This window comes from Crocuta crocuta, unplaced genomic scaffold (genome assembly GCF_008692635.1).
Source record: "Crocuta crocuta isolate KB4526 unplaced genomic scaffold, BGI_CrCroc_1.0 scaffold56, whole genome shotgun sequence".
Taxonomy (NCBI): Eukaryota; Metazoa; Chordata; class Mammalia; order Carnivora; family Hyaenidae; genus Crocuta; species Crocuta crocuta.
In genome coordinates, this window is record NW_027531334.1 from 514,580 (window position 1) to 658,758 (window position 144,179).

Sequence of the window (144,179 nt, forward strand, 5' to 3'; positions counted from 1 at the left end):
TCCCAGCAAAATTGTAGGCTTCTTAAGAGTAAAGGTTTTTAGCAATGTGAAGTTTACACTTCCAATATTTCATGTGAGGTTTTGTCAAAGGTCATCTTCTGGAAGACAAAAACCATGGATTCTACTCCTGACTCTGAAAGTGCTTGCATGACTTGCTGAAGTTTTCATGAATAACAATTGCTAATTTCAGTTGCCCCATCCATAACATAGAGATAATATTCCTCTTTCAGTCCTTACATGGGATTGTGTAATGTTAATGATGGAATACTTCTAAAATGCTTCTTAAATAGTAAAATGCTCTAAAATTAGTTTACTGAACATACCCCCTGATGATTGCCTTTTACTGAATATAATGCTAGACATTCTGTGTTTTGCTGTCTGCATCAGTCAGTATAAGTAAGATTAGGCTGCAGTAATGAACATCCCCAAAACCTGAGTGACTGAAATCAACTAAGGTGTATCCTTAGCTATTTAACTTGTCCCCCTAGTGTGTGGAGGATGGGAGATTTGCTCTTATAGTCACTCAGGGACACAAGCAACAGGCCAAATACCTTCTTGAGTACTCTCAGTTGCAGAGACAGAAAGAAAGAATTTGAGAATCTCACATGGGCTTGCACTTGCTTCTTCCAGGAAGTCACTACTACTTACAACTCAATAGAGAGAGTCAAGAGATAGTCATATGATACACACACAGCCATAAGAAGTATAATCCTAACATGTAGCAGGAAGCCAGAGAGCTCTAGGGAGTTGATGAACGGCAGAAGTGTCCTGGTAGTACTGGGTATTAATGATCCACTGCCTTTGAGTAACTCACAGTGGCGTAATGAAGATGGACAAATAAAAACTGCAGAGTAACTATAAGAAAAGGTGACCTCATGGAGCTAAAGGACATAGGTAGTGGATCAATTCATTTATTCAAGAAACGTTTATTGAACACCTATACTATGCTAGTAAGCAGGGATCCCAAGAACCCAGTTCCTGCCTTCAAGGATCACATGGTCTTGACAAGATAAAGAAAGAGACAAGAAGAGCTCAAATTAAGTGCCACCTTTGTGCCAAGCTCAGGGGTGTATTTGGTCTTCACTACAATTTTACAAAATTGCCAGTGTCCCCATGTTACATGAAACCCAGTCATCTCCAAGGTCCCTGGGTTATGGTGACAGAGTTGGAATTGGAACCAGATCTGTCTATTCCAAAAGCAGTGCTCTTTTACCATGGTATGCAAACTCATTGGTCAGAGAGAGAAAATGTATAAGCAGCAAATTACAGCATGGGAAATATAGCAGCATGAACAGTGTGTTCAGTGTGTACCCTGTGCACCCTGGAGAGGCAACTAAATGCCTGGGGAGTATCTGAAAGGCTTCTCCATGGAGGTGACATTTTAGCTGGGGCTTTTGAAAGATTAGTCAATATTTGCCATGCAGAAATCAATTCCGTCTAAGTAGTAATAAATGGGGCTTAAAGAGGCAAACAGCCAAGTAGTTTATCTAACATCAAATGTCCCCACGATCACACATTTCCATCTTTCTTCCTTGCCACCAGCATCCTTCTAAATTATCAGATTCATAACCCTACAGGCACCCTCCATTTCTCTCTCTTTTTCACCCTTTCCATCCCATTGGCAACCTATCACCAACTTCTGATAAATTCTTCCTTGTGTTATTTCTCAAGAGTGCACTAAATAACCAAATCTCCAAGAGGGTGATTGTCTGGAGGACAGGAACATTTCTTGGTGTAATCACGGATCTCCTATCTGCTTATGTTGCTGAAATAGTCATGTTTCCTCATCGTCAGCAGAGCTGAAGTCAATGTCGTGGGAACAGAGCAAAGCCGTTTTTCTCACCCAGCTTCAGCAAGCGCCAGTTTAGCTCTGCCTGGTGCTGGCGAAGGAAGAAGGAAAAGTGAAATGTGATTGTTTCTGAAAGTGTAAGCTAGAGCTGGAATAATATTTAAGGGAACCCTACTTGAGCATTTCCTTGCGGGTGTTTCCCTCTTTTGGCTCCTTACAAAAATGTAACAGAAGATTTTTCTGTTTTTTTTTTTGGTTTTGTTTTGTTTTGTTTTTAGAAAATTCCATTTTCATTTGCTAAATGACCCAATTTAATATAGAAGAGATGGAGAAAGAATAAGTAAAGAATATTAATATATATTTTGAAGACTCTGGGCTTATATTCTACTCAATCTTTTATTTTAATGTTTTTAAAATTTATTTTTGAGAGAGGGAGACAGAGTGTGAGCAGGGGAGGGGCAGAGAGAGACACACACACAGAATCCAAAGCAGGCTCCAGGCTCTGAGCCGTCAGCACAGAGCCTGACATGGGGCTTGAACTCACAAACTGTGAGATTATGAACTGAGCCAAAGTCAGATACTTAACCAACTGAGCCACCCAGGTGCTCCTGTTCTACTCATTCCCTTAACTATTCTACCTTGTTATACCAAATCAGAACATGTTCTTTTATATTTCCCAGCCTTCAGCATTATAAATTTTATCAACAGAAGAAAATCTTGCTATTCTTTCTTTTACTCATGATGAAGTATGGACTAAAGACCAAACAATTAGAAATTATCTGGAAATTTAGTCAATGATGCATTATTTACTGTGCTAATACTTTGTATGAGTTGAAAATCTCTTCAGAAAGGGCTTACTATGTTAGGATTTAGCCAGCAGGAGGCCAAAGATGTGGAGGGAAGTGACGTTCTGTAGGCAGCATTATACCTACTTAAATTTTCAAAGCAATTTCATTTTAACTGAGTTATAAAGTAGTTATAATAAAGCTGAAAGATGGCCTCTAAACTGTGTTGGAGATGTTTGAGAAGATTCTCCAACATGTAATTCAGAAGAGTCTTAAGTAAGGGGAGGAATATTATTGGTTCTGAATCTACATAGCTAATGAGGAAGAAAGGTCCTCTTTTATTTTTAAAAGATTTATGGAGAAACTAAGGATTGGGGATCCTTGAGTAGTAGGACAGTAATAGTCTGGAGGTAGACAATTTGGCAGGAACATTGTATATGTTTCCTGAGTCTTAAAATGTGGGTTTTTCATATGTTAATATTTCTAAAATGAGATTCATCTTCAATGATGTATATACCTAGTGTGATAAAGTTTATTTTATTATTATTTTTCTAAGGGAAACAATTGTTTAGAACTATTTTATTAGCCATTTGTATGAAATGTCTGTTCAAATCTTTTGGCCAGTGTTTAATTGAATCACAAATATATATATCATATTACATATATGTACACATATATACATATATATATTTACTGTTGAGTTGTAAGAACTTTTTCATATATTCTGAGTACAGTCCTTTATCAGATTATATTAGTGTATATCCAGAATATATCAAAGAATTCTTACAACTCAGTAGTAAGCATATGCACATGAAATATATAAAAATATGTATAATGTATAAAAAACTTTCTCACAATCTGTAGCTTGTGAATTAATTTCCTTTATGCTGTCTTTCAAAGATCAGATGTTTTGATGGCATTCATTTATTGATTTTTTTCTTTTATAAATCATGCTTTTGTATCCTATATAAGAAATCTTTACCTATCTTATGATTACAAAGATTTTCTCCTATATTTTTAGGCATATTATAGTTTTGGTTTTAAATTTAAGTCTATGATGCAGTTTGAATTAAATTTTATGTATAATTGCATGTAAGAGTTGAGGTTTATTTTATTCTATACAGATATCCATTGGTCTAGTGCCCTTTTTTGAAACAACTATCCTTTCCCCATTGAAGGACCTTGGCTTTTTGTCAAAACTCAATTGAACGTATAACCATGGATCTATTTCTGAACTCTCTATTCTTTTCCTTTGAGATGTGGCAACACCATACTGCCTTTATTACTGTAGCTTTATAGTAAACTTTAAAATCAGATAGTACGAGCCAGTTCTTTTTCAAAACCATATTGCCTATTTTAGGTCCTTTGCCTTTCCAAATAAATTTTAAAATCAGCTTGCCAATTTTTCCTTAAAAATGTTTGCTGGAATTTTGATCATTAATCATCTGTGAAAGGCAAAAAAATGCACAACAAGATACTTCTACATATCCACTAAAATGGCTAAAATTATAAAGACTGACAACATCTGGTGCTGGTGAGGGAGGGCTTGGAACAAATGGAACTCTGCTGTGTTGCTGATTAGAATGAAAAATGGTATAACCACTTTAGAAAACAGGTCATCAGCTTCTCAAGAAATGAAATATCCTCTTGTTATGTGACCCAGCCATTTTACTCTTAGGTATTTCCTCAAGAGAAATAAAAGCATATGTTAACACAAAGATCTGTACATAAATGTTAATAGCAGTTTAATTTAATATTAATAGCCTCAAAAGAAAACAACCCAAATGTCCAACAACAGGTGAGTGGATAAACAAGTAATACTGTGTCCATACAGTAGAATAATATTCAGCAACAGAAAAGCCTGAACTACTGGTACATCTGGTACATTAAACAGTGTAGATGAATTTTTAAAAGATGCTGCTTGAAAGAAGCCAGACATCAGGTAATTCAGTTTATATGAAAATCTAGAAAATATCATTCAAATATATAGTGATAGAAGGAAGATCCACTGGTGGTGGGGAGTTGGGGTAAGGTTGGTAATAGCCTGGGAAAATACAAAAAAAGGAACCTTTTGGGGAATAATGGAAACATTCTATATATTGTGATGAAGGTTACACAAGTGTATGCATTTTTAAAAGCCTATTGAACAGCACAGTTAAAATATGTGCATTTAATTATATGTATATTATACATCAATAAAATTGATTATGGGATGCCTAGGTGGTTAAGTCACTTAAGCATCTGATTCTCAATTTTGGTCAGGAGCCCTGAGTAGAGCTCCATGCTGGGCATTGAGTCTGCTTAAGATACTCTCTCTCTCTGTTTCTCTCTCAATCTAAATAAATAAAATTTATTCTATAGTTAATAAAGTGGATTCCTACTTCCTTCTTGAAACCCTCTTCTTTCTCAAGAATTTTATACTTTTATGGTCTTTCTCCTGCCTCTCTGGTTGCTGCCTCTTAGTTTCCTTTATTGGTTCCTATCTATGGGTGCCCTGGGGCTTGATCCTCAGCCTTTCTCTCTCTTTCTCTCAGAAATTCTCTCTATAACATTTAACTTTAATAGCTCCAGCTTAGCTCTTTCTTCTTTGTTAGAGACTCGGAAATGCATCTTCCTACATGACATCTCTAATTAAATGTATCATAGGCACTTCAAAATTAACATGCGAGTTACACTGATTTACTTTCAGACTTTTTTCTCCCTCACTCTTTGCTTTCCCAGAAAATGAATTAAATGGTACTATTGTATGCCCAGTCGCTCATGACAAAAGTTTGAGAAATACCTCCCTTTTCCTCACTCTCCAGATAGTCTATCAGCAAGTTTTGTTGAATCAACATTTCACCATGTCATTTATATTAGTCACTGTTCTCCAGCGAAATATTGATTGATTGATTATAAAAAATTGGCTCTCATGATTGTGGAGGCTGACCAGTCCAAAATCTGCAGGGTGGGCTGGGAGCCTAAAGACTCCAAATTGTCCATATTCTAGTTGGAGTCTGAAAGCTATCAGGCTGGAGAACCAGGAACAGTCAATTTTCCAGTCTGAGTCCAGTCTGCCTACTGGAGAATTCTCTCTTACTTGGGGATTGTTCATGATTTTAGACCTTCACTTAATGGATGAGGCCCAGCCATGTTATTCAAATCAATCTGCTTTACTCAAAGTCTTCCAATTTATGTGTTAAACTAATCTGAAAATACCCTCACAGAAACTGTAGAATAATGTCTGATCAATTATCTGGACACCATGGCCCAGCCAAGCTGACCAATTAAATTAACCACCATACCATATTAAGCTTCTCCACTCCCTCGCCAACATTTTCCCTGACCCGGCCATCATTATTTCTCACTGGTTTCCCACTTGCATCCTTTTTTTGCCCTCAATCCTGACTTTACAGAAAATCAGAGTTTCCTTTATATAAGATATATCAAATCACATTGACTCCCTTGCTTAAAGTTCTTAAATGGCTTCACATTCTACATATGGAACAATCTCCTTATCAAGACTACAGTGATTTAACAACATGGCCCTTCTACCTGACAGTCTCAAGCTATCCCACTTTCCCTTGCTTGCCACCTTGCAGCCACTCTACTCATTCCTTTGTTGGAACACAGCCAGCTCTTCTTACCCACTGGGCTTGAACTTGCTGTTTCTGCTGCCTCATCTTCTCCTCCCTTCTTCCCACAGCCTCCTTCTCCTCAACTCTTTACCCAGTGTTTCTGCTCATTCCTCATCATCTCCCATTGAAACAGTAACGTTAGCCTCCTGACCATTCTTCATCTTTACAACTTCTTTGTACTCTGCAGTATTGCCAGTTTTCTTTTTAAACCACAAATCCAGTCTCTAAACTGGAAAACAGTGTGGAAGTTCCTCAAAAAGTTAACAATAGAACTTCCCTATGACCCAGCAATAGCACTGCTAGGAATTTACCCAAGGGATACAGAAATGCTGATGCATAGGGGCACATGTACCCCAATGTTCATAGCAACACTCTCCACAATAGCTAAAACATGGAAAGAGCCTAAGTGTCCATCAACGGATGAATGGATCAAGAAGATGTGGTTNTAAAAAGAAAAAAACATTAAAAATTTAAAAAAATTAAAAAAAAGACTAAGCATTACCCCCTACCAAAAAAATAATAAAATAAAATAAAAATCAGAGATGAAAGAAGAAGCCCCAAAGCAAGATGATTTATTTGCTTTTTGGTAAACTTGGTTCTGTTTTGTAACCTTTGAAACATGGATTTTATGAGTGATAGTATTAAAATTTATACTCCCTCTAAAAAACAAAATCCAGTCTCTAGAATTTCTGTAATATAAGACTCTTAACCTTTTTTGTGCCCTAGATCCTTTGGCAATTGACTAAGCATAGGCACCCATTATTCTTCTCAGAATGTTGTCTGGAAATAATAATATAATATTTTGCTAGCTACATTCATAACTGAATGCTTGTTTCCTCCCAAAATGCTCATGCTGAAGCCTTAACCCTCAATGTTATGGTATTAGGAGGGGTAGGGGGATGAGAAGCAAGTAGATTTCAATTTGGGCATGAAGGTGGATCCCATGGTAGGATCGGGGCCCTCATTAGAATAGGAAGTGACAGCAGAGCTCCTTCTCTCATTGTTATGTGAGGACACCAAGAAGGCGGCCACCTATAAGCAAGGAAGAGAGCCCTCACTAAGAATCAAACAATCTGCTCTCATCTTGGACTTCTCAACCTCTGGATCTAAGAGAAATAAATGTTGTTTTTGAAGCCACACAGTCTATAGTATTTCATTATAGCAGTCCAAGCAGACTAAGACCGAAGGAGACACTATGTTTTACATAATAATTAGTCAAAATAAAGATTTATTTTATTTTTCACCTAAGCTTACAAACCCATTCAATTCTATCCCAGATGGATTCTAACAGTTGAGTCCTTATATACCATCGTTTATACAATAGAGTCCAAACTCCTGAGTTAGTTTTCTAAACTCTTTACAACTATCTCCAACACTTTTCACAGCCTTTTCTGTGTACAAAAGCCATGCATCCCTTTGTACTCTACTGTTACAGATGTGCAGACTTCTTTCCATTTCCAATCATTTCAAGTGTTCTTGTATGTTTAGGTCTGTAAAAGTGGTCTCTCTGTGTAGGATTTCTTTCTCCTACTTCTTCGTTCAAAAAACTTCCACATTACTAAAGACTAAGTGTCTCTAATTTCTCCCCCTCCTCAAGGAAACCTTCCCTATTTTCTGCACAGTTTGGATACACCTCTATCTGGTTCTCACAGAACTATTCCTCTACAGCAGTCATTGCAAAAATCCACTGGCCTTGTTTTATGTTAGCACCCTTTAATTTTATGGATGGTGTCTTAGTTCTTGTGTTATCTCCTGTGCTTTGGGCAGTACAAGTGTTTAACACATTTCTGTGGAATCAACTGATGATGCCTTGAACCTGGGGTAGCTTCTAGGTTCCTGTGAAATGGCCAGAAAACAAAGACTGAGCATGGATAAATAGAAGAAATGATCCCATGTGAATTGCCCTGGTGATAGCTTTAAAGTAGCAGATGAGGACTTGCTTAATAGTATGCAACTTGACATAGTAGCTCCAACTTGAGCCTCACAAAGACTATTTGAAGAAAAGGTAAGCCAAAGGGGAAAAGAAAGAAACCTGACTTTGTCTGTTCAAAAATACAATAGGGGTGTCTGGGTGGCTCAGTCAGCTAAGCATCCAACTCTTGGTTTCAGCTCAGGTCATTAATTCACAGTTCATAATTAAAGCCCTGCATTGGACTCTGCACTGACATTGCTCCAGATTCTCTCTGTCTCCCTCCCTCTCTGCCCCCTCTCTTGCTCATGCTCTCTCTCTCTCTCTCAAAATAAATGAATAAATTAAAAAATATATTCACTAAAACCCCTTCCAGGGTGTTGGCTAATCATCCCTGTTTTAGGTGATACCCTAGCAAAATGAGCTCTTCTTATGTCCTAATACCTTCAGGAAAGTTCCAGGATAGACACTAGTGACAATTACTTCTATGTTATAGCTGTTAAGGTGAGATCCCTGTTTTTGTTTTATTTTTTGTTTTTAATTTTTTATTTCTTGTCTCACTTTCTGCATCTTATCAAATTACCATATACATGTATATATATACATGTATGTATATAAATATATATATACACATACAATAATTATACATTATTATATATACATACATACTAACACATATGCAGCATTTTCTACTCTAGGCGACAAAACCATACTAATTTTTATTTCATTCAACACCCACTCTATTGTAGCATAACAGTAATATACCCAGAGTAAATATTTTTAAATATTTGTTCAACATAGTTTGCCAATAGCAAAGGATTCATGTTCATTAAGATGTATAATTACTTGCATACCATATGCTGTTCTGATATAAATTAAGGTTTGATATTTGAGAGAGACACCTATGATTCCAAGATTAGATCACACTCGATATCCTGTTCTTCTAAGCATATAATATGCTTTATGACTTTCACTCAGAGTTTGGGGATGGGAAAAGTGTCATTGGCATCACAACCCACAACCCCACTTCCAACCTTCCAACCTTATATTTTCCTCCTCTGTAGATATAATGGTGTTATCTCTCAGTATTTTTAGTTTATGCATTAAATCTTGAAAATATGTGATCAACATGTGTGGAAACACAGGGGATATGTTATATACATTGGATAGCAAATCACTGTGCTTATGCCACAGATGTGAAAATGTCCAGGGACCAAGAAACCAGGACCATTAGGGTGGAAGCATCACCCAGGGGCTTAGTTATGTGTAGGAGGTTACTGGGGTTGGGGCAAGCATGGAGGGGCTGATATATCAGGAATATTTTAAGTTTTACATGGCAGAAATACAACTCAAACTTGCTTAAGCAATGAAAGGTATTGATGAAAGAGAATTGAAAAGTCCAAGAATAGTACTTGTTTCAAGCATTGTTGGAACTAGGTGACCAGACAATGTTACCAGGACTTGGTCTCCATTTCTTGGGCAGGCTCTTTCCACATGGTGAGCAAACAGCCATTATGAAGGAAAATGCCAAGGAATGACCTGGTTAAGTCACTTGCTGGTGCCTAAGCTAATTGCCAAAGCCAGGGCATATATTGGACTGACTGGCCAGGCCTGGTTCTTCTTACATCTAGTCTCTGTTGAGGAGGAGAGGAAAAGATTCAGAGTCAGCGGTATTCAAATTAAATGGCATAGATTCAACATAAGAAAGAGGTAGTCTATTACCAGTGGACTGTGAAAAGATGCAGTGAACAGATGTCCATTGCTAAGTAACATTGTGAGAAAGTAGTTCATGGATGAATGCTATAGTTAGGAGAAACTAGTTTTAAAAGTGAGAAGGTCAAAAAGTAGGTGCTAAATTCAAGGAGCAAATAAAAGACTTAAGTAAAATTTGTGGTTGCAGTTGTGAGAGGGATTCACTCACTTGTTGTTGTGATAGAAAATACTGAGTCAGCTAGTAATGCAAGGCTTTGGTGAGAAGATGCTTTTTGAGAAAAGACCTAAAGGTATCTAGGAGAAGAGCATTACAGGCAGAGGGAAGAGCATGTGCAAAGGTGACAATGAAGTAACTGAGGGCCAACATGCAGTTAGGTGTGGAGCAAGCAGAGACAATGAGGAGGCCATGGCTGGAATCTCTCAGCCATCATTTAGTGACTCAATCACAACTAGTGGAATTCATAAGACCATTGCTGCCCCAAGTTCATCAACAGGTGTGATACGTGACAGTGCTGAATTCTCCCTCTTCTTGGACAGGAATCAGTGTTGTAACTTGGAGCTACTATGGGTAGTTTACAAAGCCAAAGGAAGGGGAAAGGAGGTAGCCATCAACAGGCATGAATCAAAGTCCATTCATTCATTTATTCCTTCATCCATTCATGCATTCTTGAAGCATTTACTTGATAGCCACTTGCTATTTTCAGACACTCAGGTAACCAGAGCACAAAACTGAGTAGGACAAAACTCCCACGGCTAACTGGTTTGCTGTCTGGCAGGAGTCATCTACGAAGACAGGGTGGGCTACACTGGCAGCAGGAGTGGGGAGGAGGGCAGGATTCATAGGTCTAGGCTAGTAGGAGGTCAGAAAGTCAGCAAGGGCAACACTGTTGGTGACCTTGCATGCAAAGGCAGAGGCTGCCTACCCTCTGGGGGTGTGGGAGATGATTTTTGCGGCCACTGAGGCCAGCACACAGGCACTGCCTCCCTCTGGCTGCCGCTTGGCGTTCCCCCTTGTTTATGAATCACTCCAAGGTCTCCAGACTCTTTCTTGCTTCCACTTACTAAAGGTGGAGGAGGAGGGCTATGGAGGGTAGAAAAATTAAGACAGTTGGACACCAAATGTCTCCTTTTGTTCCTGTCCTGCATCTTCTTTTCCCAAAATGATGGGAAAGAAATTTTTAAAAAGCATAATTCTAACTCTCATGCTTAAAAAATTCCAAGCAAGAGAGATACCTTCTTTTTTACTCCTAAGTATAAAATGAAATATTCATCTTCTTATCTATAGTTTAAACATAAATTTGCAGTCGCGAGTGCTTGGTTCTCCTAACGCTTAGTGACCATTAGCTCTAGGTTATAAGAAGACCTGGTTGATTAGCTTTTTCATGAACAGGAGCATTGAAGTGACCAAAGTAGTTTCATGGCTGTAGGCTTCCCCGGCAAAGGGGAAGTATGTGAGAAGTAGTGAAAGCCCAGGGGGCATCACAAATTGGTGGTTTGATTGGGCAGGCCAGTATTATCCTTCAATACTCCTTAGTTTATTTTCAGAGTGTTTAGGTGGGGCATGAATTTTTCTGTTTGCCGTATCACTGACTCTGTTCGATCACTCCCTATTGTCTATATCCCCATGTTTCGCCATCTCTACCTTCTCTTGAAAGCAAGGAAACATCTTAGCGTAATTCTATTAATTTCCTAGGAATATTAGACATTTAATTCTGAAGTCCTCATGGGCCCACATGCTCTCAAGCCTTATAGTCCCTGGGTATCACGAAAAGCCCATATAGTGACAGTTGCCAGTCATCAGAAAATGTCTGTCTAGAAAATTTCCAATTCTAGCATTCCCTTTGAGAACCTCAGGGACAGGATTAGGGTGGGACCAGTGAGGTGCTTGCCTCAAGGGTGAAATTTAAGGTCACATAAAAAAAATCAGTAATTGAGACAAATGATATATATATATTTAAGTTTATTTATTTTTGAAAGAAAGAGACAAAGCGCAAGTAGGGGAGGGGCAGAGAGAGAGTGAGAGAGAGAGAATCCCAAGCAGGCTCCAAGCTGTCCATGCAGAGCACAACGTGCAGCTGGATTTCACAAACTGTGAGATCATGACCGGAGCCTAAATCAAGAGTCAGATGCTTAACTGACTGAACCACCCAGGTGTTCCAAGATAAATAATAATGCAATATTTGCAAAATCAAAATTAATGCAAAAATATCTGTGATAAACCAAAGATCAAAATTTCAAATAAAGACAGGTTTCTGTTTGTATGTTTGCAACTCTACATTACTGCACAATAACATCAGTCCTATTCAATCATCCTTCGTTCCCTGGCCCAACAAACAAAGCAACCCATGGCCACCAGCAGGCAGGTTCATGATGGGTGACAAGGGTGTGCCAATAGCTTGGGCAACCAACATGAGTTTTCTATAGACTCATGTTTTTGATTGTAGACCTTTCATTAACTTTCCCACTTGGATCATGATATAAGATAATGTTTTAAAAAGTGTATATGCATAAAACTGCACATTTTCCCCCTTTAGCTCAGGCTTCAGCAAGGCATAGGGAGGCAATTTTATTTTTTCTTTAAGTTTATTTATTCATTTTGTGAGAGAGTATGTAGAAGGGGCAAAGAGAGAGGGAGAGAGAAAGAATCCCAAGTAGGCTCCTCACTGTCAGCACAGAGCCTGATGTGGGGCTTGAACTCACCAACCATGAGACCATGAACTGAGCCAAAACCAAGAGTCAAATGCTTAACCAGTGAGCCACCCAGCCTCCCCTAGGAAAGCAATTTTAAATCTGTCTATAATTTAGCAGTCTGTATGAAAATGTCCGTCTTATGTGGAGCGGTTTACAAAATATATACAGCATGAGCCCATTTTAAATACCTACCTATATATTGATAGAGATGTAGATAACTAGATAAGCAGATGGTCTACAGAAAGAGAGGAAGGCAGATAAACAGGCAGACAAACTATATAAAGCTATCTCTCTCTGTTTAAATGCTCAATTGTGTGTGGCAAACTGTGGATTATTTTTATCTTCCTTTTCTTATTTATATTGTTTACCTCTCTACAGTGAACCTGCGTTATTTGGGTAATTAAACAATAAAATTATTTTAAGATTCTTTTGACAACCCCACGTGCTTTCATAGCCTGATCACATGTGATAACGATGTTAACCAGAGACGTTTTCCTTGGTATGGAAGCATCTCCCTTCATGAAAAATATACTTATTAAGGTGCCATCTGCAACACTAAATATGCTGTAATTATGAACAATAACACATACCTGTAAAAAAACAAATCAGGTAGCCAGTCTGCTGGAAAATGTACATTCGAAATGTGTTTGCCACTTTAACAGAATTCTCCAAGAGCATTTACTAACTCATCGTTCTCATAGCTATAACCTTGCCCTCATTCCTGATGACTACAAATTTGTTTCCAGGAAAAACAGGATGAAACTGCAATTACACATGCGCAAATAGGTAACTGAAAGAGGTAGTGGGTGTGGATGCCAGCCTTACATACATGATAGGCAGGCATGAGTTTTAATCCCCTAGGAAAAAAAGTTACATGAACTGTTGTTGTTGTTGTTGTTGTTGTTTTTAAGTAAAGAACGTCCACATTTCTAATGCTTATTAGCTAGCTTTTAGCTAGAAGGGCCACCAATCATTAAATTATTTTTATAGGCCACTTAGCAGAAGCTGTGTTTCCATGACAACAGACAATGTATGCAAAGGTTAAAAAAAAAGTTAATGGGATTTGTGGTGATCTCAGTAATGCTCCATGGAAATCACTCATTAATTTGATTTTCCTATTTCTCAGGCTTCCATGCCAACTGCAGAACTGGATTTTCTGGTGCTGACTGACGCTGGAAATAATGCATTTCTGAGACCTCCACTGTGCCTTTTTCCCGAGAAGTTGAGAAAGAGTTTGATAATTCCTCCCTGATCTCTTGATGAGCTGAATAGAGGCAGGGACCTCTGTGAAAGACCCCGATAAGACCTCACACTGACTAAGGCAAGTGAAGGTTTTGGTCAGAGCAGCAGGCACAAGTTTATCTTTATTTTCTTCTGGAACCTACATTAGCATGTTTGCTCATAATGAAATGTTTTCTGAGAAAAAGAGAAATCAGCCTACTTTCCAAGTTTCTGAACTGAGTCACTGGATGGATGATGGTGGAAAAGACTGAAGGATGAGCAGTGTAAGCAGAATGATAGGAATTGTATCACGTCATGACTGAACATTTTAGACCAGAATAATACAACTCAGTCAAAAGACTAGTTCATGCAGACATGGCAATAGTTTTGCTATCAAGAGAATATCAGGAATAGTGCCCAGAAGACGATTTTATTACCATTTGAAAGATTCACCCGTTGATGTTGAGGCCTTTTTTACTTGTCCTCAGTGTAGTTTTTATTATTTTTTAACAAAAATATAAGAGAACAAATTTACACCTTAATTTATTTCCTTTTCCTTAAGTTTAAATCCTTGAGGGATAGAGCATCTCATGAGTTCTGTGGCCAATGGCTTTAGCAGGAAGATTGCTTTGGAATTTGGCACGAACCATGTCACTGTTTCCATGAGCAGGAGTTACTTTCCCCCAGATGACTCTTGTTTTGTTCAGTTTGCCACCAGGTGTCGCTGTGTTGTTCTTGGCTTCGTACACAGAGGCACATCTCCTGCCTCAGTAGAATTCAGTTTCATCTGCAGCATAAACATCTTCAATTTTAAGAACTGTGTGCCAGAGACCCTGTATATGGCCAACAATAATGGCCTTGGACCACAGCCTTCCAAACATATTTGTCATTTTAGGAGTCCTGTTCCCAGCAGATATCCACAGATTCCAAAATGGTGGCGAGAAAGACCAACCTAGTTTGAATTTTTATTAAAGTACTCCAGATGTAGGTGTTTTAAGGGTTTCTGCTCTTTTTTTAATCCTTATTTATTTTTGAGAGAGAGAACGAGTTGGAGAAGGGCAGAGAGAGAGAAAGAGAGAGAGAGAGTGAGAGAGAAAGAGAGAGAGAGAGAGAGAGAGAGAATTCCAAGCAGGCTCCGTGCTCTCATCATGGGACTCGAACTCATGAACCATAAGATCATGACCTGAACTGAAATCAAGAGTGGTCTGCTTAACTGGCTGAGCCACCCAGGTGCCCCCAGATGTAGATATGTTAGAATCAACAAATTATGTTGCTTTCTGAACAGAATTTAAAATCTATTTGTTTCTGTATCTTGAATGATCTATACTTCCTAGTAGTATATTGATTTTGTGTTTGCTGTGTATAAGTTAGAGTCACATTTGTTTTGTATCAATGTTAGGCTACAATTGTCTTTAGTATGTCTTTTAGGATTATTATGAGCTTCTCTAATGTGTTCTTCCCCACCTTAAAAATTCTATTAAGGAGCCAAGAGTTTATAAAGCATATAAAAACAGATATTCACATGTACAAAAACCAGAATCCCAACTTTGACAAAAACACGAAGACCACTAAACAGTATATATTAATGTAGACTTACAATGCTATTGTTTTCAGTGTGACCATGAATTCAATGGGAGAATTTTAAAATTATAACAGCATATATAATTTAAAATTATTATAACATAAGAACGGTTTCAGGAGTAGAATTTAGTGATCTATCACTTACATATAACACCCAATGCTCATCCCAGCAAGTGCCCTCCTTAATGCCCATTGCCTGTTTAGCCCATCCCCCACCCAACACTCCTCCAGTAACCCTCAATTTGTTCTCTGTATTTAGGAGTTTCCTATGGTTTGCTTCTGTGCTAAGTTACAAAGATGTTACTTTGAGGTATAGATTTGGGAGGTAAGTAAAGGCATTTATCCTACCAACCCCGCCCCCCCAAACTTTAAAAGAATGCCTAAACAATATACTGCCAATATGGCTCCAACCCATGAATGACCTTTTTCATCATCTTATCCCATACCTGTTGAGATCTTAATCAGATTATGGTTAAGTCCCAGATACTTGCTCCAAAGTCTTCTGTGGAAATCACATCAATTCAGAATGAAGTAAAAACTCTTAAATTGTTTGGCTATGTTAATGATGCTTCCTGACCTATTTCTGTGTGGCTGCTTCTCCCAATGAAAATTTCACTCAGTATCAGTGACAAGGAAAGACCCTTTGATTCAGTAAGGACTCATCCCTGTGTAACATCAGCTCTTTTCAAAATATTAAATAGGCACCAGCTGCACACAGAGCTGAGTAGAGTTACTAAGGTATAAGTTGTTCCTTCTCAGATCACTTATGTCCATGATCTTAATTATCATGGAGGCTTTGACACATTTTCTTTTCCTTGCTAGGGAATTCTATGTGCAGATGAGTGTTGGAAGCTGAAGGGCATCCACTGGCCATGATTGTCTATGGTGGGGACTCAGGATCAGGGCAAAGTATGATTTGTTAGGAATTTGCACCAGGATTGATTTAGGAAATTTAGAAGAAAAAAAGAAAAGAATCAAACACTTCAAGATTTAGGAACACTGTTGTTTCTCATTGGAACTGTTTACCTTCTAATAGAGGGTATTTAGAAAATGGGAACTAGAAGGAAATTTGAAAAGGATGGGTGTGCTAAATGTACAACTTTTAAAAATATAGTATCGCCATTGCAGGAACAATGATTATATACAATCAAGAATCTGATAACTGACTTGTATGGGGATATGTCCAATAGAAATATTAACTTATTAAAGCTGAAAAAGATAGAATGTACTGTATCAATATTTGGATTAAAATAAGTCATCTAAACAAAAGCCAGGGGCTTCTAAGAGTTATGTATCTCTCTATAATATTTAACTTAGTAAAACCTAGAATAACCTTCCATTAGATACTTCTTCAGAGTCATGAAAATATTCCAAGGTGATGTGAATAAAGGCAAGTCTTAGCGCTTGCTATGAGTTGAATTATGCCCCTCCTCTTCAAATGCATATGTGACCTTATTTGGAGACAGGCTCTTGACAGAGTTAATAAAATTAAGATGAGGTCATTATGGGGTCAAATTCAGTCTTTTACAAAAAGGGGAAATTTGGGGGTGCCTCAGTGGCTCGGTCAGTTAAATGTCTGACTAAGGCTCAGGTCGTGATCTCTTGGTTTGTGAGCATGAGTCCCACATTGAGCCCTGTGCAGACAGCAAGGAAAACCACTTGAGATTCTCTCTCCCTCTCTTTCTGCCTTTCTCCAACTCATGCTTTCTCTCTCTCTCTGCAAATAAATAAACTGTTTAAAAAAGGCAGGGGAGGGGAGGGAATTTGGACATAGAGATATCCACAGGTGATACAAAGAGACACAGGGAGAAGATGGTCATTTATATACTGAGGAGAGAGGATTGAAACAGATCCTTCCCCCCAGCCCTCAGAAGGAACCCACTCTGCCAACACCTTGATTTTGGACTTCTAGCCTCCAAAATGGTGAGAAAATAAATGTAGGTTGGTTGGGCTACCCAGGTTGTGGTACTTTGCTATAATGCCTTAGCAAGTGAATACAGTGCCCAACAATCCCATCAAGTACCAAAGCAATTGGTCCTGACTAGAGGCTCAGGCTTCATCCTTCTTTTCCTGATTAGGGTCACTGATGTCAGACTGGGAAGCCAGAAAGAAGATGAAATGTGAGACGGCAATATGTCAAATCAACTAATGAGCTGGTGGAAAAGAAACACAGAGCCACTGGAGTTTGATTACTCTCATGATTTATTAATATTCAGATTGAAAAAGGAGCCTTAGAGCCGCAAGTTACGCTAATTGGCACATTTGCTTTATTTATTTATTTATTTATTTATTTTATTTATTTTCAAAACAAACTGGGTTTTTGATTTTTTTCCTTTTTGTTCATTCCATCACATTAAAAGGAGGAAAAGAAAAATGGTTTTGAATTCACTCGATATTTTGGACTCCTCAGATGAACGGAACATTGCACACACACTTGGAACAGAGAGAGATAGAGAGGAAAGTGGACTCCCACAGGGCCACACGCACCAGATCAAAAAACTTGGATACAGTGCAAGAATTTCCCGAAATGATTGGATCATCATTACCAAAAACTCGCCATAACAACACCAAGAAACAAAAAATGTTTAAGCCACACTGTTTGACTTGGGATCTTTCCTGCTTTTTTTTTTTTTAAATGTTTGCCACACAGAGAGAAAGAGGGCTATTGGGTAGGAGAGGACAGACTCACGGACGTGAGCAGGACAGGAAGGGGAACTTCAGAGTGGAGTTGAGAAGAGGGGTGGGGAGAGACAGGGGTCAGGAGAGGGGAGAGTGGGGACGTGGAAAGCCATTTCTTAAAGTTCAGGCATGTTCTTGGTCCGCCTCACGTTCTTCTCCTTTACCCTCATCCTGCCGGGCACTTTCCTTAGGTTTGGTTTCATCTACAGCTTCTGAGGAAGAAAACAAGGGTAGGGGGTGGGGGGAGAGGGAGAGAAAGGGGTTAGTATTTTGTCTCATCTGTTCATATGATAGTGCAATGCATTTCTCCTTTTCATACCGTTTCATAAAAGATTTAAGATAAAATGAGATTATTGTTATCTCAGTAATGTAACTTCCAAGTTCAGAAGAGTTTACTTCCAGGAGGTTTTTCAGTGACATGTATGGAAGAGTTCAGGAACAAAGCTACGATATTGGGGGAAGGAGCTACTAAACAGAAATTACCATGATTTTTAATCTCTCAGTCTCGCAATCGAGATATCCATACACAGGCTCTCAAATAAGGAATTGACAACAAGCTTGTATCTCTTTTCCATTCATGACAAACTGATTGTGACAGATACTTTCTGTGGATCATTGAACAGCCATTCCAACTCTCTTACCTCTTCTTTGTGGTGTTATAAACACTGGAAAGTAAAATAATTGAATTCCAGATCCTCTTGAAGTTAGAGGTATCCACGTAACACAGTGATGGCAAATCAGATAGAGACAGAATTCCCTGGGGAGGACCCCAGAGGAGGTCTTTGCCCTTTACTTTCTGTTATCCCTGATAACTGAGACATCAAACAATACCCCAGGAGGATAGAAGCTATCTTGCGACCACAAAGGCAAAAACTCTACACTAATGATGGTGGAGCAGAAAGACAGGAAAAAAACTATCACTGAGTGACCTATCAGTCCCAGACACCTTTAGCTCAGACTTTTTCTTATTATGTGAGACAAATAACTAAACTTTACACTAAACCATTATAGTAATTTTTAGTTACCTGTAGTCAAGAACACTCCAACTGAATATACTTATCCATAAGGCAATGTGCTTTGTCTAACATGGAAGACTACGTCTTTTTAAAGGATAGTTTCTTCCTCAGGAAGTAGGCAAATTTTCTAACTCTTCTTCTGCCTGGTTTCCTGATAGAACTCAGTCAATTGCTTTCATGGGACAGATGGTTCACTAATATGCCAGCTACTGGAAAGAGAATTCCTTTGCCCTGAAATCACCCATACTGCTAATCTAAACTTCTTGTGTTGGGTGTCCCCTAGGCTACACCCAGGTTCAATAATTTGCTAGAAGGACTCATGAGACTCAGTATATAGTCCTATTCATAGCTATAATTTGCTACAGTGAAAGGATACAAAACAAAATCATCAAAGGGAAAAGTTGTATGGGGCGAAGTTTGGAGGAAGCCACTCACAACCTTCCAAGGGTCATTTACCTATAGAGTCATGCAGAATGTGATTAATTCCTCCAGCAATAAACTGCAACACGTATGAGAGGTCAGCCACTAAGGAAGCTCATCTGAGCTCCCAAGTCCAGAGTTCCTACTGGGGGCTAGTCATGTAGGCACCCTCTACCTGGCATGTACCAAATCCAGACTCCCAGAAGGAAAACGGATGTCCAGCATAAACCACATTGTTTGCAACAAGTGTTTACGCACAGTAAAGACTCTTAGTTAGGAAATGGTGAGCCCCTTCTCAAAATCCAAGTTCCTAGATGCCAGCCAAGGATCAACTCTACAAGCATCTTTTCTAAGAAATGAGAGATGTTGAGACTAAAGAAATCCAGGCCTTTTAGGAGATCATTAGAAGAGTTCATATAAATATATGCTTCTTTCAAATTAGTCAGCTCTATATTTATATTCAGATGAAGTTCAACATCTACATCCAAATAAGACAACCGCTGAAAATATATTTTTGGAATTCTTTCTTTGGAACAACCATCTGATAATATTCTTTTAAATCTGTCAGTAGCAGAAAATGTTTATCTCCTTGAAAATAGATTTGAGTTTTAGGATCAAATGAGGCTGGACTGGTAAATAAGGTGGCAGCTATGATGGTTAATTTTAATATTACAATGGTTAATTTTTGAGCAAAATGTTTAAGTCTGATTTATTTTGAGGATTTGTAGCTATCAGTTATTTCCAAAACATAATTATTACTTATTTTGTAGTAAGACTACATACTATTACTCATAAAGACATTTTAAGACTCTAGTCTTCTAAAGTGACTATTATTAACTCTTCAAGAATTGGGATACCAATCATATTTTTCAGGAAGAAGTTTTGTATAAAACTAACTCAATTCTGATCATTGGAGTACTCTGTGTACCAGCATTGTCCCTCATGGATTATACAGAACTCTGGTGCACTAATGAATCAGCTAATTTTCTTTCTTCTTATAAATTTTTTCTAACTTTATTTTTTTGAGAGACAGAATGTGAGCAGGGGAGGGGCAGAAAGAGAAGGAGTCACAAAATTGAAAGCAGGCTCCAGGCTCTGAGCTGTCAGCACAGAGCCCGATGCAGGACTCAAATCCATGAATCGTGAGATCATGACCCGAGCTGAAGTCGGATGCTTCACCGACTTAGCAACCCAGCCGCCCCAGAATCAGCTAATTTTCTGCCAGAAGAAAGCTTTCAGATTTATTTAAGTGAGGTTTATTTTTTTATAGTAATCTGGAATTCTCTCAGAGAATTTACTTAGTTCCCTAGCCTTACTCAAACCTTTGGATACTACAGGTATCCCCAAGGTGGTTTACTATCCTTATCACTCAGGAAACAGGGAATTTAGTGCCTTTTTCAAACTGCAAAAGAAACAGAACATTGATTTAAATTGGCCTGAAGCATATAGAAGGTTCAGTTGTAGGTGCAAAACAAGACTTTCAGCCTTTCTTCCTAAAAATAAAAAAATTGGGAGCTATGTGGCAGATTTGAGGAGAGACTGGGGGACTTATGAGAAAAGGTGGAAACAGAATGTCTGTTGATGGAAAAAGGGAAGAACATTCCAAAACGGAAAACAAAAGAACAAAGATTCAGGTAATTCTGAGAAGTAGCCACACTTTCTGTCTTCTGTCAGAGTGGAATCAAGTTAAATCCTCCCAAATTCCTGTACTTTCTCTTGTCACCCTTTGCCTGGGCCTGGGAAAAATGATGTAAATGGCACACATCTGTTTATTGTGGCAGGAAGTGGCGCTGTCCACTTCTTATTAAGAGAGCTTCAATATCTGCATATTTTTTCCTTTAAAGGCTTCAAAGTATTTGAAATATAATTATTTAGTCATTTATTTGTTCAATAAGTTGTTGCTGAACACCTGCAATGGGCTGAACATTTTTCTAGATATTAAGAAGAGGTGAAAAAAACGCAAATATTCTTGCTCTCATTTAAGCCTTTCACAGACAATGAAATCCATAATCATCGAATATCAGCAGAGAGGGGCCTCAACGACCATCCAGTCACTAGACACAACTCTTCAAGGGTTAACAACATTATTTTTTTTTTTAATTATTTTTGCTCAACTCTGAACCCCCTGTGTCTGGCATAGAACCTAGTGCAGGGAAGACCCTCAATAAACATTTGTTGAATGAAAGAATGGGGGGACATCTTCACTTTATAGATGAAGAAATGAAAGTCCAGACATTTCCCTAAATCATCCGGTTTTCTCATGACCCAGCCAGGACTAGAACATAGAACTTCTCCTGGTCTCAGTTTTCCCATTACAGCAGGTGGTCAAACTTGACCAGAGGAGGTCAAGATCAAATCAGTTTTATTCCACACTAGAAACAAGTAGCTAGCATTCACAGGCTTTTCGTGACTTAAAAACCTTCTCAGATTAAAAACAAATTGTTGGCTCCAACATTTAAAATAAAAACCATAAAATTAAAGCTCATGAAGTTCAATTAGTTGGCTACAAAAGGGAACATGTCAGTCAACTAGCTGGAACTCAACCCAACTGAATACATACAATTATCTATACATTATATTTCACATGAGATGAGAGTATTTTTTTTACAAATAGTTTATTGTCAGGTTGGTTTCCATATAACACCCAGTGCTCATCCCCACAAGTGCCCAAGATGAGAGTATTTTTAAAATTTTATTTACTCAATATTACTGAATAATGAACAAAGGGGTCATCTCTGTGTTAGACGTAGGGATGACTAACTGGTAGAAATAATATGGGTTAAGTCAGTGGATTCCGTGACATTTTTATAGGCCACCAGGAAATTATGGGGAGGAAAAAATATGGAGGAAGGAAACAATGTAAAGTAAGAATCTTCCACAACCACAAAAGAAGAACAAGAACTCATAATGCTATCTATTTTTAAAGCATACACAAAAACAGAAACAAGCAAACAAAAATAAACCCTCGTGCAAGTGAAGGAAACAGTGATCAGATGTGAAGCACATGCCTGCTCTAGCCAGATCCACGTTGGAAGGGAGAGTGTGTATGAGTTTGTGAAAAGTTTTAACCTAAGACAAAGGGGAAGTTTTTGGAAACAGAATCCAAGTTAGTAGAAATGAGTCCATTTGAGTGTGAATGCCAGAGAGAACTTCTGAATATTGCTAACTTGTTTCTTCTCTTTCCGATGTCAATTCTAGACAAGTCACTGTAGTTAATAAGTGATGTTGACCATACACTTGTATATCTACAATTTCTTCCCCATTCTACTCAGCAGCCTCACTACCTGGAAAGAATCACAAATGACAACTTTCCTGACCCTTTGTATAAAGTGTTTAGCTATAGCTAACATAGTTGAGCCCTTACTACATGCTCACAACAGCTCTACATGTACTTGGTTCTTTTCATTTAATCCCTATGGCTCTTCAATCAGTCCGTTTTACAGTTGGGGAAGCTGAGGTACAGTGAGATGAAGTTAACTTATCTAGGCTGTACTGTTAGTAAATGGCAGCAGTGAATTTCAACCTAGGACAGAGACATCTAGGCAGCTTCTATTTTAGACTGCTCTTCCTGCCCTTATCTTTGCCCAAGAACAATGGGTAGGCTCAGAGTGGGAACCAGAGCAGGGGGTCCACAGGTACCTAGGCGTGCAGCCTACACAGTCCAAAAACTGGTCTTAATACAAGCAGCTAAGAATGGTGGGAAGAATCTTGATTAGTCTTGAACAATATGAAATCTGGTCTTGGCACTCTCTGGCACTAATTACATAATTATAAATGCTAGAGACAAGTTAATATGTAATCTTTAGTATTTTGTGCAAAAACTTTGATCACCATGGTGAGTGTCAGAGATAAATGAATGGTGGAGGCCAGCTGGTCACTCCAATTATCATGATCCAATTAGGGTAAATAATCACATTCCCCATCTAGAGGATCAACCTCCCTCTGAGACAGTTATTGCTTACGAAGAGGCAAAGAGGCAGTGGAAGCTAAAGACTGAATGAGATTTTCAGTACCAAGTGACACAGAACGAGTGGAAGTAAATGGACCCAGAAGTGGCAAATGAGGAAAGCCTGGAGTTGTTGATGTGATTGTTGAAAGCCAGCAAGTTAAAGAGTAGGAAATGCTTTTTCTTTTTCAGTTTAGCTCTGAATAGCACTTTTGCTCATATTAAGCATGGAAACCTAATATTATGGTTAAGACATTACAGGAAAGGCAAAATTAAATAAGTCACAAGTTATGCATGTATCAGGTGACCAGTGAACTTATTCTCATTAACAGTCATTACTATTCGATACCTAGTAATGGATTCTCCGCCCAAATCATACCTCACCAAGGGAAAGCAACCCCACAAATCCAGTTTTATTATGAGGTATAATGTATCCTCCCAAATTAAAAAAAACAAAAACAAATGCAAAGATTGATGATGCATTTTAGTAGTTTGGTCTAAGGGGAAGGGAGTTTTTTAAAAAATGAAAGTGGGCAGTGTTTTATAATTATATATATTAAACATTTAAATTCTCAAAAACTACATTTAGTCACTTTGAACAGGTGACGTTAGCTTCTGGTAAAGACCTGTAAAATTCTCTGGCACTAGCATTTTAGCCCTGACAAAATCATTACTTCTTTCAGACCCAAACACCCCTTAGAAATGACCATGTTCATTAGGAGTCTCCATGAATTTTATCATTTCTGTGTTAACTTAAAAAGAAAGCTAACATCACATACAGTAAAGTCATGTATTCTTAATGTTCTAAAGTTAAAAACACTAAAAAAGGTAAGAAAAATGTGCGGCTCATTTATTCATTTATTTATTCAGTGAAAGGTCCTGAGCCTCACTAGGTGCGTTCTACATGTTTCAAATATAGCAGTGGTGCTATAGCAATGAAAACACCAAGTAAGATAAGGATCTCTAACTTCCTGGAAATTATACACCAGTTAATCACTAGCATATTTATTTGGCAGTATACTGTCTGTTGGAGAAGGAGTGTTTAAGGAAGAAGTGGTAGCTGGACAAGAAGCTCTCAACCCAAAGGGGCATAATTTCCCCTGTATTTGCAAAGTTCAGTATCTTTAATAAGTTTCGAAATACGGAAAATGCTGATAACTTCCACATTCTCGATCCACAGCCATCATTCCTCAGGAAGATCAAGACCACATTAAAACAGCAATAAAGGGGCGCCTGGGTGGCTTAAGTGGTTGTACATCTGACTTCAGCTCAGGTCATGATCTCAGGGTTCATGAGTTTGACCCCTGCATCAGGCTCTTTGCTCTTAGCTTAGAGCCCGCTTCAGACCCTCTGTCTCCCTCCCTCTCTCTGCCCCTCCTCCCACTTCTCTCTCTCAAAAATAAACATTTTTAAAAAATCAGCAATAAAGATGGAAGTCATTTCTTTATGTATTTCAAATAGTGTGGTGGTAGCCTTAAAAGAGTAAGGGGACTCAGGTGGATGATCTCACAGTGGCCCTCAAAAGATGCATGCAAATTGGCTCTCTGATCCTTGCGGAAATAGTCTAGAAGCAGCTCTCGACTTTATGCATCCCATTCATTTCCTCGAAAGGGTGAGAAGAGAGCACGTCTGCACATCCTGTCGGGGAGCAGACACCAGGAGCATATGCGGCAGCGGCTGCTCACGAGCTTGGTCAGGCAGCTCGCCGCAGTGCTGCCGGAGGGATGGCGGTGTTCCCAGCTGCTATCGCCTACCCTGGGCTCTAATGGCCCTGTTTACTGGCTCCAGTCCAGGCCCCTCCACAGCCCTCCATTACTGAAATTAGGTTGAGTGGATTTCCGAGTAAAACATTATCTCTTGGGACCTGCCCAGCTCTCCCCAGCCTTGTCAACATTGATTAAATAGAAGCTGCTATCATCCTGGGGCCATGCCCACAATTACTCTACCAATCACTCCCGGCTGGGGTGTTTGCTTTCCCTTTTTATTTTCACTTTTCTTGAATATTAAACATTATCACCTCAAAGCCTCGAAGGAAAGTAATAAAAAACATTCTGAAGCTAACTCACACATATCCATTTGTTGCTTACATGGTCATCTGCTTGAGCTGTGTGCCAGATGTCAATCTGGAGCCTGGATCGTGGCTTTTGGTGGTCACTGGGATACACATTTTTTACCTCCACTCTTTTAAACCCTTGTTTTACATTTTAAGTTCCTTTCAAAGCACCAAGCCAGTATATACCATTTTCATGTCAGCAGAATGATGCAAATATTACCTATGCCCCCACCTCTTGCTTTCTGAGCCTTTGAAAGAGAGGATAATTCTATTGCTTATAACACTATTCACCTGAGGATTTCAAAGAGTAACAAGCAAAAATTTAACCAAGAAAACTCAAAGGCAGCATGATGGTGGGCACCCAATGATATATGAAACATACATACACGTGTTTACTTTTCTTTAAAGTTTAGGCCTGAGACCAAGTTGATTTGTATTCCAGCCTTGAATATTGCACCAATTGGTCATATGATCTCAGAGAACTTATTTTTCCTTTCTATAAAATCTATTTTAAAAATCTATTAAAAATATGAATATATTATGATATATATTTTGACTGTCTATATTGTATTTTGATTATATATTACCTATTTTGATTGATATATAATATAAATAATGACTATTCCACCTTATTGCGGGTTGTTTGGAGGTTGAAAGAAGATATCTGAAAGGACTTTATAAAATTCAAAGTGCAGAATGAAGTACATTGATGCTTTAATCCAACCTGTGAGATTTGGGTAAAAAACATCCATCAAGTTTAACATTCTTATCCCAGGAAGATGAAAACCATTTCCCAAAAGAAAAAAAAGGAAAAAATAGAACTTCTTTCCTAGTAAGTGATTAAAAGGACTTCTCCACTAGAATATTCTGATCAGAAAATAAAGATACAGTGACTTATGAATTAAATAGCTATTCAGTCAGAATTTGGGAAAGAATCTAGGATCTCTAACATTTAGAACAAAAGTCAGTGTTTTCTGGTCTCTCTCTCTCTTTCTCCCTTCCTTCTTTCCTTCCTTCATTTCTTTCCTTCTTTCTTTCTTTTCTGAAAGAGAAATGACCCAGAGAGTTTTGTTTTGAAAAAAATTAAAACAAAACTCAAAGAATGTACAAGTTGACCAGTCTTGGAGATTTCTTAAATAATCTCAGTAGAAAATGTCTGCCAAACCATCAAAAATTAGTGTTCTATCCTTTGCCCCCATTAGAAACATGCAGAAAGATTTTAAAAATTGCAATTTATGTGTTTTCCATAGTGGCCCTAAGTCATTTTGGGGACACTAAGGTATAAATAAATAAAATTAAAGTGTTAATATTTCTTACATTAAAAATTAAAGTGTTAACATTCTCACTATGAATAAGTCAACTTTTAAAGGTTAAAACTGAAAACAAAAATTGGAGGATTTTTACTTTAGCATAATAGTCAAGTAGATTCACCCCCTCGTTCTTCCCCTCAGCTAAACTACATGCCAAACTGGCAGTGGCATCTGGAGAACTAGTGAGACGCTGCTTTCTGTTAGACGGCAGGACGAATGGAAGATGGGGAATCAGCACAATCATGGCTCTTAGGACCCTGAGAAACCTGGAGAAAGGCCGCAATGGGGATAGAAAAGTGATGTTGTTGTGATATTGAGTGTTGCTAGTGGTGATGATCAGAAACAGTTCAGCCTAGAAATTTGTGTTTTTCCCCTTTTTTGTGGAAATGTATATTTTCTTAATAGTTCAAAATTCCATCTGATAGGAGTTCAACTCTGCAATGCCCTTTTCACCTGACAGGATCTCAGGTGAGGAGAATCCTTGCTGAGAGGAAGGCTTAGCTGCCTGTCTCTAGCCTTTATAAACTCAATTGTCTTAGAGGCCACGAACATAATAACATTAATGTGAAACATCTGGCCATAGATAAAACCAGCAGTAGGGTCAAAAGGCATTCAAAAATGTTAAAACACTCTCACTGGAAAAATAAAAGGGGGCAGGGTGTCTGGAGGAAGACTCTTTAGCTGTATCGAGAAGATACATTTGTGGGCTCTGATTTCAAAATGGAAGAGGTTCCCTTTATTCAGAATAAAAGTCATATTCATCTTTAAGAAACAATTTCAAATCAAGAGCCCTAAATAATAGTACTGCTTTTTCCATTTTGCTACTTTTATATTACAGATCTTCCCCAACTTACAATGGGGTTATGTCCCAGAAACCCCATTGCAGTTTGAAAGTCTCCTAAGTCAAAAAATGCATGTAATACATCTAACCTACTGAACATCATACATTAGCCTGGCCTATCTAAAACGTGCTCGGAACACTTAAATTAGTCTGCCGTTGGGCAAAATCATCTCACACAAAGTCTATTCTATAATAAAGCTGTTGGATATCTCATGCAATTTATTGGATGCTGTCCTGAAAATGAAATACAGAATGGCCGTGTGAATAGAGATGGCAGAATGGTCCTAAGGGTATCTGTTGTTCACGTTTGTGATCGCCTGGCCGACTGGGAGCTTCAGCTCTCTGTCACTGCCCAGCATCGTGAGAGAGGATCCTACCACATACTGCTAGCCCAAGGAAAGATCAAACTTCAAAGTATGGTTTCTACTGAGCGCGTATCGTTTTCACACCATTATAAAGGCAAAAAATCTAAGCCAAATCAGCATTAAAGTCAGGCACCATCTGTATTCATATTTCAAGACTTTTTTAGTGAATGAAGTAAAAAAGAAGTAATGTCTATTTCAGATTTCATAAATGGCCTACCAAAGCAAAAAGAAGTAGGAAAAAAATTAGTTCACAATATTGCCTCTCCTTTTGCTTGTCATTCACGTTTTCACTGCATCTCTACATCTCTACTTATCCCTTCCGGATACCCTATGCTCCGGGTCTCACATGCTGTGGGTACCTGCTCATGTTCCCTTTGCCATCTTCCAGCCATTGGAGGTGTTGGCAGCCAATGGCTCATTTCTGCCCCTTGGGTGGGGATGTAACTTGTGAATTACCTCAACCAGAAGTACCTGAAAGGTGATACATTGTCTGCCCCGCAAGACTCCAGTGCCCTCATTTTTGGGCAAAACCGTGTATCGGTGGTGCAGTTCGTACTTCAGGGCTCTCTGTGGGATCAAGTTGAGACTTCACTTTTCTAGAACCCACATCTTGGACTGTCTTCTTCCCCTGGTCTGTCCTTTCTCATCCCTTACAGATTTCTACCCACAAAGTATTTACATAATAGTTCTATCCCAGGCTCAGATTTTACAGAATGGGACTACAATTATTCCTTTAACCAAAAACTAAGGACTGAGTTGGGAGGCAGGCCAATCAGTTACCTTAGTCAAAGTGTGTAGCAAACCTTCGTGGTCTGAATCATTTGGGTTTGCTGCTTAATTGTCTCATGCAGTAGCTCAAATGTTGTTTCCATACCTCCAAAGCTATCCTAGGCATAATTAGTCAGTTCTTTCTCTTTGTTTATATGGAAATTATATCTCTTGCATTATACATCAGTTTGTGGTATCCTTTTGAGTCTTCTTGACTATGAACTAACTTTTCCAAGGAAAAGGATCCATTTGCTAGAATTCAAACTTCACAAAGGCAGAGATTTGTTGTTGGTGGTGGTGGTCTACCTTGTATTAAAACCATGCTCTGACAATTATAAACAACGTAAGTAATAAAACATTTCCCTCCATCAGGGACCCAGCCACCCACACCAATCTTGGTATGCCACTGCTTGTAGGTTTTAGCATATAGGCTAATTTCTCAAAAAAGTAGCTTGATCCTTTAGACCAGTTCCTCCATCATGATCCTCAGACAGAGATTATTTTAAATTTATTTTGCTCACTAATAAATCCCAAATGCCTAGAAAAGTGCCTGGCAAATATTAATATTTCTATTCATATTTGTTTATTTACTTTCATGTATCAATCCATTTATATTCACCCCAACTCCTAGTATCATGCTTATCACAAGATGGGCATTTAATATTTGTAAGGGAAAATCCTAAAAATGCTTTGTGAATGTAGATAAAACCTTAATTACCTCAAGCAGAAAAACTGTGTACCTGTAATGTTTGAATAGCAGAAGTTTGTCTGAATTTCAAAATGTTGGATAATAAAAAGGAACCTCAACAGTATTCTGGCTCAGAGCCATAGAAGGCATTATGCCATCACCTTTTTTTTTGGCTAATTTGAATTTTATGTCTATCTTCTAAGTTTATAACAAATTACTCAGATTAAAAAAACCAAATGTACAAAACAGATATGTACTAAAAGCAAAACTATTTTTAGATGGCGTGGAGTAGTGAATAAGAAAGCTGGTTCTAGAGCCAGACTACTTGCATTTAAATTCTATCTCTGACACTTACCATGACTTTGAGTGTGTTACTTAACCTCTTACTGCTTCATTTTCCTTATCTGTAATTGATGGTAGTATTGTTACCCACCTTATGGGGTGGTTATAAGATTTAAGTATGTTAATTATTTAAGGTATTTAATAATGAATGGCTTATTTCAGTAAGTGCTCAGTAAGTGTTGGCTATTAGTATTAGTAACTGAATGGGAACTAATATTGGCTTAATGTTTACTATTAAGTAAACATTGAACTTAATGTTTAGTATTTGTCAACCTTCAGATAAAGGTATTAATATGCATCTTCCTTGTTTTTTCTATTAATTCATCAGTAGAAATGATAATAATAATAAGAATATTTCATAGATTTGTAAAGAGCACTAAATGAGAGGAAACAAAACCTAACTCCCTGCCACTATCTTGCTTGCCTAGGTGTCTAACAAATGACACATTCATACTTATCCAATCGTAATGCACAGCCCCCTGTCCTTTTTTTCAATATCCTAAGAAAGAGAGAAAAATCTGAAGTTTTTTGCTTATAAAGTGGAAAAAAATATCATTCTTTGAAAAATGGCCTTGAAGCCAAAGGCCAAAGTCCAGAAATGATTACATTAGCAAAGATGATAACTGGCCAAACCTAAGGGGCATGATTCTATGATGTAGGATGCAAAAATCAAGGCTCCTAAACAGTAATATTTCAAAAGGCAGGAACTACTCTAATATTGCATCTACTTAAGAACAGAACAATCTCCTCTATTTTATACCCAAAGAATAGCAGCCAATTGGTTTCAAAAGGAAATAACCTTATCTTCAGCCTTAGCTCAATTTGATTCCATAAATATTATAGCAAAAATGTACCACACCGAATGAACAAGAACTAAGTCACCCCCATCCCCAGGTGTGTAGTAAATCTTGCATCCAGTAGGCAAGTTATAGAGAGGATGGCAATTCTCCAGGCATAAGACATCATATCTGGGGCGCCTGGGTAGCTCATTTGGTTAAGTACTGGACTCTTGATTTCAGCTCAAGTCATGATCTTTCAGTCGTGAGATCAAGCGCCATGTCAGGCTCCATGCTGACAGCACAGAACCTACTTGGGATTTTTCTCTCCCTCTCTCTGCTCATCCCTGCCCCCCCCCCACTCTCTCTCTCTCTCTCTCTCCCTCAAAATAAATAAATAAACTTTTAAAAAAGGCATCATGTCCAATTTTAAGAAAAATTCCCTTATTTGATAATCACCAAATCCGAGACTTGAAAGAGACCTAAGACTTCTCATTCTTTAACCTTAAGGAAAATGAGTAGATACAATGAGATTTTTCAACATCATTATAAGAAAGATCTTTTCACTTCCAAGAAGCCTTGCTGTTATCTGAGGACAGAGGATGTGTTGGGGGAGAAGTCCTTGGGGCTGTGTAGAGGACTGCTCTGATGGCTTATTTTCATTACCTGTGCACAGCACTCTCATTTCTGGGCCTTCTGAAGGAAGGAATTCCTACCGTAAAGATGGAGTAGGAAGGACTGTTCTCTTTTAAAAATCCCAGGCAGAGAAATATCATACTTTTTCGAATCTTGTTAATATTGTTAAGTTAGCATTTCCCCCCCTAAAGCTTACCTATAATTTCTCCTGCTGCATTTGGAGGAAGTTAATAATTTTCAAAAAAAAATCAGACCTCAAGTATTTTGATATTAATTACTGAGGTCCATATTTAGGAGATGGGAAAAATTAAACAGGCTTGTTATGTTTGTTGGTCATTTTTCATTAAGACTACTTTTTAGCTTTCCTTTTACAGTTTTCCAATTTCATTCAAACAGGCTGCTTAGGCATTGTACCAGCCTTTTCAGGTTTGTTTTTCCTTTGGTGTTTGTATTGCAGTCACCCTAGGTCCCATTTAGTGATCAGTTACAAAAGTGTAATAATTTGTGTTGCTCAAACCCTAAGAAATCTAAAGAACAATCTTCTAGGCTATACTGGTTTTCATTTAAAAATTCAGCTAACCAGGGTGCCTGGGTGGCTCAATGGATTAAGTGTCCAACTTTGGCTCAGGTAATGATCTCACGGTTTGTGATGCCGAGCCCTCCGTTGGGCTCTCTGCTTTAAGTGCAGAGCCCACTTCAGATCCTGTTTCCCTCTCTCTGTGTCCCTTCATCTCTCTCTCTCAAAAATAAGTAAACAAAAAAAGAAAGGAAGGAAGGAAGGAAGGAAGGAAGAATTTAAACTAATCATCTGTAATGTTTTAATATAGATTCAGTTAATATGACTATTACAAAGATTATATTTTCAACATTTGTCTTTAAAGACAGAAACAGGAGCACCTGGGTGGCTCAGTCACTTAAGCATTGGACTTAGGCTCAGGTCATGATCTTATCTTGCACTTCATGGGTTCAAGCCCCATGTCAGGCTCTGTGCTGACAGCTCAGAGCATGGAGCCTGCTTCAGATTCTGTCTCTCCTCTCTCTGTCCCTCCCCCAGTCATGCTCTGTCTCTCTCTCTCAAAAATAAATAAACATTGAAAATTTTTTAATAAAAAAAGGCAAAAAGAGATCCTAGGTTATCAAATCCCAAGATCTGATATTTGAGTAAAAGATTTGATTAACTGACTCCAGGATTAAAATACAGAAACAAAAATTAGACACAATTGTAAGAGTCACTCCAATAATGACTATGGCTGCCTAAAAATTTTTCCTACTTGTGAATATCTATTGCTTAGGTAACATTCAGATTTTTAAATAAAAGCACTACATTTATGAGTCATTTTCAGCTTGTGCCTTGCCATGACTTGTTATGCTATGTTTGAGTGGTACTTGACTATTATTTATCTTTGTTGTTTAATTTTCCCTTATGGCTCTATCTATAGAGCACAAAGAAAACTAAAGATGTGGCAGTTGTCTTGCTAATTTTATCAGTGCAAATGTATAAATCACATGAGTCAGGACAAAAATACAAAATCTGTATATATTGTCATAGAGTTGGCTTATGACTGTAAAATTACAGCAGGGTGGAAGCTGAATTAGAGATTATCGGATCTCAGCCCCTCATTCCCTCCCACAAAACTGAGGATAGAGAGTTTCCATGACTTGCCCAAAGTCACACAGCTAATTCAGATCCTCCTGGAGTGCCTGGATGGCTCACACAGTTGAATCTTTGACTCTCGGTTTTGGCTCAGATCATGATCCCAGGGTGTTGAGATGGATCCAAGTGCCAGGAGATCAGTCCTGTGTTGGCCTCTGCTCTGACAGCGTAGAGCCTGCTTGGGATTCCCTCTCCCCCTCCCTCTCTCTCTCAAAATAAATAAATAAACTTAACAACAACAACAAAAGAATTTGGAGCCTCCCATAATACCTCTCACAGCCTTTGGGGTTGAGTGAATTCTACTGCTTGATTTTAACTTGCATATCTTCCCAGTGGTCCTAAATGCACTGTATGATCTATTTCTTTCCCTCATCCTTTCCCCCTTTACTCTAACTTCCCTCCTCCACTCCTTCCCTCCCCCTCATTCTTTCTTTCCTTTGTGCAATGAAAGGTAAACTCAACATAATTTTGCTTTAAGGGCTACCAGGAATACTTTTAGATACTCTGTATGTTTTCAGAACCAGGCTAAGGATTATTGTTATATCAAACTTCAATACATTGTACACAGATTGTGAGGGGTGAAGCAGATATTCTATGCAGAGAGGGGAAAAATGAGGACCTCTAAAATTAGTAACTTGGACTGAAAAGCTATCATCAATTAGGGTAGGCTTCATAAACCAAATGACTAGTTATCAGGTAATGAAAGTCCAGAATTGTTAGTTATTACAAATGCTGTCATATCTAGGAATCTGTAAAAGACCATTACTATGTCCTGAAGAAGAGAAAATGAAAATGCTCATTGCCCCATCGACCACTCCTTCACTTCCCAATGGAAACAGAGTGTTAAAAAACCTACTGAGAAGGTTTAACTCAATTTTGAAATTAATTTAAAAAATATTATCGTAACAAGAAAACCCTACAAAAGGTGTTTGTGTTATATGCTGGCACGTGGATAAATAAATGCAATCCCCGTCTCTTACTGGGACAATTCATTTTGCACTCATTGTGTGTTTTGGCTTCCTGGGGCCTGTCAAATTATGGCACTGCCTTTGAGTGAAAAATTGCTCTAAAAATCAATAGCACTCGCTGGAACACAACCAGAACTCTATCGAAAAAGTAGTATTTGTATTTGTACTGATTTTTCTCTATTTAGTCAAAGAGGTGAAAGTTCTTTACTTCGTGGCAAAGAAGGTAATAGCTTTGGCTCTTTGAGGACATTGAGACAATAAGCAATTAAAGAATAAAGATTCACAGTGAGTCTACAGCTTGCCTGGGATAGAACTATAGAATCATGTATGTTCAGCTTATTATATAATACTCCCATTTGAAAGATCATCTCACTGAAGGCTTTCTCTCTTTTCTGCATCCAGTGTCTTTCTCCAATAAACCCATTTTCCAAGGCACACTTTATGTCTAAAATCTATATTCTACTATCTTCCTACTTTTAAAACCCTATTTATTTGAAAGTAACCAAACTATATACATTCAGAAACCTTAGAGTAGAAAGGGGTTTTGGAGACCCTCCAGCAATGCCGCAGCTTAAAGACTGGACTCCCCTAGAACACTCCTAGCAGACGGACAGCCTCTGCTTCAATGGGCCATTCCAATTTTCACAGTAACTTATTCCTAATATTTAGGTAAAATCTACCTCTTCTAAGCTTTCATGGAGACTTTTCTAGAATAACATGGGACAAAATATAGCCTAAATATACTTTCCTTTGTGCAAGACAATCCCCAAATACAAAGGTAACAGCCTCTTTCTTCAAGAAGTTTACAAATCTGTCCTTTACTTCTTCAAACTGCATGAAAAGCTAAGTTGTTGTTACGCTATCGTTTCTTCACTTCATCTTTTATTTCTCTATAAGCTGACTTTAACTTGACCATTTTCTAACAGTACTCTCCTCAAATTCATGAAAAAAAAAATCCAAATGGTAAGGCCTTTTGTCATTTACCTTTGTTCTTGATCTTTTTTGACAACTTCTTTTGACACTGTTGAGCTTTATGCTCCAGAATACAGTGTCATTTAAGGAATTTCTCCAACCTTTTGTTTCCTAAAGTCTCTGCACCTTTTTGTGCTCCAGAAAAATGTCATACTGCAAAGCACTCTTCTCCACCTGATTTGCTATCCACTCTTTCTCGTGATTCCCAGAAGACTTGCAGGTGATTCCTTGCTTACCTGTGGCAAGGTCAAACCTGGTTCTTTCCCCCCTTTGCCTGCACCTGTTGACAAAGCCAGACACTGACCCTCTGAATTTCCCATTCTTCGTCTCATAATTGAGTAGCTGAGATTACAATTGTTTATCCCTTTGAAACAAGCTAGACACAGAGATAAACAAATCTTGTTCAACTAACTGATTCCACATCTTCCACTGGCTACACAACAACCCCACATGTAAGTTGGCCACTCTTCCCATGAATCTAAGAAAAAACCCCCTTACGAAGACATGATCTTGCAAGCTGGGGGTCTCTATTGCAATAGCTTGAATAAAATAATCTCCTTAATTGTTGGTGCATTTTTGTTTCTTAAAATACTCTTTTTTCCCCTAACTTTAATGGGGACTGTATACTGGATTTATTTCTGCTGTTTCCCAGATTTTCTTTGCCATTATGGGTCTAGTTTTTATTCCCTGTCCCCTAATGTGACTATAATTCAAGATTCAGTTCTACATTTTTTGTAGGCCCTGCAACAAAAAATGCATCTTCTCTAATGACTTCAGTCCTGACCTCATAGCCAGGTAACCACCCAATTTATATCATCACTGTCTTATTGTTAATCCTTATCATCATTGTAACCATATTACTTTCCTTATCACAAAACTTTAATGACTCCTGGCCTCATACACATTAAATTCCAATTTCTATTGCCAAATATTTCTCTATATCCTTGACTCTACTCCTGGCTCCAATCCTATATCTCAGTCTATACTGGACATCATACAATCACTATCACTACAAATATAACCAGGTCGGCCTTAGCATTCCTTAAAATCCTCTCTCTCCATATGTACCTATTTATGTCTGTTCATCCTTCTTTCTTAACAATACATCTCTCTGAGACCATGAAGTGGAAAGAAAAAATAAAAATAAGAACTGTATTGATACTTTTGTTGAAATATGTGCCAAACTCAAAGGGAATAGAGACTACTGCCTGGGCATGGAGCCAGTAATAAGCAATTCAAGGGAGTACAGTGAGGGAAAAATAACACAGAATGTAAAGTAAATGGTTAAGGGCAATAGTCAACAAGAGGTCAACAACAGGAGTAGTCAACAAGTGTTGGAGGAGAGACCATGAACAGTTGGAGAAGTCTATTAGCCAGCAACAGGGCCTTCCAATCATAGATCCAAGAACAAGATTCTCATCTCAAAGAGAATGAATGAGAATGAGGCAGTGCCTTAGTATCAGGAAACCAGAATACAAATGAGATGAATGAGACAGGGACTTAGGTAAAGCAAACCAGGAAGAAGTCTAGTCAGTGGAACTGTTCCTAAGTAGGAGATCAATTATTGGTGTTTGGGCAAACTTGACTTGATGCTGAGCTGATTGTGTATAGTGCTCTTTAAATTGACCTGGTCTAGGAATGAGAAGAGTATCGATTCCAGAACCAGCCATAGAATTCAACCTGAAAGACAGATGATGTTAAGTGATATCATTGGTGAGGCCTGGAGGGATATATGGCTGTGCGCCAGGCAGGCTTTTCAGAGGGCAGTGAAGACATTAAAGTCTGAACCAATGTAGTTGTCTCTCAACATATCTTTCTGCTTCCACGGTGGCCTTCTTGAAAGTGTCTTCTCTGTAACTGATAGTGGTAGCTAAAACAGTTCTTTAAAGCCAGCAAATGATAACGTGAAAGGGAGAAGAGATGGTTCCTACCTCAACAAATTCTCTGACATCATGGAGTTTGAAGCAGGGGACATGTCTTTCTTCATGCTTTAATGAGAATGTACTAAATCAATTTTTTTGGTCATAATCTCACTATAAGTTTTCTTAGACATGTTTGATGTTTGCACTCTGTGTGACCCACATGTCTTTGCCATCACGACTGACTCAGGTTACAAAATTTCCAAAAAGTCTTTTAAATCCATTGAGGGGCCTACATCATCTTGTCTTATGTTGAGACCAAAAGAAAGAAAATACTAGGGATAAGAAAAATAAATTAGGAGTTAATTTTGTTTCTTAAGTTGGATTTTTATGAGACCTTAGAAGGAGAACTGTGCTGGGGCACCTGGGTGGCTCAGTCAGCTAAGTGTTGGACTTCAGCTCAGGTCATGATCTCATGGTTCGTGGGTTCGAACCCTGCATCGGGCTCTGTGCTGACAGCTAGCTCAGAGCCTGAAGCCTGTTTTGGATTCTGTGTCTCCCTCTCTCTCTGACCCTCCTCTGCTCATGCTGTGTCTCTCTCTCTCAGAAATAAATAAAAAAACATTAAAAAAAAAAAAAGAAAAACAAGGAGAATTGGTGAACTCATGGGGCTGTAGCAATACATTTGGAGACAAAGATAACATCGAAAATATTCAGAAGAGGGGCACCTGGGTGGCTCAGTCGGTTAAGCGTCCGACTTTGGCGCTGGTCATGATCTCATGGTTTGTGGGTTCGAGCCGTGCGTCCGGCTCTGTGCTGACAGCTAGCTCAGAGCCTGAAGCCTGTTTTGGATTCTGTGTCTCCCTCTCTCTCTGACCCTCCTCTGCTCATGCTGTGTCTCTCTCTCTCAGAAATAAATAAAAAACATTAAAAAATTTTTTAAATAGAAAATATTTAGAAGATATAGGAGAAAATGAGAAAAAGATTTTTAACTGAATTTCACTATAAATTGTAATATAGAAATAAATTTTGTGAATTATCAATACCTTCCAGCCAAGGACTACCAGGAACACATCTGCAGTTAAACAAAGTTGGATCTACTGACATGTTACTCCTAGGGAGAACACAGACAGGGGGACACCATGTGGCACTACAGTAAGACAGGGTTAGAAGACTTATCTGGGCTTGTGTGAGGGGATTTGGAGTAGGATTCAAGGAATCAGAGCTTTGGTCTGAATTGGATGCTAACACGAGACACAGGTTGTTTTATGATTGCTCATCTCAGCAAACATTATCTAGAAAGAGAAATGAGGTGAGTATCAGTATTCACATTAGCCAAGCTAGGGAAATATCTGGCCATTTTATGATTTAGATAATGCCCATAATTAGTGTGCACTCAGACACAATTATGGTGGTCTTGTCTTGGGCATTCACACAAAGTCTGATATTGGTGTCCTAAAGAATTGATTACGTCGACAAGAGAATACCAAGGCCTACCTGTAAGTGCCAGTCCAACTCCTGTCAGAAGCTTCTTTTCTCTTTCTAAGAAGAAATAAGGGGGATTAAATTTGACTTTTCCAGATCTGATGTGTAGCTGTTAAGGCCCTTCCTTGTATTTGCCTCCATCCCACTCCAAAGCTTTCCATCTGGTAATACTTACGGGCATATGGTTCCCTCAAGCATTAGAGAAAGAGAAATTACATTGATCACCCAGAAACAGTGAAAGATTCTACCTCAGTCCAGTGCCATCAGCTGACACTGATCCTGAAATTCTCTTATTGGCTCTTAAAGATGCTTATGGCTCACAGTGGACTAGTGGCACTGGTTTCTAATTTAAAATATTTTAATTAAATAAAACCCTTGGTGAGGAAGAAAGAAAAGCCAGATCGGGATCTGTCACCTCAGTTCTTCTCTCACATTACTGATATGACAAGACAGTAAGTTTGGCTTTTCCACCCTCTCTCTCCTCCCTTCCTTCCTTTAATGGCCTGTCAAAAGGAACTTCCATCCCGTGTTGGCATTAATGCCCGCTGTAAATAAAGAAGAAATGGGAGGAAAGAGGAGGAGGGAAGAAAGGGGTGTGTATGATAGAAACTAGATTTGCAGCTCAATTGCAAGGCATCTCTCAGTGTCTAGACACCAGCTGCCTGGTAACCATGGAAACCCACTAACTTTGGCTGATGGGCTGAGGAGTAACGGCTCTCAGGAGATCCGGTGGGAACATGGTGGTGGGGGTGGAAGAAGGAAGGTGGGAGTAATGGTAGAGAGTGTGAGAGTAGTAGCAGAGAAAGCAAGAGCAAACAAAACTCTCTTTGTGAAAGGACGGCATTAACCTTGTTACTGTTTCTCTCATGTGATTCCACACAAGGCGACAAGGCAGAAATCTGCCATACCCAGCAGGTGTCAGGACACAGGTTGCTAAAGATGAATAGCTGAGCTGGAATGATTATATTCCCATCAACCTCCTGCCACGCCAAAGTACTTCCTCAGTAAACTAAAGCTTTCCACAGTAAACAGACACGATCAACAATTGTCAGTGGAAGTCTCGGAAGTAGGAAATTCCAATCCCCAAGACTGGATGCCACTTTTACAAGCACTCAGCAATGGAGATTGATCACAGCTCTTTATACTTGAAGAGTCCTCCCTTCTTGCTGCTCCTTTTTGCCTTGTTATATGCAAGGGTTGCGCTGCTGTTCAAATAAAGAAGGATCTTGAGGGAATGAGTAAGAAATGAAGAATCACCAGTCTGGGACAAAATCATCAATCATACAAATATATCTTGTTCTTTTCTTCATAAGCAGATTCCTATCATTAGAGGTTTCCAATCTATAGAGTTTAAAGCTTTGCAGTTGTGTGCTGTAATACTGGTCCCATCTACCACACATTCCTTTTGGATTGGGATCTCCCCAACCCCTCTTATCACCTAATTTTGTCCCCAGTCCCACCCCTACCCACATGTCTACATTTCACTTCCTTGACTGAGTGCCACCACATACAAACATACCCCCGGGGACCTCCGGGGTCTTTGCTACTATCGAATAGTCCTTTCTCACCAAAGTTCATCGAAGCTATACAGACTTGATTTTCTTGTCTGCTAGTGTTTTCCTTTACTCAGGCAATCTTATCCACCACAGTTAGAATCTAATAGAAGACCTACTTGTTTTAGTAGAGTTATTGGGTCACAAAACTGTTTTCCAACTTTGCAAAGATAATAGATGATGTGAGAATTAATCCTTGTCACTCTAACTAATCAAAACTAATAGAGATGCCTAAACTATATACATATACGTATACATATACATATACAGTCTGCAGATTTTTATGCAGTGGTTATTCTGAAGAAATCCTCCCAAGTGAAAAAAAAATGCCTCAATCATTATCATATTGAGCTATAATCAACATTAGGCAAATTTAACATACTTGAAAAAGGGCCACTGAGAGGTAAACGCTGACTTAACTATAATTTATGATAAGTAGAACATTTTAATCCACTAGCGACTCTTTATTAGACATGAAAGCTTCCATGGCTTTGATTGGATGATGTCCCATGAGAGAAAGGCAGCTCACTCCTAAGCAAAGGTGTGTTTTTTGCCATCTATCTCCAGTCAGGGCAGAATTCCCAGTGGTTCTGAATTGCTAAAATGGTTCTCTGCTTTTAGAGATGTACTTTGCATGGGGAGATAAAACCAGTTTATTCTCTATGACTTGTGCACCATGTTGGCAGTGACTGAAGCAGTGAGACAGACTTGGAGCTGGTCCTTTGCTGACACTGGCACAGCCTAGTTACAGTCACTGCATAGCTGCCAAGGTCTTCTGGCCAGTAGGAGGGATGACATCATATGTCAGAACTATTTGACCCACCAAGGAACTTGCAGGAACAAAGGAAGATGGGGGAGCATCTGCCCAGGTGGCAGAGAAGTTTCTTTAGTGGCAAGAAGGAGTGATCCAACTGACTAAGAGAGTGATTTGGGATTACCTTTGCCACATAAGTACGCATTGACTATCGGGATTACTCAGCTACTCTGTTCTACTAAGTAGGTATCTTCTTCCTCATTCATTGATCAAACACACTTATTAAGTACACACTACTGCTCCAATTGCTGGGGATACAGTAGTGCACAAAACAATAATGAGACAGATAATCCCCTTTTCTCATGGAGCTTATATTATACAATAAATATATAAGTGAAATGTATAGCATGTCAGGTGGCAGTGAGAGGCAATATAGGGGATGAAGAATAGAGTATGCTGGGATGAGGGTGGGGTGACACTATCAAACAAGGAAAGTCTGAGGAGGTGACATGTGAACAGAAGCCAAGGAAAGCTAGGGAGTAAACTCTATGAGGTCTAGAGGAAGGAGATTTCCAGGCAGAGGGAACAAGAGGTAGCTATGAGCACCTGTAGCTACTGGCGATGGGGCAAGGGCATTACTATTGCCAGAATAGAGCAAGAAAGGGAGAGTAAAAGAAGAGGGAATCTGAGCAGTGGACCTAGGGGGATGTTAATTGTCAAGCGCTTTGAGGCCACTTTAGGGCAGTGGCTTTTGTTGAAGCCAGATGGGTGTTAGAGAAATTGAGATGAGCTCACTTTCTAGATGTATCCTGAACATGGAGCCAACAAGGTTTGCCGACAGACTTAATGTCATTAAAAAAAAAAAAATCAGGGATAATTCCAAGATATATGACCTGAGTCTCAGGAAAAGATGGGCCTGCCATTTCTTGAGATGGGGAAGACTCGAGAAGGAGCAGGTTCAGGGAGAAAAGGCAAGTGTTTGGTTTTCAAAAATGTTTAGTTTGAGGTCTATTAGATATTCAAGTGGAGATGGAGAGTAAGCAGTTATCTGAAGTGGGGACAGAGATCTGGGCTGCAAATAGAATACTGGGATTTATCAGATTCTAGACAATATTTACAGCCATACACCAGGAGAGATGACCAAAGGACTAAATGTGAATGGAGAAGAGGTCCAAGACTGAGCTGTGGGGTACTCGAACAAAGGAAGGCAAAGGAAACTGGAAGGGAATAGACAACGTGTTAGAAAAATCAGGAAGAGGTAATATGCTAGAAGATCAGTGACAAATGAAGTACTCATTTCAAAGGGTAGAAAGTGATCAACTGTCAAATGCTTTTGGTAAGCCAAAGATGGGGCCTTAGAGTTGACCACTGGATTCTAGCAAAGTAGACGTCATTTGTGACTTTGGCAAAAGTTGTTTCAGTGGAGGGTAGGAGGGTAGGTGTGATTGTTGTGTATTCAAGAGATTAAGAAGAAACTTGTAGACAGTCAGTATAGACAACTCTGGTTAAGAAAACAGACTCAATGCCTAGATAGCCTCTGGTAACTACCACTTCCCAACCAATCTATGCCTTGATTTCTCTATTTATAAACTGGGGATACAGTACCTGCCTCATAGGGTTGCTGTAAAGTGTATGAGACATATATAAAATGCATAGATGTTATGCTAAGTATTGACTAACAGTCCTATGTCACTTCTCGCAGTTCTCAATAAGATAGAGTCCTTGTTCGATCATCAGTTCTGGAGACTAAAATCATAACAATTGTTGCTTGAGCAGCTATGAGGGAAACTGCTCACCCTGATCTACTCATAGTGCTTTATGACAGATTTGGATCCAACTACCTCAAGGAATGTCATATTTCATATGTGTCAAATATTTCATATGTGTCATAAACACAGGGTAACGTTCTGGTGTAGTAGAAACAGTTTAATAAAAAACACAGTAATCTAATATTCTTTAACTCTGGAAGATCCTCCAATATATTTTTTTCTGATCACATTAAGCTTCAGTGGCGATTCTCATAAAGTACTTCGAAATATATAAAACTCAAAACTGTTAAGGCATTGATATGTCTATGCTACAAAACAGCTCATCTGGCATTCTGTCAAATAGACATCTTTATCAACTAACACTTCTGCATTATAATAAAAATTGACATTTGTATAATGATCCTGAAGCATTTTATGACTATGATTACTATACTTCTAATGTTGTGTGTATTTTATTATGTCCCAAACCTTTCCCAACTGAAAATCCAATTATGACTCAGATGGCAATTATTAATCAAAACATTTGATTAATCAGAATGTTCCATTCCCCAATCACATTGGAGAACACAGAATTTACTATAAATGTGTTGTTCCTTTTCTATCTTGAGGACACCCAAGTTTAATAATAAGGGGAGAATAAAAGTAATTGTATAGAGGGAGCAGAAATGAGACCCTGATGTACTGACACTCACTAGCCATGTGGTCTGAGATAGGCTGTTTAAGCTCTCTTACTTCCATAAAAGGGACAGTGATACCACTCATCATAGGGTCACAGAGAGCCTGGTACAAAACACGTAAATGTAATCTATATTGTTACTGCTATCACTATTATTGTTCCTATTACAGTTGTTCTGTGGTGAGGGCCTAATAAGCAAGCATCAGACCAAAGACTGAGTAATTCAAAGCTATCAAATATGCATTAGGTGCAAATATGCATTGGCTTCACATGTTAATTAAGGCTTGAATTAATATTAGAAATATAGAGTCACCATTGTCTTTGTGAGGAAGCCTCAATTAATTATAGGAGCTCAATAAACATACGGGGCATGTGATATATTCATATGGATTTACTCCAGATGGATGGCTTTCTGGGTGGGGCTGGAAAAAAACTCTCCACTTTGATTTCTGGACTGCCTGCAATAGCAGCCTCAGCCACTCAAGGTTTCAGGGATGCTCACACAGCCTCCTGACTGACTGCACCCCACCCCCAAGTGACAGGGGGACAAATGGCTGCTGCCTCACTACACATCTCCCCTTCCCATAGCCTCCACCCTCCTGCCAGCCTACCAGGCACGTGCCAGCAATGAGCTGCCTGCCTCACTGGGATCCTCAGCTCCATTAATAAGCCCTGCAAGGCTGATAATTGGGGATTTGTGGAGCCTGCAGTCTTTCAATAGCCAGGTTGTTATGGAAACCAGAGGCAGACCTCCATGTCCATGCTATTGATCCTAAATAAAATAAAATAAAAGTGGAGTGTTATAAATGACCATTTCAATCCACTCCCCCAATCATTTTATTTTAGAAGTTCACCTTCAATTTGCACACGTGAGAATTCACAACTCTTCTCTCTTTTGCTTTCCTTCTCAGCACTCCTCCACCCCTTTCTTAATTACAACTGAATGTGTTTTCACCTCTAGCGAAAAATCAGCTGAACAGGGTACTACAGGAACACCAGAGACGACACTCTAAATTTAATTTAACACCTTGGCATTAATTCTGATTATTTGAGTCAAGAAATCAATGATGAATATCAATGTGCTTTACCCACCGTTAAAAAAACAAAACAAAACAAAAAAACAATAATTGAACAGGATTAAAAAAATGGCCTTAGAGTTTCTCACTGGTCTCTCAGGAGGTATTGTTCTGTAGCAAGATGGCCACCACCCACAATGAGTCATGGTATTGTGTGCAATCAAAGGAGAGTCCAGCTCTCAAACTGTCAAGGAAAAGGGGAGAGTTTTCTTGGTCTACTTTTAAAAATAAGCTGACAACCTCCTTACAATAAAAATCCGATTACTGCTTTTGGTTAATGAATTCAGGCATGATGTCAGAACATACCTGACTAGGATGGCTGTAAAGGACATTAAATGGATCCAGCCTGGAGGCTGCCTTGGGCTCAGAAACAGGGACTCAGTCTACACTTGGAAGACCAGTACACCATTGTTTCCTGCTGAACTTCCCATCTCTGCCCAGCAGAGGGCACCAGTGTAATTCTGTTCCCAGACTTGGAGCCTGGGTGGAATGCTAAGTCAGAAATTACTCTCCAGGAAGAAATGACTCCAGGCAAGTGACAGAGCAAGGCAATCAGTGGGGTTGGTACAGTCTTTTGTGCCTGGGTCCTACTTTTAAGCTGTCCTGCATGAATTTTTATTTTTCAGTCCTTCTGAAATGATTAAACACTCAGACTAAATACTGTTCATTTAACCTGCTTTAAGAAATAAACTAAAATTATTACTAGTCTTTAAAGTGAATTAGTAAGTGTAGATTCTGCTTTGTGTATAAATTTTGTAGAGAAACATCAGAGTCATTCTTGGAGAAAAATAATAAGACAGAACCTCCAACCACTCTCTATGCACCCTCCATTCATTTGCACTGTCAAGTCCTTTTACCACTTCAAGGTTTTTAATAAGCAGGTCCAGCATATCTACCTTCTCCACATGGACACAAACTACTAGGGCCAGTATTCTTACCAATACTCCATAGTGATGTTCATTTCTTTCCTTTGGATCCTACTCACCATCCTGACCTCTGAATCCCTTCTCATCAATTATAGACTGCAGCTTGCAAGCAGACACACTGTTCTTTACTGGTCCTGGGTTTCTTTTTTCTTTAAAGATCCTTACCTTTTTTCTCAACCAGATGGTAACTTTCTTGACAGTGCTATTCACTTGTATACATTTACATCCCCCATCATGCCTAGTGTGGTATGGAAATTATACATATTAAAAATAAAAATTTTTATTTTCTTATGTATGCTTAGTTGGTTAAGCATCCAACTTCAGCTCAGGTCATGACCTCATGGTTTGTGAGTTCAAGCCCCATGTCGGGCTCTGTGCTGACAGCTCAGAGCCTGAAGCCTGCTTCAGATTCTGTGTCTCCCTCTCTCTCTGCCTCTCCCCCATTTGTGCTCTCTCTCTCTCTCTCAAAAATAAATAAACATTAAAAATTTTTTTAATAATATAAAAATAAAAATTAATTGAATGACAGGGAATTTCAGTTGTTGGGAAATCTGTGTTTATTGCCTCTTTTCTGATACTCATTGTGTGGCCGTGGGCAGACCATGCAACCTGAATCCCTTAGCACGTTTCATCTTTCATTAAAACACACATCTACACAACCTCTCCCAGAGATTGTTTGAATAGAGTGGATCTTAATGTTTTTGTGAGATGGTCCCAGTTGAGTATCTGATGAAAGACAAGGACATAAGAATGTCATCCATATATGCACATAATATAACCTCTTGCAAATGATTTCACTGGATTAAAAGACCCTCATGAAGCCCACTCACTTCCCAGGTCTAGGTGACTTTTAAGTTTCCTTTTAGGTCTAAGAATTACTATAAGACTGAAATCCAAGATGTCACAGTTTATAGCCGGTTATCTACCTAGAAAGAGTATATTAGCGGTTTCCCTTAAGGGACCCCAACAGTTTCTACTGAATCCCTAGATAGCAGTTTCCGAGGGACCAATTACATAGAGCCTAAATTAATCCTAACATCACTACCTGTGCCCTTGGCTGACTTCCAGGCTCAATCATTGCTGATAATGTAAGGACTCGGTAATCTTGCTAAGCTACAAGGTAGACCAAATAATCTCGGACTCCCAGAAGAGACTGCAGATCATTATATGTCTCTCTTGCTGGCCATAAACCATGTCCTATTTGCCCATTAATTTCCTTTATAAAATCAGAAGTGTAATGCCATGTGAAAGTTTTCTGATAGTTTTAGCTGAAAGGAACCGAAACAATGGTGATTTTCCATTAGATTACTATGTGTTCGATAAAATACCATAATAGGAACGTAGATTACTATGTGTTCGATAAAATACCGTAATAGACAATTTACATGTGATCTAGTTGATGTTAACAACCACCAAGTTCAGCAAAGAAGATATTATATTATTATGGAGATGACAAAACTGATGTGGAGCTAGTGACATAAAATGAGTTAGAGACCAGGCCTTTCATTCAAGTACAAGTTCAATTCTAACACCTGTGACTTTCCCTTGCAATGCCAAGTCTCTAAGGAAGAGAGTTAGCTAAATCCATGGCTGTTGCAATTCTCTGTCTACTGTTGCAGTATCTATGAAGCAATACATTTATTGTAGTACTTTATACTCTTTGAGATCATTTATTTCAGGTTGCCAAAAAAAAAAAAAAAGATTTTATTTGCTGGATGAAAGAACCTCTTCCACTGTTTTACCTATGGACAGATGACAGACAGTCCTTGCTTCTGCCATTGCCAATGTGAAGATCTGCCCAGGGGATCTCCATAAGGGGAGAGGGGGGCATGAAAACTATTTATTTCAGATGATCAGAAGACAGAGAAGGCAAAATGATGTTTACTGAGGACCTATACTGTACCAGGTTCTTTAAATATGTTACATTACTAAATCCTCATAGCAACTGTTTGAGGGTAGCATTATCTCCATCTTATGAATGAAGAGATTGGGGATTCAACAAATCATGAAAGCACATCATGAGAAACTGGAAATGAATCCAGGACTCAATGTTGTTTGCCTATGTGGTATTTTACATAAAAAATCTTTCTGAAACATGCCTTGGAATCCATAATGGGTTAGTATGAAAACAGCCATCCACTTGACCTTGTGGAGTAATGAAGCTCTCAACTCCTCTTTCCTTCTCCTGCCTGGAAGCACGCAGAGGCAGCGTTTCTTGGTGGCAGAGTCTGCACTGGCTGGGGACGGACTCTGCCGTAGAAGGGCTCTAACAATAGCGAGCCCAGGCTGGGTGGGGGTGGGTTCTCCTTGGGGAGCTGGCCCCATCTGCCACTTAGGTCCGCTCAGAGACAGAAAATCCATTTGCTAGGGAGCTCTTTAGGCCTGTTATTTGTAAAGTCAAGAATACAGAGAGCTAGAGATGGAAGACACCTTCAAAACCATATCCTTTTATCGGATAGGAAGGTAAATGTGGCCTGCCTACTCCAGCGAGCAGGTTCACCCCATTACTACAAACTTCTTTTCATATTTGAACCAATTTCCATTCTGAGACAAACACCCTCATCTAGATGCAGTGTCTGGGTGACCGGGTGATATTCAGAAGTAGGTCATCAAAAGGAGGTTCCTGATTTATAAAGCCTAAACCAGTTGGCCTATAGGCAATACAACTGGACTCTTGCCTTAAAAATTCTTAACCTTCATTGTGGGCTTTCAAATTTGAAAACTCAAATGATTTTCCCCTTTCTCAAGCTATTTATGAAGAGAAACCTCTCCATAGGTGAAATTCGTGTTATTAGTCCATCAGTGATGTCCATCAAGGGTTATCTCTGTGCCAGGCTCCATCCTGAGTACTGGGGCTATAGTGTTGAAAAATGCCAAGTCCCTCTTTCGAGGAATGGGAAGTCTAGAGAGAGTTAGATAAATAACTCATTTTAGATAGATAAATACACATATTAGGCATTGAAAGTGATAGGGAGAGAACAAATTGGGAAACATGGTAGAATTGACAGGGGTGGCCAGGGTGGTGCTGCTCTGTTCAAATGGTCAGAGAAGTCTTCTCTGAGCCAGGGATATCTAAACGGAGACTTAAGTGCTAAGAGACAGCTATGGAAGCTCAAAGGAGAAAGCAAGTGCGAAGTCCCTGACACAGGAACAAGCAGTGTGTTCCAGAGACATTAAAAATGTAGTGTGGCTAAAGAAGGGCAGAGTAGAAAGACCTCAGATCAGAGAGATAAGTGGAAGTCAAATCATACAGGGCTTTGTAGGCCATGGTAATCCTTTCTTTAGATTTCATTCTAAAGGTATGCACTGGAAAGCTTTAGATAGGGTATTTATGTGGATAGGTCTACATTTGTAGCTTTGTATGAGTGGTTTTCAGAGTAATCTATTAGAAATTATAAGAAGAAATCGAAGCCCTTCAAACCCTAAGCCTAAGATTATCATGCCATGATTGGATCTACCCCTTTTATCCAGGTGGGTTATTCACATTGTGATTTTAATCATTCAAGTGACATTTAGGATGTTAATCTCTGGAGTAAAATAAGAACTGGCCCTGCTACCCATGGGTGTTTTCCATTTCAGGCATCTTTTTAGACAGAGGCACAGACAGTTATTATTCACTAGGGCTGAGAAGTGGAAAAAAGAAGGATGGCAGATTGTTGTAGAATTTTTGAGACAGACTTTGGGCTTAGCTTTCTACAAATCTTTTTTTTTTTTTTTTTGTAGGCATTTCAAAACTACATATATGGAGTTCCTTAAGTGGTATCTCATGAGAGGGAATGTTTTGTTTGTAAAATTATGTTGAAAATTGAAGAACTAAAAAAATAGTATAACATTATTAGTCTGTTTTCTTAAACAAGATCCAGAAGCTACAGATAAAGTAATTTTACTTAGCCTTGGTTAGTAACCCTGGGTGAGTCACCTAACTTCCATTTGTTTACAATTTGCAATATGAGCACATTCTTACAGAATTTGAACAATCTCAACAACTCCTATTTGAATCTGAACAATTAGAATCTGAGCAATTCCCATAATATATCTGGGAAGATCATCCGTTGGTAAAATAAACAATTCAGGCTACAGGTAGAGCGGATGCCTGAATGAAAAGAGGAGTTCTGATTATGCTCAGCTGAATTTGAATCATTCCAAAACTCAAAGACTTTTGAAATTGGCCTTAAGTATAGAATGGTAATTTTCAGTTATTATTAGTTAGAATGTCAAAATTCTACCAAAATCCAGAAACGGTTAGTGGAGGGAAAGGGGATTATGGGATAGTGGAGGACCCAGGTCTTTGTGCCAGCCTGCAAAACAACCCAATTTCCAGAAAACCATTTCTGAGGTGCTACTCCATGGGATTTCAGGGCTCTAAAGGCGCAACACAATTCAAAATTCACCAATTTAAGGCTTTAAAACAAAGTTTTGGAAAATAAATTCTCCTTGAGTTTCTTATTTTTAAAATAAGTTTTCTTCTTGGGGTTTTTATTTATAAAATACGTTTTGCATGACGTCAATACTGTTTGGAATCAAAATAAAACAGGAAATTGTTTAATGTACCCAACACCATGCTGAGAGGTTACTCAGACCAATTCTATCTGTGCCTAAACAATTGGGCTATAAAATAGGGGGTAGTGGGGGGGGGGAGTTATGCTGACCTTCTAAATAATACACATAATATACTACTTAATCAATATGGCTCCAGTTATCCATACTTTTAGAGATCAGCTGCCATGAGTGAGACAGACAGTTTTGGACCTGACATTGACCATTTTGCTGACCATGTGTAGAAAGCTGGTAAGAGAGAAATTTCTTCATGTATTTTTTAAAATATTTTATTTATTTTTGAGAGAGAGAGACAGCATGAATAGGGGAGGATCAGAGAGAAAGGGAGACACAGAATATGAAGACAGTCTCCAGGCTCGAGCTGTCAGCACAGAACCCAGTGCGGGGCTCGAACCCACGAACCGTGAGATCATGACCCAAGCTGAAGTCCGACGTTCAACTGACTGAGCCACCCAGGCGCCCCTCTTCATGTATTTTTCAAACTTACACTTCAGAGCCCAGAGAAGGTCTATTTAGAGGGAAGAATAGAAGCAGAGTAAAAGGAGCCCTGGGTCTCTCCAGCCATCTCCATTTCCCCCTGTGATTGTCAACCAGCTCAACTCTGTGTGTGGGTTTCCTACAGATATATTTGAAAATCATTTGAACAATTGATACCCTGGCTAAAAATTTTGAAAACATCTTCAGTGATTACTCGCTAATCTGATCCTGCCTTCTGTGACTTCACTGTTTCACAAAGCTCTGCCTAGAATTAAAAGCATCATGCTCACTAAAAAAGGAGAGGAAAGAGGCAAGCCTTCCTCTCCATTAATAGCTGGAAATGTCAGCAATGGTCACAACTTAATTCAAACCCTGATTTCACCCCTGAAAAGATAAAAAAGCCTCTCAATTCATTAAAAAGATGCAGCTCAGATCACACTTTTGAAGACAACTATTTTTCTAGTTGTATAGCAGGTACAATTCCAAATTTTACCATTTTCCTTAACCTTTGATAAGTGTATAATGCATAACAGAAATCCCTGCAAATGTTAAAACTGGTTCTCAAGGCATATGTGTATGTGATATATATATATATATATATGCATTACTATATATTTTTGTGAGTGTTATAAACAGATATTTATGTGCTTCTATACTGACACATTGTCTGGGAGCTGATAACTACTGTCCCCATATTTTAGAGTCACCAAAAGTCAAGTTTATTAAATTATTAGAATATACTGATTTGGGGTATGATGGAGCTGGCTCACACTGGCTACTGAGAGTAAGTTGTTAGCATAACTGCCCATTTGTATGTTTTAGTGACAAAACACTGGTAGCCTGAAATCAGCTACGATGGGGATATTTATACCATAGAAGTCGGCAAATACTACAAATTGAGGCTTTTTGAATTTGGGTTTTTGGTTTTGTTTTGTTTTGGGGAGCCAGTTGACCAGCATATCACTGCAGGTATCGGATAGAGCCATCAGTCACGAATGATTTATGTTTTGGGTTTGTTTGGTTTTATGTGTTTGTTTTTTACACTGTAACATATATCCATGCACAATTCTCAGGAAACTCAGATGGCAACAGCCAAGTGAGTAAAATGCAGACAGAGAGTGAGCAGGAGAAAGATTATTCTATAATACCTGAAAATTTAAGAAATGCTCATTCTAACTCATATATCAAACTAATCCTATGATGGTGACTTCTGATGTGATAGACATGCACCCCGAGTTCCAGATTGATTTGAACATGAAAACCTATTTCTTCATTTATTGTGTGGTACTGTTGCAAAAGCCTGCTCTATCAGGATGTTAGGGAAGTAGAGAAGGGTTTCCCTCACAGCAGTTCAAAAGCAATGTGTAATCTGACAACTGCACGAACCTTATATCCAGACTGCTCAGCGCAGCCCCAAACAGTGTTACATATTAAAGTTCTACCTTTCTGCTGGGGTGAAAAACATGCATAAATAGCAAATCAAAAAGTGACAAGATTTTGCTTCATTTTTACCTTCTGCTTTTCTGGCAGAAAGAGGAAACTGACGTGTATTTTCTAACAGAAGCCAGGTTCTGCTCTCCACCTAGCATAGTTAAGCCCTCCATGTTCAAGGGAAGGAAGGAGGGAAACAAACATCTTCCACTGCTGCTTTTCTTTTGAAAACAATCTGATTACACCAGTGGGGAAATTCTACAAACTCATGGCTAAACTTTGGGCTTTCTCAGCCCTTTCACCTGGACTAGAGGCAGTTGCATAGAGTGGGGCCCTGCCTTTCTTTTTATCAAATACACGAGAGTTGCTTCAAGTCTGAGTTTATATGTGAGGAAAACTCTATTTAGACTTCCACTCCAACATCCCTCATGGTCTATAGCCTGAATGGCTCACAAGCTATACATAAATTATGTGTATAGCACCGTGGGGAAGGAAAAGAAGCAACAGGAGTGTGGAAGCCTGTCTTCTGGTCTCTGTCCCAACACTGTTGGTTTGGAAACATATTAACAATTCGTCCTGTTGTGGGGGCACAGCATGTTCAGGAGACTTAACACCCTGTGAAGATTACTTAAACATGTCAGATGAGGAAAAGGAGCCAAGGAACCTGGCAGATCATTCCTTCTCTAGGTGTACCTGTCACACACTGGCACGAGACCCACACAGGTCACTCATGGGGCTGGAATGAAATTAATCACCTGCTTTCAGAACAGAGCCGCTTTGGTTTCCTCTAGTTCTCAATATGCTTCCGAACAAATGCAAAATGCTCACTCTGGCGTCTGAACAGTTTGAAACCTAGCTACCTCCGGGATGACGTATGCCTCTGAGTAACAACGAAATTTGCAGCGAGCTCTGTATTCAGCTTCCAAAATAGCAAGAAAGGTTGACAGCAGCACAGCTTTCTGCATAAGCAAGTGTCTGCCTCCCCTTTGTCACTTAGAATCTGCATAGAGGTTGGGATGTGTCACAACATGGGGACTGTCGAGCTATTTTAGAAACAGTGGTGACCCTGAGATCCTCTGTCCAACACTATTGTTCTAGAAAGGGTAAACTCACTCACAAAGAATGCAAGGAATTTGCCTGCCCGCAGTGTTAAGGGTAGAATCCAGTCTCTTAGGGCAGGTTAGGACTTTCTCTACTGTAATAACATGGTTCACTCATTCTTAGCTCATTCATCAGGTACCTACTGGCTGCCTTCTATTTCCCAATCATTGTTACAGGTGTCAGGGACCCAACAATAAACAAAACATATCATGGAGCTCCTTTTCCCACTAAGGATTAATCTTCAATAGCTGCTGATGAATTATGAGTTGGATTAAGTTATTGTAATTTTTGGGTGGATTTGGATAAAAGATAGTTTGTTGAGTTTTTTAAATAAAAAATACCCCTTTTTCAGTAGATACATCTTGTCCTTCAAGACTCAGCAGAGGTAACCTCTACACCAAGAAGTTTTCCTGGACTATTTCCCTCTATTTAGCCTACACAGAAGTTTAATTTTCACACTAAATGTCATCATAGATAGCCTTAGGCCTGACACCCAGCTCTCCTTATCTCTCCGTACATTCCAATAACACAATCGGCAGAGGACGCAGCGATGCTCTCCACACATATCTTCGGAGAGACAGGTGTCCCTGGAGCCATCCATCCATCCCCTCCCCTCAGTTCTGACTTCTTGATGACCTTTAGGGTGAAAACACATGTATGCTGTTTATTATTTTTCCAGATTTTCTCTGACAGCCTGAGGTCACTGGCAGGCCTTTCCCTACATGTCGGATCTGTGTGTGTGTGTGTGTGTGCGTGCTCACATACACACATGTGCTAGTGCATTGGCAGAAGGCTATGCTACAGGCATAGGTATAATACTTAAGCATATCTTAGTTAGATCTTGTACCTTTTCATACCCCAAAGAAGATTCTGGCAGGGCTATAAAAACGTTCATCTCCACTCTATCTGAGAAATACACACATTTGCCATGCACCAGCAAGAAAGGATCACTTTAGGTGAATGGTTTCTGGTTTCTATTACAAAATCTAAAATAGTCTACTAACTAATACTGGAAAAATATAAAAACAAAAAGCTAGCCTCAGGACTTACTTGACTATATAGATGCTTCAGGAAAGAACATTAATATTATACATGACCTATAAGAAAAGGCACCTAGTCTTCCTAGGGTACATTTTCCCCTTGAAGATATTAAAAATGGTAGTCTATATTCCAAATAGAATAGTATGAGATGATCAAACTGGAACGTTTTATCTTCTACATTCCCATAATTTGTGACTTGAAGATTGAAAATTCATGTGAGAATTGCTAAGTAATCACAACTTATGCATCATCTAAACCATTTTATTCTTAGAATGTATGATAGCCCAATTCTAAAGACTTAGGCCTGTGAGCTAATTTCACTAATGGTCTAAGATCCAATTACTGTGACTGTAGAATACATAAAAGAATTGGAGGAAAGTTAAATTAGGCCTATCCATATGTTTAGTTCTTATGTTTTAGTGACACTCTACTGACAAAAATTTTTAAATGCTTATCAACCCAATTGCCTGTCAGATGTAGTCATTGCTCTACACAGGAATCCAAGACTTTATATACTCTTGAAGCTGTTTTAATTATTTTAATAAATAAGATGGGTATAAAAATAAACAATGAAGAAAAATAAATTTCTAAGAAGAAAATGAAACTGTTGAATGCAAATTATGGCCACAATAGCTGTAGATTTTCATCTCAGAGACAGGGTCAGCAGGCGTATAAGCAAGAGTCTAACCATATCAGAAAACATCATCATCAACACTTCATTTTCAACCTCAAGTATAAGATGGGTCAGAAAATTTCACTGAGTTTGTTTTGCAGTTTCCTGGGCCTCCAATATAATCATAAACTTTCTTAGAACTGACTCTTCCTGGATGCTTTGCCCCTATTTCTAAACCTGTTTATTACTGCTCTGTCCCCTAAACCCACTTTGCTAATAGTTTAGAAAATTCAAGCATAGTTGAATAAGAGGCCATGTGCCCACATTTCAAAGATTCCTCTTTAGTCTATCATTGCATACTTGCCTTTTAGAACTAGAAGGCAGAGAAGACCTAGTTGAGCAACACTTACTTTGTGGGTGTTGGAACTAAGCCCAAAGGGTAGAAGTGCTGGCCTGGAATCACAGCAGGACCTGAACACGAATTCAGGTCTCTTGATTTTAGATGGTGTTTAGTCTGTTATGCTGAAAATACAGAGCATTGCTGCCGGATACTTCCTATAAGATATTAGATCTATTAAAAACATGGATTCTATTCATCATCCTTGTGAAAACAATTTATGAACAATTCTTTTAAATAAGCCCAGATAGAAATTAATGGCTTAGGGAGCCAAGCTTTATTGCTGTGAGATCAGTAACTGGCTAAAGCTATTTAAAAGAAGGCAGAGATTCAAATTTTCTTGATTATAAGAATTGATCTGAGGTTCAGCACCTGAATCAGTCATTTTATTATGACACAAAATTCACCCAGGACTAAGAGGGCTGGCAAAATTATGAGTCCTTTCAAAGCTTTCCCTTTATGCATGCTGCAAAACACATTATTTTGGGGGATCTTTAAGGGCTCAAGTCCTGTAGCTTGAAGGAGCACCATTGGCTTCCTTCTTCCCTTCCTTTTATGTCTGGTTACAGAAAGCCACCCATTCTTTATTTAATGAAGCTATGATTGTGTGAAGAAAGTAAGAGTAATGACCACTCCATGCTTTCTAGTCCATTAGACTGAGTGCTCTGCTCTCTCTCCATGTTTAGCCAAATGGACTGACTGTGTAAGCCTTAGGGATTTTAGTTATGCCTCCACCTCTTTTGAATCCTTCTGGGAATCTGTGTGCATGGGTATATGTGCAGACAAAAAGAGAAAATATATTTGATGAACATACATTAACATCTGAAAATATTCTGTATTTTAAGAAATACTGTTTCAGGGCACCTGAGTGGTTCAGTTGGTTAGGCATCCGACCTCGGCTCAGGTCATGATCTCACAGTTCGTGGGTTTGAGCCCTGTGTCGGACTCTGTGCTGACAGCTCGGAGCCTGGAGCCTGTCTTCAGATTCTGTGTCTCCCTCTCTCTCTGACACTCCCTTGTTCACACTGTCTCTCTCTCTCTTTCAAAAAAAATTAAAAAAAAGAAATACTGTTTCATTTTCAGCTACAAATATAGTTTTACCACTTTAAAATTAGCAGTTACTTACACGCCTTTCTGATTATTAGCTTTGTTTATGAGGCAATAGTAGTTATTTAATATGAGCTATGAAAGAATAGGTAAAAGGCTTTGCGGTGTTTCTTGACTCTAACACATCTCTTGTCTTTTGTCAGCTTACATTTATTTAAATGGAGAGAGTGATGGTTCTTCAATCTGTCCTCTCCATTAAGTTCTTTATATTAATTCAGTTATAAATATAAAGGTATTAGGGTCTTTCAGAAATGTACTTGCCAAAAGGGAGGAAAAAGATATAAATGAGAATTTTAAAAGACACTAATTTTGATAAGCCAAATTCAGGGTAAGGACCACCTAGAATACATGAATTACTTTCACCTGTTTGAGATCTGAAACTTGCACTTTCCCATGTTCAGCTCTCCCAGTGTATAAAATAGGGTTAGTGGCACTTCTGTCAAGAACAGTCAATTTTGACTGATCTTTATAGCTCTCTTGGGCCTAATAAAACAGTACCCGAAGGATTTTCACACTAGGAACCCAAGATTCAGAACTAGTTTACTATTCCCAATAATCTGGGGATGATGGGACTGTGAGGGAATTATGATCAGGGAGTATGGTTAATTACTGGTTATTCATCTGGAAGAGTAATCACTCGTGATTCTTAGACAAGAGTCTACAGGTCCAATTATACAAATGAAAAGGTGGTTCTTAGATATCCTCCTCATCTTCGTTTCTTTCAGAATAATACCTGTAGGGGTTTCAGGGTTCAGTACATGACCTCTGTAATCAGGGCATCAGGGCTCAGCCCCTGGTTCAGCCACTTGCTGGCTGTTGACAACCATCAGGTGCTTCGATCTCTCTGAACTTCAGATTCCTTATCTGTAAAAGTATTTACACCAGAGTGTTTTTGATGACTAAATGGGATAATCCCCAGACAGCACTCAGCATATGGTCAGACATTTGATAAATTCTCATTAAGTGCTATCCATTACAAAAACTATGTATTTTAAACGTCAAAGAGGGGCACCTGGGTGGCTCAGTCGGTTAAGCGTCCGACTTTGGCTCAGGTCATGATCTCACGGTTCATGAGTTCGAGCCCCGTGTTGGGCTCTGTGCTGACAGCCAGCTCGGAGCCTGGAGCCTGCTTCAGATTCTGTGTCTCCCTCTCTCTCTGACCCTCCCCTGCTCACGCTCTCTCTCTCTCTCTCTCTCTCTCAGAAATAAATAAAACATTAAAAAAAATTAAAAAAGAAACCAATCTCAAAGAAAACTTAAAAACCAACTCTCCTAGCCCCACCTTTTAAAGATGAGTCAACTAAAGCCTGGAGAAAAGCAATGGCTCGCCTAAAATCTCACAGCTGGTCAGTAAAAACATTGAAATAGAACCGTGGTGTCTTTATTCGAGTTCAGCGTTCTTTCCTCTGCATTATCTTTCTGGGCACACAGGTCATAGGATGGCCCAGGAAAGTCCTGGTTGGTATTGCCCAACAATAATGAGAACGTGGTTGCAACTGCTAAGCAAAAGAGAAAATGTAGGAAGTGAGATTCAAGAGCACCTTAAAAGAGATGTAAAGAACTCCGGGGCTAAAATTAAGGTGAGGATTTAGAGTTCTATCAGTTTGATCCCAGGTTTGCCACTGAATGTGTCTGTGGGCAGAATATGCATTTTCTTTGCCTCTACCTTGCCTCTATTCTCAGAACATAAAAGCAGAAAGGAAAATATTATCGAATGCCAGTGGATTGTTGTAAAGAAAAGCCAATAAAAATGATTACTCTAGCAGTATAAAAATGCTCCATAAAAACTTAATAATCAACAGTTTTAAGCAGGATGTCACTGAGTATCTGACGGAGTGCCCACGTTTTATAGACAACATTTATGGGTTTCACAACCCAAATTTTCACTGTTTATGAATTGTACATAAATTTGGGATGTGGTTGAAACCACATCTCAAATCAAAACTGCTTATGAGGCACCCTGCCAAATAAGTGTAAATATCCTTGGGAAATCTCACATCTAACACAAGAGCTTGGTGGACGAGGATCTGTCCTTTGGAGAGCTAAAAATATTATGGATGGTTACACGGGGACTTAGGAAAATTTTGTTTGAGGGAACATAAAGAATTGCCCAAAATCCAGAAACACAGGCTGGGTATTTCATTTTCTTACACTTAATTATGATTCCAGAAACTATAACTTTTGCATCCATTATTCTTGCTAACTAACAGTTTGGCAATAGAGACACACATTATATAAAAACTTTTTCTTATCATGTTTTAAACTGCATGAAACACTGTCTCATTTGTATTTTGCTCTGCAGTGCCTTGCTGTACCTTTGGCATACTCCATACCTCTTGCAGAATTAAATGGGGTCGATATTACTACTGTGATTGTTTTCAACACCACTCTCTGAGTTTTATCCCATACCCACTCGCTACTGGATGAGTATACCTTAAGATCAGTGCCCGTATCTTACTCGTTTTTGTAATCCGAATGACACATACAGTAAAAAGTTAATGTAAGTGAACGAAAAAAAAAAAAAGAAGGAAGGAAGAAAGGGAAAGAGGAAGAGAGGGAAGGAGGAAGGAAGGAAGAAAGGGAAAGAGGAAGAGAGGGAAGGAGGAAGGAAGAAAGAAAGGGAAAGAGGAAGAGAGGGAAGGAGGAAGGAAGCAAAAAAGGGAAGAAAAGAGGTAGTTAATTTTTCTGTTCAGACAATAACAAATAAAACTCCCCTGTTTCCAAGATCATTATTGATAATCTCAGATAGAAAGAGGTATGAGATTATGAAAATAAAATACAGCCAAGTTCAACATAAAGAAAACTTCGGGTAACTCAGAGTTACATCTGCTGGTAGTATCAGTCAAGTACCCTGTGGCAACTACCTAGTCAAGCTCTCTGATTCCCAGCCACTTGGATGTGTTACTTTGGTAGTAGTGTTGCATCACTGCATTTGGCCACATAGAAATTCTGGAGTCCTCTACTGGGGAAAGTCAATACAATTATCATGGAGAAGAGACACAGCAAAATTCCTTCACTGAGAGCCCAATGAACACAGTGTAACATTGTTCATCAAGAGATACCAAAGACATTATCACTAAAGGCAGCTTGAAAGTTCTCGTCTCATGGCTAAAGGGGAGCAGGGTCCTAGATATGCCTAAACACTCCTCCTCCTATAAAAAAAAATTCATCATTAGAAAGGCACTGAAGTCTCTTGGTCATATGCATATCAAGAGATAGGCAGGTAGAGGGGCAAAGCAGAGAGAGAGGGAGATACAGCTGGGGGATTTAAAAAAAGAAAAAGAAAACAAAAACTAACTCCAAAGATTAATGTAAAGGGCATCCACCTGTAATAAACCCATAAAGAATAAAAGAAGTGAAATAACATATTTATAATTTACAAAGCATTTCCGTTTGTATTAAAGCAGTGATGAGATTTAGTCCAAGTTGTTTGACTCTCTTGCTGACAGAAATGATTGTCCTGAATTCTCTCAAGTGATTTGTTATGCCCTGAACCCCACTCCACCCTCTCTGCTTGTCTCTCTATACCCATCCAGACAGCCGTAGAATCCTACAGCAACTCAGGGTAGCCATCTATCTCCAGACAGTAGAGCTCAATTGGAAATACTGTTATTTTAACCTGGACTGGAATGAAATCCAATGGGAGATAGAAGAAAACACGGTACAGGGCTCCTGGGAATTTGGGCCGGCTATGCTGTGATAGATTTCTCTGTCACCTCTAGTTTCTGTGATTCCTGAAATTCATCATACCTGGGTAATTTGCGCTGTCACAGACAGCAGGCAAGGCTAATAGACACATCAGTTGGGATAGAAACTACAGGCAGCATTTCAGAATGTAACCAACATGACTATACCTACCCCAAACTCAGAAACAATGTAAAATAAAATGTCTTTTGTGATTATTTTCAAGTACTTCACCCACAGTTTCAATTACCTTTCAATGTACATTTCAAACTCAGACTAATGGAGACATTTTTCAGTTATAATCTGTAAAATTTAGGACAGAACACAATTTCCATTTGCTTACAAAAACCCAACACATTTTTAATCAAATTAAGTGAAAAGACTAAGCCAGTTTGCAGGAGGAATGAGTGAGTGAAGAAATTATTATCTACAAATTAAATCTAGTCAATTTCATTCATTCATCCATCACTAGACATTACTGAGCACGTGCTACATAAAATACTTCATTAATTCATTTGGAATCACCATAATTTGCAAAATAATGAAACTGAATTTCGTTAAAAATTTTAGACTTCTATTGATTCAAGCAGTCCCTCTTTCTATTAATCCAAATCATGAGCACAAACCTAAAATTATATCGCGACTTTATTTATTCTCACATTAGAAATCTCAAAAAAATACAACTTTAGCATCGTTAAATATTTAGTTTCTAAAATCATGATTAATTTTTAAATTTATGAAAATAATATAATAATCTGTCATATACAAAGTGATTTCCAGCCATCATATGGAAGCTAAAGAAAAATTAGTTAACTCTCTTAATTATAGAGAACAAACTGACGGTTATCAGAGAAGAGGTAGGTGGGGAGACGGGTGTAATAGGTGATGGAGATTAAGAAATGTAACAAAAGGCCATAGACCAGGTGGCTTACAAACAACAGACTTATTATTGTTCGTAATCACCGTGATGAGCACCAGGTAGCACCAGGTAATGTATGGAATTTCTGATCACTATGTTGTACACCTGAAACTACTATAACACTATATGTCAACTAACTGGAATTACAATAAAAAACAAAATGAAACAAAACAACAACAACAAAAAAAAAACAACCGAAAAAGTAGTTAACGAGGTTTGTTCTGATGAGTAAAATAAAATCAAAACCCCATTCTTCATCTTGTGCCTTACCTTTTCTAGGGAAATATCCCCATCTTCTTAACCACAAGGTCTGACCCCTGGGGCTGATATGTAGTTAGAATAAAGATTTAAAATGAGTCACTGGTAAAAAGAGGTGTGTGATTTGTCTGGAGCTAGAGAATGCTAATAACAATAATAATTAATATAGTCTGGCTTCTTACAGAATTTGGGGGGTAAGATGAAAGAAGTAGACTTGAAAACATTTAAAATAATCATCTGCCATTCTGTAATATCTAATATAGTATCTAAAATGAATATCAAAGCGAATGTCCCATGATTACTTTCTCAATATAATGGTCAGGTGCCAAAACATTTCCCAGACAACCCCTATGGAGTAGGTGCTTTCTCAAGGGCACAATGTGGTCCAGTCCAAAGGAGGGTCCTTGGACACATCATGAGTTAAGTTCACAAAATTTGAAAGAAGTAAACCCAAACTTTTAAACTGGCACAGAAGCAACTTTACCTTTAAAATCTTTGAGGCTGAAAGATATTCATGGGTCATATTAGACTAGAGAAAAATCTTGGAGACTGTTGACCTGCTTCACATTACAGATGGTTAAGGTGAGGCATGGGTCTAGTCTCTAGAGGTGAAGTTCTTTTAAATCGATCTTGGTCTGGGAATGCTCTTTCCCAATTCTGCACAGACTCTTTGGGCCATAACAGTGAAAACAGTCCAGCTTTCAAGTAAGATGCTCCAAACCGAAGAGAATCTAGTTCCTTTTTATAATCATAGTCGACCCTCTATGTATGCATATGGTAGAAAGTAGCATCTTCAATAATAAAATGATAATTTATGTTTGACTTCACAGCATGTTCTATATTTGGGGTTTTTATTTTGTTTTTGGCAACATCAACAGACATTTTCCTAATTAGTTTGACCCTGATTCAATGTTACAATTAACATTCTCTGAGCGTACACACACATACACACACTACTCACCAATTGATGGTGGGGAGAATGCCCAGAAACATACTGTGGGATAGGCAAAGGTGGTCTGAGATTATGTTTTTGCTGCCAGCAATTCACAAACTAGATCATCTGGACCAATAGGGAGTTGGCTGTATTTATAACCAGGCACTTCCTAGAGCCAAATAATCATATTAGCTAATTCCCATCTATAAAATATATGTAGCCTCAGTAATTACTTATTAAATTTAAGTGTATCCAGCACACAGAATCCTTTTTTGGTAAAATCAGGATTACCTAGTTTTACTATTGATGTCAATGCAGTTAACAAGATAATTGGCAGCTCTCTCTAGTACTGGCGGCTACACAGACCTGCCTGAGTTCTCTCGCAGGCTTGGAGATATGTGAGTGGCCAGACTTAGCTCTTAGCCCTGCCACTTTGGAGAATTAAGCACAGCTTCTCTTTATTTGTTGAAAAACCTTCTAGACTTTTCTCCTCTGCCTCAATGACCCCAGTGGCCTGGCGTTTCCGGGAGGCCCCTCTGGCCCACCCACCCCTGGCGTGGGACCCTCGCAATTGCTCACCTATCTTCTCCTCGGCTTGGCTGCTCTCCACAGCATCCGTTGGAGGCTGGGCTGTTGCCTTGGCAGCAGCATCCTCTGCAGCAGGGGTGGTGGCAGCAGCAGCAGCAGTGACAGCAGCAGGCACGTCGGCTTGTTTAGGCTCCTCCTTGGCTGGGGCGTCTTCGGCCTTGGAGGACGGCGAGTTGTCAGTGGAAGCTTTAGTGGCACTTTCTGTCTCAGCAGAGCCGGCCTTCTCCTCTGAAGGGGCAGGAGCCTGGGGGGCTGCCTGCTCTGTGGCAGCATCAGCGGCGCCCTCCCCCTTCTTCTCCTCGGAAGGAGTTTCTCCTGCCTTGCCGGTTTCCTCAGGCTTGGCAGGGGCCCCGTCAGTGGGAGTGGGACCTTCTCCCTCCTTCTTCTCCACGCCATCAGCAGCAGGGGCTTCGTCCTTCTCGTTCCCTTCAGCCTCAGCAGCTTGGGCGTCACCCTTCTTCTCTCCTTTGAGCTTTTTCCTTGTTATGTGTCCACGGAAGCTAGCCTGAATTTTGGTCGCGGCCTTATGAGCTTTATCTTCTGGTTTGATGCCATCTTGTTCGATCTTTTGGTCCTCATCATTTTTTTCAACCTTTGTGGAGAAAAAAGGGGTTAAGAAAAAAACAGAAGAGATGGAGTGATGCTCTTCTCCCTCAAATTACAGCAGTCAACAAATATTCATCAAATGATTTATTTTCTCTCAGGCTCCATAGTTGTAGTAAAGAAATCAGTAATACCCTGGAAATTCATATCAAGCCTTCTCCTCTCCATGATGGAGAATTAAGTAGAGAACACATTATCTGATGGGAAAACTAATGTCCTTTTGGCCTTCCAGAGTCACTGGCCTTATTTTATATGTATTTCTTTCCCCAGCTCAATGTCTCTCCATTACAAACTTAAACCAGCTTTTTAAAAGATGTCCCTTGATAATTCAAATTACATTCATCCTAGGTTTTCATCAAAGAGCTGTGAAAGACAGTGGTTTTTCAGGGTGCTGGAAAGGGGACTCTGTGAAAAATGTGATGGCTTAAAAAAATAATCATGAAAAAGTCTATTTGTGTCCCCAAGATTTGAAGTCCAGTCAGGAAACTCGCAGGACTAAGGCCAAGAGTATGATAAAGGTTTAGACAACAAATCCATCAGGGTTTAGTGCAAAATGCAGATGAGTTTCAGGACTTTGAGAGATTTGTTCAGAATCTGAACTTAGAATGCTGGTCACAAAATGATGTCTACTTTGACCTCTTTGTGGTCTCATATCAGTAATCAACAAGAGACCTTCAATATTCGAATACAGAAAATGGCCATTTTTTTAGTGAAAAACAAACAAACAAAAAAGAATGGAAAACACTGTTTCCACTTTTGAAAGAGTAGTATATACTCACTAAATCACAATTTCTTATTCCCAAAGCAATTTAACCCTAAAATCAGTTTTCTATTATCACTAATGGAGTCATCCTGGTATGGAAGGCAAGAGACTAGAACACAAATTTTCTTACCATTTGGTTTTAACGTTTATAGAAAAACATATGGTGCAAATAACTTTTTCCATAAGGAAATTAAATCAGAAGATAGGCAGAAAAGGTATAGTCATGAAAAGAAATGCATAAGCAAGTACACAAAATTCTATATAGCTCCATTGCTCACCATGGTGCCCTCATATGGTTACTTATAGTCTCCATTCATTTCTTCAACTTTTGAACATTTAAGTTTTGTTCGCTTTTGTGAACACTGTTCTAGGCAATGGGGTAATACAACAGTGAACAATGCAGCAAATTTCCTTCAAAAGACTGATAATAGAAGAGTGCTTATCATGCACCAGGTCCTATGGTTGGCGTCAGTCATGACTTTGGCCTGATCTTGACCTCCACTCCAGTTTAGGAGGTAAGCCACAGCAGGCCAATGCAAGAGTTGTTCTATCTGTCATACCAGCTCTGACCCAGTGACCCAGATTTGCTAATCATAATGTAGGTCTATTTGACATTTGTTGGACAGGCATATGGGCCTGTGGCTATATAGATTCATCAACATGCTGGTGGATATACAAAGGTAGTTTTCACAATTAGCTACATAGAAGAGTAAAAGCAGGACTGACAATTTTCCAGGAAAAAATTTTAAGACAAGTTTTTCTTCTTCCTCTGTTAACTGTGCATGTATCCACATAGAGAACGAAGGAGTAGATGAAAAGCACTTGGGAGAGGCCATTCTGCTCCCTCTTCCCAATGCCATTCTGTGACACTGTTCAGTTCTTTGATGCACTACCACCTTCCCTCCATCCTGCTGCTCTTGATAACTCCTACTGGGATGCACACAGCACAATCTGGGGCACGGGAGCAGCTGTCCCTGCCAGGAACGCTCTGCTCAGAGATGGAAGCATAACCCTGTTAAATTAACAGTTGTGAATGGAGCACAGAGCCAAGATGTTGTTAATTTATTTTACTCTATCTTGAGTTTTCTGAATGAGGCACAGTCTTATATGATAAGACATCTGTACTTGGGCATTGATGCCAAGTGATTCTTTAATACAAATACCTGCTTCTTGTGAAAGTAGACAAACCAATTATTTCAGAGTGGGCAGGTGTGCAGAAAAGACCCTCTGGTGGCTCAAAAAAGCTACAATTTTAGAATCCCCTTTTCTCTTTAAGAACACAAAGCAAGGGGCGCCTGTGTGGCTTAGTCGGTTAAGCATCCGACTTCGGCACAGGTCATGATCTCGCAGTTCGTGGGTTCGAGCCCCGCGTCGGGCTCTGTGCTGACTGCCAGCTCAGAGCCTGGAGCCTGTTTCAGTCTGTGACTCCCTCTCTCTCTGACCCTCCCCTGCTCATGCTGTCTCTCTCTCTCTCTCCTAGAAATAAATAAAACATTAAAAAAAAAAAAGAACACAAAGCAAAAGGGATGAAACTTTTAAAAAGCTGGAAAACATAAAAAGAAGAAAGCTGAGACTCTGCATGCTATAAAGAAACTTTACATGGATAAAGCAAGAGCTCCTCTTGATTCTTCCCCCCATGCCACCCATCTCTCTTTCTCCCTGTTTCTCTCTCTCTTTCTCTTCCAATTTTTTAGATTATCTGCCACTTTAACTTTGCAAATGATCAGGGCTTAAGTTTCTGTACATAGTATCTATGTTAAAATATCTATTTAGAAGGGCTCAGACTGGGCTTGAGTGCCAAGATTGCGGAACCAGCCTTATCTGAACAATCCAGGAGTATAAGGCACACAAGAGAAGAAGGGGTAGGTAGGAAGGGAGAGAATCATGGAAGACCAAAGTTAGGGGAGAGAGGTGAAGGCAATTTTGTAAGAGCTGGGCAACCAAATAGGCAAGGTATACCTAAAGAGATAATCAAAATATTCCATGGGCATGCAGCACGTTCTGGAGAAACCGCTGGACCACTTAACAGCATTAGAAATTTAGGGAAACTGGATTTAGTGGGTTGAAAAAAGACAACTAATATATGTTTCAGACAGTCAGAGGGGAAGAGACAGAGACAGAGATGGAAGGAGAGCGGAATGAAGGAGAAGGGAGGCAGGAAGGGAGGCGAGGGAAGAAACGAGCCTAAAATAAGGTCAGACTTAAATGATTGAATAGAAACATCAGAAGACAAAAATATTTTAAGTAAAAATTGGGTCTTATGCTAGACAGTGCTGGATTATGAATGTGCATGTCTTCTTTCTGTACCTTTAATTGATTCTATTAATATGGCTTAAACTACAGGTTGTTTTCTGGTAAAATTCCTTTCACAGTACTAGAGGTAACTGGGGTAGGAGTGCATTTTGTTGAGAGAAAGGCAAGAAAGAGTAGGACATTTCCCAAGACTGGCTGGAGGGTAACCCAATGTGTCAGGCCACAGAGACCTTTTCCCAACTGGAATAGAAGAACTTACCCAAGACAAAGGCCATTTGAGCCCAGAGAAACCACAGATCACTCAGTAAAAGCAGCACAGCTCCTTCCGTTTCTAAATATGTCCCTGAGAAGTTAAGTGACTTGCCTAAATTTATAGAGTAAGTTAGTGGCCCACATTATATTTGAACTCAGGTCCTCTTTCCTTCCACCCAACCCCAAGTCTGATTTTATTGCATTAGTGACCTGCAACATCTTAGCCTTTCTTGTGGCAGATAATCCATCAAGCATCATGTAAACATTGTCATTCATTTATTCATTTAACAATACTGGGTGCCTATGCTGTTCACTGTGGACACACTAGTGAATAGGTAGTACTGTATCTACCCACATAAGATTCTTTTTAAGTATGATTTTGGAGGAAGAAATAACCTCATCGTGCTTTAACAATCAGCAATTTCCCAGGAATTCACAGTAGATGCCTGATCTTATGCCCATTTTGTAAAGAAGTTAGGCCAACAATCTATATAGTGAGTTACAGGTGGAGAAGGTCTGGAAAAAGGGGATCTTGGCATTTAATAGCTAAAGAGTTCATAAGTCTCATCAAGATGGATTTACTTTTAGGGCACCTGGGTGGCTCAGTCGGTTAAGCATCTGACTTCAGCCCAAGTCATGATCTCACAGTTCATGAGTTTGAGCCCCGTGTCAGGCTCTGCACAGAGCCTGAAGCCTGCTTTGCATTCTGTGTCTTCCTCTCTCTCTCTCTTTGCCCCTCCCCTGTTTGTGCTCTCTCTCTCTCAAAAATGAATAAACACTTAAAAAATAGTTTTAAACTAAAATTCTTTAAAAAAAAATACGTAGATTTACTTTTGGAGTACCCAGCTGGTTTAATTGAAAAAGCATGTGACTCTTTATCTCAGGGTCCTGAGTTCAAGCCCCACATTGGGTGTAGAGATTACTTAAAAATTTTTTAATTAACAAAAAAAGATTTACTTTTTCAGCTCAGTCCTATAACAATTAAGCTTTGTCCTGTTCTCTGATATTTTCTGAGATAATTTCAAAACTCTTTCATTTTTAGATGGGATTGTTGCTATCTGTGAATTAACTGAGAAGGACAGTCCAATGCAGTGCCTTATATGTAGGAAGAATCTCATTATGAGTTGCAATAACCTTTTCAGGAATCTTTACCTCTATAACTTATTGTTTTTATTGACAAATTTGTTTGGGAGCTCTGTAATTTATGAAGTCTTAAAGGAATTCAAAGTACTTGAAACCTTTACTTTTCAACCAATGCTAAGATCTTGGATGAATATTGCTCTGAAAAAGATGGATACCATTATACTAACTTGTTAGAATCTAGTCAAATTTCTAAATGGATTACACAAAAGGGCAATAACTTTCAACAGTATTTAACAATCACAAGAAAGAAAGCCAATGATAAGATGTAGCTATTTAATATCCAACATTGTTGTTCTGGTTAATAGTTTCCTTTCCTTCTGGGAAAGGGAGAGGGTACAACTTAGGATCCATTCTAAGAAGTCCAAACATTTGCATGAATTATGTTGCAAAAAAAACTTTAGGTAAAAATCTCCGAATGCCTGACTTCCAGAACTAAAATAGCATCATCTGTTCACCTGGGACACCACAATTCATTCCATGTTGTCCAGTCACCATAGGACTGCCTCAACCTTCCAAACACAGAAGAACTTGGCCCTGTATCTACTTCTGCCAGCCATAAATACTACTATTATAATATTTCAAATTTTCTCTTAAACAAGGTTGAACTGTAAATGCTTTTAAAAATTCACTGGTGTATACCAATTCTTCTAAGAACATCTTTAGTTAATCAAAATATTTTCTTATTGAGCAAAAGATATCTTTGAGAAGCAAAATGGAAGGGCCAGAGGTATCTTAAGCAACACGTTCTTTATCATACTATAGTCTTCCTGCCTATCAGGATCTTATGCAATCCATAAAGGGACCAAAATAGAGTACGGATGACATATATATAAAATTTGGCAGACATCTACTTATGGCTCACTCTAGTTTTATTAATAATTTATTGAGGTAAAATTCACATAGAAAATTTCACTCTATTTTTAAACATAGTTTATTTTAAACATAGTTGATAGCAGATACTTTAGAAAACATGTCCAAGCATTAAAGGATGTCATACCAAAGCTTCTGTATTTCTTCTAACCTGGTCAAAGATCAGAAATCCAGTGAAATGCTCCTTACAGAGGAAAGAAAGGAGGATGGACAAACCTCTTCCAGTTCTGAAGATAAAATGTCTTCAGGTTCCTTTCTGGGCAGTTATAAGGAAGAAAGTGTCATTTTTAAAAGATGAATGGGTCGCCTAGGTGGCTCAGTTCATTAAGCCTCTGCTTCTTGATATTGGATCAGGTCATAGTCTTGAAGTTTATGAGATCAAGCCAGGTATTGGGTTCAGCATGTATGGCCTGCTTGGGATTCTTTCTCTCCTTCTCTCCTTGCCCCTCCCCTGCTGGCTTCCCCTCTCTCTCTCTCTCTGTCTCTCTCAAAATAAATAAATACACTTAAAAAAATTAATAAAGGATGAATCAACACAGCTGAGCTACACACAGTTCCCTCAACACTCAAATCTGATTTGAAGATCTAACGAAGCACGTGAGGGGGATGGTGGGGAACGAGATGAAGATGGAGGCAACGAAACTGCTTTTGCCAACAGCTGTCATCACATTTTAATTTATTAAATTTTTAAATTTTTATTTTTTTTGAGAGAGAGAGTGCATACACAAGGAGAGGAGGGGCAGAGAGAGAGGAAGAGAGAGAAAAATCTCAAGCAGGCTCCATAGCCAGACACAGGACTCAATCGCAGGACCCTGAGATGATGACCTGAGCCAAAATCAAAAGTCGAATGATTAACTGACTGGTTAATCACATTTACCCTGTCATGCCGCATGATGCCCCTGTCACCACATTTTTAAAGTCTGATTTTCAGTCCAGTGCAAAGTCCTTTTATAGTTTAGTGGAGCACAGGAAATGTATAATGACTAAGAACGTCTCCAGGAGAATGTGGTACAATAAGAGTCATTTTGCAATGCCTGGGAGAATGGTAGTAAGGCAACTCTCTTTCTTCCTTCAAACAAAGGGTGCAGCATATTGCTGCAGCTCCAGAGTTATACTAAACAAGTAAGAAATGCTCATTGGTTGACTGACTATATGAGAAAACCAAATATCCCATTTTGGAAACTGGAATAGTAATATTAACTTTTCAGATAATAGCTGGTTATCAAGACATGGGTCTTTAGCTCACTTTCATATACTATTTATTTAACATGTATAGCCCACTTCCAAAAGATTATGAGGCGGCATATGCATCCCAGAGTAAGGCAATAGTGGAAGAGGATTCAGTTTCCTTTCAAAAGAGTTTTCTTCTATTTTGTATTATATATTTGTAAGTACTTTTGTCCCACAAAGATAGAGAGAAGAAGTAAAGGGCATATTATAGTTGGTGGCTTCTAACAGACAAAAATCGGCATATGAAAGACCTTGTCCATTTGGCTCACAGCTGAATTTCCAGTTTCTAGAATGGTGTCTGGCACATGGTAGATGTTTGATTCATGTTTATTGAATAAATTTAAAATTTGAACATATCTATTCATGTCATTTTGGAAAGATGACAACAGATAAGGAAGTCTAGAGTTCCATTTTACTGACTTTTATTAAAATTTTTCCTTTCTCAGGGATGGAATTCAGTAGTTTCTGACTAAAACAGGTATATGTTCCCCAATACCTAAGTGACTGACCTCATATGGTGAGGTTGAACACAAAAACCAATCAGAAATGAATGAGTAGAAATCAGACAAGAAGAGAAGTCATAAACCTATAGAATGGCATTGATAATAATTTCAAAAGGCACTTGAAAATGTCAATAAATCTAAGATAAGACAACTGACTTATATTTATCTTATCTATGAATTGGCTAAAGTCTTGTCAATCAAATTATTTTTCAAATATATATGTCTGCTTCTCCATTTGTAAAATGGGTGAAAATATTCATTGAGGATTGTTGGAGACCCCTCCCACTTCCCTTTGTTTATGCTTAATCTGTATAATGAGCCCTAGGGCCTATGATTGTGAGCTGGGGTAACTAGTCCCTTAGTTATTCAAAGAAGAAAACTCTCCCTCCACACACTGGAGCTGGGAAGAGCCTAAAGTTGAGATGAGGCACATAATTATTCTGGTCCATCTATCAGGGCATGTGCTGGACAGGATTTGACAAAACTCAGAAAACCTTTGAGTACGGCCAACATGGGTATATGTCACCTGACTGAATCAAAGCGTTCAAGTCATTGATCCCCATACAAATGCTTGCTAAGAGCTAGGTCTGGGGAAAAGTTTTTTTTGGGGAAGTCACACCTGGGAGGACACCTGGGAAGTCACAAGATGGGGTGCCATCTTGAGCAGTAGGACCAGCCACTCTGATAAGTGTTGTCCATGGCAGTTCACTGCCTTTCCAAGTGCTCACTGCCTCTACACGTGCTCACTGCCTCTACAAGTGGCACATGCTGAAAGGAGGAAAAAGCAGGCAAGGTGAGGGAGACACTAAACTCTGCTCTTGGACAGGTCTCCATGTCTGTAGAGGCCACTGAGCAGGAAACAAAAGGGAGAGATTCCCCATCAGGTGCTATAAAGGCTGGAATCACACAGGAGACTCTAAGAGGGACTGTGAGGCTCCTTCTGCTAACAACTGGACAAAGAAGGAGAACAGCAGGCAGCCAATCCATCTGGGAAAAGACAGGAAAACAGTCTACCAGCAGACAGCCCTTGTGCTGCCATCACAGGTGAATTCCTCCCAGGTGTGACTTCCCAAGAGCAAACCACACCCCCAAGCTGCTGGAAAAGGTAACACAAAATGTCTCTTATTGGACACTCGGCAACACAAGACACAAGAAGTATTGAAATAAATATTCTTCCTATTATACTGAATAGTGATTATTGATTTGTTATTTCTTCAGTAAGCCTCTTTCATAAATTACATTCTAAGTCAGTAGTACTTGATGTGTTTTGTTCAATGAATATGTAAATGAGAAAGATACTCCTCATGCACTCTAATACATGTCCTTCCTCTTGGTCTACCTAGCCTTGCTTTTCCTTCTTTGTGCTTATGGTTACCTGACATATTTTTGTTTCATTGTTAACTAAATCTTTCCTTGGACTCTAAACTTTCTGAGAGCAGGACCTTGTCAGTTTCATACAACCCTCAACACCTCGATAGCTAAAATAGTGCTGGCTCATGGGTGATGCTCCAAAAACATGTGTTTGTAGTTGTTGTGAAGTGACTCTGTGCCACCCCGTGTCAGTGACCAGAGGGCATGTCAATAAGCAGCATCCAGCTAACTGGCCAGGCATCCTCTTTCCACTCTGGGAAACAAACGCTCAGTGTGTCTCTGTCCTCTTACCAGTGTAATGAGTGTACAGCACATACAGGTAATATTTCAATTCTGGCCTCATCAGAACCATGTGAGGAACACATCACTCACTGTGCCTGTTTTATAATGGGAAACTGAGGAAACAGAAAGAGGCCTGTGTTATCCAGCTTCTAGATGACAGGACCCTTTCTCAATCCTATTCCTCACCCAATGCATTTGAAAGACTGCAACAAGTCAGCATTCCTTGATGTTTAAGAGCATGGGCTCTGAAGTTACGTGTGAGCTGGGTTGGACCTCGACCCTGCCACTGAATCACCAGCTCTTGAGTTTGGCTGGTCAGCTTCAGTTTCCTGACCTATAGGACAGGGGGAGAACAAGGCTCTCGCACTGGGTTGTTGTGAAGATTATATGAGTGAGCATCTATAGAGTTCTTAGCACAGTCCCTGTCATAGCGCACATGTTCAAAAGGGTTAGCTGCTACTTTTTCTCATCTTCATCATTGTCCTCATCACTATCATCTCAGAGTAACTTCTACATTATCATTAGACTAAACTTAGACATATTGATAAGATAAAATCTGTAGGGGCCCAGGACAGGCCACCCCAAAATATGCCACATTGGCATATTATCTTGATTGAACACTCAGACCCTCCTCTGTCCTCTTAAAGGTGGGAATCAAATCTCCCATATGAGAAATTCCCTCCTGGGGCACCTCTCAGTCGGCTAAGCATCTGACACTTGATTTCAGCTTAGGTGATGATCTCATGATCACGAGATGATGAGACTGAGCCCTGTGTCAGGCTTTCTGTTGAATATGGAGTCTGCTTGGGATTCTCTCTCCCTCTTCTCTGCCCCTCCCCTACTTTCGTGCCTTCTGTCTCTCAAAAATAATAAGTAAACATTAAAAATAAATAAATACCTTCCCTGCATTAAAGAAATAAAATGACATCCTTAACACCAGACATAGGGACTTGAAAACTGAGAAAGCTGTAGAAACAAATCTTGTCCCTTTTTTTCCTAATCTAATACATCAGCCTAAATTCTGCTTAGAATTCCTTATTAATTAAAGCTCCCAAACACTTGTTTTCTTTATCCTGTCAATTAATCACAAATGTATTCTCTTTATCTACAATGTATGAAAACTTCCTGCCCTGGTCATTTCTTTGGATCTCGGAGCATGGAGGCTCAATAATAAAACATGTTCTAAAACTTTGGTTTTTTTTTTTTCTCCTGTCTCATGTAAATTTAATTCTTGGTCCAGCTGGCAGAACTTGAAGGGTAGAGGAAGAATTTTTCTCTCCCCGCAGTACTGATGAGGTTTGACCCTAACACCTTATTTATGTCCACAGTTGTTGGTATACCTACCCAGGGAGTGGGGAGAGTCCATTTCTTTAACTTTACAGTGTTACAGAGCTATCTATCCTCAAAGAGATAAGCAGAAGTCTGTCTAAAATGTGTCCCAGTACTCAATCCAATTCTCTCTATTCTAGGGAAGGGGGAGGATCTGTTCATAGTGTCAAGTATGAACCATAATCCCTCTTCTCTGCCAACTAACACACACCAATCCTCCCTAACCACATCCATCCCTAAAACTCCACATGGTCCAGCATCTGGTGATGAAAGTTCACTTAAACTACAGGTCTATTCAGTTTCAAAAGATATACCCTTCACCTGACATCAGCCCTCCCCTACACACGAAATCTCATTCAGCTACTATTTCACTTATCTCTACCCTGTGGATCAAGCAATAGACCTTATACATCCAGTGAACACAACAGCCTGTATAGGTTCTGAGCGTACACTGGTTACTCATGTTTGGTAATACTCATACTCGATGAAACTGTGGATGCAGCTGCCAGGCATTTTGTGGGGGGTTAGCTTAGGAACCTCTGGTCCTGAGCAGGGAGGGGGTTCATGATTTGGGATTCCCAACTCTATCCAACACACCCTGACTGGATAGTTAGTAAAACTCCTCCTGAATGTCACTCTACTTAATATCTAGTGAGGGTACAGAATGTGTCACCAGAGTTCATGTCATTATAAAGCCTAACTGATGGGAGATGGAAAAGAACTGGGATTCCATTTGCTAAGGAAAAAAAAAATAAAACAATAGCTTGAATTTTTATATTACAGGTTATGAAGTCCTTTCAACTTCATAAAACTGTTCCTCTAGGCTGAATAAGTGTGCTATCCCTTTTGCAAAATAAAGAAAATAAAACCAAATGGAAAGCCCCACAAATGTAGAATGGGTCTTAACCCTAGGCCTCCAATCTCCTGTTTCAAGGAACTTAACCGAGAATTCAATCTAAGAATTCAACACTAAACACTCAGAAGGTATCATCAAATAAGTAGCAATCCTCAGTCAGTACCAAGACCACTTGAAGTACTTTTTACCTAACAGAACTGGTCTGTATTTAAGATCTCGTGACAGAGGAGGCTCTGGGATAAGGGGCAGAGGGATTAGGGGCAGACACATGTTTAGAAGGGGGAGCTAGGTGATTTTGCCAGAAACTGCACTTGCATGCCAAGCTTTTTACAGTAGGCTTGTATATATGAGGTGGCTGATGGGATGATTTTGCAGACACAACTATCCATCACCAATAATTTGCACGTGCCTTGATGTACTACTATCAATCACCATGTAAGTGATTGCACATTTACAGCAGTACTTGAGAAATCTTTTAAAAAGCCAAGTATGTTTTCTCTCTGATTCTAGAAGACATGTTGTTGTGTTCTTCCATGTATGGAAAAAATTATGGAATGTTTTTGTTAGGGGTGGGGCAGGGATGTCAGTTAAAGGGCATACAGTTTGAGGACAAATAGATTTCCATTTAACAGGGTTTCTAGCGGCACCTGGGTGGCTCAGTCGGTTAAGCAGCTGACTTCAGCTCAGGTCATGATCTCTCAGTTCATGGGTTCGAGCCCCACATTGGGCTCTGTGCCAACAGCTCAGAGCCTGGAGCCTGCTCCTGATTCTGTGTCTCCCTCTCTCTGCCCCTACCCCTCTCATGCTCTATCTCTCTTTCTCTCAAAAATAAATAAACATTAAAAAAAATTTTTTTTAAACAGGGTTTCTATTCCCAAGCTACTAGACAGTTTAAGAGGGACAAATATGTAGACCCTAGAAAAATCTGTAAATCATAACTGAGTTTAAATTTGCTCATGATGTTTTGGTCTTTGTCATTCTTCCTTTCTTCTCATTTGCTTTGTTTTTGGCATCCTGTTCTCTCTTGATTGTCAGTCATTGACACTCACTGATTACATGTTTGTTCCCCAGTGTGGTTTGGGGGGTCAAATGATTTTGGGGGTCAAATGAGTTCAAATCCTGCCATGGCCACTATTTAAATGTATGACCTGGAGTAAACTACCTAACTTTTTAGAATGCAGTTTCTTCACCTTCAGATTGGAATATTAATACCTACCTTGCAGAATTTTCTTTAGGATGAAAGAAAATAGTATTCATAAAGTGCTTGATACTTGAGAACTCAATAAATAATTGTTCAGAAGAAGACAATATGAGAGAAGTGAAAATTACTACTTTCTGGAGACTAGGGATTGAGTACATTATTTGACAAACATTTTGATTTTCTCTTTGATATTTCATGAAAGAATTTTTTTCAGGGCTGTGCACATTTCATAAAGATAATAAATACCTCCTCCAAACAAAGAAAATCCTTTAAAGGTAAAGACTATATATACATAAATAAATAAATAAGGTGAAGACGATATACACATTAAAAAACAAAGAAATAAGTAATAAAGGTAAAGACTATAAAACACCATCAGATCCATGGAAGAAATAATACTAATAATAAATTGAAAAAATTATATATTACTATGTGCCCAGTACTCTTCCAAGTACTTTATTATATACTTTATATAGAGACACACAAATATATTGATTAAATATATTATATATATTAACTAATTTAATTCTAACAAGGCTATACAATGCATACTATTATTTTACAGATAAAGGAACTGAGGCACAGGGACATTAAATAACTGCTCAAAATCACACAGCTAGTAAGTGACAGAGCCAGGATTTGAACTCAAACTACTTGCATAGGTGGCACATGAGTTAAAATCACCCCAGGAAGACAGGGCTTATCTACTCTCTGCAGGTGTTCCTTTCAGGCTCCCAGGCAAGGTGAAATGTGGAGAGGGGGGTAGAAGAACCCAGAGCAGGACTTTCTCATGGCCAGTGCCTGTTAGGGCTGGGCCATAGCTCCTCGTGTCTAAAGGACTAGGCTTTAGAGCTTTCACTACAATTTCATCTTCCCCTTTCAGAATCTCTTTACAAAGAAAAGCCCAAATACATTTTCAAAGCAGAGGCTGTGGGATCATGATCTCATCACCCAGGTGATGCCATGACTCATTTTCCTTGTGAAGATGTTGACAGGGAAGATTCACACTTGAGATGCTGAGAACAGCCCAGAGACTAGGTTCCACATTAATTCTGAAAACAGGAGAGGGAAAATATCAGAGCTCAGAGAAAGCAATACTGAGGAAAGTGGCAGAGGAGGGCCCCAGGTTAGGAGTTAGGGCTATTTAATTACATAAGAAAGGAAGATGACTGAACTAGTCACCAAATGCATTCTTATCAGGGGGAAGGGCTTGAGCAGGTGGTCAAGAGCAGGTTCTATGACTTACTCTCAAATCTAGGGATTTAATCCAGCCAGCATTCCTGAATTAGACATCACCTTTTCCTCAAACCAACTATTCTGTTACTTTTCTCATAATTGTAGGGAAACAGGGAGCTCCATCTAGAATGTTCATACTAGTTGCTCTGCTTATATTCTAAGAAAAATGTCATAGTATTTATGCCACATAGTTCATTGGAGGAATTTAGTGACAGTGCTCATCATGGTACAAAGAACCAGCACAGCCCCCACTTTGTGGTTGTGTAGGGAGAAACACGGCACCACTGGAGCCACCAGAGAGAGAAAGTCCCCTCTTCTCTGTTTTTGAAAACAGGCAGGCAACTACAACTTCTGAATTAGTCTGTATGAGCCATCTGGGGATTTATGATAATCTCATCTTTGAGCCAGAATAATTAGGCTGAATTGGGTAAAAATAAGGAAATATTAAGTCTGATTCTGATCATGCCGTGAATGAAAATTACTTTCCTTTTGAGGCATAGACAACTATGAGATGTGCCATAATCCTCTCATAAGTGATATCACATGACCCAAAGAGCCCGCCAGGGCACCAGGTCCGCTTGGCAGGGTGAAAATGCAAACAACGGAGAGCTTTACAGATGTGTCACAACCTGGAGAGGCCTCAGAGACCGTCCTGAGGATGAGAGTCCCAGGAAGGAAGGGTGATGTCACCGCTCTTCCCTCAGTTCCAAATGACCCATCAGAAATCCGTGATTCCCCATATTCCTGTGTCTGCTCTGGACTAGACCCAAGTCTAGGAGTAAAATATTCCAAGGCATCCAGTAAGCATCTTTCCCTTGTGGCTGGGGCAGCTTAACTGCTCCAGGCTACAATAATTCCCTACTTTCTACTGACACTGAGCTCACAGTTAAAAGTCACATATAAAAGCCCAGCGATCACGGGGCGGCCAGCTGGCTCAGTCAGTAGAGTGTGCGACTCTTGGTCTCAGGGTTGTAAATTTGAGTCCACGTTGGGTGTAGAGATCACTTAAAAATAAAATCTTAAAGAGGAAAAAAAAAGCTCAATTGAGCTCAAAAAAGTTATGCCTGGTACCTCTGCAGTCCCTGGGCATGTACATCAGCCTGTGGAGAATTAAGGTAATGATGGGGGTGCTGGCAGTGGTAGGATATTTGAAAAATAAGTCAGAAGCTTATGTTATTTATTTGGGGAAATGGCTGACTATTTTCTACTAACCACAAAGACATCGGCACTCTTTATCTCCTATTTGGTCCCTCCTATTCGGAGGGGGTGTGCAAGGAGAAACTAGACAAAGACTCCTTTCATCAAAAGTCTGAAATTCTACCCTGAAGCATTATTCCCTGAAAGCTAACACTAGAGACACTCTCTTTACTGGTCTGCCATCCACTCTCTGCTACATCTTTTAGCAGATAAAGTGGAAATAAAATTACAGTTTTATAATTTGTCCACTTCCACCAGTCTGAACCTCCCTCTGCCCTTCTCAAAACATGTTAAGTATTCCTGTTGCATATCATACTAGAAAGATATGCATTGTTTTAGCATTTGAGAAATTCGTGGAATGGAGCCCGTCTGTCCGTCCAGCTTCTCCCACGAACACACCCTTTACGTTGGCCAATTAATTCACATGCTGCTTGCTGGACACTCACCTCACTCCGAGTTCCCTAACTTCACTTACGATTTAGCGCCCCCCCCCCCAAACATTTCTCTGTCCTGTGTGTGCTGAAACCCTGCATGCCCTTCATGACTCATCCCAATCCTCACCTCCTTGGCAGGAGGAGAATTTTCTTGCATCACCCTAAATGAACAGTCCAGGGGGCAACAAACCTTTTCTGCAAAGGGCCAAATAGTAAACTTTTTTTCGCTTTTGGCTCTCTGAGCCATATGGTATCTGTCTCAACTCTTCGATTCTGTCATTGTAGCGTGAAAAAACTATAGGTACTACGTAAATGAACGTGCATGGCTGTGCTCCAATAGAACTTTATTTATGAACACTGAAATTTGAATTGCATGTAACTTTAAGGCGTCACGAAATATTACTCCTTTGATTTTCTGTCAAACATTTTTAAATGTAGGAAAAAAAAACCACTCAGCCCATAAGCTGTAGTTTGCCAATCTCTGGGGCAAGATATACCTTTACATTAGGCTACCACATCATCCTCGGTTGTATTATTAATTTCTTTTGTATTGTAGTTATTGGAGTACTTATTACCCAAACTCCATTATCTTATAAGCTCTTTGAGGGCAGGAAGATTGCCTTATTAGTAGAGGCTGTGATATTGTGACTTATATTAAGAAACCTTTATTGGGTCTTTGTCCCCATTTCTGGCACAGAGTTCCTAAAACCCTGTGAATTTCCTGTGATGATTGCAATAAAGGTGCCTTTTGTTATGTTACTGAGATGACTTTTGGAGAGCACCTAAACATGGGGCTGGTTGCCTGAAGAACCAAGTGATTGGAGGGCTGGAACTTTGAGTTCCACCCCCCTGACCTCTGGGGAGTGGAGGGGGCTGGAGGTTGAATCCAGCACCAATGGCCTATGATTTGATCAATTGTGCTTAAGTAATGAAGCCTCCATAAAAATGCAAAAGATCAGAGTTTCAGAACCTTCCAGGTTGCCATGTGCAGGTTTGCAGAGACACACTCAGAGAGGGCACGGAAACCCTGCACCCTTTCCCCAAACTTTGCCTGTGGGTCTCTTCCATCTGCCTGTTCCTGAGTTATATATCCTTTTATAACAAACCTAGTGAGTGAACAGTTTTCTTGAGTTCTATGAGCCACTCTAGCAATTAATTGAACCCAAGGAGGGAGTCAGGGTGAGAAGTGCAGGTGACAACCTGAGCTTGCCACTGGTGTCTGTTGGTGTCTGAAGTGGAAGTCAATTTCTTGGGACTGAACCTTTTACCTGTGGAATTAAGGCTATCTCCAGATACATTATGTCAGAATTGAGATGATTTGCAGGACCCTCAGCTAGTGTCCAGAGAACTATTGCTGGTTTAGGGAAGCCCCACCCCTCACACTAGAATTGGGTTCAGGACCCTTTGAGGGGCTAACATTTATTGGTCACTTTGTGCTGGGCACCTGAATCAAGTGTTTTACGTGGAAAATACCATAACAATTTGATGAGGCAGGTTTTATTATTTTTTAGTGAGGAAACTATAGTAGTATTTTCACAGGTGGGGAAATCATAAGAAAGACTGAAAATGAGCTCACAGGGCAACTTAGCAAAGGCAGAGGCCCTTCTGGGGCAGGCGAGCTTCAGAGAACTGAGAGGTGTGTGGCCCTGAAGCTTGCCTACCTTAGAGGGTTTCTGTCCTGTTATCCCTTAGCTGCCTGTCAACTCAAAGACCGGAATCCAGGCATCACACACGGCTTGAGCAGCAACACAGGGCAAAAGTGAGCGGTGGGCGAACGAAGGAACTGAGAACTGCTGAGCTGAGCTGAGCGAAGGAAGGCACGGAGAACTGCTGAGCCCCAGGGGAAGGGCGTCGCCTGTGAGCTAGCAGCATACCAGCTGCACTCCCAGAAGGAGAGAAAGGAGCTGCAGCTGGGAGGACACTTGTGGGAGAGAAAAAAAGACTTTTTTTTTTAACCATCAGAGTCAAGCAAGTTGCCTATGTGTGAAAGCTTTTGTGGAACCAAGTTAGATGGTGTTAAGTCACTAGACAAAAGATCACACCCTCCAGCTCAAGATACCTGTCTCCAGGGGCTGTTTCTAACAAGTCTCAGGTCTGAGTGAGGACAAGGAAGTGAAAAGACATCAGGATTAGCTGAGGGAACACAGTGACCTGGTATCTGGGGGGAAAAAAGGGCTCCTTAAATCCCCAGGGCTGTTCTATCAGTGAGAAAGAAAAGACAAGGAGGAAACGCTGTTCAGTTCTGCTGCTCAACTTGGACCATCAAGAGCGGGTGGCAGTGTTCACCCCGCCCCAGATCTAGTCAGGATCTGCATTTTCACCCATTTTCTGCATGTCACAGTGTGAAACGTACTGGCCTACAACATCCAGACCAAACGTACCTGTCCCAGGAAAACCACAGTTCCTTTTGAATATTTCTTTACACAAAAGTATAATTTCAGAGGTGCTTCTATTAGGAAGCTCGGAGAAAAAAGCAGCCAAGGACTAGCAATCAGGAGACGAGCGCTATAAACATATATTGCAACCTCATGTAAGTCCTTGCACTTCTCTGGGCCTCAGTTCCTGTGTCTGTAACATTAAGGGACTTGACAAAGAGATTTCAGACTCAAACATTCAAAGGATCAGCATTCTAGTTGTGTGCACATGTATATATGTTCCATTTCCCAATTTCCCTAGAAAAGAAAGCCTCAGAGAATTGACTATCATCCAATCCTACTACCTGGAATGGAAAGGTCTCCACCACACACTGTCAGTTACCCTCTAAAATTAGTTATATACATTGAACATATCAAGAGATTAGGTTGTTCTCAAATGTGCTAATCCCCAGGGGGGATTACCAAACTGAGGGAGCACAGTTTGTCCACTGACCAGCCTCCCATACACCAAGACTCTTAACTCTGCACAATTCAGGATGACTGGACTTACATGCTACTATGAACCAGTAATGACACATCTCATCAGAAAAGCAGACACCACCTTCCTCCAGGCACATAATGATTCCAACCCTTTGAGAATGCGGGAACATATCATTCGTCAATCAGAAAAAGCTGCCTCTTCCCCACCTTCCCTAAAGCCTTTTTACATGACAGAATGAAGCCATTTTAAAGGAACACCTTACTTTACTAGTTTTAAAGGCTTCTTGTCAGTCTGTGTGGAAAATCGGAATGAAATTTACTGGGTTGGGGGGAACCAAGGCTGGTAAAAATAAACAAATAAATGCAATTCACTCATCCTCTGCCACAGTGAGCTTCAACCTATTTAACCAGGAAAAAGAGGTCAGAAAAACAGAGAAAGCTCTAAGTCCCATCAAATTCCTACCCTCATCACTAACTAGTGGAGCAGGTCTCCTGCAGCTCTTGAATTCTCTGGTCGCTTCACAGTCTCTGACTCTAGGGCAGGGCCCATTCAGGCCCTAGAGTAGCTAATAACCACCCTTAGCTCTCCCCTTCTCTTCCCTGCAGCTCCTCGGTCAAGTGGACCTGCGGTCACTTGCAGCCAAAGACAAAGTCCATCACAGAGTAAGCGTTCAGTGATCAATGCATGTTGTTATAGTAAATTTCTATGCTCAAGATGGCGGCGCTCCTGCCCCTGGGGCCATGTCAGCAAACAAGGTTTCCTGTCCCTGTATATCCAGTATTATCCAGTCAGCCCATCTCCGAATGTAAAGCCAGCCTTGGGATCCACATCTATTTCCTTGTTCCTCATTCTGTATCCTAGAAAAGCTTCCTGCCTTCCACCCCATTTTGTAGTTACCTGGAACCCTTGAAACCAGAGACTGCTGGCTTCATGAAGTGTTCAATAAAGTCTGTTTCTAACACCTAAATTGGCTTCTTCAATCATTTTTAACAGTATTACTGAATGAACGAATACACGCCTGCACCCTGCGTTCCCAGGTTAAAAGGAAAATCTCACGCCCAGTCTAAATTTGGCCACACCTCCAGAAGACATCTCATTTCCTCTCGCCTGCTTCAGTTACCCTCCTTCCCCCAGGTGTCTACGGAGCCCGCATTTCATCGTGGCCTGAAATGCAAAGTTGAAATGAAGAAGCCTAGGAAATTTTTGGTTTTTTTCTTTTTTTAACTATTTAGGATCATGGTCTCTGGCCCTGACCTAGCTGGTTTTCTCACGTCTCCTACACTCTAATGACAAGGCATTCCTGTTTAGTTTCCAAAGGTCTTTTCCTGCTGACAAGCCTTCCTCCCCTTCTGGTGCTGGAGACGCGGGCACGCACGGCCAGAGGAATGCTAACATGCTCTTTGCTGCCTCCAAGCAAGGAAAAACTGGGAGGGACAGAAATGCGACTTCCAGTTGACCCAGCTTTCTCTCCCGTCCTTCCTTCCCCACCCGCTGAGTAACCTTGACGTGACAGAGGGCCCAGTCCCCGCAAGTAGGCTGCTGCCGCTACTGCAGCAGGAGGGAGTGACGGCCCACAGACTAATGAAGGGCAAGGAGGGAGTCCACGCGGCGCCCCTGGCTGCTCCTCCACCGTGGACAGGCCCGGGGCTTTTGTTCTCCGCACCACGCAAAGAAGGAATTACCTCCCTAAGGGGAGTTCGCGGAGGCTCGTTAGCACCGCGTTCAGCGGTGCCGCTGGGAGCAATGCTCCTCCCCCGGGGGCGGGGCGTCCTAGCCACGCCCCTTGGCCAGGCCCCGCCCACCGCTCCCGCAGCCCTGCCCGGAGGCGGGGGCGGGGGCGCAGGGAGGGGCCGCGGCGGCCAAGGAGAAACAAAGAGATGAGGTCACCCTCAGGAGAGGCCGGAAGGAACGCCTAAGCGGTGCAGAGGAGGGGAAGCGTAGCGGGGCAGCGGGACGGAAACCCGGGTCCAAGTGCTGGGGGAGGGGCCGGAAGACAAAGGCTGAGCTGGGACGCCCGACTTGGGGAAGGGAGAATCGGCGCCCAGTTGTAGGTGCCGGGAGAAACGGAGTGCGGAGAGGCCAGGCGGAACCAGCTCTGCTGAGGAGAAATTAAAAAGTTTGCCTAAACCCTCCCCGCAGCTCCCCGCCATGCTGTTCCACAAACTCCCACGATTTCTGTCAATTCTTTGAATTGCATAGTTTTCTAAAAAGTCTGGGATAGGGCACCTGGGTGGCTCAATCGGTTGAGTATGTTGAGCACCCCACTTCGGCTCAGGTCACGATCTTGGGGTTTATGAGTTCGAGCCCCACATGGGGATTACTGCTGTCGGCTTGTTAGCGGGGGAACCAGCTTCAGATCCTCTGTACCCCTCTCTGTCCCTTTCCCGCTTGCGCCCCCGCAAAAAATAAATATTAGAAAATAAAAAAATGTTAGAAAAAGTCTGCAGTGTTTTAAGGATCGTTTCCTGAATCTGAAGTAGTATGCAATGTAGTTTGTTTATATGGTTATGTTTATATGATTATTCTGTTGAATGTCCATAGCTTTACTAAGAATGTAAGAGGTGGGGGCGCCCAGGTGGCTTAGTCGGTTAAGCGTCCGACTATCGCTTAGGTCATGATCTCGCGGTTCGTGGGTTCGAGCCCCGCGTCGGGCTCTGTGCTGACTGCCAGCTCACAGCCTGGAGCCTGTTTCAGTCTGTGTCTCCCTCTCTCTCTGACCCTCCCCTGCTCACGCTCTCTCTCTCTCTCCTAGAAATAAAAATATTTTAAAAAAAGAAAAAAGAATGTAAGAGGTGACCATTACTCCATGATAGATTAAATGTTACTAGACTGCATGAAGCATTGTAAAGAAAGAAAAGAGAAACACGTAACATGCAAATGACGCCACAGTTGAGAAATTCTGTAACACCTCTTTTTTTTTTTTAATGTTTTTTCTTTATTTCTGAGAGAGGCAGCACAAGCAGGGGGTGGTCAGAGAGAGAGGGAGACACAGAATCTGGAAGAAGGCTCCAGGCTCTGAGCTGTCACAGAGCCCCACGCGGGGCTCGAACCCCGACGCAAGATCATGACCTGAGCCAAAGTCGGACTCTTAACAAACTGAGCCACCCAGGCGCCCCATCTCTTCTCTTCCTTTAATCAGATTAATACCCATCACCCTAGCCAGGATAAATATTTTGAAGACAAGAGGCAAAAGGTCAGTAAGATTTTGTTTGAAGAAAGACTGAAGACTTGGTTCTGAAAGCCCAAGAGATGGGGTTGGAATAGAAGTTCAGGAGGCATTGCCACCCAGGTGTGGGCAGCTGAACAGAGAAAAAGAATTATTGGCCTATCTTTGCTTTTGTCTGGGCTAACATTGAGGCAAGTCACTAAAGGAGCCAGCCTGTACCTCACTACCTACAATATTGACTAACGTTCTAGGGCCACTCTTGTACTTGGTTAACCCCCTACCCAACTGTAAGTTCATTGAGGGCAGGGACTTCAGTTGGCCATTTCAACATCAGTTGCTAGCATAGTTGATAGGATACAGTAGGTGCTCAATAAATATTTGTGAAGTAAATAAATGAATTGTCACAATAATACCACATAATCTCCCCTCTTCCCTATAAACTGGCCAGTACCCAAGAGGCCTTGGATCAATTTTGCCACCTGGTGGTAAATCTGGGTAATTGACAAAATCTCTTACCCAGTGTTCCTTTCTTTTGCCTGGGGTTGGTGAACAGACAGACACCCAGTTAAGTTTTTCTCTTTAGACGTAACCAGCTCACCTTTCCTACACTTCCACTTCGGGTCACCACCTGCTCACAGAAACCACTCATTTCCTCCTTAAGCCTCTTTTTCTCTGTTTGTCTCTGCCCTGAACTTCCCCACCCACAGTGGTATTTCTTCTAACTTTTGCCCAATCAGCATTAGAAATTTCCTTTTTATCCACCTCTCTTCTCATTCCTTAAGAGAATCCCATTATGACCCAAAGTTGCCTCACAAACAAGAATTTTGCTGTAATTTTCATTCTCACTACTGTTGAGTGAGGTAGCAAACACCTTATCAGAAAAGTGAAGTTGTGTGTTTGTACATATTTGGGTTTTTTTTTTTAAATGAAATTAAATATAAAAAAACTGGTTTGGTTCCCTTCCAAAATGCAGTAACATTGTTTTCTCCTATGCTTCCATTACACATGTACAGAACTTCAACTATATTTGGCTTAACCTGAATATTATAGACAGGTCTAGAAATCTACAGATGATTTTATGTTATTTCTGTGCAAAAGCATTTTAAGTTTCAAGTTCAACTTGTATTTTTGGAATATACTCCATTTGTATGTAGGAAATTGCTCACTTTTCCAAGAAGCTGTTATCCAAAAGGCTTTCCACTAAGACACTAACACTTTTGGGGAAATTGGTTAAGACTGATAATGTTACCATTATTACAAAACTGAGGTTTAGGGTAAATTCAATGATTTTGCCCCAAAGAAAACGTCAGATTAGCTAAAAAAAAAAAAGTGCTCTTTCATGGAGATTAGGGGTTTCCAGATCTCAGCATACATATTACCAGCAGGATGCTTGTGTAAATCAGATTCATGGTCCTACCTCCCAGGATGCTCACGGAGGAAGTCTGGTGTAGAACTAGTTTAGAGCACCTGAAATTCATCTGGTGTAGAACTAGTTTAGAGCACCTGAAATGCATTTTAATAAGTCCCCTGGTGGGCTTTGACCACGATAAGGACTATAATCTGACCCACACTCCTGTTTGGAAATAGCCTCCTTGATTTTATTGAAAATGTCTGTATTAAGCAACAGTCATAATTTTCTATTCCCACCCCCCTGCCTCCTGATTTGGGAGAGAATAGGCACGAACCCACACACATGACCAGGAATTTCCATTCTAAATTCCAGCATCACAGACACATTGAACACAAGACATGAAACCTAGAAGAGGTCATCAAACCATGTCATTTCATAGCCATAGGAACCAGCCAAGGCCTAGAGGTGAGGCAGTCAGTGTAGAGTTGGAGCTGGCCTCCATCACCTCCTGTGATTTTGTTTGAGTCTCCAAAGCCACAGAGAATGAGAAGGCTGAATTTGGGACAAAGTAGAGAATTGAATTAGATCATTACTGTCAAAAGGAATGCTTTGGCCTAAGGCAATTGGCAGGTCTCTTTATAATCCTTCCATCCTGGGCCTGAATGATCCAGATTAGCAGACTAGATTGTTCCTCTGTTACATTTCAATCACAGAGCCCTGGTCTGGGGCTGCTGGGTAGTTAGTATGGAATCATGAATGCAGAAAAGCATAGCCTGGGAAAAGATTATGCTTCTGCCCCAGAAATAAAATTCCCAAGGTAGGTATAATATCTTTGCATATTTCCCTTATTTCCTCAGGGAAAGCAAGTATTTTCAATACAATAAATTCATTAGTAGAAATAATTTCATCTAATTCTTCTTGTTATGTCCAGGGTAAAAAAAAGGAACCATTGAATGCTAGTTTTCAGGGGAGGATCTGGGGACCCCGATCCTTGCCAGCCCCTGCAGTGCTGAGTTTAGGAATATTCTGGTGTTCACAGGTCAAAAGTATGATCACCCTGATGCAAGCTGACCTCGCTGAAGTCTGGTTTTTATATTTTTAAATGCACAGAGGTTTCCTAATTCCACTTTCTATTCAATACGTATTTCTTGCCTGAAGACTTTAGAATCAAAGATGTGTTCTTACTTTCTCTGGATATGGAAATTAGTCCAATATCACTAGGAATTTTTAAACACACCAAACAATCTGAACGATTTTCTGGGTGCTCCTGGACTTCCCTGCTAGATGCCCCACTGAACTTTCCTACTCTTTACATGTAGGCACATTCAGTTATAGACACTAACGAGACCTCCATTTAGAGTGTTAACAGCTGCACTGTACTGTGTACATTTCTGGAAAGTGGACTTGGTATTATTTTCCCCCAAGAAACCACCAATTTACACATCTGTTCTTTGCAGCAACAGATATAATTATGACGACGCTGTTTGTAGGCACATGACCCTCTGAAGGGGCATTGGTTAAACATCTGTAAACAGGGATAAACATCATATTGTGTCTCACTCGCAAGCAATTTGAGTAATTTTTGCTGGAGATTAAAAAAAAAAAAACAGAAAAAAACAAAAACAAGAAAAACTTCTTTTGTCCGGTCTATGTTCAGCAGTATCTGTCTTTCTGGGAGTGTGACTTGTGTGATATTGCTTTGCCTCTAGGAAGGCAGATTTTGTTGAAGCACTCTTTTGACTCAGGAACACAGTGTTCAAATAAAATAGGGCTTTTATTATTTTTTTTAATTTTTTTTAATGTTTTTTATTTATTTCTAGGAGAGAGAGAGAGACAGCGTGAGCAGGGGAGGGTCAGAGAGAGAGGGAGTCACAGACTGACACAGGCTCCAGGCTCCGAGCTGGCAGTCAGCACAGAGCCCGACGCGGGGCTCGAACCCACGAACCGCGAGATCATGACCTAAGCGAAAGTCGGACGCTTAACCGACTAAGCCACCCAGGCGCCCAAAAATAGGGCTTTTAAAAAAAGACTGTGAGAGAGGTGTGCTGAAGTAGTATTGGGTTTGCTCACCATTTCCTCAGATCTTCCTGGAAAGAGCTGAGCTCTTCAACAAAGAGAGAGTTTGTATTTCCTAAGTCTCTTTCTCCAGAGAAGAACTTTTCAGGTAAACTTGTGTCATCTGCTGTTTCATCCACTATAGGTGGCTAAGTGGACAAGTATGTGATTTGCTTACGGTCATACTAAAAATGAATATAATAGTCAATATTTGAATCACTTGGTACTTTTCTTTCTTTTTTTTTTTTTAATTTATTTCTAGGGGAGAGAGAGAGAGAGACAGTGTGAGCAGGGGAAGGTCAGAGAGAGAGGGAGTCACAGATTGAAACAGGCTCCAGGCTCTGAGCTGGCAGTCAGCACAGAGCCCGACGCGGGGCTCGAACCCACGAACCGCGAGATCATGACCTAAGCGAAAGTCTGACGCTCAACCGACTAAGCCACCCAGGCGCCCCGGTACTTTTCTCTGAGTACCAATTCTGTTTCATACATATAGTGGCCAGCTGAAAAATTAAAGTGAAAACAGTGGAAAACTTGAAATATAAGCTATTTTACAGCAGAGCAAAAAATTTTAAAACAATGACAGTCAACTGAGCTAAGTTTTCCAGCCTTAAGAATGGCAGAATTATGAGAGGCAATGCGTAAACGCTTACATACAGTGGATTTGGGGCAGAGAGAGGAGTGGACAGGAGAAAGATAGAGAGTTAATATTTTGTCCCTACTATTGTTCCATATATTTGGAGAAATAGTCTTTAAAAGCAATTTTAAAATTTCAAATGCTAAGTATCTGAAGTGAGGAGGGAATCTACTTTTTCAAGAAAAAGTCCATTAAACACAAACAGGGCATTTAAAGTTAAAAATGCTGTTTTTAATATAACAGCAATATTTTGGATGGAATTACCCACTCTAGGACTAGTACAAACTTGGGGTTTCAGAGATGAGGCCCAGAGGAAGCAGGTTGCATATCTGTAAACAAGGGATTTGAACTAGAGGGTCAAGTTTTTTCCAGCTCAATAATCCTAAGAATCTTTAAATCTACTCCTCTGAGAAATAGTAGTTTAAGGGGTAGAGGTTACTCTTGGTAAACTGATGATGCAAAACACAAAGTAAGAGCAAAAACCATTCCTCAAAACGTTCTTAGCCTCCTTTGACACTGAAAAAACTAACCCATCATTTAGTCAAGAAAAAAATAAGAAAATTCAGATCCCTGCCATCGGTATTTTTTCAAATGAGGTATAGATGTCAAGTCTCCAATTTGTAGTTCAGCCTCACCTATCTGCTTAACCTAACTCTAGATCCTTCAACTTGCCTCATAAATGTTTTGACTTGTAGCTTCCCTCTACCAGAGGTTATGAATAGCAGGACAAATTCTGTGTAAACATGTATAAAATTGTACAGAATCTACTGTTAATAATGTTACAGAAATTCTCTTCTAAGTAAATTTATTAGCTGCCATTTTGTCTCAAGATGGTAGTCTGAACCATAATTACATCTTTATATCTACTAATATTTATCAAAATCTATCAGTCTTTCAAAAGTGACCACAATGAAAGAGATATATACAAAATATTAGCAACTTGGTTGAAACATGTCAACAATAAAAATTATTTATTGAACACTAGATCAGAATCAGAAATATACAGATGTAGAAAATGTAATTATTGCTCTCAAAATATTTACTATTTAGGTAAACAAGCAACAAAATAGTAAAGAGAAATAAAATGAGAGAATCAAATAAATAACACAAAGTAGCATACACTCAGAATTAAATGGGAGTACAGTTAGTTTGTGCTTTAGAAATTTGATGAGAAAATCATCACTGAGTCTGCAAGAAATAACAGAAAGGGGGGAGGATTCAAAGGGGAAAATAGGTTTTGGAGAAAGATGATGGATCCAGTTTCAGTCATAAAGATTTGGAAAGGGAGTTCAACTAGAGATATCCAATAAGAAGCATTTTAATACAGTAAAAATAAACTTGAGAGTCCTTTATGAAAAGGTAGTCACTGAAGCTAAAAAAGGTGAATGAGATTTCTGACAAAAAAATTAGAGATTAAAGGCCAGAAAGACGAAGATCTTGTTCTGGGGGATATCTGTATATAGAAGACAGAAGGAGAAAGTTGATCCAGTGAAAGCCAGTCTCAATAAGCACTGGAAAAAACCAGCATAAGAGCCAAGAGAAGAGAGAATCCCAAGAAGGAGTGTCCAGAAGAGTCAAATGCAATGAAAATGTTAAGTGAAGCCTGAGAAAAAGTCTTTGGAAATGGGAATGCAGAGGCTACTAAGGACCATAGAAAGGAATTTTAGAACAGGGAAGGAGGGTGGCAAGGACCAATTACATGTTTAAGAGAAGCATGGGCAAGATAAAAATGGAGGAAATTACTATACTCTTTTAAGTATATGGGTATATCAGTATATCAGTTGAAGGAAATAGAGAAACTAAAACCTCCCATTTCTGCATTGGTAAATAAAATGGAATGCATTGTAAGGAAATATAGAATTTACATATGAAATGAGTTTAGGATATGTTTACTCTTGATGACAGGGACCAATTCAATGTTCCAGCATTCAATGTTGATGTTCTCTCACTCTAGGTAATTAGTAGTAATTTTTTTCTTTCTTTCTTTCTTTTTTAATGTTTGTTTTTGAGAGAGAGAGCACATCCTAGTGAGGGAGGGGCAGAGAGAGAGGGGGACAGATGATTGACACAGGCTCCACACACACAGCACCTAACTCATGCAGGGCTCAAACCCATGAACCATGAGACCTAAGCTGAAGTCTGATGCTCAACCCACTGAGCCACCCAGGTGCCCCAGTAGTAATTTTTTTTTTATACCTAACGAACAAAAAACCCCCAATCAACCAACCAATCAAACCAAAAATAGATGAGATAATCTTCAAACACTAAGCCTAACTTTTCAAACAAAATAAAATAACAGCTTGTGTGCATGGTGTGTGTGTGTGTGTGTGAAAAAGAGAGAGAGACTAAGACTTCACTCACCAAGAAACTAATAATGCTACAACTCACAGAACTCCACCACGAATCCTATGTTCCTCATTTTGTGGGCCTCCTAACATATGGGCTTCACGTAATTAAAGGTATCCCAGTGTGACAGAATTGCATTTTACTTTCTTCCACACACTTTTTCTTTCCCTTTACTGTTTATAAGGAGTGAAGCCTAGATTAAGAAACTCTGACTTCTTAAATATGTAATAGTATATCAGAGTTATGCTACAGAGAAAGGGTCAAGGTTACCAAGCAAATGTCTGTTGATCTACATGTGCAGCTTTGAAAACTTTAGGGACCGGGGCACCTGGGTGGCTGAGCCAGTTAAGCGTCCAACTTCGGCTCAGGTCATGATCTCGTGGTCCATGAGTTCAAGCCCCGCATCGGGCTCTGTCCTGACAGCTCAGAGCCTGGACCCTGCTTCGGATTCTATGTCTCCCTCTCTCTCTTCCCCTCCCCACTCATACTCTGTCTCTCTCAGTCTCTCAAAAATAAATAAATGTTAAAAAAATTAAAGAAAAAAAAGAAAAGAAAACTTTAGGGACCAAATGTCTGAAGCTTCTAACACTGACCCCCTAGAACAGAACAGGCACAGAACTATAAAGATCTAATATCACACCTCAAGTCTGGGAAGGAACTGGGGTGGGGGAGAAGGGACAAAAGGCTATTAAATAGGGATGAGTGAAAAGAAAAAAATAAGGGAGCCTAGAGAGAGAAAAGGACTCCTAGATGCCTACTTGAAATAAACTCTTACTGAACTCAAAGGAAATTCAGTGGAAAGAAGAAATGATTTATATCACCCTCTAAACTGTAGATGTGTACATAAATGATATTAAGTTTTCTCTTGGTTGTAGAGACACCGTAGCACTTTCCCAGATATTATGGACCTAACCAAGAGCTCTTGCCAGTGTATGCTGGGGTGAGTTTTGCTCTCTTTCTCATGGAAATGCACCTAGGGAAGAAAGCATTCCGAGAGACGTGAAGGTTAAAATGACCACAGGGTGAGAGACTTTGTATCTTCTTGTTAGCTTTCTAAATTCATGGTGCTTTCAAGATGGCTCCACCTCTGAGTAAAGGAAGGCTCCAGAATTCGCATGCATTAAGCATCATCTGAGTAGCTTGTAACTGAAGTCCCTCCCCCCTCAGAAGGCTTCATTTTATAAATCTTTAGGTGATGCAAAGTCAGGTGATCTATAAGTCACTGGGGAGCATGCTGCTTAACTTACTCTTGTTGCTTAATAGGCTCTCCTGACAGTGTTTGTTCCTCATTTTTACTCTGAGCAACTGACCAAAGTTTTTTACCAGGAAAAAAAGGAAGGGGCATTAGAATCTTCACAGGATCTGCTGAATACACAACATCCCAATCCAACAAATCTCTCATCCTCTCCTTTCTCCTTTATAGTTCAAAGGAATTTTCTCCACAAAGAACCCCTCCTGAAATTTAGGAATTTGAACCCATTTGGCCATTGATATCACATTTGTTTCCCGCTTTATTTAGCCTTTCCGTCTCCCCTTCTCTATTCTCTGCTTTACCATAGGTCTCTCCCTAGCTAAAAAACAGCACCCTTTTACTACAATCTCATTTCTCTCCATCTATTCAGTGCCAAATTGCTTGAATGTGTGGTCTCTGCCAGTTGCCTACATTTCTTCCTCCTCAATCCCCTCCTACACCCCTACAATCTGGCTTTCGTCTTCATCATTCTACTAAATTGCCTGCTTGGAGACTATCAATGGTCCTCCCACATGGGAAGATCTATTCTCCATTCTAATCCTTCTTGATCACTCTGATTTAATAGTATTGACCATTCTGTTTTGGAGCTTTCTCTTTACTGGCTTCTTTGACTCTGTATGCCAGCTTTTTACTGACCGATCTGCTTCTTTTCTTTTAATGAAGCTGTCTTCTGCCATTGGGGGGAGAGTAAGCCTTTCCTCCAGCTCTTCTTTTTCTAACTCTCCCTTATCTGAAGCCTATGTAAATGAATACGCTTTCAATCACCCTTTGATTCTTTTGCACCTGGCTCCTTCCCTGCCACCTCTGAATCTTCAATTAAGTATTTCTTTCTGGATACCTCACTCATATAACCCATGCTGGAAATCAAAACGATGATCTTCCTTACCAAATTAGCTCTTACTTTCAAGTTTATCAATTCTGCCAACAGTATTTCTACTGTATTTATCTAAGCTGGAAATCTTACAATCATACGTTATTCCTCTACCCATCCCAGGGCAATTTAGGGACATTGGCGTAGCTTGTAGGGTCCAGTGGGTTTGAAATGGGTGATGGAGTTCGATGTTACAAATGGGTCCAAGGCTAGAAAAGACAGCAGGACTAATCTCAGGCAAGGGAAGAAATTCCTGGTAGAGTCCGCATGAAGGGGACAGAAGCAAAAAGTGTGGCAAATAGAGTTAGCAATCCAAGAACTAGGGAATGGAAAATGAGGAGCAAGGAGATCTGTAGAAGGGCCTATCTGTTGAAGAGCAATTGCCTAAAACAAGGGCTGCTTTTATGACTTGCTGTATCCTACAACCTATGCCACATGTCACCTGATCCAAAGAATGGGAAGCGTCACAGACCACATGTATTGACAAAGACTGCTTCATGCTCCCCAGCCTCTGCAATTGGTCTATTTTCCTCAAAAGGGCCACGATTAGCTTTATATTTCAATTCCTCTAGGTGTGAACATCATTTCATCACTCATATTTACAAAAATAATAATAACTTCTTTTTTTAATGTTTTAATTTATTTAGTTTTGAGAGAGGGGGGAGAGAGAGAGAACATGCACACATGTTGGGGGAGGAGGGGCAGAGAGAGAGGGAGAGAGAATCCTAAGCAGGCTCTGCACTGTCAGCACACAGCCTGACATGGGCTCAGTCCCACGAGATCATGCTCTCAGTTGATATCAAGAGTCTGAAGCTTAACCAACTGAGCCACCCAGGTGTCGCAAGTAATAATAACCTCTTAACTCATCTTCCAGTCTCCAGTCTCCCCAGGCAATGCCTCTTGTGCAGATGTGCCCTAAATACCTCTTGTATTGTGTCACTCCTTTAGCCAAAAGCTGCTAATGACACAAATTTCTTACCAGGGCAGGCCAATTATTTTTTCTTTTTTTTAGCTAGGCCTCATCTACACACTTATTTCCTCCCTAATTCTTACCATTTAACACTCTGCACTCTTCTCAGGGTGCTACCCTCAAAGCTGCACAATTTGCTGTTTCTCACCCCATGTAGCCAGAATGCTCTTTCTCCTCTCTCCTCTTGACCACTCTCTACTTTTCCCATCCGTAAAGTCCTCATGCTTCTCTGCCTCCTCCAGGGTGCATCTGTCGCACCCCTGTATCCTTTCGTTACAGACTACCTTAGTTCATTGTTTCCATGAGTGCCATTCCACAGTTTGTATGGCGTCCTTAAACATAAGTCATCTTTTCTCTCCTAAATGGTGGGGCTTATATTCTCTCAGTTGTCACAATATGTCCTCATAGTTAGGCCCACAGTTGGGGCTCAGGAAATATAAGTTGGTTGTGATTTTTCTGGAAAAAGATACTTGATATATAAAACAATATGAGAAATAGATTTCTAACATATAATATTGTATCAAATAGCAAATGAGTCCCAGTGGAGGAGTCTCTTGTGATGGGGATTTTTCCTGATGATCTCTTCACTGTAAGATAAGACCATCTGGTTAGGGCATTGCAAATATTTCTGAGGACTTATGTTTAATTCAGGATACCTGTTGAGCTTTCCCTCCCTTGTCTTGAATTATTTCTAGTGTTTTCCATTTCTTCTGAATGATGTGAAGCAAGCACTCACTCTCTCTTTCCCTCTCATTATATACCCTTTCTGAATCTCCATCTGTAGCAACCATTCCTAAGTCCTTGCTACATGACCAAGGCACATGATACAAAGCTCGAACTCTATAATCTTTTTTTTTTAATTTTAATGTTTATTTATTTTTGAGAGACAAAGGGAGACAGAGCATGAGCAGGGGAGGGGCAGAGAGAGAGAGAGAGACATAGAAGCCAAAGCAGGCTCCAGGCTCTGAGCTGTCAGCACAGAGCCCCATGCGGGTCTCGAACCCATGAACCGAGAGATCATGACCTGAGCTGAAGTCAGACACTTAACCAACTGAGCCACTCAGATGCCCCATTGAACACTATAATTTTGAGGTCTTCTTTGACTTCTATCCTTGACCAAAATGCATAGGTTAACTGAGCCCTTCTTGGCTTCAATACATAGAAAAAGCAAAACAAACAAACAAACAAACAAAAAAGATAAAGAAAGACAGAAGGAATGACCCAGCACAGTAGTAATTAGTTGTATAAGCAAAGCAAACCTGGGAATGACAGCTTTGGAAGTTTCCACTGTGCATATAAACAGTTGGCATAAGCAGAGCTGCTTGCAGGAAAAATCTTTATAGGTCACAAATGTTGGACAGATTGGTGGCCTAGGCCAGACAATCTGTTTATCTAAGGCTGACTTACCCTTGGCCCTGAGTTTCTGGACCCTGACAGTGAGGAAATAATAGGAGAACCTGAAATCATGGCTTCAGCTCATCAAGAGGCATAATGTAATATGCTTTGGTTTTAATATTATATTTTAAATTTTAAAAGTTAGTCCAATGCTTAGTTTTTTGAAATTACTGTTAAATCAGAGTTCTGATAAGTGATAATTGACCATTACCTTAGACACAAACTAGAAATCTCAGTAATCCCTAAAATTCCATAGTTTGGGTTCACATGTTTATGTATGTGTTTGCATGCCATTTCATTTTTCATTTTCTGGGAATTCTTTTCTTTTTCAGTTTCTTTATTTATTTTAAGAGAGAGAGAAAGAGAAAGAGAGTTGGGAGAGGCAGAGAGAGAGGAAGAGAGAATCCCAAGCAGGCTCCACACTGTCAGTGAAGACACTGATGCAAGGCTCAAACTCACGAAGCATAAGAGCCAAATAAAACTAAATTGAGTTAATGAGGCTTCATTTAATAAGAGAAAGTGTCTGAAATACATTAGGAGGGTTGGGGATATTCTTTGTGGCCACAAAGGACTAATACTCATTGGATTGCAAATATCCCAATTTAGTATTTAGCTCCCATCTTTTGGTGAGTATAGAGAATGGTCAGGCATAGTGAAGTTTGACAGGATCAGTACAAGAATACAAAGACAAAAGGTGTCACTACATTAATTACTCAGAGTTTCAAGGATTCTACTTTGATCTCTGCATCTGACTTTTTGAATGATGAGGGCTAAGCAAAATTTTGGTTGGGCCTCTGTACCCTTGTAAGTGAGGTTAACCTAATTTCTCTCATTTGAAGAATGTTATAAATAAACAGCAACACACGAAATACCAGAGACCCTCCAGCAAAGGCTTAACTCCAACCTAACAAGGATATAATGAAGAGGAATTAATGAATCTCATAGAGGGGACAACCATATCTGATTCATATTTTTAGTCTACATCTTTTCGTTTATAGTAGGCACTCAATAAATATTTCCTGATGAATAAACAACTGATGCATGGTCGGGTTGACTTCTAAAATCCCTTCTAGCATGGAGATACTATGAAAGAGGTAAGTGATCTATTGATAAACCAAAATAATATAGGGGCCAGCCACACATGTGACTTAAAGATATCTTTCTCTAGAGAAAGAGGAAAGATTGAATAATAGCTTCGTTAGGCTTCCTGCTCCAACAAGACTGGCAGATGGTTCCAGGCATGGTGAACACACCCTACATGAGCAGAGTTACCACCACACTTCTGCCTGGAATAAAGCCTCTGATGAAAACTGGACTTTGAGAATGCCAGTGGCGGACTAGGTTTTGATTCAAGATCAGCTTATAACCGCAGAATTTAGTGCCTGACATGGTGCCATTTGCCATTACACATTTCAATCTTCAATTTCTACAAATCAAATTTCTTCTTAGAATGTCTTGGGATGCCTTTAAAAGGTTCCTTTTAAAAAAATATCCATTTCTAAGTCACTAATGCTGTTAAAAGCTATACATACACAGAATTCTGGCTGCAACCACAGTCATGTGGAGTTATGGCATACTCAGTAACCAGAAAGGATTTTTCTTTTTCTTTGCAACTTGAATCTTTTCTAGAAGATCTTGCTATTTTTATCTTGGAATGTTTTTGCCATGTTGGCTCTTTGAAGATTAACCTGGAATGCAAATAGGACATGCGATGAATTCTATCTTATTCGGTGTTTAGAATGCCTCATGGTGTCTGACGTACTGCTACAGGTTTGTTATCCTTTCTCATCCTGTGTTTGAACCCCTCCCACTCTCACCCATTCATCACCCTGATAGTCCTGTCCAAAGACTATCAGGTAAAATACAATAATCAGTCAAAGCCAGATGGTGCCAGTGGCAAAAGCAAGCATTTCCACTTACAGCACCCACAATACATAAATAACTAATACCGTCACATTTGACAATTTAATGAGTATAAATTTACCACAGCAGGAAAATCCTCCCCAAATATTTAAACAATTAAAATGTAAAAGAAGAAATGAATAGGCATTTTGTAGCGGTAGGCAGGACAAAATTTTCTCTTTCATTATTCTTAGGTAATCTATATCACATATCTGGGACTGACAAATCACCAAAAAGAAATATACAGGATGCTACTGGTCAAGATGAAGGGACAGACATCAAGAAAGACATGGAGGATAGAGGAACGGATGTACTAGCTATAGCACATTTGGGGCTTACTCTTGTTACTGCATCTGAGCAGAATTTAAATTCATTCATTCATTCAAGAAATATTTGTTGAGCATCTAATAAGTGCCAGGCCCTGTACTAGGTGTCAGAAAATATCAGTAGCTAAGAGTCAGGGAGTTTAAATGCCATTGATGTGAGCAGATAATAATAAATATCTTGGGTAGATGTAAAGGCTAGAGAGGAACAATGAAAAGAAGAAAAGGGGCCAGAAAGGGAGTATAGGGGTGGGAGTTGCTTTCTATGGAGTGAGGAGAAAAAGCCTCCTTGATGAGATCTGCACAGGTGGGATTCTAGCAGAGCCCTAAGAAAGTCAGGAAGCGAGTCAAGAGAATAGGTACAAACAAAGCCTTTCAGGCAGAAGGAACAGCAAGTGCAAAGTCCTGAGGCTGTTGCAGTAACCCAGGTGAAAAATAGTAGCTTGGGCCTGATTTCTTGAGTATTGGGTTGCATCACTCAAATTCTTGGCTGCAAGCAATAGAAACTAGCCTGTGTTAGAACAATATCAGAGATCACTGTATTCATAGGAAAGCCAGAGAGTGGCTGGAAAAACAGGCAGGAAGGAAGGAAAGCAACCCGAACCCAGGAAACACAGATGAGCCAAGACCACCAAGTGGTTACGACATCAGTCTGTAGGCACCACAGCCACCAGATCCTGGGTGCCCCCACTGCTAAGGGTAATTTTTAATTGTACTGCATGTTTGCATTGTTGCTTGAAGATTCAAAATGGCTGAGTCTAGATCTTGAGATGCTCACATTCCAGTCACCTGGAAATGATGGGCTGCTTTAGCTTCTAAGTGTATGCCAGGCTCAAAATTCTATTCTTATTTTATTTGCCACATCTGTAAGATAGCTAATTGTATCTCTGAGTTCTAGACTCTAAGAACCAATATGGATTAGCCCTAAAGAGCATTGAGAGTGCAGGGTATACAGAATCTAAATCAATGACATTAATAACTCATTTTTCAGTTAACTAATTGTAGGTTCATGAAACCTCAGACATGCATACACGTATACACACAGGCACACACACACACACACACACACACACACACACACCAAAGTCCAGAAACTAGTCCTTGAAGAGTTCCTACCAAAAGATACCTAGACATAGGATTCATTTAACATAGATATAACATCATCACCAACAGCATCCACTATAACAAGCAATAGCTAACATTAAGTGCTTATATATGCCAGGTATAGTTCTAAGTATTTTACACATATTAACATGTTTAATCCTTAGAAACCCTTTGAAGTTGTGGCATTTAAGACTTAATACTTGTGAATGTTCTTTTATTCACAAAACTCAACCTCCAGACTTCCAAGGCAAGTTGGGTAGCTATACCTAATGAGAAAAAGATACTAGTTTATTCCTATAATGGGAAGCTTCCTTGAACAATTAGGAAAATACAACTGAAATTAATAAAATTATCTAGGAGCACTTTCTAGAATAGACTTTAAATAGACACATATAGGTCTACTACAGTATACTTAAGGCTGAAGAGTGTTTTTTTTCTAAATTAAAAAATGTTTATTTATTTTCAGAAAGAAAGAGAGCAGGGGAGGGGAGAGAATCCCACATAGGTTGCATTCTATCAGCGCAGAGTTCAATGTGAGGCTCGATCTCACAAACTGTGAGACTATGACCTGAGCCAAAATCAAGAGTCAGACACTCAAGTAATTGAGCCACCCAGGCACCCCCAAGAGTATTTTTTTAAATTAAGATTTTATTTTTTTAATGTTTTTATTTATATCTGAGAAAGGGAGAGACAGTATGAGCAGGAGAGGGTCAGAGAGAAAGACACAGAATCTGAAGCAGGCTCCATCCAGGCTCTGAGCTAGCTGTCAGCACAGAGCCCGACAAGGGGCTCGAACCCACGAACTGTGAGATTATGACCTGAGCCGAAGTCAGACACTCAACTGACTGAGCCACCCAGGCACCCCAACGGTGTTTCTTTTTTAAAAATTACTTCTATGTTTCCTGTATTTCACATAGTTTCTGGTGTAGTATATGATTAATAAATGTCTGTTGAATGAATAAGTAACTTCCATATAATATTTGAGGAATATATCTCCCAAAATTCATCCTGTAAAAAAGACTAATTGAAAAATAAGATGAATGAGTCAAAAGGTAGAAAAGAGAAAAATAACTTCTAGTCTTCATTTGTAAAAGAGTCCTGTCTATTGATGAACCACATGAATGCTGACATCACAGGTTTGGACTATTTAGGAATTTATGCACCTGGAAATTGAGAGCATGATCTTCTTTCATCCTCTGAAAGAAGTAGTATGAATGTAGGAAGGAATTCCTGCTCAGCCCTTCCTGCACTGAATGACCTTGATCACACAACTGCCAACCTCGGCACCATGAAAGACTAGACGTAGATCAGTGTTTCCAAAACTCTGCTCGCTCGCTAGGCTTCCTCAGAGGGATATCCGGGGAAGGAGGGGACCATTGACCGTTGACCAGACAGATCTCTGAGCCGCCAAAGTATTTGGCCACAATGGCCCCTTTTTCTGTTTACTATAGTTGGGATTCCAAATAATATCTGGAAGAAAAAGTTTTTGTGGCTAAAGAGAAATTAAATAAACAAGCTAAATTGTAAAGTCCCTTTAGCCCTACTTGTCAATCATAGTTATTACCATCAGGCATAGGATGAAAAAGGATGAAATTTAATTTTCCCTGGGAAATTAAATAAAAAGGTATTAGGGTAAACTGCAGACCCAGGATGTGCAAGCACTATACAATGCCTTGTGAAATCTAAAAAGAAAACTCAGGAATGGCACTGAAGCAGCATCAAGGGAAAACAGGAAAGGACAATACACAAGTACACTTATAAAACATATATAAATGCTCTCTCTCTTTCTCTATGCATGTGTGCATGTGTATATATATATGCAGCATACAGCACACACACAAATGACCTGGGGGAGGACGAATTACTAGGGAAGTTACTCTAGTGACTGCAGTATGGAACTGAATGGGGAATGAGGAAAAGTCTGAAATGATTTATTAAGGAGGTGATTTTTCAATAGAATTTTTGGAGGCAAAGCATGATTTGACAGAATGGAGGAAAGAAAGTGTTTCATGTGGAGAAAACAGTACCACTTAAGGTTAGGAGGTAATAAAAATGTGTGTGTGTACAATGCCTAGAATATTTTGTTAGCCCTTCATCTATTCTATCCTCTAATCTTGTACCAACATAGGCCTGACCTATAGAGCCTCCCCTGGAATCCAGAGAAATTCCCTTAGTTCCAGAGAGTTTTGATGAAATCTGGTTTAATTGGAACAACCAGATTTATTAGCTATTCCTGGAGTATGATAAAATAAATTATTGGCAACTTAAAAATTTATGGCCTGACACTTCAGGGTCACTGGGTAAACATCAATTGAGAAACCCAGAGCCTTGATGTGAAAATGGGTTTCCACTCCATTAAGGGTTCTCTTGAGACAACAGCCTATGGAAAAGTCTATGGAAAGTGGAAGCAAAAACCATCTGGCTAGGTCAGTGGGATAGAATGTGAATCCTCATCTAGAAATGGTTTCCAAATGGTTCCACCTATGGAAACGGGATCTTTCAAAGTTACACCATATCCCACCAAACCAACCTCTCCAATGTTGAAAGCTTGCTTCTTTCATCTACTCTCTCAGCAACCCAAACTACTCATGCATCTTCTCCACCTCCCACATAATTACCGAAATAAAAAAATGTACAACTGAGAAAAGTGACTCATTTTTTTTTCAGCCGAAGTCTGCTTCATCTTGCCTTCCTTATGTTCATCCATTCCCTCAGCAGGCAAATTATATTTCTTTGGTCCTTCCCAAATACGATTTTAGAGTGAGCATTAATTACCCCAACCTATAAATGAGATGTGTTTCCAAAGTTTGTTTTGCAAGTTAGCAGCTTGAAAGTTAGAATATCATTTCCTGAAGAAGTAAATTTCAAAGAGTGTTTAAGTTTTCTAGACTAAAAAATGTATATCAAATCTCTATGTTATTTAGCTTTGGTTTAAAGGTACCAGGCTACTAATGACCATGAGTCCATGGTCCAGCCCAGAAGGGCCAAGGTCTTCTCCCTTCTTGATTCTTGTAAGAATTCTTAAAAAGGAGGCAGACTAAATTGAAGAATATTTCTCCCTCTCCAGAGTTCTACAGGAGAACCCATTCCTTTCTTTTTCATTCCCCAGAAGGAATCATATTTTTGTGTGTAAGAGACATAAGTTAGATGTTGGTAACTCAACGATTACCTGGACATTTGTTTCTTCATTCCCCAGTAGGTAAATCTACTAGTATCTCTCTGTTTGTTTATCAATCTGGGGATAGGTACAACAACATCAGACAGATGGATGCTTTTATAGCACATACATAGGAACCAGGAAAAACAACAATTAAACATGTATATTTTTTCTAACTAGAAATTTATTTTTTTATGTTTTTATTTATTTGTTTTGAGAGAGAGTGTGCACGCATGACTACTCAAGTGGAGGAGAGACAGAGAGAGAAGGAGAGAGAAAATCCCAAGCAGGCTCTGTGCTTTCAGTGTGGAGCCCAATGTGGGTCTCAAACCCATGAACCACAAGATCATGACCTGAGCTAAAACAAAGAGTAGGATGCTTAATTGACAGAATCACCCAGGTGCCCCTCTAACTAGAAATTTAAAAGAGTGAAAGGAGAGGGAGAGTGTGTACATGAATATACAGATATAGGTCATATCATTAACAAAGATGAATCCTCACCAAGATTCCTGTGGGAGCAGTACCAGAAGACACCAGTTTTAGGTACTAGGAAAGGGCTGGATTTTAGCAGTAGGCTTAGGAGGCAGATAAACGGGTTAAAGAGACTACTGCAGTATATTCTAAATGGCTACTCATCCTTAGCCCAGATCCTAAGAAGTTCATAGTGTCAAGTATGGCTATCTTTCTGTCTATGTTGAAGTATCTCTCTACAAAATGGTGACTGTTATTTGCTGAAGCAACCAGCTGGCATCACTTGGGTGAAATCCAGGTCTGTGTAGTCTTAGCTCTGTGAAATATCTATTAGGTGCCCAATTATAAACTGTGCCAAAGTGAGCAGGTTCCATGATTGATCAGTGGAAACTGGATAACTTTTGCCTTAGATCTAACCAAATTTTGCCATCACATACTACTCACTAGAACCCAATATTTGCTCTTTTATGTGGGCTCCATTTACTCAACTTTTATTTAATGGGAGCCTAGCATGTGCAAAGCATTGAACTAAGGCTATACATAGGCAATAAACGAAACATGGTTACTACCTTAAAGGAGCTCCTGGTATAGCAAGGAAAAATGAATATTTATAATGAAATCTGTTGAACGTTGTAGCAGAGGTATATACTAACATAATAATGGCAGAAAGGAGATTATCATATCTGCCTGGAGGATGAGGGAGTCTCCACAAAGAAGAAAACCACTCTACCGCATTATGGAAATAAATTAGAAATGTGTTATATAAAAAGAAGAGAAAGGAAGACATTCCAGGCAAAAGGAACAGTGTTTAGAAGGGAGGAAAAGATGAAACAATACAGGTTATTCCATGAAATCATACAGCTGCAATGGAATGGAAGACATGAAGAGGGGTGGATTTTGAAGTTCAAAGAGAATTGCAAGGACAAAAATTAACAAGTAAATATTTTTAAAAAATCAAATTAAGAGCAATACTAAAAGAAAACAAGGGAGGTGGAATGATATGTTAGAAAAGTGACTTTCTGGGGGGACCTGGCTCAGGTCATGATCTCACAGTTTGTGAGTTCTAGCCTCCTGTCAGTCTCTATGCTGGCAGCTTAAAGTCTGGAGCCTGCTTCTGATTCTGCTTCTCCCTCTCTCTCTTCCCCATCACCACTCACACTCTTGTCTCTCTCTCTCTCAAAAATAAAATAAATATTTAAAAAAAGTGACTTTCCGGACTCAAGTTAGTTAACATACAGTGCAGTATTATTTTCAGGAGTAGAATCCAGTGATTCATCACTTACATGTAACACCTAGTACTCATCCCAACAAGTGCCCTTCTTAATGCCCATCACCCATTTAGCCCATCCCCCTAACACCTACCTCCAGCAACCCTCAGTTTATTCTCCGTATTTAGAGTTTCTTATGGTTTGTCTCCATCTTTGTTTTTATCAAATGTGCACTGACTGATGAATGGATTAAGAAAATGTGGTATATATATATATATACACAATATATATTGTGTATATATCGTGGATTAAGAAATGGATTAAGAAAATGTGGTATACATACACACACACACACACACAAAGGAATACTACTCGGCAATCAAAAAGAATGAAATCTTGCCATTTGCACCAATGTGGATGGAACTAGAATATATCATGCTAAGCAAAATAAGTCAGCCAGAGAAACACAAATATTATATGGTTTCACTCATATGTGGAATTTAAGAAACACAGATGCACATATGGGAAGGTTTTAAAAAACTGAAAGGTCAGTAGTCTTGGCAACCAAGAGTATATTTTATAAGTCTTGGTGATGATGAATTTGGTTTTGATTCTAAGTGGAATGGAAAGCTATCAAAAGTTTTTAAGTGGGAGAGTCATGTGATCTGATAGACACCTTAAAAAAGACCACTCTGGGGGCTCCTGGGTGGCTTAGTCGGTTAAGCTCCCGACTTTCGCTTAGGTCATGATCTCGCGGTTCGCGGTTCGTGGGTTCGAGCCCCGCGTCGGGCTCTGTGCTGACTGCCGGCTCACAGCCTGGAGCCTGTTTCAGAGTCTGTGACTCCCTCTCTCTCTGACCCTCCCCTGCTCACCCTGTCTCTCTCTCTCCTAGAAATAAATAAAACATTAAAAAATAATAAAAAAAGAGACCACTCTGACTACTGAGAGGAGAACAATTGCAAGGGATTGAGGTTAAAAGAAAAGAGATTAGAAAGGAAAGCTATTGCATTTGTCTCCATGAGAGATGAGTGGGTTAGAGATGACAGAGGACATGGAGAGAAGAGGAAAGAGCCAAGATATATTTTTGAGGTAGAGAGTGAGGGAAAGGAGGAATGAAAGGATATTTTGCTTTTTACTCATAGAAACTGGAAAAAGTAGTAGTATCTAGTGATAAAAGAGAGACGGGAGGAATGAATCAGGATTCTATTTCCATTTAAATGATTGGATGAGAAAGAAGAGATTGGAACAAGAAATGATGACTGATTTTTAAGAGATGTGGAGATTGGGGATCCTGTTGGCCATGACACAAGACAATTTCCGGTGGACAGTTAGATATAAAGCTCTAGGGCCCATGAGGCAGTTTTGGCTAGAAAGCCTGGAGAATTTGAGACCCAATAGTCCATGTAGGAGTTGTGGGCATGAATTAGACACTGCTGGAAGAACATGCAAGAATAAGGGCAAAAGCTTGGGTAATATCAAATTTTCAATTAGTAGAGAAAGAGGTGTTAAGGGGAGTGGTGATGAGAATATGTAACCAGAAATGCAGTAGAGAAAAATCAGCTAAAATAGGTATTATGAAAGCCAAGAAAGTAAAGAGATTTAAGAGAGAAGATATATTTCATGATTTCAAAGGTCCCAGAGAGGTCACATAGATAGCTATACTTGTCATTCTGAGAGTTTACTGAGACTTCTATTTGTATTATATATTGCCTCAGAGTTAAATGCAGAGATATTACAGAATAGATATCCAGATATCAATCAATTTGTGCTCCGTGAGCCAGGCACTGAATGTGATTACTTACCTTCAAAGTGTTTTAAACTAGTTTGGAGAAATCAGGTACATATAAGTACACATGGTCAATTAAGTAAGACTGTTTAATGAATGCTGAAGAAATGGGACAGGTAGTATATGCTACTGAAGATCTAAGCAGATAAGAAGGCACAGAAAACTGTGGTAGTCAGAATAGTCTTCACAAGTAAGAGAACTCTTGGTTCAGGACTCAGATTGGGTGAGACTGAGCTAGGCTAAAAGGGGACTTTGCAATTAGTGGGAATGACAATGAACAAAGTATAGGGGAACTAATACTTAAATTCCTGTTAAGTCTGGCTGGGATAGGATCCTAAAATGGAAGAGGAGCTTAGCTATAGAACGTATTATTTCATAGGCTGGAAGGCCGTAGACACAACTTAGTCTAATAGTCTTGTTTTATAAAGGATATAACAACCCAGAGATATTAAATTTGTTTAAATTCACAAGCCTACTCAATGGCAGAACCTGTTAAAGGCAAGGCAAGGATAGGAGATTAGTATAAGATTCTGAGGAGTCCCCAAAGGCAATCATAAATAAATAAATTGGAATTAACCCTGTAAACAAAGAAATAGCATTGACATTTTGAGGGAAAAAAAGGGGGGCGGGGAGTGAAACGTAAGATTAACCAACAGGCAGAGTGCAAAGGCAATGCCAAATGCAAGGAATTTTGGTGACTATCCAGCTTCTCACCTGGATCTTCTCATCTGAACCACAGAACACAAATAAATGATTTGAGTGATGATTTTCTGCATTCTCATAAGGATGGTATGTAACTTGTGCCAGTCTAAATGCACAGGAAAGAGGTTAATTCATTATGTACAATCATGGGTCTTAGGGCTTGGTTGTCTTTTAGATTGCTGGTTGCAAAAGGCTGGCAGAAGAAGGAAAGGACAGATATGAAGGATATTGCAAATAGAAATTGGTAACTGATATTATGGCTTTTGTGAGGGAAGGAAGAATATTCCCATGTTATAAGCTAGGAAATTGGTAATGGGCTAGTATTACTAAAAGATATTATCGGGGGCGCCTGGGTGGCTTAGTCGGTTAAGCATCCGATTTTCGCTTAGGTCATGATCTCGCGGTTCGTGGGTTCGAGCCCCGCGTCAGACTCTGTGCTAACTGCCAGCTCAGAGCCTGGAGCCTGTTTCAGAGTCTGTCACTCCCTCTCTCTCTGACCCTCCCCTGCTCACGCTCTCTCTCTCTCTCTCTCCTAGAAATAAATAAAAAAACATTAAAAAAAAATTTTTTTTTAATTTAAAAAAAAGATATTATCGAGAGTAAAGGAGTCAGAGTTCAAATCTAGGGAGAAGATAATTAGTTTAACATGGGACTTTCTGAGATACCAACAAAAAAGAAAAGAAAAAAATATTTTTAGTACCTGGAAATCTTGGATTATTGGCAAATTAAATTTTCTATTGGTTTACCTATGGTTCTTATAGTTTGGATCTTTATAGATGGATTTTTACAGTATACCCAAATCCAATAAAAGTAACAATATTGATAAAATATATTTAATAAAATAAACTTTGGTTTGTACATGGGCCAGTTTCCAATGTCACCAGGATGGTAATGCAGAATTGTAGAGGCCTGCAGAAAAATCCTTAAGTATTGAAAGATATAGTCTTGCATAAAATGGGACGATACCTGTGATGACAAAATTGCATTTCTTTTTTAAGCCAAGAATTGATAGCTTCTTCCCACTTAAGTGAAAATAAACCTGAATTTAGTCCTGAGTATGCTTGAGTATACTTAAAGTATACTAGTGCCCAAACTTCTTAGATTCTTTCTTGAATACACATGTTCTTGGGCTTATTCTGGGCTTACCACATCTTCCAGCTGACATTCAAAAGCGAAGTCAAAGCCATTTGTGGTCACTGAAGTTCCCGTGACAGTTTTTGCTAGAAGGTTATGGCCCAATTCCAAACTGAGTAATTCTATTTTACAACTCCTCCTCCCTTTTCAATTATAGTCATCTTCATTTCCTCCTCTATACTGGTTTCACCCCAGAGGAGTAAGGTGTGGAGTTCAAGATGGAAGAAAGCATATGCAAGAAACTAGGTCTTCATGTTTTCTATACAGCTCTCATTATTGAACAAATCTGGCTGAGTTATCAAAGGCTATCACCTTGTGTATCCCTTCCTTCCTTCCTTCCTTCCTTCCTTCCTTCCTTCCTTCCTTCCTTCCTTCCTTCCTACGAGAGAGAGAGAGAGAGAGAGAGAGAGAGCAAGCTGAGGGGTGAGGGTAAAGGGAGGGAGAGAATCTTCAGCAGGCTCCACAGTCAGTGCAGAGTCCAATAAGGGGCTCCATCCCACAATCCCATAATCGTGGATCAACACCTGAGTCAAAATCAAGAGTCTGATGCTCAACCGACTGAGCCACCCTGGCACCCCCACCCTGTATCTTTCAATCAAAAGCAATCAAAGCCTAGAGGAAAATTGAATTTATATTAGCATAAAAGACTTATTCAGTGAATACTAAATACCAACCTGATTTCTCCAGAGAAGCTTTCCCAGGTGATCAGAGTAAACAAGTCCTTGAGATTCAAGAGTTAAGGGAAGATTGCGAAAGGTATTCTTCAGAAAAAGAATACGTTTGAATAAATCAAAACCCTAGGTCAGATTTGACTAAACAAAAACCCAACATTTTTTAACTGAGATAATATCATTCTCTCCTTCCTTTTGAAAATCTCTGAAGTTCTTAGAAATATTAATCTGATAAAACTTTGGAAGGAAAATTCTCCAAATGTCTAGAAATGGGATAAGTTTACAATGGGCTACTGACACAGTTTCACTACTGCTTTACGTCTCTCAAATAAAATAATACCTTTTTAAACGTGATTTGAAGAGAAAGAACTTTCAAATGCAATGTCCACCAAATCATACCGAAAACCTATTTCCCTTCCCCCTCTAGAATCCTGTATGTGAGAGTTTGAATAGCCAAATTGAGCTGCCCTCAATACAACATGTAGCTGGATATTTAACAGCAAGTTAATCATTTAGAAACTGAGAATTTTCTTTTTAAAGGTATCCTGTTTTGATTGGTGCGATGGGGAGGTAAAGAAATAGTGGAGACAATTGCCTGTACTGGAGATTGAATGGAATTGTGGAATGCATCTTTGCAATAGCTGTTATGGATCCAATTTGGTGATTAGGAGGGGATTTTTACTTCTCAGCTTATATTCTAAGCAGGTAAATTGATTTCTGAACCAAAGAAAAGTAACAGTGAGAAGGAGGGTTTGCATTCTAATAGCTAACTCCCACTCTAGGCCAGTTCCTAGGCTAGTTGTGCTAAGAGATTCTCAAGCCCTTTAGATTTAGATTCTGAAGCAGTCAATTTTTGCTTAGCCTTTGGAGATCATTTTATTTATTTATTTCATTTGCCTCATCTAGTTCTTTTATATAGTCATTAATGGGAAGATATTAGGGTCTTTCAAATTTTCATTTAAAAATAACATTTTCTGAATAGTTATTGGAACTGGGTTTATAAATAATGGATGTAAGGCTAATTACCAAAATTCTACATTTAGAGCAAACTGGTGCATATGGAGACAACAGCTCAATATTTTAGAAAGTGCCAATTTGCTAAAAATAGATAAATATGATGATCATTGCTGGAATTGATTCAAGGACATTCAAAATGCGATGACTAATATCAAGGGGTAGCACTTCCCTGATACAAATCCAAGGGAGATGTTTTACACCCATTATTTCCCAATCCTTTCATAGAAATAGATCCCAAAAACTAAAAAAGTAAAATTACAGCAAAGCCAGCCCATGTCAAATTAGCAAGAATATATGGTAGCTAGTATTCCTCTTAGACAAGTAGTACCTGCCCGAGTTCAGCTCCTGGAAGACCTTGGAAACCCAGTGCTTATCAACTCCAGGTGTGGAGATTTGCTCTAACCTTTATTTTTTATGTATAAAAGTTTATGGGATCAGTTATCTGTGTGGCTCTTGCTTCCTTTTTGAATTGTTAGTGATGACAACCCTACCAAAAATAGGAATATGCAGTAGTGGACAACATGAAAGCAACTAATGGGGAAAATTAGTGATCCATCACATTTGAAATACATCTCTCCTGATCTAGATAGCTACTCTATTTTATATATTGTATATAAATCATAAATATTATGTGTCTATACACACACACATACATATACACATATATGTGTGTGTGTATTTTTCTCAGCTGATTTACCCTCTTACTAGATTCACGGGTGTGGACTTTCAGAAATTGTGTCTAAACTACACGACTTGGCCTATCCTTCAGAGATAATTGGTTTATTGGTAACTGATCCAAGAAGGACCAATCATATTCATTCATTCTCAGTCTTTCTTTGTTCTGAGTATAAATGTGTATATATGTGTGTGTGTGTGTATGTGTGTGTGTGTATACATGCATATACATACATCTTTATCTCTCATTTAGAATTTGAATTGTGAGCTAGAGAAGTTAAGGTTATTAGCAACTGAGTCTTTTAAATACAGGGCTCCAGAAGTAAAGTCTATGAATTCCTGCTCTTGAGATTTCCAGATCTACTCTGGTTTCCATAAGCATGGCTATTCAACTTCTTAATTTTGTGTGATAGCTAGTTTCCCTTCAATAGATCCCTTTCATAGACACTTAAAGTTGATTTCTGTTACTTGTACCCCCATCAAAGTACACATAAATAACAGAAGTGTGTATGTGTGTGTGTGTGTGTGTAAACACAAAGACAGAGACTGAGAGACAGAGACGAGAGAGAGACAAGTGGCTAGAGTGAAAGATTAAGGGGTGAAATTGACTATTAATAAACTATAAACATCATCAAGGAAATAATTGTTTCCCTCTGAGCACCAGCTTATTTCAAAATTAATAGTTAATATGCCTTTCTATTAAATTCTATATAAGACCAACAAACAAAAGATTTTCCAAAATACGCATGATATTTTTTCTATATTAGACTTCTAGTCCTGGACAAACTTGATCCAATTACTACGCTTTAAAATATTGTCGAAAATTATCCAATATTAAGAAATCAAATTATTTGGGTTATAAAATTCCATTGCGTATATGAGAATTTGATAAATTTGTTTTATTAAGTTGGTTAACTTATGTCAATCAATCAGGGACACAGAAAAACAAATGTCCTTTGTAGAGATCCGGAGGGTTTAGGAGATTATATATGACATTAGAGTTGGTTTGGAAAAGGCTCAGGGTGGCCAATCACTTCTTCTGGTCACAGTTAATTCTTGATGCAATGAGGAACCTTGAAGTTGTATGAAATAGGGGCTCAGGTGATAATCTTTGAACTGTGCTTCCCCCAATCACTTCATCTCTATTTTCAGTCTCCCAACCAGCCTCACAGGCCTATTCTTCTGTCTGACTGGGGCCTCATGTGATGGATGTGAGCACAGCATGCATGCCTCATCCTAGTGCTGAGAACCCAGTGCAGAAGTGACGTGGGGGCAGGGTTGGGGATGAGGGAGAAGGAGCCAGCTTAGCAAATGGAGAAGAGAAGAAATCTAAATGTGAAGGGAAGACTAAAACAGAAAAAAGATTAAAAGGAAAATAGGCGATGTTTCTAACTGCATTTGAACTGATCCTTGGGATTGCATGGCAATTTGAACACTGGCTTATTTAAATTCTGTCACTGCAGTTTTTGAGGGGAATGATAAAGATATACTGTGCTCCCATCCATTAGCATGGTTAGAATTTACTTTGTGGAGAGTAAGAGAGGAGGGATGGGAATGGAAGATAAATATATATACATATTCTGTACAGAGAACAAGGGTACTTCTTTGCATAGAACATGAACACTTTGCATTTCAGTATGTGGAATTCCTCAAGTGGAAATGCCTTTTGAAAAACACATTGTTTGCAAAACATTTTTATTTTTATCACTTTATTTTGAGCCTCACATCAACCTAGTGAAACAGGCAAGGCAGGATTTGGAGTGTTCTTTTTATGTGCCCATTACATAGATGGATAAACTGAGGCTCAGAATGATTGAGTTACTTACCCAACGTCACACGACAAGCAATTGGCAGAGCCAGGTCTAGAACCCAGGGGAAGGGTTTACTTCACTACAAAGACATGAAACAGGACATTAAACAAAGAACATCTAAGAGAATAAGATCTGTAAGTAATTAAGGACAGGAAATCTGGAGGGTCACACGCCCACACTATAACCCGAACCCACTGCAAATGTGCCACTCTGATCAAAGCAGACAGGAAAGGGAATTGTAGCTTTGACCACAGCCACTTTGTAAGGAGTATCAATAGAATTGAGTGTGCATTTACACAAAGCCAACTCCGAATAAGTTCACAGGAATGTTCTTCTGTTCCAAAACACCTCCCCTAATGGTCCCTTCCTACTTTTATCAATGAATATTATTTATTGAGAAGCTACTATGTGCTAGACATACTATGTGCTAGACACACTATGTGCTTAAAATATATTTTTGTCTAAAACACCTATTTGGAAAGCTGGAAAGAACACTTTTTTTCTTGAAGTTCTCTCTTTATAGCCTCACACATCAAACACTAGCATGGGCCAATATCACTTAATCAGAAAACTCCACCTGGACGTGAAGAGGAAGAAAAAAAGAAAAACTCAAAGAAAGAGATTGAAAAAGATTGCGAGCAATGAGCAAGATATGGAATAAGGGTGTGGAGATTAGAAAATATTACGTAGCTTTAGCAGCTGAAGACCAACATCACCATAAATCATTTTTTCATACTGCTCTTCTCAAGGCCATGCCAATTCAGTCAGAGAAAATATACTACATAGAGTCGGGCAAAAAGCATGTTCATGGAAAGCTGTGGTTGCAGTTTGCCCTATATTAGCCACAATAGGCCTACTTCAGAATCCAAATCCCTTCAGTCTATTCAAAGGTAAGATAAAGTTGATCTGATTCTCATTCATGTAACAGACATTTGAGGGGCTACTTACCATTCAACCTCCCTTTACCTCCATGAAAGATTTCCCTTTGTGGAATAGTATTCTGTGGATACTTCGGTGGGAAGGAAGGAAACCCAAGAGGAGGCAAAACTGACTCTTGAACACAGGCCCCTGAGCACAGGCCAACACTACATGCATTTTTGGAAGTTTGTGTATCAATGAAATATATCAGTTAAGTAGCCAAGAGATTGAGTCAACATGTGTAAGCACTGTGGGGTCCTAAAGGAAGGACACTTGAAGATCCAAGACTGGTAGCCATGTATCGAACCTGGCACTATGCTGACCTCAAGAGGGGGGACTAGGTTTCTGGGCTGGTGGCAGAAGATGACACTGAAGGGAGGTTTTCAGATAGTACCAGTTACAGTAGTTTGCAGAATTCCGATATAAATGGGCTCATTTTGTGCCTCCTTTCATTGAAAACTGGTGGTTGTAATATTTATAGGCCAATAATAAGAATCACTGATGATTAGCTTCACCTTAAAATTTGATGCCAATAGACTAAATAAAAATCTACTAGGGTTTCTATCCATTTAGGTATGCCACAATTTATGGAGTTTGTAAGCCTGATTTTATATTTATTTAGGAAACATATTATGCACTGATAAAACCAGTTACTGTATGTGTCAAACATTGTGGTAGGCCTGGAAGTAGAGAAAGAATTAAGATTCCACCCAAGTAGCTCCCAGCAGAGATGCCAGTTTGTGAAAAAAAAAACAAAAAAAAACAAATGCTATGCAGTACAACAGGTGATACAATAGTGATGTTACAAAATACAGCATAGGCACAAAGAAAGTGGAACTTAAGGTCAAGAATGGCTTCAAAGAGCTAACTCTGACAGAGGAAATGGGAATTTTCCAGGCAGAGAGAGAAGTGTCATGTTGGCAGAGAATACAGCATGTGTAAAGGTACCAAGGCCTGAAATATTGATGTGGTGCCACGAGGTAGGAAGAGCGGGTATGTGAGGATGGCATTGGAAAGGAAGACAAGGCTAGATCATGTCATCCATGCTGAGGACTTTGCATTTTAGTTTACAGTTAACAGGAGACCACTGGTGTATTTCAACAAGGAAAATCATATGACTAGATTTACATTAGGTGAAGATTAAATGTGGTGTTCTATGCAAGAAGAATCGGAAGAGAGCAAAATGGAGATAGGAAGTCTATGCAAGAAGTTATTGCCTTGGTCCAGATGAGAGGTAATGAAAGTCAGAACCAGGTTATCTGTGGTGAAGTTGAAAAGCAGAGGATGAATTCAAAAGCTTTTTACCTAGAATCAAAAAATGTAGTATCTGGATGTGAGGATTGAAGGATGGGACTGCCTTCAAGATTTCTCCTAGGTTCCCAGAGCTCAGAAGCTGGATAGAAGGTGTTGTGGCATAAAAGTAGGAATCTGGAGGAAGACTAAGTGGTACCACACAGAAGATACTCTGTCTGGTTTTGTACATTTTTGCGGATGTCTTGGAAATACCTAGACCTAGTGATATGCATGGATTAGGTGCTAAGGAAAGGTATCTATAGTCTACAGATTTGAAAATCACCCAGTGGTTAAAACTCCCAACATGGATGACATCATCTAATGTGATTGATGGATGTGTCGATTAGCGTGTCGATGGATGCCAACTATTGGATCAAGATCATTAACCAGAAGATAATTGATATTTGGGGGGAAGAGAGTGAAAAAGCCAGCAAGGAAGACTGAGAAAAAGCTTATCTAGGAAGGAGGAGAGCCAGGGTAGCTACCATGGGAGAAAAGTGAGGAATTTCAGGAAGAGGAAGGGACCACAATCCAAAATACCAAAGAGATATCAAGTAAGATGGAAACCAAAGAGTCACTGTTTGTGATGTCTTTTTCAGAATATGAGAACAGAAGCTTTATTAAAGTAAATGGAATAAGAAATGAAGAGTGATGAAGAAGAGGAATCATCCATGACCAAAAGGAACTGTTTGTTAAAAACAGGCACACAGCAATCCTGACAAACTGGGAATTCCAAACCAAGACTCAACGTCGCAAAACTTGGAGAGAAAATTTTCTCACTTTTGTATCGATTTTGTCTTCACGTGAGTTTGGTTTAATCCCTATAGATACTCCTTAGGGTCAGGAAGTTGAGGGTTTTGTTAGTTTGGTTTTATATTTGGTTTTTAGACTCCATCTCATAGGAGGAAACTGAAGCCCAATATTATGTGATTCATTCAAGATCACAGAATCAGTAAGTGGCATACACTGAGGACTCTCAGCACAGTGCTCTTCCCAACACCTCAAAGAATGTTAAGCAGACTTCCATACAATGGTGCAGAGACAACCTGACCACACTTCAAAAGGGAGAATTGCCCATAATCACTTTTTTTGATCAATAATAGACACGCTTGGTTGCCTGAATGCTTCTATGATAGCTAATAGGGAAGTGAATAATTAAATGCTGTATCTTCCCTTGAGATGACCTGCTATGTACTTCATTTGAAATGTTCCTTTAATATTAGAGGAAGATTTTAGACATGTCTTGCTCTATAAATGAGAACAAGGGGAACATTTGGTTAATATATATGCTCGACTGTTGACTGAAAGAAACCCCCTCTTCTTTATGAGGCCAGGTAAAACAGAAGGATGTGGATTAATCAGCCCCAGGCACAACACTGACAATTTCACCATGACGGAGGCAAAGGAGACCCTAAACCACTCTCCCTCTAAATGAACAGGAGCTCTGCCCTTTCAAATAAAACATGAGAAGAGGTTTCCGTAGTTTTGCCAACTCAGCAAGAGAAAATTAACCCTACATTTTCTTATCCCAATTGCCTCAGCATGGGTGTGGAGGGGGGGACCTGAGTTACAGGCTGACAGCGTAAGAATGCAGGACTCCTTGTGAATGCACCCTAATCATGGGCTAGAAGGAATGAGATATGAACTCATTTCTAGATTTACCATGAATTTTCTAAGGTTCCCTGCAAGTCCAGATAATTTGGCAGGAAAAAAAAAATGCCCTTAAATGATTTCTTCTTCTGTTTAAATTTGGAAATGTGTAATAGAAATCACCATTAAAAAAAAAGTTTCAATTATATTAAGTAGAATGCCTCCATTTAATTAATTCACTTAGTCCCTGGGTGACACTGGGTGTGGCTCAGTGAGATTTAGGAGGAATCCAATTTATCACTAGGAGGAAGCGTCTGCACCAAGCGGCAAGGCAAGGCGGTATCCTTCCACACCTTTCCAGCACTGCAAGGGAAAGGCGCAGTGAGGCTGGAATTCCAAACCACAGCTCACACCCTCTCAGATAAGAATTGTTTTACGAGGAAAAAAGCAGATGTTGGTGGGGTTGAGGGGTGGGGGACGGAGGGGAGGCTTGCTTGCACCGGTATTCTTTACACTTAGATTACAATTTAAAATCCTTATTTTTAAACAAAGGAAACACCTCAGTTCTCTGGCTTTGTGGACTCAGATCCCATCTTGCAAGTTTTTCATCATCTGCAATACGCATGGTAATTAAGCTATTTAAAGTTAGCCCCAAGATATTTGAAAATCACAAACCAATACAATCTCCGGGATTCTTTTATTTTATTCTTCCTCTGCCCCCTCCTTTACCCTCTTCCCTTTGCCACCCCATTCCCATTCTCTTCTTCCTGCTCTAATATTCCAGAGGGGTAATTAATGGCTAATAAAGATCATTTACGCTTTCCTCTCACCCACTGGCCATGTATTACAACTCAGAAATCCAAGATTGCTTCTTTATGCGGCTCAAGTGGAAGAGGAAGGAAGTGCAATCCCTCCAGCCCCCTCCCACGTTTCTGCTGGATTTCATGGGTGTGGCAGAGTTTAGACCTTTGCAGGTTTTTGCCCTTGTTTTATTCCCTGTTAAGGACAAGCATGATGAATAGATGACAGAAAGATAAACACAATCGGGTTCTGCCTTGAATGATACAGGATCATTTCACCCACAAGCAGGAAACCTGTGTGAGGCTTAAGTACTCACGCTATATAAATGCCAGTCAATGTAGTATGGAGCCCACGCCCTGAATACACCATTTCCTTCTGTCTGATTTAATGGTACCCTAAATACTGACTTATGTGAATGATACACAACAGTACTCAATAGGGCACATGACCATTTCACACAGAAGTACACACAGATGAAATGCATGGGTTAATACAACAATATCCATACCTTTCATTTTCTCTCTTGAATATGAATTATGCTAAAACACACACGGGCATGTGGAATCTATACAGAGTACATGCGTGACTGTTGTACATGGAGAATGCGGATGCGACACGCATTTACATGTGAATTTCTAAAACTCCCTGAACATAATTTCAGCTTTATCACTGCACATCCCTGTGAATACTTGGGGCTGTTAGTGAGATAGAACCCAAGTAAAAGCAGCTGTCCCCTTTTTGGGAAGGGAATTCTTTCAGCTTCAATTCCCTTTCTAAAATTATGCTTGGTTTCCTTTGTCAAAGGGGATGTGTATATACTTGTATGTGATACATACGGTGGCGAAAAGTTGTAAACCAGCATATTTTTCTATCCAGAATTAAAGCTTTTTTAATGAATAGCATTGGCTTCCTTAGGGCTCCGCCTTCCTAAATTTTATTTCCTCAGCTCACCAGTGGGGTAACCTCAGAACGTTTCCTTGACAGTGTGCTTAACCCAGCCACCTGTATCTATTGCATTTATGTATTAGAATGAAGGAAGACAAGAAAGGAAATGTCCTGGTTTGAGAAATGAGCCAATGGAAGCATCAGTCTCTAGAACCAGAGAACACTTTAGGAAAGTGTTGCCTGTAAGACTCTCATGCTCTTCTTCAAACACCCCTATACATACAAACCACACACAAAATCCCTGGGGTGCCTGCTACATTTATTTATTTATTTATTTATTTAAACTTATTTATTTTCCCCATTNCACACCCCTCCACCCCCTTCGGATTCAGCGAGTGTATTACAAATTGCCCAATATCCAATACCTGTACAGGAATAATGCCCAAATCCTATCTCTTGCACCCCACCCCTAAGGCAATCAACCTGCAAAGGGCTTTTTTGACCAAGACGGCCTCCCTTCCCACGAGTATGCACACACACGCGCGCGCGCACACACACGCACACACACACACACACACTCCCCCACATCTCACACCCATTTTTTTCTCTTTCACCTTCGCCAAAATCACTCAAACACGTTCCAATAAATGTTTGAAAGCTTCGTTTGAAGAATGCCAGGGCACTGCCGGTTGCTGCAGAATACAGAACTCGTCATTCCTCCCCACCCTCAGCCCAATCAAGTTTCTAAAATGTCTTTCAAGAAATAAGTGAGCAATTTGCAATTGAAGAGAAACCTGGGTAGTGGGGGAGAAAAGGAGGGGACGTGGATTCTCGCAAATCCCCTATGTGTCCCTCTTCCTGATGAAAATGAGTCACCATGCTTATTATCCAAAATGTTAGCCCGTCTCGTGTCACTGACGATTCCAGGAAAGATGCAACGAAAGGGAGAAGGGAAAAGACCTGATTTCCAACAGGTAATACTCGGCTCGTCTTTCCCATCCCATCGGAGCCCAAAGCTCCTAGGGGCGTGGTCCACCCTCTCCTCCGACCAGCTGGTGCACAATCGGCTACCGATCTTGGGAAGGGGATTTTCCCCTTCCACACCGCCAATTTCTCCCACAGCCCCAGTTGCCTTTAGATTCTCTTTTAAAAAAAAATCTTTCAAATCACAGTTTCATTCATTCATTGAAAAATAAATAAATAAATCCCTCCCATGTTTTTCCATTAATACCTGCGCCCATTTGAAGCTCATGCATGGACGAAATAAGGCTTCTTCCGCAGCACATGTGAGAAAATTGTACGACAGAACAAGCAACACTTATTACTGGATATTATTCCTTCAACCCTGCTTTTTGCAAATAATTTAAAGAATTGCCTCCGCATCTTGTAGGTAGAGTCCACATCTTCTCCCCACACCCCTCTCTATATCCACACCCGCAAAACCAAAGACCTATAACGCTGAACATTCACTAAGAGCCCGGAAAATCTTATTTCTAGCCAAACAGGCATCTTTTTTCTAACCTCATCCTAATTAGTAGCAGCGTTCCCAGACCAGAGCATGAAAGACAGAATGGAATAAAAGCTGGGATGCAACCATCAGTTACCATATGCTAAGGAAACGCGGGCACCATGGCCAGAGCAGAAGCAGTTAAAATATTTTTTTTCCTGCCTTTACAGGGAAATATTGCAGTCTGGTAATTTCACAACAGCAAGAAGTAAAAATCTTTAGCTCTACCTGTTTGGTTCTTCTCATACAGCACAGCATGGTTGTATCGTCCCTTGCCTTCTTCCTGCCTTCTCTCCTTCCTCCTCTCTCTTTCTTATTCCCCCCCTCTCCACCTCTTTTCTGCTCGCTTGCTCACTCGCTCTCTCGCGCTAGCGCGCTCTCCCTCTCCCTCCCTCCCTCCCTCTCTCTCTCTCCCTCACACACACCAGGGCAGTTAGCAGCAACTGTAAGGTCCACAGCTACTGCTCAGCGCACATGCTCGCTGGCTCTCTCCCTCTCCCTCTCCGGCTCTCTCCTTGGCCCTCTCTTCCCCTTTTCTCCCCTTTCCCCCGTCTATCAGTCTTTTTCTTCCCTTTCTCTTTCTCAGAATTGTTCACTAGCTTTCAATGACTAATCACTTCCCCAGCCCCCACCCCCCTTCCAGACAGTCACCCCCTCCCAGTCCCCTGCCAGCCTCATGAATATTTAAACATCTCCAATCTGGACCCAATTACCCACCGACTTTCCCACTGCATTGAGAGGATGGTGGGGTGGGGGTAGAGACGGATATTCCAGCCGGTTCAGGAGATTGGATGGAATGTGTTTTAGGGAAGGGGGCTTGAGGAACGCTTGTATTTCTTTACTAACTCTTCTCTTTTCCAATATCATAAAAGCAAAGAACAGCTATTCCAAATGAGTAGTCAGACCTGTACCAATATGTTATATTTGCTATTTAGATTTTATGTACATTTAATAATTGTGAGGGTTAGGTTCTCTCTCTCAAAAAAAAGAAAGAAATATGTAAATATCATACTGTATGTATACTCTTCTCAGTATTCATGTAATCTAAAACATATATATAAGCTTAAACATGCACAAAAAGCATATCTTACAAGATCCTTGAGAAATCCACATGAATATGTAGCATTTTAAACATTCTAAGCACTTGAGTTAAGAAATGATAACCAACGTTTAGGAATTAGCATCCATATCTAAAATCACATGGTGGATCTTTTCTTAATGCACTCACACCTCTTTGAAAATTGAGGTTTCTTCTAATTTTACTAAAAAAGTAGAGCACATTTAAAAATAAGTCTGTGTAATATTAATGGTACCCAAAATGATATTTTACAGTTTGGGCAAGAAGAATAAAAGCAAAGATAATTGTTATGGGAAAATAAACCCATATATTGTGATGCCTGTCTTCAATTCCATCTATGGTCTTTCATAATTTGGGTAGAGGAAAATATGACTTTAAGAATAAGTGTATACAGTACCCCAATGTTCATAGCAGCACTCTCCACAATAGCTAAAACATGGAAAGAGCCTAAGTGTCCATCAACAGATGAATGGATCAAGAAGATGTGGTTTATCTATACCATGGAATACTACATGGCAATGAGAAACAATGAAATCTGGCCATGTGTAGCAACATGGATGGACCTTGAGGGTGTTATGCTGAGCGAAATAAGTCAGGCAGAGAAGGACAAATATCATATGTTTGCACGTATAGGAGGATTAGGAGGAACTTGACAGAGGAACAAGGGGGAGAAGAAGGGGGGAAATTGTGGGGGAAAGGGAGAGAGGCAAACCATGAGAGACTCTTGAATGCTGACAAAAACTGAGGACTGATGGATGTGGGGGGGAGGGGGGATGGGCATGGAGGAGGACACTTGTGGGGATGAGCACTGAGTGTTATGTGGAAACTAATTTGACAATAAACTATTTGTAAAAAAAAAAAAAAAAGAATAAGTGTATACAACAGATTTTTAGATATATGGTACTATGTGATCTTGAGAATATTACTGAACCTCCCTGTACCTAATTTTCTAATCTGTAAAATAGGGATTATAATGTCAACGAGTGGTGAGGACCAAATAATATAATGTACGTAAAGCATACATTGGAATGGAGCCATTCTTAATCCACAGTAGCTTTACCTTAAAGACTGTACTTTTCTGAAGTTTTGGTGGCATTTTAAAGTGAATATCTCAAGGAACTTTTCAAACTATTTCTTGTTGTTCATTAGTGATGACAAGCATCCCCAATTAAACACCTCATATTCTTTCCAGCCTCTCCTAGACACAAGTTTACTTAGTAGGTGTCAACCAGACGGCTTATTATCATACATATTATCAAGATTACTGAGCTTACCAGGTGCTTAATACATTTTTACAGAATTCAAGATTCATCCATCTCAGAATGGATTATCATCGAGAGATATTTAAGGGGTGATGGTTGTAAATTATCCCCAGAGGCCTTTCTGAGCATGACCTGCTTCAAATCCAGCCTTACTTGCTCTTTTACTCTTGTTTGCTTCTTAATTATCATATTTTATGATATGAAACAGAACTAAATCCTGAGTTTAATATTTTTATAATATTTTTTAAGTTTATTTATTTTGTGAGAGAGAGTGTGAGTGGGGAAGGGGCAGAGAGAGAGGGAGAGAGAGAATCCCAAACAGACTCTGCACTGTCAGCACAGAGCCCAACATGAGGCTGGATCTCATTAACCATGAGATCATTACCTGAGTCAAAATAAGAGTTGGGTACTTGACCAACTGAGCCACCCAGACACACCTGAGTTTAATAATTTTTTAATGTTATAATGAGTTTAGTCAGGGTCAGCTTTCAAAAACAATGGATGTAAGTGATAGAAGAGGGCAAAGAATGGGTAAGAAATAGCTCCAGCAGAGACATTTCAGTTGTGGGTGAAGACCACCCTACCTGCCTGCTAGGGGCTGGAGAGTGGAAATGAAAGGAGGCAGAGGAGGTGAGGACTGGGGGCAAAGGAGAAGAAATTGCTTCTTTCAGTGTTTAAACAGACACATAACTTCACTGATTATGACCATTTTGTCAACTCTGGCAACCTAGTTGGTCACAGAAAGAGACCAACTCCTTTCTTTTTCAACCCACTCCTCTCTGCCTTCCCAATTATATCTTGTTTTCTCTATTTTTTGGAAGGAACCTGGGAAACAACATGATATAATGAAGTCAGACAGAGCCTAGAGCTCAAAACCAGGCATGGGTGAACTCTGTGACTAAACACATTAAACCATCCTTTTGGCATCAGTTTCCTCAGAAGTTTACATGCATTGTTTCATCTAATACTCCAAATGAGGGAGGTATGATCTTTAATCCCATTTTGATAGGGATACTTAAGCTAAGTGAATTAAGTACATAGACGAGGTCACATGGTTGATAAGAGGTAAAGCTTGGACTCCAAAACATTCTTAACCACTAAGCCACATGGCATTCAGTGGTCCTCTACAACTCATTACCTATGGTCCTTAGAGGACCAGGGGATTAGACAATGCAGTGGAAGTTTTTGTGGTGAAATGAAATCAGCATTCTGCAAGGTCCACCTAACAGTCCAAGCCTTTACCTTAAAAGTCATGGAGGAAAAGCTGATACCCTCATCCAACAGGAAGCCCTCTGTATACTTCTGACCAAATATCACATACTTCAACCACTCTCAGGTGCCTCAGTATTTAGGGTCCTCCCCATTCCAAATGCCATCCTTTGGACATACTACATTCAGTCAATGAGCCTCTAAAATTACTTCCCAGTAGGGAGCTCAAAATTCCAAATTTAGTTTAAATACTATGGAATCATTTCCAGTAGAAGATAAGATAAGATACGATAGGATAGGATAGGATAGGATAGGATAGGATAGGATAGGATAGGATATGTTAAGATACCAGTATTGTCCTGATCTCTACCAGTGGATTCAGTGGATCCACTAATCCTTATCCCCTTACAATAAATCCCAGTAAATGCCTAGGCTTAAACACCATGATAACTAATGAGACTGTCAAGTAACTTCCTAACTATAAGTTAGGCAGTAACATCATTCTAGAAGAGGGTGAAGAGTGGTGGAGGCCAGGTGCCAGTTCCATTCTCAGCTGTCTTTGAATTTCATACTAAAGTGATATTGTTTTCATAATAAACCCAGAAGTCTCTGGGCTTTACTAAGGGCTTTGTTAGGCTATGTGCCATTTTAGGAACAGGACTGGCACTTGAGAGAAGAATGTCAGCAATGTTCATCTTTTTTATTTTCCCTTTCAGGTGCTAATTTTTCATAACTTTTAGTCTTAGCTTTTTACTTACTGTATTCTTCTGCAACAGCTGCCATAGCAAAATACCACAAACTGAGTGGCTTAAACAATGAAAATTTATTTTCTCACAGTTCTGGAGGCCGGAAGTTCAAGATCAAGATGACAGCAGGCCTGGTTTTCTCTGAGGGCTCTATGGGAAATATCTATTCCAGAACTCTCTCTTTGGCTTGCAGAAGGCCACCTTCTTACTGCCTCTTCACATGGTTATCCCTCTTTGCACTTGAATACCTAGTGTCCAAATTTATTCTTAAAGGATATCAGTCATATTGGGGTAGAACACACTCATTTCACCTCATTTAACCTCACTTACCTCTTTAAAAGCCCTATATCCAAATGTAGTCACATTCTAAGGCACTGGGGGTCAGAGCTTCGACATATATCTTTTGGAGAACACAATTCAGCCCCTTAACACGTGGATTCTCTATTGGTACTTTTGCACATCTTTTACTTATTCAACATATTCTATGTTACTAAAACCTCCCACCCTCAAGGAGATACACACATATGTGAAAAGTGAAACAAGTGCTGTTTGGGCAAAACATGATTCAATGTCAAATGTGCGTTACAAGAATTTAGAACATGAGAGAAATCACCATGGACTAGTGTAGACCTTCCATTTCATGATTAGGATTTGAAAAAGTACAGGAGACATGATGAGTTTTAGAGAAGGGAAAGAGATTGATCACATTGGAAAAGGCAAAATGTACAACAAATCCCTGCATGATCAAGAGACTGTCAATATGTGGAAGAGGGACAGTAGCAAAGGAGGGTAGTAAGAGAGAACTTCAGAAGGACAGGCCACACTCAGACTGGGAGGAACTTTAAGGGTTGGGCAAGGGGGTGTATTATTGTCCTAGGGCTGCCATAACTAATTTATACAAACTTGGGGGCTTAAGATTACAGAAATTTATTCTTTCACATTTCTGGGTGTCCAAATTTAGTGTTGCAGGATTAGTTCCTTCTGACGCCTTTCCTCTGAGGGAAAGTCCATTCCATACCATTCTCCTAGCCCCTGGTGGCTGTGGCAGTCTTTGGCATTTCTTGGTCTGAAGATGCATCACTCCAATCTCTGCCTCCATCTTCACATGGCCTCCCTTCCCTCAGTTTCTGAGTCTTTTCCTCTTTTTATAAGGACACTTGTCACTGAATCTTGGGTCCACACTAAATCCAGGATGCTCTCATTCCAGGATCCGTAAATTAATTACATCTCCAAAGATCCTTTGTCCAAGTAATGTCATATCCACAGAACTGAGGATTAGAATTTAGATACAGCTTTAAAAAAAAAAATTAATGTTTTATTTATTTTTGAGAGAGAGAGAGAGAGAGAGAGAGCAAGCAGGGGGAAGGTCAGAGAACAAGGAAGACCCAGAATGTGAAGACAGGCTCCAGGCTCTGAGCTGTCAGCACAGAGGCCTACATGGGGCTCTATCCCCCAAACCACGAAATCATGACCTGAGCCAAAGTCGATACTCAACTGACTGAGCCACCCAGGCGCCCCTATATACAGCTTTTTGANGGGCTCTATCCCACAAATCGCGAAATCATGACCTGAGCCAAAGTCGGATGCTCAACTGACTGAGCCACCCAGGCGCCCCTATATACAGCTTTTTGAGGAACACAAGTCAACCTACTAGAGGGGATTTGACATTTAGACGTAAGGTTTGTTAACAGGAACAGTTTAGACAATGCCTATGGTAATGTTATATAGTATGGAATGGTGAAAAGGGTACACTGGGTCCTGGTGAGAGAACCGCGGAATTGTTCTAATGCCTAGTTCAGGGAGGAAAGGTGGAGAAAAAGTGAACTGTCATTCGCTGATGGCCCAATATGTTTCAAGGATCACATATTTTGTACTTTCCCATATTTTGTCTCATTCCCCTCACAGAAGAGTATCTTGGGGGAAGAGAAAAATGGAAGAGCCAAAAGTGGTTTGGAGATTGGGCCTGGGCAGCCTAGAGAATGAAAACGGGAAACCCAGATGTGAGGAGGTCCAGAAAAAGGGCTGGTACTGTGAGGGAGGTGATGAGTCAGTTTTGAAAGCATTCATTTTAAGGAAGCATTGAAAGGTTCAAGTGTGTCGCAGGATCAGATTGTAAGAAAGAAGATGCAAAAGTTGTCTGAGCCTGCCAAAGGTTTCCAGGCAGGCACGGCTCCATCTGGTTCCAGGGAGAGGCCAGCCTTTATGAAATGACGTCACCGTATTCATTAGGCTGATAGCATTTCAGTACTGCCTCACTGCTAGAATTCATCCTGCTTCCTGTGGACAGACCCTCTAAATCTATCCATCTTTCCAAACTTGCCTCAAATGCCCAGAGTTTCTCCTTCCAAAACTCTGGAGGCCATCTGAATCTGTGAGTAGCCAGGGAAGTCTCAGGGAGGGACCCATGCGCCGGTGGCACAGGAGAAGATGAAAGGCATGTGACCCATAAGCTAAGACTCCATTGCCCTGCAGCTCAGGAGGAAGCGTATGATTGCCTGAGTGGACAAATCTAACTATGTGGCTTGTGGAATATATTAAGCAGCTGATATGAAAAACTCCATCAGGTTACACAAATCTCTACCACCAACACACAATCAGAGGCTGAAATTAGAGTTTCATTTGATTTGGTCATTGAAGGGACTACGAACTTGTCACATACTTCTTCTCTGTTCCCCTTGAAGTTTTGTGATAACTTGTTTTCCAGGCTATCTCCTCCCTGTAATGCACATTCCTAGAGGGCAAGCACCGTGTCTTGGCCTTTTTAACTTGTTTCTGGTATTTCCAGCAGGAGCATAGGTGGGTTTTATGGGACATAAAGCCTATATGACTTAGGGGAGATTTCTTTAAGAAAAAGAATACAAGTATGAAAGTGGGTATTTATTTATTTATTTGGAATAAGAAACCACACATCTCTGCCTGACAAATCTCTGTAATTCTTATGTTTTGGGCTGTGTGTTTTTTAATCATCTTTTTGTATAACAATGTAATGTAATCTTCTAAAAGAGAATGGAAAGATAATCTAGTCTTTCCTCTCACATAGTAGATTGGATTTGTTTTTATTCTTGGTAGTTGGGGGACTTAAAACATGGACCACATACAGAGGTGTTTTTGGTAAAGGGCACAAGCAATAATGCAAAAATACAGGAATTCTTAGAAATTTCAGGGAAAAAAATAGCATGATATATTTATAAATTGTTAATTATTAATTATGTGGCATTATCAAATTTATTCCTGACAGAAAAATACTTCAGTTTTGGGTAGGCTTTGGTGAAAACTGAATCTTTCACCTAAAATTTTATACAGCTAATGATTGGAAAACTTTCCCACAGACTAGCTTTTGGTTCATACATTTCAAATCTTGTTTCACATCTTTACCACATGACTGGGGTTTATGTGTTATAGGCCAAGTGATGCTTATATTTGAATTCAATCGCTGGCTCAGCACTTCAGGTTACCATGCTCGGTGAGTTGGCTCACTGTATTCCTGGCAGCCATAAGTGGCTAGCAATAAGTTACCTGTACATAAAAGCCCCAAGAAGAAACATAAATATATCCCATTAAACCCAATCTAAATGTAACACCAATACAACCACATCTTAACCTGGTTCCTAGAAGTGCCACTCAACACAATCTGACTTGAGGGGAAATGTTGCAGAAGGGAAGTTTGAGTGGAAAGAGACAGAAGTCTAATGGATTCTTATTAAAATATCTTACTATTTCCTATTTTATACAATGTACAAGCACGTGGCTCATGGCCCAAGTATGTGAGGACCCCTGAAACTTAAGCTGAATTAGCTTCCTTGTAAATTTGCTTCTTATTTCTAGTATTGATACAGAGCCATTAAGTCTTCAATAAATAGTTGTTAAATAAGTATATGGGGCGGGGGGAAGGGAGAGAAGAAAGTAGGGAAGGCAAGAAGGGAAAAAAGAGAGAGAAGAAAGCTGTTTGACCAAAATTTTAAACATTAACTTTAAGGATCCCCAGTTGTTTTATTTTTTTAAGTGTATTTATTTATTTTGAGGGTGAGGGAGAACAAGCATGCAAGCAGGAAAGGGACAGAGAGAGAAGATCCCAAGCAGGCTCCATGCTGTCAGTGTAGAGCCCTTTGTGGGGCTTAATCTCACAAACCATGAGATCATGACCTAAGCCAAAATCAAGAGTCAGATGCTTAACCGAGCCACCCAAGAGCCCCCCTCCCCAGTTGTTTTAATCTGCAATTATTATTTTGTTTTGAAAAAGAAACATGGCTGTTTTTCACCATCTCCACTCACATCCTGAATTTGTCCCATTCTAAACTTCCTTCTGGAGAAATGACAAAAGGCAGCCTTCCTGGCGGGGTCCAAATATGAGACTCCCCATATGTGTTCCATTAAATGTTAACCCCCCACTATGCAGGGAATCAGAGAGGTGTGCTTCTCCAAAGACTATATAGCTAAATTCATCACCTTTTATTTTCTCCCATGTCTTGTGATACCTCTTTTACTATTTCCAATAGACTAGAGAATTTTAGGAGGTGTGGTATACTATACAATGTATAGTCGGACGGTAAGAGAAATTTCAGATACAGAGCTTCATATTATTTAATTTGTTCATCTTGGCTTCAGGCACTGATAGATTTCACTTAAACATTATTAATTCAATGTTCATTCAAACACAGTAGCTCATCCTGTAATATAATCCCTTGGTTTATTTTTCTCCCTGTTTCCTCTCCTCACCCCACCATGAATTCTGTCAAGTCTAGAACTGAGCTTTTTTGCTTAAACAACTTTGATCCTTTTCTGTCTGAAATCCAAGTATACTCTCCTTTACATTAAAAATTCTTTACAGTGAAGCCATCCAAAACATAGAGTGGCTAATGTACTCTGTCCACAGAATTTTCTTGAACAGACTTCCCCATTCTCTCTCCTTAAAACTCTGGGATATATATTTCCAACAATCTTCTGGTTTCCTTTAAATCCCTTATAGTACCTGTTAGATCCTCCAGAATTCCTCTGCTGATTATTTGGCTTTCTATTTCCAGGTATTTATTTTTTCCTTCATCCCCAAACCCCAAAGTTCTCTAAAATTCAACCAAAAAAATTCCACCATTCAAGTTTCTCAAAGATTCTTTGTCACTTGAAATACACCCCTCTGAATTTTCCAAGCCAAATATCATACTGTCTACAACTGCACTATACGTCAGTCCATACCATAGTCTCTTTAACTCACAGAAGGAGATTTACCACTAGAATATGATATTATATTCATATTAGCTTATACATATTTTAATACATTTTTTGGACTGTTCAGCATTGAACATTTTGAATTCCTGAAATTGGAGCTCAAAAATGTCATCTCGTCTATCTCCCTGCCACTAACTAATGACTCCAAAGTTTTGCTTACTTTTTTTTTTTAAGATGAAGAAGTCTCTCATTAAGGTTTTGTCATCCTCATTCCTAATGTCTGATATTTTAGGAGTCTTTTCCCCTCATGTCAGCATATTGTCATCTTCTAGGACCCTTCATCAGAGTGAATGTGTTTAATGGCCTGAAGGATAATGAGGATGTGGTCCTCTCTTAACAAGTCTTCAAATAATCAGCTTCACAGAAATTGGACTGTGCCTGCCTTCAGGCATTTGCACTGTATCCTCCTGAACTTCAAAGATTCCAGAAGGCTGGATGATACCTATGAGGTCACCTGGCCCAGGTCCTCATTTGATGTTACCAAATGTTAAAACATCCTGTGCTTGAAGGAAAGCATGTTACTTCTAAACCTTTTCATGTTTTAACTTTTGACAATGCTTGGGATATTCTTTCCTATAGAAATTGATATTTGTCTCCCTCTAAGGCCCACCTGTTAATCTTGTTTGTATGTCCTGGGGCCACCAAGGATAATCTCTCTTTCACACACTATTTCAGCAAGAGTTTAAATAAAACTTATCCATACTTCCTGTCTTTTGCCTACCAAGCATCTCTTGAGCTATTTTTCATTTAACAAGATTTTAAGTCCTTTCGTTCTGGTTACTCTCCTATCTCCTTTCAACATACTACAATGTATCAATATTCCTTAAAACATAGCCTCCCTCCCTACTAATTACACTTGAAGTGAGAGAGAAATAAGTCAGTGCCATAATTCTATATGTTGAAGATCAATCAGCACGTCATGGAAGTGTAAGAGCTCTCTGTGTGTGTCCCACCACCATACCATTACATCATGAACTTACTCCGTGGTGTGCTGGTAAATGTTTACAACTGGCTCTCAAAAGGCTAAGGGTGAGGGAGACATAATTTGTAGCCTTTGCCAATTTCCATGGTGTAAATACTCCTACCATATCTATTACAGGCTACAAATGTGGCATCACTGGATGCAGAGCTGGGAAGAGACACACAGCAAAACAGCATTATATAGTATTTCCACCCAAGAGATACAATAGAAATTAATAATCTGAACAGTATAGATAATAATAAAAAAAAGGAAGATGATATGTTTTGAGTATTTATTACCTTTGTTTTTAATATAATTTATTTAATTTTAACTTTACATAGTTTCATTTTTAGTCATGGCAGTGTTTAAAAACTGACTTGCAAAATTCCTGGAAATACAACAATTAGTTTGCAAAGGTTCATCCAGCCATGTATCATACCACTTATTTACTCCAACTAAAATTTTGTAACATTTGTTTATGCATTACCTGCTAAACTAAGTTTCTTCTACACCTTTCTGAAATTGTCTAGTTCCATTGTTGACTTTTCTTTTTTCATCTGGATAAAATATTATGTATGTATTCTTACTTATCTGTGTCTTGTTAGATTCAACCAATTATTTCACCCTGTCAATAACTCTTTAGATCCTAATTCTGTCACCCCATATTTCTGTCATCTTTATCCCTCTGGCTTCATGTGATCCACATATTTGATGAGAAAGCCTTATGTATCTTATACAAGGCACTGAATTTAAAAAAAAAAATGCTTGACAGGACAGGGTCAAGGACAGAATCCTTGGCCATGCAAATAGAATTCTCTCTCCACATAGGCATCAAACCATTAATCAGCATTGATAAAATGAGATATTTGTCTACTTAATAATAGGCTTTGCATCCAGTCCAAATTTCTCCACCTTGTTCGTAAGACTCTCAAGAGGTTATTTACAAAGTGCATGACTGAAGTCCAGAAACCCTCACATTCTTCCTTCTCATGTCAGGGAATAAGCTTACCCTCCCCCTATGCAAAGCTGATCACTTTCTCCAGTATTCATCAGTTATGCCTCCTCTCTTTTGTGTTTTCAGTCTGCCTCTTCTTCCACCTGCACCCCACCAGCATATAAACATAGCATTATACACAGTGCCGGAAAAATCTTTGTTTCTCTACTCTGCTTTTGTTTCTCATTTGGCATATTACATATTTACATTCTGTCCACTTTTCTTGGACTTACTCTTCCATCTCTCCCCTCTTGTCTCAGCATGACCAATACCAGGACCTTGTGCCACTTAGGAAGGGGATGCATTCGGGTGAGACTTCACTGTTTGCTGCTTTGCTACCTTCAGACTTAATCTGAACCTGGCAAAGTGGAGGTGGAAGTTTCCCCTGCATATCTGGCACAGTATCTTCTCATAATTCCTCAAGATCTTGGCTCTCCTAGTCCCTCTCTTATAGCATCACGCTCTTTCTCTCAACTGAATCTCTAAGCCTCATCTTTTTTAAAAGACTCTAGCTTCTCCCATTTCTTCACAAATAGAATATTCTCCTTTAAACCGGGCCCTGTATCATATCTGCTCATCATCTTTACTTCTTCACCTCCTTTTCAGTTCTCAGTTATTGGTGATTTGCTTTTGTAGTCACCAGTTCATTGACTCTAATTAGGTCCCCCAGAACCTCGTACTTGCCATCACTCACTCTGTCTCTCTTACACACACACACACACACACACACACACACCCCTTTTCATTCCTTACCTTACAAGGCTTCTCTGCAGCTTCAAAACTAACCACTCCTTGTGTTTGTTTGTTTGTTTGTTTTCTTTAATTTCCTTTTATCTTTGTTTCAATGACACTCATTCGCCTAATTTTCCTCCTCCAGCTCTGGATGCCTCCTCTTTCTTCTTGTCAGATTTCTCTTCCTCAATCCCCACTTGCCTGGGCCTTCTCAGCGCTGCCCACAGCTTCCTCCTCCACCACCACCTCTTTCTGTGTGACTCCCAATTCTGTATTTTCAGCCCAGACCTTGTTGGAATTCTGCTTCAAATACAGATCTCCATATGCATGATTCACTCTCCCAAAATGAACATCTTATCTTCCTCCCGCGTCCTCTCACCAAAATATGCACCTCCTCCTGGAATCTCTATTCTGGTTTATAGGACTGCCACTCACTCATTTGCCCAGGCCAACAGTGTTCACTCTTCTTCCTCACCCACAGTCAGCCCGTAGATCAGGAAACCCTCTACATATCAATTCTTTAGGTTCTCATTTCTTGTCTGACATTTTCTGATGGGTTTCTAATTACTTCCTTGCGTGTAATCTCTCACTTCTTTAACCTATCCAGAGTCATCATTCTAAAACAACTATACCAGATCATGGACCTCCTCTTTAACTCCCAGTTAACTGCAGGAAAAAGTCCAAATGCCTCACCCCCAGACAGTCTGCCTACTTACCTCTCCAATGACATCCCTGAACACCAAATTCACTGCATTTTTCTAAAGAAGTCTATGCCTTTATTATCTCTGTCTTTACACACACTGACTTTGATTCACAGAATAATTTCGCCCATGTTTAGTGATGAAATTCTCATTCTTCCAAACAACAGCTAAAATAATCTCTCTTCCATGAATCATTACCACATTCCTCATGCCACCATTTCATGTGTTACTATTCTCTCTTGTATCTGCCTGTCAGGCACTTACTACACATTATCAATAGTATCTACTTACCTGGCTATGTCCATTGTTACATGGAAGTTATGAAACTAACACATTTTTTTAAAGGAAGAAATTGAATTATATTTATCTTTGCATCTCCAGTTCTTAACACACAGTCCAGCACATCTTAGGTAACTCAGTATATTTTCATTGAATGAATAACTTTTCCTTACTTAATATTTTATACCCAAATCAAAGAAAGACATATGGAAACTAGTATGATTTTTTCTTGGTGATCTTTGGGACGAGTACTTTTTCATTTTTATTCTCAAACCAGAATTTCAATATTCAACTCTAGATAAATGTGCCAATATTAAATTCCTTTGCTTGTGGGGTCATTTTTTCCTCCTCATTTTAATTTTTTTTTAATTTTTTTAAAATTTAAAAAAAATTTTTTAAAAAAAATTTATTTCTGAGAGAGAGAGACAGAGACAGAGACAGCATGAGCGTCAGATAGAGAGGGAGAGACAGAATCTGAAACAGGCTCCAGGCTCTGAGCTAGCTGTCAGCACAGAGCCCGATGCGGGGCTTGAACCCACGAAGTGCGAGATCATGACCTGAGCCGAAGTCGGACGCTTAACCGACTGAGCCACCCAGCCGCCCCTAATTTTTGAAAACAGAAATAAAATTTTTCCAAGTTCAACTTTCCTGCTCCAGAAATACTACTAGAGATACAACTCTTCCATTTACATAAAAGTCATCACTGTTGGGTAAAATCTTATGTGTGCTGATACAAAACCAGGGGCAAAACAGGTGTATCTGGAATCTTAGAGCTATAAGTAGCTAACTAAACCCAATTACAGAGGATTTAAAAATGTCATTTCTGTGTTCTATACCAAGAAATATGGTGGTAGGTGATTGGATTCACTTATCTCATGGATGGAATCATTAGGTTCTCAGGTTCTCTTCTCTTCTATGGTCTTCTATCTTGAACTATTTTGTTTGTTTGCTTTCAATCCCATGTGGGTTGCCTCTGATGGTAAAATGGCTGCTGCAGCTCTGGGTTTATGAATGCTTTTCAGACAGGAAGATGGAGGAAGTGACACCAATATTTATCAGAAAGTATAAATTTTATAACATGGTAACAGCTCTCCCAGAGTCCTTCAGGCAGATTTCGCCCTATGTTGTGTTGGACAGATCTGAGTTGAATGACCATACCTGGCCCTCAGGGAGATTGGAAATGTAACTATGTATTTTACTTTCTTTTAGCTTCCACTGTGAGAAAAAAGTAAGGGGGAACAGGGTTGAAAACCAACTCCTGTTTGCCTTGGGGGATAAGATCAGGTGTGACTGCCTGGTCACTGTTTTGTTTCCCAGTCTGTATTGGCTTTTATCTTACATTACTCCATTGTTTTCTTAAGTCAAAAATTGTACTGAACTTGTGTCTGGATAGTTTGAAGAATGCTTCTGCTGTCTTTCCCACCTACACTGCATCTGTTTTGAATAATTCTTCTCCCCTGACTTCTCCCTGATAATTGACATTTTTGAAGGCAAAAAAAAACCTCATTTTTTCTACTCAACTTTCTAACCTCTTTAGGCCCATTTATATTATTTTGTCTTTACTAGTGCTGATGAGTAACTCAAAATTTAATATAATTTCTCGGTCTTACTTGTGTTCTTCTTAGTTCCATTTCTAAATCATGAATATAATACTAAATAGAACCAAATCAGAATGTACAATATTAACTTTTGAATCATCCTAATGAAAACATTTCTCATCAACTGTATACATGCTCATTTTAGAATATTCTCACATCTCTAAACGGAATCTGAAGCCTTTCCATAGAGTTAAAGAAGGTCAGAACTGGGGTGCTTGGACGGCTCAGTCAGTTAAGTGTCCAACTCTTGATCTCAGCTCAGGTCTTGATCTCAGGGTATGAGTTCAAGCCCCATGTTGGGCTCCATGCTTGGCATGGAGCCTACTTAAAAAACAAAAACAAAACAACAACAAAACACAACTAAAAGGAGCTTCTAACCTTTTTCATTTTATCGGTTAGATAACTGAGACTGAGAAAGTCAAAATGACCAGTTAGTGTTTGAGACAATGCTAGAAACCCAGGTTTCCTGGTCTCCAGTTGGATGTTTTCTCCAGTAGGTTGAGGTGTGAGTGGGTTTTGCATGAGAAACAGTTGAGATATCAGAAACACTAGGCCAGCGGAACAGGAGCCAAAGAAATGGGCTGTAGTATTGGTCCCAGAAAGGGGAAAGACAAAGCCCAGCTGAAAATCATGGAGCAAGCTGAGGAATAGTTAAGCAATCTTGGGCACAAGGTCCAATCTGGTAGGACAGGGCACAGCAGTGGGTGAGCCCTTGGGAGCTAAGCAGGTGGCAGTCACGATTCTGGGAGTTGTGTCCATATGTTGCAGAGTCCCTGCCAGAAGGCTGTGTTTGGGCAAGGCTCCAGTTCCCGGAGTGGAGAGCTGACAGGTGCCAGGTGGGGTCCAGGCCCTAGCCAGATGTACTGAGTGTACAGAGTTCTGAGTGTGGCTCTGGTCACAGGGAGGGGATGACATTCTCTGGATGACTGGTTGCAAACCAAGGAGGAGGAAGTTAGGCAGAAGTAAGATAACATGGCCAGGGCCAATTTCAGGGGTAGTACTATGACATGGGCCACTCAAACATCCATGGCTCTCTCATCCAGAACTTAAGCACTTGGATCTGAGGGGCAGTAAATGATGCTTGTAAGGCATAGAGAAAACCCAACAGCCACAGTTGAATTTTCAGACCTCAGGTCTAGGGCCAGAATTTAAAGTCTCACCGGGCTCAGTTAGCACTGGCTCAGGATGAGAGATAGGACCAAGCCTGTAGGTTTGCAGCACTAGTAAATGCTGTCAGGAGATTAGAATGCCACACCCTGAAGTTGCTAGGATCCAATTTACACTTAATGTTTGACCTAAATTATACTGGGGCTGGGGAAGGAAGAAGGCATGTGGGGATCCACAAACCTCAATTTAATAATTCCATAGGAAAAGTTTATCTTGCAGCTTAAAAAAAATTTTTTTAACATTTCATTTATTTCTGAGAGAGAGAGAGAGACAGCGTAGCAGGGGAGGGTCAGAGAGAGGGAGACAGAATCTGAAACAGGCTCCAGGCTCTGAGCTAGCTGTCAGCCCAGAGCCCAACGTAGGGCTTGAACCCACAAACCATGAGATCATGACCTGAGCCGAATTCGACTGACCAACCAACTGAGCCACCCAGGCACCCCTCTTGCAGCTTTTTAAAAAAGCATCTCAGTAGTAGGTGGTGTTCATGAATTCATTATCTACAGTGTGTTTACAGATTTGTATGTCTTAATATAGTTACGTTGTTGGTTTGTGTTAATTTTAGATCTTCTTTCGCAGCACCTTAGTTCTCGGAGACTTTTAAAAAATAGAGACAGCATGGAAACAGCTATAAGGACAGTCAGTATATGTGTTATAAAAATATATCCATGAGATGGGAGAATGCATGGTGGTCAGGATTCTGCAGTCAATACAACCGGGTCATTAAGGTGACCAAGACCACCAGACCATGAAACACTTGGTCCAATCATTTCATCCATCTTAATGACCAAAGCCAACCAACTGCACAATGATACAATCAATTGCTCAGTAACTATCCATTATGATGGCAGAAAACAAAACAAAACAAATTGGCAGTGTTTTGGTCAGTTTAGTAAAGCTACACAGACAAGATTGCCAAGCATATGCTGGCTCCTAGCTTTTATGCCTTTTGTAGTCCAGATGCATTTCTTTCATTCTGATTACTTCAAAACACTCCACTCCCCCAAGTGTTTATCTCTAGCTTGCTCCTTGCCATTAGTTTCTGTCTACTTTAGTTTCTTCAATTTATCTTGTTTGTGACAGATTTTGAAAGCAATCGGTACTTCATTTTTAAAGTCATCATTCATTTTCTATCCCTACCTATTTATTATGCCTCATTAGAAAATTTATTTTTGAGTGTGTTCCATGTTTTGCTGCTACATTTATACATGAGCTTTCCAATTTGCCTTACTTCTCTCTGATAGCATTAATTCAAACAGAACATATAAGTAAAAATATTATAGATACGTACATATTTTAAACATTAGCCTGGATATATATTTGCTTACACAAATATCTGTGTAGTTTTGGATTAGCTATAATTCATATCCAAATATTTAAATCACCTATTCTAGATATATTATGTTCATATCTTACAAATGGATTGATCTACTACTTTTCCTCTCTGGAATTATACTTAACTGTATGTCCACCTTTAATTTTCCTATCTTGCTATAATGGTCAGATTCTGCTAAATTTTACCATTGCTTTGTACTCCTTAGCTTTTCTAGGCTGGTCTACACAATACTTCATCAAACAGAACCTAAATGTTTGGTAACCTAATAGCTGTTGTGTGTGTGTGCATGGGCGGGGGGGAGAAACTGACTAACTTCTTTACTGATTTCCTTATTTTAATGACATTATTAGAATTGACTACATGCTTTGGTACATGTAGGCACAGAAAATAATTTTGCAAAACCTTTATTTCCTGAAAAAAAATTTGACTAAAGAAGAAAATTTTATGGTAAAAATATAACTTTTTAAAAAACGGTGAAAAGCATCAGAATCATCTCTATTTTCCAGGAATTAGCTTTATAACCAACCAAGAATTAGTTTGAGTGTTGGGCTCCTAGTGTTTTTGTATGTATGTTGTATGCATGCAGGCACGAGTGCATATGTATGGATGCAGTTTTGAGGGGAGGCAGTTACCATAGTTAAATGGTAGTGATGAGGGACTCACAGCAATAACTGGATTACAGATACAGTGTGTATGTGCCTCAGGCCCTGCTATAGGAACAGATGGTACTTGAGGTCAGGTGAGGTCAGGTCTAACCAATTGGAGCAGGGAACTGATTATAAGGATTAATGGTGGGCAGGTGAGGGTGTGATAGGGGTCAGGGTAGGCAGCTGCTATTTGGGGTACTTGAAGTCAGAGAAACAAATTTCTAGGCAAGGCAGTCGGGCATATGGGTGTGCTCTGGAAATGGGAGTAAGAGAGCACTTCAGACAAAAACCAACCATGTTCTGGGCAGCTCCCCTGAAGTAGCTTTAATAAATTCCAGGGTCCCTGGAGGACTTTTATTCTCGAAGTCCCAGACTTCCAAGGTCATCCCTCCAATATAGTAGAACGTCAGTTAGCACAGCCAACTCAAATCTTTGTTCCATGTATAGATTTCCTCTTATCCTTAGTCTCTATGAACCCAATCATCTCCATAATCTAAAGAGCTGTTTATCTCCATCTCAGACAGAAATACCTTTTTTTTCAGAGATGTCAAAGACTCTGAGAGGTTTGACAAGCTGAAGGGGAGGAAAATTTTACTCTTTATAAATACATGATCCATCTTTCAGGGAACCCATCTGTCTGAGGAGATTGGCCCAGGTTAAAGGTCTTTACACTTTCCTCAATACAAAATGTTTGCCATTTGTCTTGGAAAAACCTGGACTTTATGAAGAGCTTGTGGTGGAAATGACAGCCAGGGTAGATGCACTTATATCAACTAGTACTCAAGGATTACCTGAGGAATTTAAAAATTGGTTATTATTGCTTGCTTTAACAGGTGTGGGAGTTAAAGATTTCATGAAGTTCATGCTCAACTCACTAACTGCTTGGGAAAATATAGAATTTGTGTATATGTCATTGTTAAGGTAAGCTAGAGGAAGAAAGAGAAATGGGGGATGTAGTATAATTGGAAATATATTTGGTCTTTGTCGCCAGTTTTTGTCACAGAGCTCCTAAAACCCTTGGCATATCCTGAGTGATAGGAAGGGTTTTTTTGTTATTCATAAGAAGCTCATTTTGATCACCTTTGAGTTTATGTTAATGAGGGGTGGCGAAGGGTGGGGCCCTTAGATGGCCTCAGGATGGGGGCTGCTCACCAGAATGACTGAACTGATTAGAGGATTGGAACTCCCAGCTAGCTCCTCTCTCCGTTTTGCAGATTTTGGGAAAGGAGGTGAGGCTGGAGATTGGATGATAAAAATTCTCCCCTTTTTTAAGAAAATTTTTTATTATTTTTGAGAGAGAGAGAGAGAGGGCACATGAAAAGGGAAGGGGCAGAGAGAGAGAAAGGGAAAGAGGACCTGAAGTGGGCTCCACCTTGACAGCAGAGAGCCCAATGAGATGCGATGCAAGGCTTGAACTCAGGAAACTGTGAGATCATGATCTGGGCCAAAGCTGGACACTTAATTGCCTGAGCCCTCCAGGTACCCCGGATTATAAAAACTCTTGAACAATATGGTTCAGAGAGCTTCTGGGTTGGTGAACACATCCACTTGCAGGGAGGGCACACCCAGAAAGGGCAGGGAAGTTCTTTGCTCCTGCTCCCTAAACCTTGCTTTATGCATCTCTTCCATTTGGTTGTTCTGAGTTTTGTCTTTTGTTATAAATTGGTAAACACATGTAAAGTGTTTTCCTGAGTTCTGTGAGACATTCTAACAAGTTATTGAAGTCAAAGAGGTAGTCGTGGGAGCCCCCACGACTGGGGGCTATACCTGCCTGGTCAGTTAGTGGTACTAGTGGTCCAGGACTGGTGTGTGGTGTGGGGGAGTCTTGTGAAACTGAGCCCTTAATCTGTGGAGTCTGGGCTAGCTAGCTCATGATAGTTAATGTCCTCATTGAGTTGAATTGTGACCATGGTGGTGCCAGAAAATTGGAGAATTGATTGGTGTCAAGAAAAACCCTCTAGAGAGGAAGATTAGTTTGAAGGTCATTGCAGAGCTCAGTCAATTCATAGGTTAAAAACAAAAACCAAAAAAGTAGATACAGGGGTTTTGTTTTAATGGTTTTGTAGATCTTTCCATACTAAAGCTTAAAAACATCTATCTACTTTATTAGTGGGTGAAAAGGCATGTGCAGTTTAAGGGAAATTTATGATACATTAGTTTAAATAGTCTAATAAAATTTTGCCAGTAATTAAGTTTAATTTCTATTTCTCATTCCCAATGAGCCAAAATAGAAGAATGCATTTACCAAATGATAAAAGTAGGGCTGCTTTTGATCAACACTAAATGATAGTTCTAGAGAAGAAGAGAATAGCTCTCATGTTGTAGCTGGACTCTTCACCCATTGATCTGCCAACTTTTTGAAGATGGGGCTGTAATTCCTAAGAAAAGGCAGGAACCTCATCTGTATTAGTGATGATTTATTGGTGCTATAAGTAAAAGAAAACTGGAAAATAATGGCATAAACAGAGAATCAATTCACCTTTCTCACATAACAAAAGATATAAGAGGTAGGTAGTTCAGAGCCACTTTGGTCATTCAGAGGTGCTTCTGAAAACACTACAGTCTGCCTGCTAGGCCTCAATACTGCTCTCTCCTACATTCAAAATATACTCAGCTCCTTCCCAGACCCACACGATACCGTCCCACTTCAGCATCAGGTTCGGGCTTGGTGTCCAGCATTTTGTCATATAATTTAGTTTCATGGGCAGATGTGGTCCCTAGGATATGCATCCTCCAGTTAGAGCTATGAACTAAAACAAGTTATCTGCCCCACACACCCAACATTCAAAGTTGAAATTAGGAAAGGATAACTTCAATAGATATTCCTTTTCCAAAAATGGTAGCAAGGGGAGGAGGCAGAAGGTCTATAGTTATCACTCCATGGCGATTTTGTAATCCATTGGGGCTCATGTTACTTGGAGGAAGAGAATGGTTGTTTTGATCCCTAGAACTCATTCCTTAATCCATTGCTCTCCTCCACTTTTTGATCTTCTGGATTCTTTTTTTTTTCTTTTTGTTTTTAGAGTGAGAAAGGAGAGAGAAAGAGCGTGCAATGCATGGGGAAAGGGGCAGAAGGAGAGAGAATCTCAAGCAGGCTTCACGCTCAGCATGGAGCCAAATGTGAAGCTTTAACTCATGACCATGGGATCCTGACCAGAGCTAAAATCAAGCGCCAGACACTTAAACAACTGAGCCACCCAGGTGCTCCATCTTCTGGATTCTTGGTTATACTTTTTGAGATGGCCTTCCTTTCTATAAGTAATGGCTATGCCTACTGCAGAGTAGTACTCTCAGATGGCTTTCTGACAATAGTAAGTTGTATGGCTCTTTTCATTTTGACCCATTCCTTTGAGTCTGAACTGATACAGCTCTTAAAACAATGCTGTGGACTTTTAGATATAAAGTTTAAAATCCATTCCATTAGGCAAAAGCCCACATCCACAAATACAATGTCATAGGTCTCTTCCTGATTTGAGCTCAGAATAAGTGTGTTGTGGTAAAATACCTTAAGATTCTCAGAAGCAATTTTGTTTAGGTGAGAGGATCTCTGAAGCATTGCCTTGAACCTGCCAGAGATCTAAACAAGTGATCAAACAGCTGCAACCTTGATTTTCTATTTGCCTTCAGGCCTCCAGGATGATAGCATCTTGGAGTTGATCTTTTTCCCTGAGGAAAATTCTTACTTTAAGATGTTTTAAAGACTGAAAACTTGAAACAATGAAAATGAGCAACAATTACAGGTCTAACCCAAAAAGTCCGAGTTGGAAATGTTTCCTCTACGTTCCGCTTGAAAACTGAATAGTACTTTCCTTAGCTTCTATTTCTCTTACAATATCTTTCCATAAGTAGTTTAAAGTACCAATTGGCACATTCAATATTCTACCTAAATTTAGCTACATTCTTAGCTAAATTTTCAACTTTTTTAGGTATCTAATTTTTCTATCTTCTAAGTTACCACAGGTGACAATTCCTTCATTCCTTTATCAATATATAACATAAGTCCCCTTTTCTCCAGACTTGCATAGAAAGTTTAGTTCTTCTAGGCTCCACTCACAGTCTTTTCACTTTTGCATCTTCCATGCTGTCCCAAATTCTGCATTAATCATGTTTTTTATTTCCTGTATTTCATGATGCTTTGAAGGATCTTGGGGCCTTGCTGATCCAGGAGAGACTGTCCCTCCCAATGCTAGCTAATCCCTAGAGATAGCAAAAGACCACCCTGCTAGTGTACCTTGCATATGCAAAGTAACTAATCCAGAGCCCATAACACCAACTACCTTCTTTTCCAAACCTTTGCCAAACACAGTGCCCCCTGTCTTAATCACCCCAGGTATCACACACTCAAGGCAGTCTCTATACCCCAGAGCCTGGTGAAATTATTCAAATGAACCAATCCTAACCCTGCTTATCCTGATTACCTACCTTGCCCATTCCTTCCCATGAAAACCACAATAAAGGCCATGCTATACCTTTACTTCTGTTTCTTGACAGACCTTGGTGCTTCCCCATGTGGCCCAGCATAGGGTAGCAGGCTTTGTCCTCTTGAGAACTGTAAGAGAACTGCCTTTTATTTATTTATTTGTTTGTTTCTTTGTTTAATTTTAGAGAGAGAGAGAGAAAGTGGTGAAGAGGGGCAGAGGAAGAGAGAGAGAATCTTAAATAGACTCCACACTCAATCCTATGAACCTGGATTCATGACCTGAATTAAAATCAAGAGTCAGACACTCAACCAACTGAGCTGCCCAAGTGGCCCCAAACTGCGTTTTCAGTGGCAAGCATCTCCTGATCTACTGGCCTCACCATACCTCAATAAAAACAAACATCTAGGTATATTTTAAAGAAAACCAATGTCATATACTTGAGTTTTTATTTCTTTTTATTTTTTAAATGTTTATTTTTGAGAGAGAGAAAGAGACAGAGCATGAGTGGGGAAGGGACAGAGAGAGAGGGGGACACAGAATCCAAAGCGGACTCCAGGCCCTGAACTGTCAGCACAGAGCCCAATGTGGGGCTCAAACACATGAACCCTGAGATCATCAGCTAAGCTGAAGTCAGACATTTAACCAACTGAGCCACCTAAGTAACCCTTAGGTTTTTTTTCTATAGTAGTACCCTACTTTTAGGGTGACCAAGTTCTATGTCAATTATTTGTTGCTACATAACAGTCACCTCCAAACCCAGTGGCTTAAAATGTCCATTATTTTTTATTTCTAACACTTCTGTGGGTTGGCTGGCTCACCTCAACATTCTCCTGCTCCATGTGGTGGAGATGAGGCCACTCAAGTGGTTGTATTCATTTGGAAGCTCACCCAGGGGTGGAATGTCCAAGACGATCCTCCAGAGCCTATCTCTATTGTCTTCTCGTCATTCAGTAGTCAAGGCTGAACTTCGTTGTAACATGGCAGCTGGTTTCTGAAAGCGAACATTCCAAAAGACAATATTTATGCAATATTTATTGCAAACCTCAGTTTGCAAATATTTATCAAGCCTCTGTTTGAGTCACGCTTGCTACTACCTCAATGGCCAAACTCTCAGCTAGCTCATACTCCACATGGGAGGGGACTACCCAAGGGATGAATCCTAAGAGGAATGGGTCCTCTGGGGCCATCGAGGTAATGGTCTACCATACAGTATGATAATGCCATTCCAACTTTCTTTTTGCTTTGGGAACTAGCCCATGGAGTGTGGCAGAAAATGTATGCATGTTGTGATGTGGTGAAGACAAAGTCTGCAAGACATGGATGTAGACAAGATGATCCTGAAGGACTTGATTTTCACTACTCAGCCATGCTGGTCTTCTAAAGTCACAAATTTTCATTTCTCTAAAACACATCTTAATCTAGGATTAAATGGCATTATACTGCCAGGAAACTTTTCATTTCATTGTTATCCCCACCACTATTAAAGAGGCCTACACTGACTAACTCTATTTGGGACTATGAGATTTTCAAAGAAAGTTTTGTGTTCTTTGCTGTCATTGTTCCTGTTCCTTTTTCCTACATAGATTCCTTTGGTTACACTGACATTCTGAGAAGAGACGGTCTTCAGCAATTATCCACATCGAAACAAGTGCTACTTATGGCAGTCTGCTCTTGCTTATTTCCTATCTTCCTAATTTTGTGAACTGGTTATTTGTGACTAGTTACTTGATTACTGAAATAACCTACTTAAGCCTAGAATTGTTGTAGACACTTAGATGATTAAGGTCATCTCCATGAGTCTGAGTCATTGAGATAACAAGGAGATATCCAGGCTACCATCTGACTCCCAAATATTTCTATGTTTGGGAATATCTTTGGGCTTTTGAATCACATAAAGAAAGCCAAACTGATGGCTGCCTTATTGAGAGGTTAAAAAGTAGAAGGAACTCTCTCCATCAGATTACTCATTCCAGATATCATCCTTAGTCCGGCCTCTTCCAAATATAATTACCACCACAATCAGTACATTAATCTCTGCTTACACCTTCCATTTTAGACATAGTGTTGCTTCTGTGTCATGGATTCATTTAGATACACTCTGCTTTCAGTCCTCTGCAGGTTTACAGAGTAGGACACACCTATAACATTCATGAAAAAGCTTGAAGTGCCATTTTCAAATATAGATCCCTGAGCCTTGCCTCAGACCTACTGCATCAGAGTTTTTCAGGTTTGAACTCAGGAATCTGGATTCTTTTTGACAAGTGTCTGTGTTTGCTTCTTGTACTCTGATGTGCAAGGATAAAGGGAAAGACAAAAATAGGGGGTGAGATACAACCTGAGTTAAATAATATTCATGTTTGGCTACTGAGAGAGAGGAAGGACAAGATCTATTCTGGCAAAATTCACAACTGAGGTTTGTCCACGGAGACCTTTGCATCTCCCTTTCATCTTTGCTCCGTCACATTTTTCAATAATTCAACACTAACTGTCATTTGTCCAGTGAACACCATGAGCTGGGCACTGGGCCTTGAGCCTCACAAAATTCTATGGTATAGGGCATAGTATCACCCCTCCCCCCCATATTGCAAGTGAGGATATTGAGGTTCATTGCAGTTATGGAATTTGTCTAGACCAGGAGCTAGTTAGGTAGAGCTAGGATTTGAGCCCACATCTGTTCTACAGTCACTTGCCTGAGAAACTCATTCACATCACAGTGTTGGGAGTGTTAAGTTTCAGATGCATGAAAGTCCCTGCATCTAGCCAGAGGCCATCTCTATTTTTTTAATTGAAGTATAATTAACATACAATGTTATATTAGCTTCATGTGTACAACATATTGATTCAACAATTCCATACATTATTTAGCACTCACCATGCATAAGTGTAGTTAGCATCTATCCCCAAAGAATTATTATAATATTTAAACTATATTCTCTATGCTATAGTTTTCATGTCTCCACTTGTTTACAGAAACTTCAATGCCAGCACTGCTCAGAAGCACTTTTCTTTCCTTTTTAATCAACTCCAGTTTCCTTTTTGAGGGGTATTTCTTCCAATATTTTGAACTAAAGACTGAAGCCTGATGGCTGGTGTCCTCTCCACCTCAGCCATCTCTGGAATGTTTATCAGGCAAGATGCAGCCTCTCTGGTTAGTACACACCTCACTAAAAATCTCCTGAAGAAAAAATGAGTAGAAGCTATCTTACTGCAGAGCCCTTTCTTCTTCATAAACGACTCCATTGGAGCATACGCTTCATGTCCATGTTTTGGTCACTGTGAGCCTCAGCACGTGGGAGAGTGGTTTGTGCACCAGTACTCACTCAATGTTGTCTGAATAAATGAATGAACACAGTGAATGCTTTCTCAGTTTTGGTAAGAAACAACTGACATACATCACTGTACAAGTTTAAGGCACACAGCATGATGGTTTGATTTACATATGTCATAAAATGATTGTTCAACTGACATCCATCTTCTCATATGGATACAATAAAAAAGAAAAAAAAAGGAAAATGATGTTCTCCTTGTGATGAGAACTCTTAAGATTTATTGTATTATTAACTTTCTTATATATCACACAGCAGTGTTCACTACAGTCATCATGTTGTACGTTACATCCCTAGTACTTATTTATCTTATAACTGGAAGTCTGTACTTTCTAACCACCTTTCTCCAAGTCTTCCCCCACCCCACCCCAGCTTCTGGCTACTGAAAATTAGAATTAATGTTCTATGAGCTTTGAAATTTTTTATCAAAGATTTTACATATAAGATCATACACCAATTGTCTTTCTTTGACTTTATTTCATTTAGCATGATGTCTTCATGATCTGTCTGTGTTGTCACAAATGATAGGATTTCCTTGTTTTCTTATGGCTGAATACTATCTGATTGTGCATGTATACCACCACTTCTTTATCCGTTCCTCCATGGAGAGACAAGCAGGTTGTCCTCATGTCTTGATTATTGGAAATAATGCTGCTATGAGCATGGGGTTACACATATCTTTTCAAGTTAGTGTTTTCATTTCCTTTGGATATAGTCTGAGAAGTGGAATTGCTGGATCATATGGTAGTTCTATCTTTAATTTTTTGAAGATCCTCCATATTATTTTCCATAATGGTTTCAATTTATAATTTCACCAACAAAGCACAATTTCCCCCAGATTCATGCCAGGATTTTTTGTCTCTTGTCTTTAATGATGGTCATTCTAACAGGCATAAAGTGATATCTTATTGTGGTTTTAATTTGCATTCCCCCAATGGATAGTAATTTTGAGAGTTTTTTTTTAATGTTTTTTTTTTTTAAATTTTTGAGAGAGAGAGAGAGAGGGAGACACAGAATCTGAAGCAGGCTCCGGGCTCTGGGCTGTCAGCACAAAGTGAGCTCAAACTCACAAACTGCAAAATCATGACCTGAGCCAAAGTTAGACGCTTAACCAACTGAGCCGCCCAGGCACCCTGAGCATTTTTTTCATGGACATGTTGGTCTTTTGTATACGTTTTTTGGA

General features: G+C 39.7%; 1 protein-coding gene across 1 annotated transcript; it reads right to left on the reverse strand.

The window, feature by feature from the left end:
• Positions 1 to 17,490: 17,490 nt before the first annotated feature.
• On the reverse strand, positions 17,491 to 117,687 carry GAP43 (growth associated protein 43). Its single transcript, XM_077771824.1, has 3 exons — positions 117,548 to 117,687; positions 61,937 to 62,537; positions 17,491 to 18,197 (listed from the first exon to the last, which is right to left on the reverse strand). Exons 1-3 carry the CDS (start codon positions 117,575 to 117,577, stop codon positions 18,109 to 18,111), a joined length of 720 nt encoding a protein of 239 aa, XP_077627950.1. The 5' UTR covers positions 117,578 to 117,687; the 3' UTR covers positions 17,491 to 18,108.
• Positions 117,688 to 144,179: the final 26,492 nt, after the last annotated feature.

Coding starts and splice junctions, on each gene's coding strand:
- GAP43 (XM_077771824.1), bottom strand. CDS start 117,577: ATGCTGTGCTGTATGAGAAGAACCAAACAG. Junction 62,538..117,547: donor GTATGAGAAGAACCAAACAG/GTAGAGCTAAAG, acceptor TTCTCCACAAAG/GTTGAAAAAAATGATGAGGA. Junction 18,198..61,936: donor CCAAGCCGAGGAGAAGATAG/GTGAGCAATTGC, acceptor TTTCTTCCTCAG/AAGCTGTAGATGAAACCAAA.